Here is a 144,179-nt window from a genome sequence, read left to right on the forward strand (position 1 = left end):
TTACGAGTAATCTATCAGATTTTGTACAGGGATAGTTTACCTGTACAGAGTGATCTGATAAAAGATATTTTAGTTACTAGATAAAGATTGTCGCTGTCGTCGCTGTCCGGAACATCTTTTGCTGGCGAGGATAGGGGAGCTAAATGTCAAAGAAGAAAAATCCATACGATTTGACAGGTATGTACCACACATATTTCGGATAGCAGAACAAAGGGAACCGAAGCGACAATCTTTATCTAGTAACTAAAATATCTTTTGATCTGATAAATAATTTTAGATCAGTTCAGTATAATATATACAAAAGCAAATTAAAATTAATCAATTTTAATCAAACCTCCGGTTAATCACTCCGAAATGCTCTCCATATAAAGAAAAGCAACCCTAGTAGAATTCTCTTCAGATTTTATTAAGTCGGATCAAATTCGTAAATCTTTGTTAAAAAGTGGTTAAATTCAATGACAAAAACGGAACTGCTCATAGCATAGCATAGCATAGCATATGTGATTGTACAAATCGTGGGTGGCTATACAATGCTCAATTGAGCAATCTACTGTATATTGTCGCAAATTGGTACTTGGGATTAGTACCTTTTCCTATACAGTACATAGCAGTTGTATACCTGGCCACGTCCTTACAATCACGGAAGGAAGGGAAGGAATGTTAGTTCAATATCTACTAGTGAAGATGCAGGGAACCCATACTACCTTCATAGATGTCTCGGGAAGGAAAATTTGTGTTAGTGGGAAAGGTGAATAAAAGGGAGCTCTATTCGACAATATAGAGCGTTTGTCAATAACAGTATATGCTGTAAAAATAATAAAATATATTCATCAATTTACTTACGAACCGTCCTAAGGAAAAACAAAACAAAACACAAAATTTCGGCAAATCGCGCGATCGTTCTTCCGTCCGAAACAAGAGCCAACTCGCACTGAACTCGTGAATTGGAACATCTTTTCTGAAGACACAATATTGGACAAACGGTTTTGTAAGGAATTAGAGCACGTTTTGTATGAATGACCCCCAAAAATCATATTTTGAGCTTAACTTTTTTGGAAATGATTTTAGCACTATGGTTTATTCTAGAAAGTTGTGCATAATGACAAAAGTCATGTTTGTCTAGAAGACTACTTTGATCTATCTTGAAACCTGTCAAAGTTATTAAGGAATCATTAGAAAAAATAGTAAATTTTCACATCAACACACCATGAAAAGCGGCAAGAGGCGGCAAGCCAAACAGCCACCATCTGAAAGATTCGGTTCTAAGCTACCGAATGCACAATGTTTTGTTTTGTTCCGTCGTGTTCCACTATTGTTTTGAATCAACTTAAAATAGTCTTTAATGTACGGTTTTCAGTAAACAATTAAAAATTGGCTAACATGATCATGACAAAAACGGAACTGCTCATGAGCAAAAAAATGAATTCTTATCTATATGATGAAGAATCATACTATTCCAGAAGGTGCCAGAAGCCTAAGCTGGATTCTGACTTCAAAACAGGAAACACTCGAAAGTTTGTCAATTGAGCAAAATTATGGATCATACTACCGAAGTTATGGATCATAATCACGATAAAAATTTGCAAAATTGTATTTTCTATTAAATGTAGTTTTCTATGGACAATTTTCCAAACATTTATGGATCATTTGTCATACGTTCATGGGAAAATAGCAGGAATGATATTGTTTTTCTTGATCATGTTTGAAGGTACATACTTATTTTCCAATTATTATTTGATATATTTTTTAGCTTAGTTATGGATCTTAAAATTATTCTTTATGGATAAGCCTGAACTATTTTTTGGATTTAAGGTAGCGTTTTATTGAACATTCAGATGTTATTTATGGATCGTTTTTGTGCATTTAACGGTACAAAGTAAGGGCTGCCATAAACAAATGTGAAAAATAAGCCCTATTTAGTGTTAAATATATTAGACTTTTCTAATATGTTTGTCAACCCTTTTGAACAAGCGAGAAAGGCATCATCACCGCTAGGTGGATTAATCAGGGTTTTTTTCAATAACTTTGGAACGCAATAACCGATCTGGCCAATTTTCAATAGGAAACAACTAGACCGCAATCCGCGTCGACTCCAGCTTGTTGCGAACAAATCGAATAATGCTAAGTACCAAAAAGTGTGTCTCACATTTTTGTACACACACACATACAGAACAAGATGAAACCGAAGACGTCAAGGGCCGAAAAGAAGGCCCAGGCGAATGAGGGTAGCAAGAAGTCTAGGGTAGGCGCCAATCGCTCCAGGCGCGATGCCCCAGACATCACGGCGGACGAGGCTAAGTACTCGGACGTCTTGAAGGCGATGAGGAGTGACGTCAAGCTCGGTGAACTCGGCGCCGACGTACGTCGAATAAGACGTACACGGATGGGCGAGATGATCCTCGAGCTGAAGCGGGGCGTCTCGCAAAAGGGCGCCGCCTACAAGAAGTTGGCGGAGGAAGTTCTAGGCGAGACGGTCAAGGTGAGGGCACTCACTACGGGGGTGAATCTAACGGTTAAAGACCTGGACGAGATCACCGAATTCGAAGAGCTCGTCACGGCACTGCGGCGACAGTGTGAAGTGGAGACGCCCACCGCAGCCGTTCGGCTACGGAAAGGTCCGGCAGGGACGCAGGTAGCATTGGTTCGGCTATCTGCAGCGGACGCCTCCAAGGTAGTCAAGTTAGGGAGCGTCAAGGTGGGATGGTCGGTATGCCCTGTGGGCATATACGAGCAACCCGAAGTTTGCTTCTAGTGCCTGGAACGGGGGCACAAGCAATGGGACTGCAAAGGCCCTGACAGAAGCAATCTCTGCCGACGCTGCGGATTGGAGGGACATAAGGCACAATGCTGCACGAACCCTCCCAATTGTTTGATTTGTTCCAGCAAAGCTGTGAACAGCAAGCACCCCATAGGGGGTTCGATGTGCCCGGCGTTTAAGCGTGCTGCAAAATCACAGTGCAGGTAACGCAGATGGCTTGCTCGGCCTCGCCCGAGTGTTTGGTGTGCGCAGGTTTAGAGGAAACGGCGGAACACGTGTTGTTCGTGTGCTCACGTTTTCGCGCAATGCGTGACCACATGCTTGCAACATGTGGTTTGGACACTACCCCGGACAACATAGTTCGGAGGATGTGTAAAGATGAAGTTGGCTGGAGCGCCGTTTTATCGGCTATCGCCCAAATCGTCTCGGAGCTACACAGAAGGTGGCGCGTGGACTCAAGGATGGCTAGTTCAGGCGCAAATAAGAGGTGGTCCAAGGGATCGGAGTCGGCTTCATGGGTCATACCGGTGGTCATGCTCTGTGGTCGAACTCGAACCTTTTATCGAACAAGTGGCCGCGCGAAGAACAACATGGTATCGTCGCTTTCGCGGCGTTGGTCAACTGGGCGGGTTCCGAGCCCGAGGACGGAAAGGGGTCCTCGTCAAGGCTGGGGCAGGCGTAGGCACCGCGTCGGCAAGTCCCTCTGTGTGCTGGCGAATAGGCCCTATCGCAGAAAGGTCAATTTGGGGTGCACGCGGCATCATCATTCTTGATACCAGTCGTGCAGAGGGAAGCAGGCGCGAAGTCGACCCACCTTCCGAGGACATAGGGCGTGGTAAGGCCACCTGGAAAGCCTGGAAAGCAACGCGCTGGCACGATACCATGGTGTTCTTCTAAAAAAGTGAGTTACGATGTTCGGTGCTGCAAGGACACGCAGCTAACCTCGAGGATGCGCTGTGCACTGGCCCCCCTTTGAAGCATTACTTTCTGCTTGTACCGAAGGGACTATGGGCTTGGCGGCAATGGAAACGGTTTAGCGGGTCGGGGATGTAGTCCTGCCTCCCTCGGTGATCCCTAACCCCGCACTTCCTGGTCAACCCAGGATGTCTGTTGAGCAGATCCCCCCTCCATTACTTAGGAACAAAAAAAAACACATACAGACATCACCTCAATTCGTCGAGCTGAGTCGATTGGTATATAACACTATGGGTATCCGAGCCTTCTATCAAAAGTTCGGCTTTGGAGTGATCCTATAGCCTTTACGTATACTTTGTTTACGCGAAAGGCAAAAATAAAATGAAACAAAAAATCAAAAAACTACTCGGAAAAATGATTGTCTCGAAACCGTTTTGAAAATCCTCAAAATTACCCAAATGTTTTTTTGTTGTCCCCTCAAAATATTATATTTGAGCACAAAAATCCGAGGGGGGGAGGACATAATTGTTTATAAATATTTGTATCGGCCTTATTAACTTTTTATCTTGTTGTGTATCTCAGTCCTACATTTCTCGTTACAACCGATAACAATGTCCTTGATGATCGCGTTGTTCTTCTATGCTGCATCCGAAATATCCACAGCAAAGGTCTTCAGATTTTGGGCATAGAACATTTTCAGTCAGCGTGTGCTGATTTCGAAACTTTTGAGATGGAAGTGATATTTTGTGCGACTCATTACGAGAAATGTTTGATATTCATTTTTTATTCTTTTCGCATGCATCGATAGGATATTTCTAGTAATCATTTTTCAAATAGAGAGAATAGATAATACACTTGATGTTATTACTGTAAATTCTATATTCCTGTTCAGAGCACGTATGTATTGTTGTAACTGTTCAGCTATATTTGTAAAAATACAATTGTAAAGTAAAGCCAGCATACCGCAGTACACAAAATTCGAACACCTACGAAGTGTAAATTTTTACTCACTATGAATAAACGAGCTACAAATAAATAAGACGAATGTCTGTCAATAAATGTAAAATAGTTGAGATCTCACGCCATTTTGAAGACAAGCTAAGCTAAACAAACACTGGAATTCAATTTTCGAAATTATTTTACAATAACTAATTGTAATAAATAATCGTTTCCGATGAACACAACAATAACAAACCATTTAAAGCACACTCGCAAATGATGCCATACACATCAGATATCGCCTAAAAACCTGCTCAAAAATGTATAAAATACTATCTGCAGTCTGCAGCCTAAGTTGTGCCGATATCTAAGTTATCGATAAGAATGGTTCACAGATTCATTATAAATATCCGGTTATATTTTATGTTCTTCAGCAAGATCCAGCAACCTTTGAAAACCAGTGCTACTTCCGGATTGAAATCATAATTAAGCAAGTCTTATTCGATAAGGAATGTCGTCAAAATACGGTTAGTGCTATTAGATAGCGCTTTGATCGCTTCGGTATAGTTTATATGGTCATCAATTGCTTATGTTTAACGATAGAACTTAACCTCAGCCTCTACACAATCCTTCATTAGTTCATCAAGCTCTTGAATTGGTTCGCTAGAATGCTCACAAATGAAACGGTTGACTTCATCGACGCACGTACTTTCCAGTGAAGTTAACAAATCACCTACGTTTTCCCACTTTCGATTGTTATGCAATTTATGGAGCAATGTTTGACTATCTCCTGCAGGAACTCTAGTTAGAGGCGAAATTTTGGCTCCAGGAGTAAAAATAAATGGTTTGTATACCGATTCCACCGGATTGGGGGTCGCTGTAAACCAGTGACAAGATAGGCCGCTATTCGACAAAACTGACACATGGCTAGAGAGTGACTTTTGTTCGGTACCGGCAGCTCGGAGTGTTTCGAACATTTGAACCAAACCGTAAGAACCTTCTCCGGAAGGTTCAGGCCCTGACCAGGCACGAGCGCTATCGGAGCCGAACACTTTGGAGAAGTTTAGCTCACCAGCACCATCCCACACGCCGGCAGCTTGCAGTTTAGATGGCAAATCATCGCAGCTTCGATCGATTTGGGTACCTACGGACAAACCGGGATTGAGAGCTAAACTACCGGAGGCAAGTTTATGGGCCGCCCAGAAGCACCCCACAAGGTTTAGTAACCAGGCCTCGTTGGCATCACACACCACGAAGGCCGCTTTGGGTGCATCCTTGCTCTCTTCGACAGGACCGTATTGCTGGTTTAGTTTTGTTAGTAAATCAATAGCTTCAGTAGCACTGGTGGCTCTTTCTAACCCCAATCTACAATAAATAAGAGAATACAAATGTTATTTAATTTAGATTTATTTTAAATGATAGGCAAATTTCCTATGAAAACAATGTTTACCTAAAAATAAAAAAAAAACAAACACTTTATTTGAAATGGTTCGTACGAGTATATTTATCTTTACTTCGCATTAATCGTTGTCTCGTGAATGGTTATCAGAAAACTATACTCAATACTTTATCTTTGTTAGATAAATCAAAATGAATAAGAAATAATATATCTAATAGGTATGTGATTTAATTGACACCCAAAGAATAAACGTAGTAGAGTGTTGTATTCATGAGTGCGTATATGTTTTTGTAGACAAATATATTAAAAAAATGAATCTGATTATGTATCTGAGCTATTAAACAGAACAGTTTAAGATATTCTTGTAATTGACTTACCGCACCAAATCCGTCGCATTGAGTTTACCCTCGACCGGATGGCCTTCGCTAAAGGTTAGGCCTAGGCACAACCCCTTTTCGTTGGATCCACTCTCGGCTCCCCACACACCAGCCGGTTTGCTTAAAATCACAGAAAACGTTGCAGATCCATCAATTTCAGCCGAATCACACTGCAGTTTTGTATGTCGTAAGACGAAACAACAAAAGAGAAGCGAAAATCAATCAATCCGCAAGGCCGGAGAAAAAATCAAAATGACATTACTTTCACTGATCCGCTGTTTCCTTCGGATGCTGGGTAAAGATGCACTTCACTAACTGCGGAGTCATCCGCCGGCTGGCGGAGACCATTCCGCCCATAAATGATGGTTTTGCCGGATTCGACACACGGGGCAAGGACGACAAATACTTCTCCGCAGATTCCAGACATTTTTTCGGTACTTTGCACCTTATTCTCTCTCACTATCCAAATCGATAATGAAGTGAAAGTTCGTCTGTATGGGAGGCCCAGAAAGAGAATATCGCAAAATCATCACCATTTCTTACTCATTGATCAGTTCATTGTATAGCTAAATGAGGCATACTTGATTTAACTTACCTTTGTAGAAACTTAAGCAGAAATTATCAATTTTATCCAAATTTTCACTTATTTGAATTCGTCGGCTTAGGACGTGCTTTGTGATGTGTAAGGATTGTGAGAAAAGATTTGGAACTGTCATGAGCGATGACAGCAGTAATCGGCTGTTTGTTTTTGTCTCTCGCCAGGGGTTCCCAAGCCAGTGTATGGCTACTCACAGGAGAATTGTGAGTGACTCTACTCTGAGATACTCTACTGAGTGCAGAAGTAATGCACTGTGAAAAATTTGTATTTAATGAATCAATAGGGGATGAGAAGACCACCAGCTGTCATCGAGAGAAAAAGTAGAATCATTGAAATTTCACACGTTGTGGTATAGGAAATGAAGTATATTTTTCTTATAAAACGAAAATTAAGGACGTTTCTCAAAAAATCTTGGTTTACGGGGTTAGAATTTTAAAAGCACACAAAATAGACATAATATTGTATTTTTCACGAATGATTAGAATCGCTCGACGAAATTCAAGAGTTGCCAATTTTGTATTTCAAGACATTTTCGACAACCTTTTTATAGATTACCTTTATCGCCAAGCACGTGGTCGGTTGAGAACAATGGGACAGAATATAAACATCGAAGCACCAGCTGGTTTTGTTGTGTAAACATGATCAGCTGGAGAGCTGAGAACAATGAAAAAATATGTAAACATGAGGGGGCTTGCGGCAGCTGTCACGATCTTCAAGTGAAATGCGCACGGTAGCCAGCAGCGAAATCGAAAGCGAAATAGGAGTAAGACGAAATTTTTGACGTAGGACTTACGTCTCTCTTTACTATACCGGGTGTCATTCCAAAATATTCAAATCGACCGCGTTACGCTGTGTTGAAAGATTTTAAACGTTAATAGCGTTCGTCTCAATGGACAAATTTCTGCGGTAAGCCCCTCAATCGACAGATTTCAAGTATGCCTTTCATGTCCATGCTTGATAAGACCCGAAAAACTTGTTTCAATAGGCATGAAACTGTTTTCAATGAAAAACATTGAGATCAAGGGAACCTATAAATATGGGTACCGCATAATTCTTGCCTCATTCCATTACCACGTTCTCATTGGTGCAGACACCAGCGAATGAGCAGCCGCTGGGTCTGCCCAGAAGCCATAAAATAGCGCAACGCGATTTTTTCCTTTCATTCTGACCGGGACAAGCGAAGCAACCGCATCATTGATTGAACAGCACTCACACCTTTTAGCAGGGAATGAAGTCTGCACCGACCGTTTTTCGACTCGACACCATCGAAGCCACCATCATCAGCCGAAACCTAGCCAGTACAGCAGCAGTCCACCCTACAGACCCGACAAAGCAGCAATGCTGATCAGATACCGGCAGCAGCAGCAGAGTCGAGCCGAGACCGGCCGGCATCGGTGATGAGCCGAGACAGGCTGAAGAAAAGCCACATGATGCAGCATGTATGTCCAAAAAACAAAGGGTTCTTCAGATAGCCAATAATAGAGATCAATATCAATGCTTTCAATACCCTTCGGGATAGAAATTATACTTGGGTGCCAAATCCAATATTCTAGTGATAAAATTTTATGCGTGATTTTCATAAATAGCGTCAAAACTAACAGTGGATAATTTTTCTGATTTAATCGCGAAGTGGACGAAGGACTTTGCTTGACCATGCCTAAAAAAAACATAAGATGTCCAAATCTCTCACATAATATTTGGATATTTGGATTTAAAAAAACACCGATAACAGCTCAAACATTAATAAACTATCAATCGATTTTTCATCAAATGTTGAATTTTTTGGTGTCCCTACTTCTCACCAGAACTGCAATTCTAATGTCGAATTCGTTTTTAAACCTGGGTCAGTGCCAACCCGAACCCTGAATAAAAACCCAAATTTATCCACCGGTGGTGATGATGCCTTTCTCGATTCAATATGTTGAATTCGAATTAATGTTGTAAATGCAGTGCTTATTGCCTACATTTCGGCGGTAAAAAGATTTGGTGCAATTCTAGTACGTTGCTTAAAAATTACTTACCGTAGGTTACCGTGGGTTGCGCCACGGCTAAAATGATTAATGATTCAATGTGCATTTGTGTTTTTGTTGATTGAAAAATAAAACTATAACCCAAACTGCTTGAATTATTAAAAAACAAAAACAATAGTGTCCATCTAGGAAATTTGCTCCGTCGAATGAAACCAGTTGCACTCGAATCTGTTAAGGCCTTCTATATGAAACGCATTTAACAAAAAAAATATTTATGGCCCGGATAAAAATTTACAGTAACTTGTATGACATAACCCATTGAAATACAATAGATTGTGTGGCAAACAATACAAACTATTGTATGCTTATTGTAAAATGTTCACGGTTGCAAAAGATCTTTATTGTACGTACATTGAAATAACAATATATTTAAATGTTTCCGATATATTCTATTATATTTTTATTGTTCGCTTATGTTTAGTATTGCTCATCCAAAAACTAAACAAATTTTAAAAGTATTCGGTTTGAATGATCTGGAAATCCGTCTAATGTTATTGAATTAATATAATTTTGGAATATTTCATGGATTTATTATATTGATGAAATAACAATTGAAAACAATAAAATTACAATAGCTTTGTTTGTTAAATAAATAAAAATGTTATACCGATTCTCAAGTATATATTTTCATATTGCAGGTCTTGTTGCAGGTCTAGAAATGTTATGCAATACAAATTTGATTTAAAAAAAATGAAAGGGAACAAAAACTTTTGCTTATCATTTTACTCGGAGAATGGCTGGATTCATTTGAGCGTGTACAGTTTTGTTTATAATTAGTGAAGAGATGAAAATAATGAAACTGTATGGTGCAGAAAGTGTCTTTTTCATTACAGTTTCTGCTGCTGGGCAAGCGGTAGATCACTATGGCTTCTGTACCGTGGTAATTATCTGAAGTGTTGAAGCGCGTTAGAGCATTATTACTCGGCGCGAGTATTTTGATCACCCTCACTGTACTGTCATTTTAGATTAGAGCATCATTATCGGTCGCGAGCATTTTAATCACTCGCGCAGCGCTTTCATTTTAGTTTCGTCACTCGTTTCCGTATCGGTAACTATTTTCGGCTCTCAATTTGGCTGCTGTATTCCGTACCGGTGACGTTTGACAGTTGACAGTTCATCAAATAGCAGCGCTCTTATCGCGCTACCAAATTTGGTCACCTGTCAGTCGCGCTACTGTTATAGCAGCGCGTTTAGTAGCGACCGGTAAAGTGTCAAGTAATGATACTACGCTGCCAAACGGCTTAAACTCACCACCGGTAATCTTGCTCTTAGTCACTCTTTTTCGCATCGGTCACTATTTTCGGTTATCATTTTGGTGGCTGCATTCCGTATCGGTGACGTTCGACGTTTGATAGTTCATCAAATAGTAGCGCTGTTATTTGGTCAATTTGGACACCTGTCAGCTGCGCTACAGTTTTAGCAGCACGTTTAGTAGCGACCGATAAAGTGTCAAGTAATGATACTGCGCTGACAAACGGTTTATACTCACCACCGGTAATCGTAATCTTATATGTACTACAAAAGTTCAATGTAAATACATAATGAACGCAGTGGTTCATCCCGAAAAAATAAATGAAAATTTTATCATCATAATACCTGATGACATGCCTGGTAACATGTATCCTTGTTCCTTTACAGAAATGAAGCTTATGATAAATAAAATATTGCTGCCTGCTGGTCACTGATTCAAGATCGTCCAGTGGCTACCATTGGCCAATCTCATCAACGGGATATAATAAGAACTGATGCAGGTAATTTTTTCTTTTCTTCTCGACGTATTTTTTCTAATAAAACTGACATTCTTTTATAATTTACATTTTTCACAGGTTTATATCTATATGCGAGTCTATATGTATTGTCTATTCGGAACAAAGTTAGTACGCTTTTTTAACCGACGTTGGATTTTTCTCCAGATACAGGCTACCCACTTAACTTTGGAAGTATACTTATAATATAATAATTTGTAAAATATAAAATATATAAATATAATAATTTGTAAAACAATTAATTGTATTGTATTTTTATTGTAATATTGGAATATAATGTATTCTAAATCCTGTTGTATTTCTATTGTAAAACAATAGAAACAGTAATTGAAAACATTTAAAACACAATGTTTTCTATTGTTTTGTCGCTCGAAATCATCCCATTGAAGTACCGTAAAATCAATTGTTTTGCTCCGAATTTTGTATGGAAAATTTTCGATTTTTTTATTGTAAAGATACATAACAACCCCCCTTTTTAATTGTAAAAGTGCCATTTACCATTCATTTTATCGTGGAAAACCATTATTTCTCATGTGATTTTATTGTCAAAATTCCATTATATTCAATGGTAAAAATTATGTTTTAAATGGTGTTGTAACAATAAAATTTATGATATTTTAATGATATTTTTTATCCGGGGGGCTACACACATACACATTTTTGGAGTGAAATTATAGCCTTCTGGTACAACTTTGTTGTACGAGAAAGGCAAAAACATTTTCAGTTCCATCTGTCATTGGATATGTTGGTGTGCGTAGCATCGTGTTTGTTTTGATTCGAAACATATGATCCAGGTGATCGCGGACATCCACTGCACTGGCAGTGCGTTGGCCTTGACTAATCAGATCATGATAAATAAATAAATATGTTCAAGTGCGTGAAGTGATTTTTTCGGATAGTGGAATTTACTTTTGGGCGGATATAAATAGGGGAACTGCTCCTGGAATTCATCTCATGGCTCCGATATTCATCCCATTAAAAGCAAAGCAATGGAAAGGAATTTGGATTGTTTATTATTGTTGTGATTTTATTCAGCAGTGAGCACGCATGTTGGCAAAAAGAGGCGACGAAATTGGTGCTGTATTTCTTTGTTTCCCGATGAGATGAATATATTTATGTTCAGTGAGATGGAGATCGGAAAAGTTCCCCTATTTAATTATATTCAATAATCCCGTGCACATTTTTATACCTAGAATTCCGTATAAAATTCATGTAAAAGAGATTTTCTATTTTACAAAAATTCATCTATTTCTACAAATTTTTTTTGGAGAACTCTCAGAAGAATAAAATAAAAATTCTCCAGGATTCGCTAATTTTTTTCCTCGCTACCTCTCCTGATAAAGATACCCTCACACCTCGGGTAAATTTTCCGACAGATTCCGGGCCCCGTGCATTTTCAATTTTCAAGAATCTCCCGGAGGAATTGCTCAAGGTACTTCCGGGGAATTAATGTACGAAACTTGCGGAGCAATTCCTGAAGGAAACTTCGAGTAAGTTCCTGTATTCCAGAAGGATTCCCTGAAGGAATTATTGTAGGAATTTCCAAATTAATTCCTGAAGCAACTTCCAGAGAAAATCCTGGAACAGTATTCAAAGATATTCCTAGAAGAATTTCCAAAGGAATTCATCTCAAAGGATCCCTTGGAAAACATATGGAGGAATGCCTGAAAATTCAAGAAAGAATTACTGAAAGAATGTCTGAAGTAATTTCTGGCAGAATTCCCGAAGAAAATTCTGAAACGCACGAAAGAGTTTTTGGAAGAATTTCAAAAGAAATTCTGCATAAGAAATAATTCTATTCGGTATTCCTCAATTATATTTTTCTGACAATTCCTAGCGGATTTTGTGAACGGGTTTCAAGGGGAATTCCCAAACTACATAATTCCATCCACCGACCTAATTTAGGACCCAAAATGTGGCGAAAACCTGAAAGAACTTATGAATACATAACTTCCCTAACAATTATTTTTAAAACTGAATCTAGACAACAGTACTGGATTAATTTCATTTAAAACTACAATTACAAATATCACAAAATTCCCAAAAAAAAAAGATTTTCAATGCGCATTTTATTTTAATAAACAGACAGTTTTGTTTCTCCCTTCTGCTTGTTTATTCCGCCCAGTCCCATACTCACCCACGTGGTTTTGACAGTTGAAGTACAGTTGTATTGGTGAACCCGGTGCGAAACCGTGAAACAACACAGTGCGAACCCGACAGCTTTGGGGTTGGAACTAGTGCGAACCTAGTTCCAACCTGAGCGAATAAAAAAACACTTTGACAGCACTTAGGTTGGAACTGGTTCCAACCTAGGTTGGAACTTTTTAAAAACGAATTCGACATAAGCTCGCTTGCCCGGCTTATTGGCCTGTATCAAGCGAAAAGTCCCGTTAGGAAATAGACGCCAGCAGCGAGCAACAAGCGTAAAAAAGAAGAAGCCCTTCTCGAACGCGTTGATGATGATGACGCTTTGGCTGACAAAGAAGCGGGATACAAGACACTGGCTGATTGGCCAACTAATTGGGAAGCAGAGAAGATTCAAAATAAGGTATAAAAGAAAAGTGCATTCGCTCGCAGAGCATTCAGTCTTTTTTATACCACCACTAGAAATTCGCGGTTATTTGAAAAGATCGTTTTCTTACTTTTTGGACTTAGTCGAAGCAAACAGCCTTTTTCAATGCTCTAAGAGTTAAAAATAATGTTCTCCTTCAGTCGCTATCACACGGATTAGGAGTCCCTACATCCCCTGCTGGGCCAACTTGTGGCTTATTTCAGGCAGTCCTTCAGTGGGAAGGTCGCCGCTGTCGAGGCTAATATTCCGTGACCGGACAGATACTTCCTGCATTGTTTTTGATGATTCTTGTTCGAGGTAGATTTGATTTCTGTGTCGGTTTGATAAGAAGATTTTGCCAAGGAATGGTATGCAACGCCGATTATTTATCCAAAATAGTTGATGTGAGAAATTTGGACATATTATGTATCTTAAAGGCATGGTCAAGTCAAGTCCTACGTCCACTTAGCGGTTATGTCACAGACATTACCCACTGTTCGTTTCATCATAAGTGTCTAAATGGTGAAAAAAATCGTATTGCGATTTTTTTCACCATTTAGACTCTTATGATAAAAATTTCGTCTTACTCAGATTTCGCTTTCGATTTCGCTGCTGGCTACCGTGCGCATTTCACTTGAAGATTGTGACAGCTGCCGCAAGCCCCCTCATGTTTACATATTTTTTCATTGTTCTTAGCTCTCCAGCTGATCATGTTTACACAACAAAACCAGCTGGTGCTTCGATGTTTACATTCAGTCCCATTGTTCTCAACCGACCACGTGGTTGACAATCAAGGTAATCTATGAAAAGGTTGTCGAAAATGCCTTGAAATACAAAATTGACAACTCTTGAATTTCGTCGATCGAATCTAATCATTCGAGAAAAATACAATAATTTTATTAATAAATTTTCTTTCTGTGTATGGATTGTGAGAAAAATCCAATGTCGCTGGCGGCTGATTCGGTTTTCTACTGAATTGATAATATATTTCAGTTACAAGATAAAAATTGTCCCTTCGTTTGTTCAACTGTTCGAAACATGTTGGGTACCGAACTGTCAAATCGTATGTATTTTTTCTTCATTGATATTAGAGTAAGATTACCGGTGGTGAGTTTGAGCCGTTTGGCAGCGCAGTATCATTACTTGACACTTTACCGGTCGCTACTAAACGCGTTGCTATAACAGTAGCGCGACTGACAGGTGACCAAATTTGGTAGCGCGATAAGAGCGCTGCTATTTGATGAACTTTCAACTGTCAAACGTCACCGGTACGGAATACAGCAACCGAGGGGCAATCAACTCTACAAAACAGTTGAATTGTAAATACGTGCATCTAAAAATACATGTAAAAATACATGAAAAATACAAAAATTCTTTTTGGTACTTCAATTTGAAATAATTCATAAATACGCCGACAATCCGTCAATACAACATAAAATACAATTTTAATACCTGATTAATACGTCGATTCACCAAAAATACGTCAATACCTGCTAATACCAATCTGTTTATTTTGACAGATATGGAAATGGAATTATTGCTTTGGCAAAGAAAATCCGGAGCACAAATAACAAATAACGAAGGCGTATAATCTCTATTCCACTATCACCGACTTGATCATCGGTAGTTGCACCAAGGAGCATGGACACAGATGGAAAAATCACTTTGGAAAATTGTGGAGGAGGTCATTGGCCAACCAATCCCCAGCTGTGGGATTTGCTCGCATCATCGTATTCGAGACAATTTCGAATGTGTTCGAAGCGAGGTTCAAAGTAGGGCTGGCCTGCTTTGTTCGTGAATAGTTAACGGTATTTGAAAAATCATCCGAAAACGTACACAGATTGCATCGCAATCCACATGATTTCCGGATTGTCCCAGGAAATTGGAACCTCTACCTTGAATTTTATATATTGATTCACATGGTATAAAAATATTATGGTAAAACCAAAATGACTGTTTCGGCAAGAAATTGAATTTTGAACATTTTTCCTACCATTCATTGACTGTTTTTCTCGTGCATTGATTTCAATGGTAAAAGAAGCACTCGACTATGCTGTGAAATCACCAATAAATTTGATGTCGGGCTGTCTTGATTTCAAATCGAAATAATTTGCTATGAGTTGCCGAATGATACGAACGTGGGCCACAACATTTTTGATCCTTTCATTCGTTTTTACGAGCATTTCAAATAATAATCTCGATGTTAACGTAGCAAAAATAGTCCTCTGTAGAAATACAACATTGTCGTAAATGTTTCAATTTCATTCAAGATAAAAATATATAGAAATATGTAATATTTTCGTCTTTGTTATGAAAATAATTTGATGATTTTGGCAAATACGAGCACGTTAATAATGCAATTTTCCGAGGTGGAAACAAATTCTTCTCTTCCCTCCTCCCATTGCTCTCTGCTCTTCTTAAATTCCATTGCTATCTGACAGAATCTGAGTGAAACATAGCTGTCATTCCTTCATCTCTGTTCTACTGTAATAACTAATAAAGTGAGTGGAATCAAAAATACCGTCAATAAGACGCGAAAAATACAATTCAAGATGAAAAATACACGTAAAATACAAATAATGGTGAACTTAATACACTTCAATACAGAAATACACAACAATACTTCAATACGCAAAAAAATACATAAATTCAAAATAATTCCTCAATACGCCTTTTCAATTCAGGCAGATGAATCGTAAATACATGAGTTGACAGCCCCTCGACAGCAACCAAATTGAGAGCCGAAAATAGTGACCGATACGGAAACGAGTGACGAAACTAAAATGAAAGCACTGAGCGGGTGATTAAAATGCTCGCGACCGATAATGATGCTCTTAAGCCGAGCATTTAGCACCCTATCCTCGCTACACACAAAAATCGTTGGTAGAATTAAGTAAATCGTTGGTAAACTTAAGAAAATGCGTTAGTGATTTTCAGTAGAAAGTAAAACACTGTCAATTTAACAAACACAAAACTTTTGTTTCAGAAATGTCGACTTGCCAGTCTGAAATTAAAAACTATTTTTTCAAAATAAAAGTTGATTTTAAATATTTATTTATTTGATTATTTTTTTATGCCAATAGTCCTACGTCAATGTTCTGAATATTAACTTGGCCACTCACCTTTTGAGTGCATGCCATCGCTCAAACCGGTCTATTGTAGTATCGCATGTCTATCAAACAATCAAACGCCAAAACAAAAAAGTGATGCCAGACTTCATGTTTGTTTTTTATATGGATTAATGGGATAAATGCATTGTTTTCTTTTAAATTGTAAATCTTGTGAATAGGCCCTTATGTATGATGAAACTTAAGCCATTCATTTTTGAAGAACTTCATAGCTATTTGTGCATTCAACATAATCTAACTCTTGTTGTCATAAATTGAGCTAATCGCATGAAATTCTTTTTTCCGTCATAAATGCGGTGTACAGTCATCTGGCCCCACTGCGCTCGTGTCAATCAGTGAAATAAAATGGAGAATTTTGTGTGATTGTTGTTTTGCACAACATAAATCTCGCGTGCGGGTTGTCAAAAGTTTGTATATTTCGTTTGGTTAAAACCGGTGAAAAAATGCGCTAAAGTGACCCGGAATCCAGCCGGAAGGTGAGGGATTTAGTGTGGACATGAACGAATTTGTGATCCGCGGGTAATCGCCATATGAAAAAGTGCTTTTCTTTCTCAAGAAGGTGAATTTGGGCCGTCTTTCGATTTTTGCCTACCTACAAGAGGCTTGTGCTGGTCTGCTGCTGCTGCTGTCGCATTTGGTGCGGGAGTGGAACGCGACTCGAGGATAATCCGGAAATATTGTTCTACGTGCTGCGAGGAAAATATTTTATTGCAAAGCATTACATCATACTGGATGTGGCATTCTCGCGAATATTGTGTTTTCAAGGAAATATCGGAATCGGCGCAAAAGTTCATAATGCATCTGCTGTAGCAGACTCAATTAGCTTTTTGGCGGTGGAGTGAGAGTTCGAATCTAACTTGACGGCTCCGCGCAGTGGTGGGCAAGGGGGCTAGAGTGAGTGAGTAAGAAGGTAACGGGATTAGAAGAAAAAAAAAATAAAACTAGTGTTTAGTGAAAAGTAGAGTTTCGGCGTATGTCGTCTCCGCGGGGGACTCTAGCACAGGGCGTGTAGCAAGGGGCAATGACCAGGTGAAAGCGCGGATTCGCTGGGATTGAGAAAGTAAATATTTTGACCGGTTCATAGAACTGAAATCAATGCTTGATCGAATGAGAATAGTGCCCCGGTCACGTTACTCTAATCATATGAATGATAACATAATTAATAAATAATTATTCTGCGCCATAGTGTTGCGCGTTTAGAATAGTATCAGCAGGAATTTGAATTTATTTGATTATTACATGCCAGACTTCTCGTTTTCACGAAACAGATGTAAACAGATTCGGTTTAGATGCTACATTGGAAATGCTATTTGGAATATAATACCAATCGATTCATCATCGGGATTTTATTTTTTTATTATCCCTAAAATCAGTTCTTCAATTCTTCGAGACGAGCCAGCCTTGGGCTGAAAGTCTCGATAATAAAGACATAAAAGTTCTTCAATTTTTAAACACTGTCTCTAGATGTAAACATATTTAAAAAAAAATCGATAATATGAGTAAAAATAATTATGATCCACAAAAGATAGCCTGATGACCTTTGCGCTGGAATAAATAGCATGAAACAATTTTGTAAAAGAAAATTCCTCAAACAGAGCATGAATCTGAAAGTTAAAAAAATATTTGAAACCCATAATAATAATAATATTGGCTGGGCTAATTATGTGGAATATGTTAGAGGTAGATAAATTGATGTTTTCTAGAATGCGCCTTTACCTGTTCTCGCTCTCTGCTATTGGTAGTTCGTCGTGCGTTCAGTGGTAGTCAAAGTTATTTTTCTTGCAGAAGAATGCTTATTTCGGTTTAAAAATGTATGTAAAATGTATGGAAGACATAAACTGTTTATTTTGATTGAGTGATACGATATAACAATGATGAAGAAAAGTTTATTTCGTTAAAGTAAATTTACAAACTCCAAAGCCGTACTCTGAAGTGGGGGAAAATAAGTCAAAATCATAACAACGAATAGTCAGTGCTTCGTTTGGTGGATGGGCAGTGGATTTTGACAGACCGCGGACCAGAATGAAGGAGATGGTCGGTGGTTGCTGCGTATGCTCCGATGATCGGGGATGGTCGGAGAATCCTCTGGTCTATTGTGATGGTCAAAGTTGTGCGGTAGCTGTGCACCAGGCGTGCTACGGTATTGTGACAGTCCCGAGTGGACCGTGGTACTGTCGGAAGTGTGAAAGTCAAGAACGTTCGGCCCGGGTCCGGTGTGAGCTGTGTCCGTCCCGAGATGGGGCCCTCAAGCGAACGGATAATTTAGGTTGGGCCCATGTGGTCTGTGCATTGTACATTCCGGAGGTGCGCTTCGGAAACGTGACCACGATGGAGCCCATCATTCTGCAGTTGATTCCACAGGAACGGTATAACAAAAGTAAGTGACTCCCGATAGGTGGTTCAGACAGTATTTTAATAAATCGTCATTATTTTTAGCATGCTACATTTGTCAAGAAATGGGAAAAGGATCCCGATCGACGGCGGGTGCTTGTATGCAGTGCAACAAATCAGGATGCAAGCAACAGTTTCATGTAACGTGCGCCCAGCAGCTGGGACTACTTTGCGAAGAGGCAGGGAACTACTTAGATAACGTCAAATACTGCGGGTACTGTCAACATCATTACAGCAAATTGGTAGGTGCTCTTTCACTACTTTTAACAACAATGTCTGGAAGCCCATATCTCGCGAAAAGTGAGGCGAATTTTTTTTGACCATCTTGGCAGTAATACCATAACGCATCCATTTTGAGTGACTGTCGACTATAATAATGAATGTTTTGCCTTCAAAATGAAAAAATCTGCGTGTACAGGACTGAAAGGACGTTAATGCCTTGCCAAAACACAGTTCTCCTAGCCATTTTTTTTTTCATTTTCACCATGCCACTGTGATTGGCGTGTAGAAGTTTCAAAATATCTGCTTTCAAGGTTTCTGGGATAATCACATTATCTTCCAGTAGAAGAACACCGTCAATTACTTCCAATTTATCCTTGTTAGAGAAAAAGTTTTAAAATTGTTTAGGTACATTTTGAGGCCAACCAATCGTTATAAAATTCAACAGTTTTGCTAGAGTATTGTCATTTTTAATGTATCTCGAAATCATCGAAAAATCTAGAGGAAATTCTTTTGTAAAATTTAGGCTATTAATGGAATTATGATCTAAATAAGCTGGCACCTTTTAAATTTCTGCCCGAACAAAAATTTATGGAACTTTTTAATTACGCATACCAGGGCTAATGCTTCACGGTGAAGTATTGGATATCGTTTTTGTGCATCATTTAGGGAGAAAGATGTGAAGCATATTGGTTTTTCTACGTTATTTTCAATTTGAGCTAGAACTCCTCCTAAACCATAAGAGGATGCATCTGACACAACTACTAAAGGCCGTTTTGGATCGTAGAATGTTAATAAGTTAGCATTCATTAAATTAGATTTACTAATATTGAAAGCCTCGTCACAAGCATCTGTGCATTCAAATCGAGTATTTTACTTTAATAAGGTATATAAGCACCTGAGCATCGAACTCAAATTCGGTACGAATTTATTGTAATAATTTACTAACCCTAAATATGCCTTCAGTTCAGTGACATTTTGTGGTACTTTAGCTTCTTTAATAGTAGATAGCTTTTCAGGTGACGGAAGCAAACCCTCACTAGTAATGACGTGGCCTAAATACGGTAACCAACCTACGAAAAATTTGCATTTTTTGAAATTTACACTAATATTGGCAGACGCGAGTCTAGAAAGAACTTGATCCACCTTGTCTATACATTCTTGTAATGTTTCCGCTTTGAAAGTTTTAACTGGGTGTAGGCTCCAGTTAAATCTAGTGAACAAAAAACTTTGCTACCTGCTAAGGAAGCAAAAATATCCTGAGCAAGCGGGAGAGGATAAGTGTTGGGTATGAGGATGCCACCCATTCGCTTGCTTTAATGGGCGTAATGATGCCTTGCTTTTCTAGATTATCCAAATGTTGTATACATTTTTCTTTCATTTTGTATGGCACTTGGTATGGTTTGCGGAAAATTGGCTGTTCTGCTTTACATATTAAATCCGCTTCAAAACCTGAAATTGGTGTAGATAAATAATTCGTAAAAACTTCTGCAAACTTTTTTTTAGCATATCTATTGCTTGATCATGATCAATTTGTAAGTTTTTAATGCTTCCTAGCTCGGCAAACGCGTTTTTCCAATTTGGATAGATCATACCTATCAAATCTCTTCCCAAAAGAGGCCTGAAATCGCTGTCAGTTCTAAGCCCTGTCCATGGATAAGGGGCTTGACGTTGATATTTCAAGTGTCTTAAAAAGATTTTTATTTTATTTTTATTTTTGTTGTTTAATAGAGTGCTTTTTTCAAACAAAGGTTAAGTTCAACACTAAATTAAAAATTAAGATATTTTTCCATTTTTATATCTCCTTCACAAGAATATCGTTATTTTAATGGTAATGGTTTGAAAATAAGTTCCGTAGAGAAACTTTTATCACATCTTACTTAAATAAGGTCAACAGTTATACCAAACACTTGAGGTACCATGCCTCCAAGTTAACTAATGGTTAGTGTCGCACGATCTAACAACAACTGCCTATTGGTAAATTTGGAGGTGCCGGCAGGGCTCAGTAGGGGTCTAACTAACATAACTCTAATACTAACAAGACCCTGAAACAAACGCTTATCCAAATAGCATACATCTATTTATACTTGAAGTAGTAGCTAACAATAATTCATTTTGTACCCGTATAGCTGAAGTAGAATTTTAGTAGTGAAAAGTAGAATTTGTAGATTTACTAATTTGGCATTGGAGATAGTGAATGTATCTATTATATCTTCTCGATACTCTTTTTATTTTAGTCTCTCTAGCTGCATGGATCAACGCAAAAAACTGTTTCTCTCTTCCTTCTATTAGGTTAGTTAGAAAAATTAGCGGATATATAGGGGACATGACTTAGTGTTTCTCGTATTAAGACAAATTCGCTGACCTTTACCTTATAATAAAATTAATGACTGAAATTTAAAGATATCAAATAAATAATAAAAAACGAAAATAAATACATGACCATCGGTGGACAGAAAGACAAGAGACAGAGTTCTGTTTAGAATAGTTAATTGAGACCATTGCACTCACAAGATAGAGAATAACTAGTACCACTATTATTGCTACAAGACTAATAACTTGACCACTTACGGAAATGAGGATAGACCATATGATGCGTTCATCCACTATTATATTGAATATTGTATACCCTGAATCTGAATAACTGAATTTTAGACATCATTATTTTAATAAATAATAAAGGTTTGAATATTAGAAAAGGGAATAGAAAAAGGAATAGAAAAGCAATTACGGAACAACTGGACAGAAATTTTGTATAATGATCACTATTAGACTACTGAAACTTTAACATATGACATTACTGTGACTGATAGGATACAATTAACTCGACGACATATTGACAAACATCCGGTACTCAACCGTGTTAAAATAAGGGAAGCTCTTCAATGTGTCCATTTATTACAATAGTACTTAAATTAATCTATTTTGAAACTACCCTACCAGAATGATATCATTACATCTTTATTCGAAATTGTTACTTGGAAATGGCAACAGTACCACCCGTTGTCAACATAGACTACTATTATGTATTGAATGTCGGCTCCAAGTAACTAATAATTAAATTTACATGTTAACTACTTATTCAGAAAACATCTATGTACATGTTGAGCTTCCATTATTTGTTCGGTTTATAATTGACAGACTGTAGATAGAAAGAATAATGCATCGGTATGATCACAATACAAACCCAGGCCGCAGTGACCTAGTGAGCAACATAGCTTGAGTCGTCTGCTAGTATTGTGTATCACATGGAGAGCCCAGCCGAGATACCAGTCTATTAAGACTACAACTGGTCAACTCTCGAAAAAAAAAAAAAAAAAAAAGAAATCGCTGTCAGTTCTAAGCACTATCATTCGTCCGTCTACTTTACGTTCATTGAGCATGACTTGTGCTATTATCTGCCCAACAACGTTTAATTTTGCACCATTAACAACCACAAGCTTATTTTTGCAATTTGATAGAGGAAATGTGCTGAACTCTTTCATGTACAAAATTTCACTGATAACGGTAACCGCCGACCCCGTGTCAATTTCCATAATGATTTTCCTACTGTTTATTATTGCTTCTATTAGGCATGCATCGCTCTCCACGTTTGTTCCAGAAATATTCATGCAATTTATATCTGAATCTTCACCTGAATCATGCAATTTCATTCTGTTAAATTTGTCGAAAACAACTGGCTGAGCTACTGTTGTCTCCTGATCTACGAATTTGACTGTATTTTTCTTGTTTAAAAACCAGCAATCTTTTCTAATGTGTCCTCTACGTTTGCACAAATTGCACACTGCACTACTGTGGGATCCCCACTGTTTTCCATCGCGCCGCAACTTATAAGCTTGCCTATCCCAATTATTACCACGTTCACTGCTAAGCTAATGCTACGTGATCGAAATCTCATATTGTTTTCAAAACGTTGCCCCTGTAATTTTCTACCTAGCCTGTGCTTGATTGATAAAACATCCGAATCGTTTTGTTCTATTATATCTTTGGCTCTTTTCCCTGCTAATTCTGTGCTGATAATTGTCTTTTCAACTGCATCCAACGCTACGTCATCCTCCATTAGAAGCTTCTGCTGTAGAACCTTGTCACGGAAACCGAGAATCAGTTTATCCCTAACAGCCTCATCTTTGAACTCTTTAAAATAATTTTCAGCCACAAGCTTTACAGCTAGCACGAAGTTTTCTGAACTTTCAGAAACACCTTGCGAACGAATGTAAAATTTGTACCTATGCATCAAAGCTGGCTCTGTCCAATCGAAACGAGCCTTAAGTTTTTTTTAATAATATCGTCATAAGATAATTGATTAATGTCTTGCTTTGGAAAAAGGAGTTTGATCTCATCAAAAACTTCTTCACCACTTAAAGAAATAAACCACGATCTCTTCGTATCAACGTTACATTGTGTAAGGCACAAAGGATTTCAAATCGTTCAACCCAGTTACCAAATGATTTTCCTACATGATAAACATCAATGGAACCAATCATAGTCGGTGCCGCCGCTTGTAGTAGCGGCGCGGATGATGAAGATGCAGTCGCCATGATGCTGCTTTTGATTCTACGATATTGAAATAAAACAAATCTAGTTACGGTTATTTTCCCAGGTCCCGTAGGATAGACTGTTACCGACCGGTCTATTTTTTTGGGCAATAATCAGACGAGCTGTACAACTTCTAGTAAAGCTAAAATTACTAAATTACTGCACCATGAAGTTTGAATAATTTAACACTTTAATAATTTTGCATGCTAGAATCTTTATTTTACACACTTATATATTAATGTTTGTGCACACGCGTTGGTAGGGGCCACCTGCTACCACGACATGCTGCTTCCACTCTAACCAGCACCGAACCTGCCACTTTTAACATCTCCTAGAGTCCAGCCTTCTCCCTTTTTCCTTCGCTTGCCCTGCACTTTTATCACGTGATCGTTCTTGCATTGTCCCTCCAACCGGTACTGATTGGCTTTGCGACCCTCTCGGTCCCGGCTTATCGACACATTTGGGGCCCACTGTCTCTTAGCCTCACTTGTCGCCTCTTACATGCGGTTTAGGAATCGACGGTTACGGATCCCGCATCAATCATCGAGTTCACTCTGTACACTGGAGCTACTATCATCTAACACTCACTTGCCGCCTAGTACGGTACTGCTGGGATCGACGGTTTCGGATTCCGCCTCGAAAAGCGTTTTAACCATTCCACTAGAGCTGCTATTTTCTAGCACTCACTTGCCGCCTGGCGGCTTGGATCCCGGTTACGGATCCACTCTGGACAAATGTCTTCACTCAGACCTAAAAATAAGTACCTTTCCGATAACGTGGTCACGAATAATCAGAACTTTTAACGCGATCGCATTATGTCACTACTCTGTCCCGGTCTTCCACTATCGCCCTGACGCTCTTAGTAGTGTAGAGATTTGCCATCTATCACCGTGTTAAACAATTTGCACAAGCGAACCTGCTTTATTCTACGGTCGGATCTCGATAACCGTGGATCTTATTGCACCCGCTTTAGGAATTATAGCACTCCCGGGGAATGTTTCCCGTACACTTCCCGCTATTCAAAATCAATCGGGTAACGGGTAACCGCGTAGCGAAAAGAATCCTCGATCGTTTTCTTCAATCTCACGGGACTGACTGCTGTACAGTACATGCGACGGGTTCGCTCGCTCTCCAACGATGATCGCCGCAACCTTATAGCCTAGGGAGTGTGTGCGGTGGATTATAAGCTTTTGCAGCTACCACAAGCATGGCTATTTACAGGTGTATGTTCGAGAACCACATATTTTCCCGCATCAGGTTGGGCTTTTACCTCTTTCCGTTTTTTTCTGGTTTCGTTGTATTAAACTTATAATCCACCGTACACTCTCCCATAGTGTTAGTTCCTTGATCGCGTCAAACACATATATCGTGGACAAAACGACCTTACCCATCTGAGCTAAAAGTATCAAGACCTACTCCGCTATTCGTCTCGACTAATAATAAAACTCACTAGCTGTAGTGTAATTCAATTTCCACTGCTGGCTGCTTACTGAAAACGTGGCTCGTTGTCCAAAATCCAAGACGAACCGGACAAACACTCTCAGCCGGAGCTCGATGTATCTCCCACGGCAGACGTATGAAAATGAAATATTTCAGAAGATATGCGGTCCGCCGGATGATGGATGTTCTGTTTGTCCGTTATGCAACGTACACACCAGTCAAGCAGTTTGACGAACACTTTGACTCCGCCCCCAAGAAAACGCTTCGGTTGCTGCTTTGTTTGAGCGTGTGTGAAGTTGTTTGAACAACCATTTGACAGTTGGCGGCTCGGTTGGAAAAAATTAAAACGGTTTGATTTTGGTTTGAGTTGTCGGGGGTGGAGTCAAGGTTCGCCGAACATGTTTGAGCATTTGTAGTGAAGTTGCACAAACCCCCATATATTTTTTGATGGTTGGTGCTCGAGTTGGTGCTTCGGTCGTTCGTGTGTGATATTGTTGGTCGAATAAATTGATTGTTCGTGTCGCTGTTGGTAAAACTTTATGGATGTTTGAATAAACGAGAGGTGGAGTCAATGTTGGTCAAACGGCTTGACCGTGTGTACGTTCCATTAGCACTCACTTTGCAGTTTCTCTTATCCACCAAGTATTTCTCCCTACTGCGCTCTTATACCTGAAGAAGATGGAACTCGAAGTCTCGCACTTGCTCTCTGCACTTTTGCTCTCCACCGTCGAATGTCTCAGCCGAACTTGTAAAGCAATGCTCGCGTGATTTTTGAAAACGTCGTAAGTCCAAATGAGAGACTCTCTTTTATTACGCTCTCTTTTGTTAATATCTAGGCTAGTTTAAAATTTGTTGCAATATTTTCACCTCAGCACACTAGACAAAGCTATTTTCTTCAGATCGGTGCTGGAAAATCCAATGTATATGCTAGTTATTTATTATTATTATTAAATCAGACTACGGCCAAAGTGGCCTGTGCGGTATATAAGAGTCTTCTCCATTCGGCTCGGTCCATGGCTACACGTCGCCAACCACGCAGTCTACGGAGGGTCCGCAAGTCATCTTCCACCTGATCGATCCACCTTGCCCGCTGCGCACCTCGCCTTCTTGTGCCCGTCGGATCGTTGTCGAGAACCATTTTCACCGGGTTACTGTCCGACATTCTGGCTACGTGCCCGGCCCATCGCAGTCGTCCGATTTTCGCGGTGTGAACGATGGATGGTTCTCCCAACAGCTGATGCAATTCGTGGTTCATTCGCCTCCTCCACGTACCGTCCGCCATCTGCACCCCACCATAGATGGTACGCAGCACTTTCCTTTCGAAAACTCCAAGTGCGCGTTGGTCCTCCACGAGCATCGTCCAGGTCTCGTGTCCGTAGAGGACTACCGGTCTAATTAGCATTTTGTAGATTGTCAGTTTGGTACGGCGGCGAACTCTATTCGATCGGAGCGTCTTGCGGAGTCCAAAGTACGTACGATTTCCAGCCACTATGCGTCTCCGAATTTCTCTGCTGGTGTCATTTTCGGCAGTCACCAGTGAGCCCAAGTACACAAATTCTTCTACCACCTCGATTTCGTCACCACCGATGCAAACTCGCGGTGGGTGGCTCACATTGTCTTCTCTTGAACCTCTTCCTATCATGTACTTCGTCTTCGACGTGTTGATGACTAGTCCGATCCGCTTAGCTTCCCTCTTTAGTCTGATGTAGGCTTCCTCCATCTTCTCAAAGTTACGTGCCATAATATCTATGTCGTCGGCGAAACCAAATAGCTGGACGGACTTATTGAAAATTGTACCACTCGTGTTAATCCCTGCTCTTCGTATTACCCCTCCAAAGCGATGTTGAATAGCAAACACGAAAGACCATCACCTTGCCGTAACCCTCTGCGGGTTTCGAAGGGACTCGAGAATGCCCCTGAAACTCGAACTACGCACATCACCCGATCCATCGTCGCTTTGATCAACCGTGTCAGTTTATCCGGAAAACCATGTTCGTGCATTAGCTGCCATAGCTGGTCCCGATCGATTGTATCATATGCGGCTTTAAAGTCGATGAATAGATGATGTGTGGGCACGTTGTATTCGCGGCATTTCTGCAGTACTTGGCGAATGGCAAACACCTGGTCCGTGGTGGAGCGTTCGCCCATAAAACCCGCCTGGTACTGCCCCACGAACTCCCTTGCAGTTGGTGCTAGTCGACGGCATAAAATTTGGGAGAGTACCTTGTAGGCGGCGTTCAGCAATGTGATTGCGCGGTAGTTGCTACAATCCAGCTTATCGCCCTTTTTGTAGATGGGACACACGACACCTTCCATCCACTCCTGCGGCAAAACTTCCTCCTCCCAAATCTTGGTAATGACCCAGTGCAGCGCTCTAGCCAGTGCCTCACCACCGTGTTTAAATAGCTCTCCTGGTAGTTGGTCAACCCCAGGGGCTTTGTTGTTCTTCAGCCGGCCAATCTCCTCCTGGATTTCCTGGAGATCCGGAGCCGGTAGAATTATGTCCTGCGCGCGTTCTCCCAGGTCCATCACCATACCGCCATCTTCGTCTGCCACATCGCCATTCAGGTGCTCTTCGTAGTGCTGCCGCCACCTTTGGATCACCTCACGCTCGTTCGTAAGAAGGTTCCCGTTTATGTCCTTACACATATCAGGCTGTGGCACGTGGCCCTTACGTGAACGGTTTAACTTCTCATAAAACTTTCGCGTGTTATTAGCGCGGTACAGTTGCTCCGTTTCTTCACGGTCTCGATCTTCCTGCTGGCGCTTTTTCCTCCGGAAAATCGAGTTTTGTCTGTTCCGCGCCTGTTTATATCGTACCTCGTTCGCCCTCGTGCGGTGTTGCAGCAATCTCGCCCATGCTGCATTCTTCTCTTCCACTAACTGCTCACATTCGCCGTCATACCAGTCGTTTCTCTGATCCGGGGGCACCGTGCCAAGTGCAGCGGTTGCGGTGCTACCAATGGCGGATCGAATATCTCTCCAGCCATCTTCAAGAGACGCTGCGCCTAGCTGCTCTTCTGTTGGAAGTGCCACTTCCAGCTGCTGCGCGTATTCTTGGGCTAGTCTACCATCTTGTAGCCGCCCAATGTTGCTGCGGCGTCCGACTTCGACGCGTGTTGTACACCGTCGAGAGTTTTGAGCGCAGGCATACTGCAACGAGGTAGTGGTCGGATTCAATATTCGCACTGCGGTAAGTGCGGACGTTCGTGATGTCGGAGAAGAATTTACCGTCGATTAGAACGTGGTCGATTTGGTTTTCCGTTTCTTGGTTAGGTGATCTCCATGTGGCCTTGTGGATATTTTTTGCGGGGAAAGAAGGTGCTTCGGACTACCATTCCGCGGGAGGCTGCGAAGTTTATGCATCGTTGGCTGTTGTCATTCGATACGGTGTGCAGACTATCCGGTCCGATGACCGGTCTATACATTTCCTCCCTTCCTACCTGTGCGTTCATGTCACCGATGACGATTTTAACGTCCCGCAGTGGGCATCCATCGTATGTCTGCTCCAGCTGTGCGTAGAACGCTTCTTTCTCGTCGTCGGGTCTCCCTTCGTGTGGGCAGTGCACGTTGATGATGCTATAGTTGAAGAAACGGCCTTTAATCCTCAGCTTGCACATCCTTGCGTTGATTGGCTGCTACCCAATCACGCGTTGGCGCATCTTACCCAGCACTATGAAGCCGGTTCCCAGCTCGTTGGTGGTGCCACAGCTTTGGTAGAAGGTAGCCGCTCGATGCCCGCTTTTCCACACTTTCTGTCCTGTCCAGCAAATCTCCTGCAGCGCCACGACGTCGAAGTTGCGGGGATGTAATTCATCGTAGATCATCCTGTCGCAACCTGCGAAACCTAGCGACTTGCAATTCCATGTTCCAAGCTTCCAATCGTGATCCTGTATTCGTCGCCTAGGTCTTTGCCGATTATATCGAGTCGCATTATCTCTTATATTGTTCGTAATGATTGGTTTTCTAGGCGGCTTATTGGGCCAGCGCAAACCTCCTGTCTCGTCGGAGGGCCGTCGTGTCAGGGCTGTTTAGCGTCCCACCTAACACCAGGACTTGGGCTTGTGCGCTTTGAGCGGCACACGGTCGCTTTGGTGGGGCCTACTTGCGGATACATGCAGCTTTTTATAGAGGTTTAACAGGGCCCACTGTCAAACCCCACCACATCCTAGGCAAGCCCCACAACTCGCAGATGGCCTGGGGAGGGATCGTCAAGCCCTTGGACATAGTCCCTGCTGCCCTGAATGTGAATGTGAATGTATATGCTAGTATGGGTTTGTAATAATCGAAAGAGAAAGTAAACAAAGAGAGCCTCTCTTTTGGACTTACGACGTTTTCAAAAATCACGCGAGAATGGTATACTCATCCAGTGATGCCTTCTCTAACCGTCTCCGCGGTGCGAAGCTTTCTTGATTCAGAGTTGATAGTGTGAGAGAAGGTGTTCAAAGCTATCTCTCACGCTCCGACACAAAAGAACCCGTGTATAATGATATCCTAGATTAGAAAAAAAAGCAAATGGTGGTTTTGAATTAATTTTTACAATATTACAATGTTAAATTTCATTGATTCTAGTACACTGATAGAAATGGATTTGCTCAACAATCACCCTGGCCAGTAGCGAAAGTCTGCTGCTCAAGTATCTTTTTGAAGTCTTACCAAGCTTCAAATCAACTTTGCTTAATACTATCGACAGACATATGATTTCTGTAAAGTGATACACGTACCATGTTGTACGCGTACAGCTGCAAGATGACACACATATTTTTTACCATTCGCTGTGTTACTATTGTATTATCTCGTTACATACAGATTTTTCTTACAAAATAATAAAAATTTATTTTCCATGTTTACATGACCTGTAAATATATTAATAAATGTAAATATATACTTCGTTAAAATCCGGCCTTTTGCTGATTATTTCAAACATTTTTATTGTTGTTCAAAACACACTTGGTGAATTTTCGATTGATGTAAAGAAACACTACTATCTGTAAAATTGCTAAAAAGTTAATTTGTCGTTATCAAAATTATTTTACCAATATGTACAGTTTTTTTTAATGATTATTGGGATGGACAAAAATCGCAAAATCCCTATTTACGCCCAAAAAATCCCTATAAAAAACTGTTGCCGCTCCAATCGTGAAAATTCTTCGATATGCAAAAATTTCTTAACTAGTCTACCAGGCATTGTCCGTTGTCTTACAAAATATATGAGTACTAGTTTATTTGTGGACGCAGCTGCGCCCGTGGCATGCGTATTTTTAATATAAACGGTTAATTAATTCATGCATTCAAAAAATTCAACATTTTCAACGTCTGTTGTCTGTGATTTTTTTCATCAAATGCTGTGTCTGGTTGTCTAAGGTTGTCACTGGTTTTGTTTTCTGCATCTGATAGTAAAAAAGAATTGAAGTGTCAAATATTTTATTTCCTTGTGAGAATTTCCCCGCGTGCTGCTTCTGGTTGGCTAGTCACCGGACAGACAAACAGCCCAAGTAACCACCAAGTATTAATTATTACATGTAATCAATCACAGATCAACATATTTAATGCTTATTGCATTAGATTAGATTTAACGATGTAAAGATGCATTTATTGATCAACTGTCAAGCAACGATACAGTAGTTCAGCATTACGAATGCAGCGATGCATTACTTATGTTTTATTTCAACATGTCGAAGTAATGAAGCATTATTTTGGTCGTAAAGGGGCCTTTTTCCACTTTAAGGACATAGTTGGAAGAGTACCACGATGGCAGTCAATATGGCACCGGACCTTCCACGGGTCAACCCCACACCTCCCGCACTCCTCTCCCACCAACATTCGAATGCATCGAACAGCATCGAACAAAAGTATAATATTCAAATTACTAACCTGCTCACAGCATATTTATTCACTTCCCGTGATAATGAACATGTTTCTTCAATGAGTCCTATGAATTTCTGCTCGAATTTTATCGTAAATCAGCAGTTTCGTGCCAATTTAATAGCCGTTCGCGATTCGGTGGGCTTATCACTGCACTTCACTTCTTCTCAAAGGGCATAGAAAAATCAAGTTTTTACTCACTTCTCCGCACATGAGCAGCCCGAAATGTCAATAGAATGCAAATTGAACATCACTTTTTGAAATCAGTCACTCGTTTGAACAGAAAACTTAATATAAACTGCTATTTTTGCCCGAAAAAACGATTAAAAATTGACCGCGGAGCGAAAGTAAACACCGGCAGCGGCAGCAGCAAACTAATACATAGGGTGGTTCAAAAAATGATTTTGCTCCGCCGCGCTCAGTCGATTATGATTCATTAATTTGGGTGTCATCCGATGGTTTGGGTTGGTTTGAATAAAGGCTTACCGTGCACAGGTCGTTTCAGGTTTGTATGACAGTTGATATGGCGAGGTTGAATTTTACATTATTTTGATTGTGGCAATCCGTCATTGGGCGCTGGCGAGGGGGCAGACCATATGACTGGATGAAGTATTCAAGAGCTTTAATTCCATAGACAATGGACATTGAATGGTCGTTTCAATGGTTGGGAGTCGATTTCAATCGAGGTTGCGAATCTTTAGCATGATAATTAGGATTATTTTTTGCGTTACATAATCAATGGATCTTTCCTGCGGTGCGGTTTTCGTTCAGTGAAGTCTCCGGAATGTAGCTTTAAACTATGTGGGTTCTCTTTTCGCCAGCGTTTGGAGGGGAGGCGCTGTAGCCAGTGTAATGAAAGGTTCAGTTTCTCATACTAGTTTTCATACAAACTTGAGCCGGCTAGTGTTCAACCAGTTTTTGTTCAAATCGGTTTTTGGAGGACACTCGGAGCATGGGACGGAATCGAGTGAGCGTGGTAGGTTTTTGAACCACCCTACTAATATTCTTTGTTTTTTTTTATAAATACGACACCAATACTACTACAGTATATGACAGTTTTTATTGTACCAATACTTTCAAAGCTTTGTTTTGGTACTCAACCCACCTTCACCTTAAGTCAGCTTTAATGGCTATATTATTTGCATGCATATATAGCTCCATGGTTACTTGGGAGGGCTATTATATATAGTATTTATTATTATATTCTTTATTATCGTGACTTAAAACAAAAATTGTGTACAATCTGAACAATCTCTGTGAATTTTTCATTCTTCGGATTTTGAAGGCGTTTTCCTGACTTTGTAGATCTTTGCTGATTTAAGGACATAGTTGGAAGAGTACCACGATGGCAGTCAATATGGCACCGGACCTTCCACGGGTCAATCCCACTCCTCCCGCACTCCTCTCCCACCAACATTCGAATGCATCGAACAGCATCGAACAAAAATTTAATATTCAGATTACTAACCTGTTAACAGTATATTTATGTACTTCCCGTGATAATTACCATGTTTCTTCAAAGAGTCCTATGCATTTCGGCTCGAAATAAAGCATAAACCAGCAGTTTCGCGCCAATTTAACAGCCGTCCGCGGTTTGGTGGGTTTATCACTGCACTCCACTTTTTCTCAAAGGGCATTGAAAAAATCAATTTTTTACACACTTCTCCGCACATGAGCAGCCCGAAATGTTGATAGAATGCAAATTAAACTTCACTTTATGGATTAAGTCACTTGTTTAAAGCGAAAACTTAATATAAACTGCAATTTTTGCCCGGAGAAAACGATTAAAAACTGATCGCGGAACGGATGTAAACACCGGTACCGATAGCAGCAAACTAATAAACAGGGTGGCTCAAAACTGATTTTGCTCCGCCACGCTCAGTCGATAATGTTTCATATTTTTGGTGTCGTTCGCTGGTTTCGGTCGGTTTGAATAGGGGCTTACCGTGCACAGGTCGTTTCAGGTTTGTATGGCAGTTGATATGGCGAGGTTGAATTTTACATTATTTTGATTGTGGCACTCCGTGAATGAATGCTGGCGAGGGGAAGACCATATGACTGGATGAAATTCAAGAGCTTTAACTCCTTAGACAATGCATATTTAATGGACGTTCCAATAGTTGGGAGTCGATTTTAATCGAGGTTGCAAATCTTTAGCATAATAATAAAGCCCCAAATACAATGTCGGCGGAACGGAAACGGCAAATTTGACAGTTAGCCTATATATTTTCTGTCAAATTTGCCGTTTCCGTTCCGCTGACATTGTGTTTGTGTAATTGTGTATTCCAACAAAATAGCCAGATTTTTTCTGTGATATCTATCGCATTAGGAGCAGATACTTCATACAAAAAGTTTGACATGGGGGTAAGCGGAGTATAAAATGCTATTTCAACGGATCTTTCCTAAGGTGCGTTCAGTGAAGTCTCTGGAATGTTGCTTTCAGCTCTGTGGGTTCTCTTTTCGCCAGCGTTTGGAGGGGAGGCGCTGTAGCCAGTGTAATGAAAGGTTTAGTTTCCCATAATAGTTTTCATACAAACTTGAACCGGCTTGTTCTCAATCAGTTTTTGTTCAAATCGGCTTTTGGAGGACACTCGGAGCATGGGACGGAATCAAGTGAGCGTGGTGGAGCTGGGTCGTTTTTTGAACCACCCTACTAATATTCTTTGTTTTTTTCATAAATACGACACCAATACTACTACAGTATATGACACTTTGTATTGTACCAATTCTTTCAAAGCTTTGTTTTGGTACTCAATCCACCTTCACCTTAAGGATACTCCAAAAGGATTTTTCACATTTTCTGATATCCCATTTTCTTAGATTCTAGAGCTTCGATTAAATCATTGCCATGACCTTAACTTTACAGAATATCTTCAGACACGTTTTACTCCGTAAATCATACGAGTTCTTAATATTCCCACATTCTTTAAACCCTCCCGGGTAATCAAATACTTCAGGTTGCTTAGATTCCTGAGTTATTCAGAGTTTGACAAATTATTTCAATTTTCGTTAATTTTTCAGTAGGGGAGACTGGGTAGACTTGATCCTCTTTTCTGATTTCCAATGTATCACAGCCAAAAATAAATAAACATACGCGATTTCCACACAAACTCTCTAAGAAATATAGTATTTAACTTTACTGATGTATGACAGTCCTTAAATTATTGTTGTTATGGATACACAATCAATTTTTTAGAGTGTTGACAAAAAACTACTTTTAAAATATTTGGGGGAAATTGATCCCTCTCCAAAAACTTGCCTTGATAAAATTAGAAAGGTGCCCTCAGATTTTTTAAATATTTTTCCTTCAAAATACGCGCCATTTTCGAATTGCTGTGCGTATACATGAACGATTTTTGTTATTGAATTCGACAGCACATGCAATTTTAAAATTTGGGGAGACTTGATCCCCTTTCTATGATATCTACGCAATAAATAATTTTTCCTGCCAACACTTCATCAAATCTGTCAAATCTACAAAAAATTAGAAGCCTGAGAACAGATTTATATTTTTTTTGAATTTTTTCGCCAAATTTTTGTATGGGTGACTAATGGGGGATCAAATGTCCCCATATTGAGGCAATAACTTCAAATCCAAATATCCTAAAACTTTGATGGAATGTTGACATTTTCATCAGTACAAATCATGAGGCACATTTTTGGCTTTGTGCTTTGAAGAAACGAAAGCATCTGGTCATTGTTATGGAAAGCTATTCAAATTTTGCATGGACAATAAAAAAATCTTTAGGAAGGTCAAAACATACAAACCGCACTGCAGAATAAATAAGGTTTTCAATGCAAAAAATAACTCACCACATAAAGGTCTGACATTTTCCGGGACATTTTCCGGGAAATTCGGATCAAGCAGGCTGAATTCAGGACAGTTCTGCATAATCCGAGAAGTCTGGACACTTTATGTTAAAATTAGTAAAAGGATTGATGGAGATATCTGTGCTGTTAAGTATTACTTACACAAATAAATTTTCTAATTCTTTTTGATCGATAATCAAATATAAAACACTTAAGAAGTGTTCTTGTAGGCGATGAAATATTCATTTAATTGTTGAGAAATAATTAGTTCAAATATAAATAGAAAATATGTTGACGTTTCCTTTTTATAAGAAATATTTACAAGAAACTAAGAGAAAAGATCAGCGTTCCAGACTTGTCTGGAAATTAGATATTAAAAAGCTGATAATGGCAAAAGAAATTCATTTAAGGTCATCAATTGAACCGTTTGTTTGAGAAACTGCATATGTAACATATTTTTGGCCAAAATGAGATTTTTATATATTCTGAATCCTCGTCCAAAAATACGTATTCTGGCAAAAAACACGAAAAAAAAAATTTTCTTCAGGAATGTATGAGAAAATTTTCGTTTGTTTGAGAAACTACATATGTCCACGTACTTTGTGGAGTTATTGCTTGTGGAGTACTGCTTACATTTTTTGCACTGAAAGTGCCCCAGGGTGTTGAGTTTTGCCAAAAACTATTGATCTGTATCAAAGAAATCGAAAGATTCGGTGCAAATTTGTTCAAAAACAGTTTTTTTGTTGTTTTTTCGAAATAGTGTAAAATGGACTTATGCAGTTTCTCAAACAAATGATTCAATTATAACCAGAACAAACAGTTACAATATTTTTATAAATATATGCCTACTGAACGAATCATTTAGTGAAATGATGTGGCATATAAATTTCTAAAATAAGTAGTTTGAACACAGAGAACAGACATTGAGGCTCGAACAAAATTTCGAGCAAAACATGTGTAAAAAATCAAACCGAACCTCAACGCCATCGACGTCGACATTGCAACTCACAAACTCTGTTTCACATCACGATGGCGCTGGTGTACTCTTGTATGCAAAACGACACTAGCGCACAGCGGTATTTCTTGCTGATGCTAGCGCTGATTTTGCACGGGATAACGGCGACATTCCAAAGTTATTTCAAAATGAACAGTAAAAAATTATCACAACATAGCGAGTGCAGCTTCAACGTCTGTTCTCTGTGGTTTGAATTAAAATGGAATATAAAAATATATCGCCGACGAACACGTTAATAGGAGATCGTCAGTTGCGTTCTAGCAAAAATTCCGCTTGAGGCCCTTTCAAAACATTTCAACAACAGTCACTACACCTGATGGTATAATTGCAATATTTCCATTATCAGGCGACAGGTGGTGTTGCTGCGTGTTTGTATCAATGTAATATTGCATATACACTAGTGACATCTCCTGTTTGATATCGTAAGCTTTCAATGTTCCTTCCACACACACACGAGGTGGAGAACAGTCTTGAAGAAATTGAAAGTATACAGCTAGAATTTAGTATGGAGGTACAATGAAATCTCTTTTATTGTTTAGAGCTGTAAAACTAGTCGTGGGTACAAAAAATCTAAAAATTATTTGTTGCTTTTTAACCTAGCTTTCATATTAATGCGATGCGTAGTTGATGAGAACGGATGATTTGTCCATACAAGGAAATTAATTTTACTTTATATGTTGTGGCGCCATCTCGTTCAAACAGCACCTTTGTCTTTGCCTTATTGGTCGCTTTCTTATTCCAACAAGAAAAAAGACATTTTTCTTATTATGTTTTACCGTCAATGATGGGTAGTGACCGCAACCAGATGGCGCCATTGTTTGCGTTATTAGCATTGCTTGCATTCAAATTTGCTTTGCACTGTACCTGTAACGTTGTATACAACGGGCGCAGAGCAGGGTACATATCAGCGTAGAATCATCATTGCTTGGGTAATACCTGGTAATACCACCGTGATTCTGGGTGACAGATATATGATTTTATGTTGTACAGTGATTTTCGCATCATATATCTGTGACAAGTATAACACTCAGTCTACTCACGCTAGAAACAATGTCTCCGTTTGAGGCTCAACTGAATTTTCACCACGCTTCCATGCAATATCACTAAACTTCAGACACCCGTTTTTCCTCGTCGCCACTTAATATGTTGAGGACACTACCTTGGTAATTATAATGTTGACTTGTAATAAATAATAGTATAAGAATTTTCGGTTTATAAGATCTAAGGAATTATAACTGGTTTAGCTTAACGTTCGTTCTCACTTGGGGATCACGTTCGACTGATCATATATTTCTCCGATCATGGTTACGACTATAAGACATGTGTGTTGGTAACAAGTATATAATACACTCAGAAGAGGGTTTGATCTTTTTTTAGGTTTATAATTTTTAGTACCGTCAACTGGGGGGAAGATGATCATTTTTAAGACAAAACATGCAATAACAATGTGTGTTTACATTTTAAATCGAAACAAATATTTTCAAAACATGTACTGCTATACGTTGCAATAATCAACAACTTCAGTTTTCTGAAATGCGTTCGCATTTATTAAAATAAATTAAATTATCACACATTTTTTGAACAATCTGTTTTGGGGTGAAGTTGATCATGACAGCTCTACTAAAACCATTATGACCTAGTAGTCAAAATACACTAGGTTATTTGTATGAATGTTGAATTTACTACGTAAAGAAGTCTAAGAAGTCAATATTTGAAACGAAAATAGCGTCATTTATGACTATCTCTCTCTCTTTCTTCCACAAAACACATTTTCATGATTATAATCGAAAAACTCGGATTTCTACCTAGCGGTAACATTACTTAACGGAGAATATTGTTGATTACCGTTTCATAAAAAAATTTGGCACTTTTGACTGACACATCAAATGATCATCTTCACCTCAATGATCATCTTCCCCCCAGTTGACGGTACATTAATTAGAGTAATGTGAACTACAGGAAACAACAATTTGTATCCGTGAAAGGTTAGTTTCCCATACTAGTTTCCTTACAAACTTAAACCGGCTTGTGCTCAACCAGTTTTTGTTCAAATCGGTTTTTGGAGGACACTCGGAGCATGGGACGAAATCGAGTGAGCGTGGTGGAGCTGGGTCGTTTTTTGAACCACCCTACTAATATTCTTTGTTTTTTTTTTTATATACGACACCAATACTACTACAGTATATGACAGTTTTTATTGTCCCAATACTTTCAAAGCTTTGTTTTGGGACTCAAACCACCTTCATCTTAAAAAATATTTGGATCAGTTGTACAAGAAACGGTTGTAATATTAGATTAGGGCTAACGGTTCAAACCTTGGCCCTTTGTGCTACGGTTGAGCACATTTATCGTTATAAATCTTCATATATTGCATGTCCAACTAGAATTATTCCATCAGCCGACTTGCTTACATTTGGTTTTGACGTCAAACAGCAAAAACGGACGATTTATTTATTTATTATCCGACTAAGGCCGAAGTGACCTGTGCTGCACATAAAAGACTTCTCCATTCAGCTCGGTCCATGGCTGCACTTCGCCAACCACGCAGACTGCGGAGGATCCTCAAATCGTCCTCCACCTGATCGATCCCCCGTCCGCTGTGCACCTCGCCTTCTTGTGCCCGTCGGATCGTTGTCGAGAACCATTTTCACCGTATTAATGTCCGACATTCAGGCTACGTGCCCGGCCCACCGCAGTCTTCCGATTTTCGCGGTGTGAACGATGGATGGTTCTCCCAACAGCTGATGCAACTCGTGGTTCATTCGCCTCCTCCACGTACCGTCCGCCATCTGCACCCCACCATAGATGGTACGCAACATTTTCCTTTCAAAAACTCCCAGTGCGCGTTGGTCCTCCACGAGCATCGTCCAAGTCTCGTGGCCGTGGAGAAATATCGGTCTTATAAGCGATTTGTAGATAGTCAGTTTGGTACGGCGGCGAACTCTATTCGATCGGAGCGTCTTGCGGAGTCCAAAGTACGTACAATTTCCAGCCACTATGCGCTTCCGAATTTCTCTGCTGGTATCGTTATCGGCGGTCACCAGTGAGCCCAAGTACACGAATTCTTAAACCACCTCGATTTCGTCACCACCGATAGAAACTCGTGGTGGGTGGCTTACATTGACCTCTCTTGAGCCTCTTTCTATCATGTACTTCGTCTTCGACGTGTTGATGACTAGTCCTATCCGTTTAGCTTCGCTTTTCAGTCTGATGAAGGCTTCCTCCATCCTCTCAATGTTACGTGCCATGATATCAATGTCGTCGGCGAAACCAAATAACTGGACGGACTTCGTGACAATCGTACCACTCGTGTCAATCCCTGCCCTTCGTATTACTCCTTCCAAAGCGATGATGAAAAGCAGGCACGAGAGACTATCACCTTGGGAGAGTACCTTGTAGGCGGCGTTCAGCAATGTGATTGCGCGGTAGTTGCTACAATCCAGCTTATCGCCCTTTTTGTAGATGGGACACACGACAGCTTCCATCAACTCCTGCGGCAGAACCTCATCCTCCCAAACCTTGGTAATCACCCAGTGCAGCGCTCTAGCCAGTGCTTCACCACCGTGTTTAAACAGCTCTCCTGGTAACTCCAGGGGCTTTGTTGTTTTTCAGCCGGCCGATCTCCTCCTGGATTTCCTAGAGATTCGGAGAAGGAAGTCGCATGTCCTGCGCGCGTGCTCCTAGGTTCATTACCATACCGCCACCGTTGTCTGCCATATCGCAATTCAGGTGCTCTTCGTAGTGCTGCCGCCACCTTTGGATCACCTCACGCTCGTTTGTAAGAAGGTTCCCGTTTATGTCCTTACACATATCGGACTGTGGCACGTGGCACTTACGTGAACGGTTCAACTTCTCATAGAACTTTCGTGCGTTATTAGCGCGGTACAGTTCCTCCGTCTCTTCACGATCTCGATCTTCCTGCTGGCGCTTTTTCCTCCGGAAAATCGAGTTTTGTCAGTTCCGCGCCCGTTTGTATCGTGCCTCGTTCGCCCTCGTACGATGTTGCAGCAATCTCGCCCATGCTACATTCTTCTCCTCAACAAACTGCTCACATTCGTCGTCATACCAGTCGTTTCTCTGATCCGGAGCCACCGTGCCTAGTGCAGCGGTTGCGGTGCTTCCAATGGTGGATCGAATATCTCTCCAGCCATCTTCAAGAGATGCTGCGCCTAGCTGCTCTTCCGTTGGGAGTGCCACTTCCAGCTGCTGCGCGTAGTCTTGGGCTAGTCTACCGTCTTGTAGCCGCCCAATGTTTAGCCGCGGCGGACGACTCCGACGCGTGTTGATCACCGTCGAGAGTTTTGAGCGCAGACATATTGCAACGAGGTAGTGGTCGGATTCAATATTCGCACTGTGGTAAGTGCGTACGTTCGTGATGTCGGAGAAGAATTTATCGTCGATTAGAACGTGGTCGATTTGGTTTTCCGTTTCTTGGTTAGGTGATTTCCATGTGGCCTTGTGGATATTCTTGCGGGGGAAGAAAGTGCTTCGGACTACCATTCCGCGGGAGGCTGCAAAGTTTATGCATCGTTGGCCGTTGTCGTTCGATACGGTATGCAGACTATCCTGTCCGATGACCGGTCTATACATTTCCTCTCTTCCTACCTGAGCGTTCATGTCACCGATGACGATTTTGACGTCCCGCAGTGGTCATCCATCGTATGTCTGCTCCAGCTGCGCATAGAACGCTTCTTTCTTGTCGTCGGATCTCCCTTCGTGTGGGCAGTGCAGGTTGATGATGCTATAGTTGAAGAAACGGCCTTTTATCCTCAGCTTGCACATCCTTGCGTTGATTGGCTGCCACCCAATCACGCGTTGACGCATCTTTCCCAGCACTATGAAGCCGGTTCCCAGCTCGTTGGTGGTGCCACAGCTTTGGTAGAAGGTAGCCGCTCGATGCCCGCTTTTTCACACTTTCTGTCCTGTCCAGCAGATTTCCTGCAGCGCTACGACATCGAAGTTGCGGGGATGTAATTCATCGTAGATTATCCTGTCGCAACCTGCGAAGCCTAGCGACTTGCAGTTCCATGTTCCAAGCTTCCAATCGTGATCCTTTATTCGTCGCCTAGGTCGTTGCCGATTGTATCGAGTCGTATTATCTTCTATGTCGTTCGTAATTGTTGTTTTTGAAGGCGGCTTATTGGGCCTGCGCAAACCTCCTGTCTCGTCGGAGGGCCGTCGCACTAAGGAGTATCTCACCCCAAATCCTGGCCAAAAGTCAAAAACAATATTTTTAGATATCTCCATATTATTTTTCGTTTTTGTACTCTCAAATAGTAATACTAACTTGCCCTGGGATTTTTAAATCAATATTGATTACTTGTGAGCAATGCTGGCTGTCAAAACTTCACCATAATTTACATTCTTGTTTTATCGCAATTGTCAATGAAAAAATGTTCATGTTTTATCGTGTTTTTCTGGGTTTTTATTGATTTTTAAGATGAAAATCAATATAGGTATCAATAATGAGGGTATGTAAAATCGTTTCAAAGCATGATTCGATCTGGAATTGTTTTTAGGTGATCCATAATGATGATATTAATTGCTAGCTTTTTTTACCTTTTTTACAATAATATGTTTTACAAAATTAAACTTTTGATTAGGTTCCAAGCCCGATCAAGCAACAAAATTGTCAGCGTTGGAAAGATTGAAGTTTCCTCAATAAGCTCCACGAAAAACATTTCACGCATCCTCACGCAATCGTGAGTTGTTTTTAATTGAATATAGTGAAGTTTTCTAAGAGAAGCTAGGCGAAAAAAATAAATATTAATGATTTTAAGCGACAAAGCTCATAAAATGGTTTGATTTCAAAGAAGAGCTGGACTTTGATGAAAAGCATACGAATTTTTCGGATGTAAAAGGTTGTTAAGAAATAAAGCGGTTGAAATGCAACGAATTTATCTGATCTGCTCCATTGATTGTAATATCAATACATTATCCAGGGACTTTAACATTATCCTATGACAAATTGATATAGTTGAAGTGAACAAACGAAGCACATTTTCAGCAATCTTAGCAAGTAATAATTAAAGAATGAAAATTAACATAAAAACCATACTCATTGACAGAGTCAGAGGAGGACACCACTCGTCGCAAGCACGCTGTAGTTCCCAAAGGCAGCGTTCTTACGCCAAGTGGTGCTTTACCTAATAATAACAACTGACCCAACGCCGGTGGTCATACTTCACTACTAGTGTAATACAAAGAGCACAAAAGCAATAAAATACGCTTTACTGTTAATTTGATGCATTTACAGCCGACAAAATGATTGGCATAGTTTTGGCCACGCTTTTATACTGCGTACTCCTATGTGCGTCGTGTCAGGGCTGTTTAGCGTCCCACCTAACACCAAGACTTGGGCTTGTGCGCTTTGAGCGGCACACGGTCGCTTTGGCGGAGCCTACTTGCGGATTCATGCAGCTTTTTATAGAGGTTTAACAGGGCCCACTGTCAAACCCCACCACATCCTAGGCAGGCGCCACAACTCGCAGATGGCCTGGGGAGGGATCGTCAGCCCTTGGACATAGTCCCTGCTGCCCCCATTATTGTATTATTGCTGAAATATTGATTAATTTGCGCGATGAGCCAATATTACATCCAGGGCTAACATTACCGCCGGTTATCCTATTTTAGAACTAGAACAAATAAATATTTGAATCACAAATCTATACTTATTTGACTCTCATCGTTTTGTTCTCCTCAACAGAAAAAAGGCGGCAACGTCAAAACGATTCCACCATACAAACCAATCAGCCACGAAACCAACTCCAGCGATGGGCCATCATCTCCTGAAAAGGAGCTTGATCCTGCCCCCACACAGCCCCATCCGGGTGGTAGTAATATGAGTGTTAGTGGGAACAGCGGTATGAAGTCCAATAATCGCATACCGGAGCCCCCGGGAAGCACTTCTTCTGCTACATCCTCATCATCCAAGCAACGGAAGTCGTCCAGTGCTTCGAAGAGCTCCGGTAACGCAATCTCCACATCAGCATCCTCAACCTCCTCCATCGTTAGCAGTGTCAGTGGGAATATCAACATGGTCAGTCAATCAGGCAATCCTGTTGGGACCGCAGGAATCTCTAGTGTAACCTCTGGAACCCCAAGCAACAGTATCTTGGGAGGAGTACCCACCGGGAAAACAAGTTCGTCCTCCTCTAGCAGCAGCAGCAATAAGGATAAAGATAAATATAGCAAAAATGTAAATAAAGTATCCAGTACAAACAAAAGTCACGACAAAGAACCATCCTCATCCACGTCATCATCCTCTTCGTCGCAAAGGGACAAAAGCTCCAAGTCATCGAAATCCAGTGGCGTAATTGGGAGCACTGGAAGCAGCAGCAGTACACCTGGTCTCGTATCATCAGTTAGCAACACGACTGGCTCTAGCTCCATCCTTGCAGGATCTCTCCCAAAAGACCTCGACTTTGCAACACTAGCAGCGGCCAATGCATCAGCACCACCAATGCCATCTAGTTTAGTCAAGCAGCAAGACATCGCAACCAGTAGACCGGAGAAAACGTTAGCTCAAATTTCCTCAGCCGCCGCCACTACAGCTCGTACAGCATCCCTTTCGCCTGCTGACATTCCCACGACACTCATCATCAAACCCCCTCATGATCATACGGGTAACAACAAGGATCTTCTGTCGAAGGAAGCTATCGCCAAGTTTACGACGTCTAATTTCACCGAAACCATTGTCGTGAATTCAGACTCGGTGTTCGGAAATACCAATACCGCAAGCAACAATCCCGGCATCGGTGCTGCGACCGTTGGCGCTAGCGGTGCAGCTCCTGCCAACGTGCCGAGCAATACGGGATCAACCGTTGGACCGACGTCAGTGATCGAAACGGGAATGGGTAATCCTGTCAACAAACTCAACGCGGCCGGAGGAGTTAGCTCTTTTCCCAGTACCGGATCCAGCATCGCCAAGAAAAGAAAAGCCGATGCCAGATCTACGCCAACCTCGTTATCCAACCTTGATATCGACATTAACCGGTAAGATGGGAACTGTTTCTAAAGCAAATATAGATGTTCAAATGAAGATTTTTTATTACAGTGACTTGATCAAGGATGTTGCCGTTTCGCTTGTGCCATTACCACTGAACAAGAGCGATAACATAGATCCTGCCGCGCTGAGTGGCATCGAGAAAAATATCAAAAAGGTATGTCATTGCTTCTATGCATTTTTGGTAAAATTATTCACTAATAATACGGATCACAAGGGAAACAACTCTTCATTTTTGTAATTGCAGCTGTTCTAAGTATACACAGTTGCTTGCAAGATACAAAAGTAGATTGGTTTGATTGCAAGATTTTAATTTAATTTTAAAGAAAGAAGGAGATTCTGTAGAAGTTACATGTGAACAACATGTGAAAACATAAGGGAAAAGTGAGGCAAGATCGCACAAAACTTTGCCCCGTGGAAGACCAAAAACCATCCGCAGATGTGTCTCTTCGCCATCTATTTTGTGTCTTTCCTATAATATTGGCACGGAAAATATTGATTGTTTAAGTTTGAGCATCATATTAGGGCTGGGACAAATTTTATTTTCTTCTCCTGTCTCCATTTTTTGTGGCTTTATTTTACTAATTGATCCCTTCTGGAATATATGTACCTATAAAGCTTTTTAAATTAAAATTTTAGCAGAATTTCACAATATTTTGCTATTTTTTCAATGCTATTCTACAATTGCTGTTTCAAAAGTCGTCCTCAACTTGGGTGCAATTTGGCAGTGCACACATCATTGAAAAAGTTATACAAAAACTAATATACTATTAATCTACTTAGTGGTAATGCTGCCTTTCTTGTGCATCTCGCATTTAGCCAGGACACCAACCCCACTAATCATTATTTATAAAACTTTAATAATTATAACACCATCGCTAGTTTGTCATACAATATGGTCATGTCTCGATTTCTAGCGATTCGCTGAAAGGCATGTTTGAACTCCTAGCTTGAAATGATGTGAATTTTCAATTAATGATTGTTATTTGTATGGATGTTTACTGAAAAGGCACGTTTTAGCTGAAAATAATTATGAAGCCTCCACTTTTATATGGGGTACATACAAGTCGAAAGAAACTTGCAAGCATATCGGATAAGAGTGAGTGCCAAAAACTGAGTGTTTTTTTGCACACAAACATTAATACAAAGGCACCGACAAACATTACTTCAATTTGTCATGCTGAGTCTATTGGTATATAACACTTTGGGCCTCCTATATATAAAAATCGTTTTTGCCTTTCTCGTACAACTAAGTTGTACCGAAAGGCTATCATTTCACTCCAAATTCGAACTTTTGATAGAAGTCCCGGAGACCCATAGTGTTATATACCATTCGACTCAGCTCGATGAGCTGAAAAAATGTCTGTCTGTCCGTGTGTGCGTGTGTGTGTGTGTATGTGTGTGTGTATGTGTGTGTGTGCGCAAAATGCCATAAAAAACATTAGCCAAATTTTCACATAGAAACTCTTAACCGATTTTCTTGCAACAAGTTGCATCCGACAGAGACTAAAACGCTGTTGATCACTATTGAATTTCATAATAATTGCGAATTGCAAAAAATAGATAATATTAAAATAGTGATGAGACATAATCACATAGAACAATAATGTGTTATGAAAAATGCCTTGCATCTATGAATATTTTTAAAGTTTATCCGTGGCTTGCTTTCATTACGAGTTTCATCGTACTATAAAGATGCTCGTGTTGCGCGCATTTAGGCGTAAGTATGCTCTTCGTTCAGTTTCATAGTACTATGAAATTGTCCGAAAGTCAAAATTCGAACATAGGAAATTCGAGAAACTTTTGGCAGCGCCATCTGTCGTCTACTAGTGTAAATTTTCTATCATAACATTAGACGGTGTAACTGTTTTGCCTTTCTCGTACATCATCGAGGTGGCGTAAAGGCTACCTTTTTGCGCGAGAAAGGCACCATCACCGCTAGGTGGATTAATCTGGGTTTTTAAGTGATCGTATAGCATTTATGTACAGTTAGTGTACGATAAAGGCAATGGTTGAAACCATCGATGCCTGTTCTGCACTAATATCGTAGTTGTAATATCACGCAATACATGAGACATATTTCTTTTTTCATCACAGATAAAGTGCCCTGCAAGAGTGGTTAAACGGAAGGAAAAAAAACCTAGAAAGAAAGGGAGGAATAACTCCAAGGTATGTATAATAAAAAAAAGGCAATTTTGTAAAACATTTTAATGACCAATTCTTGTAGTATGACATTTGTTGACAATTAGCAACTAGTGCGGAATTTCGATATCTGTCGAAACCAGTCGTCTACTAGTTAAATCTCACTGAGGGACTGTAAGCAAAACTATGCACTATGGTCGTCCGAAAATTAAGAGGAAATGGTGGTCCAGAAATTCAGGGGGTTTGGTGTTAGCCAGCCTTTATAAAAAACTAAGCAACGAATAAAACTGGCGGAGACAGAGGTGGTGCACCCTCACGATGCAATCACACCATTCGCATTGTTATCAAACGAATGGGAGCTCGGTTTGTGGAACTGCAAATCTTTCATCTTTATTGGGGGCACACATATGCTCGCCGATGTGCAGAAGTACCGCGAATTCAGCATCGTAGTACTGCAGGATGTGTGTGGGTCCACCCACAAAGTACGTCACACTCCTAGGGGGGGGGGGGGGGTTTCGAGCAGCGTGATGACTCATACAAAAATTTAAGAAGTTTCCCTGTTGGAAGGGATCAATGATGCGAAAGTTTAGAGATATAATCATCTCCCAGAGCTACAGCATCTCACACGGGCTGGAATCGCTTCTCGGCCTAATGACTAAGATCAAAGTGTAGTATATGTTCTTATCAGCTTAACATCTGATAGCTCTCCCTTAGAGACAACAAATATTGAACTGCTTTTTGGAAAAGGGCTGGAAAAATAGCTTTCATAATAATGGAAAATATGCAGAGACGCATGACCGGGTGATGGCACATCAATGATAGATGGTGCAAGTTGTGGATCACAAGCCGATTATCCAATTTTAGCAATCCAATTAGGCCGGAACAAATATGAATTCCTTCTTTTGTCATGTTGGTCTTAGGATATTGAAGGGGGAGGTAAATAAATCAATGGATAAATTGATAAAATCGTAAAACTCATTAGTTTTCTTAAAGAATTTTCTGGGAAAGCTCAATATTTTGATAATTTTTCTAATCAAATTTTGAATTCTCCCCGCAAATAATAAAATAAAGCCACAAAAATCAAGGGGGTGCAAAGTTTTTCAATATTGTTTCGTTTCATACTAATTGTATGAAAGTTCAAAAAAATAATTATTTTCTGTGAATTTTCACATTTTTTATGAACAACGTACAAATTATATCATCAAAGCTCCACGTTCCACGCAGGTGCCGTTAAACTTATGGATAACTACAGTATCGCAACGTTATCTCAAGTCAATGGCGAGGTTAACGTGAATAATCGGTCTCTGGACCTCTGCTTCGTGAGTGGTCGTACCACGGCATCTCCCATCTGTTTGGCTCCTGCAACCTTAGTTAAGGATGTTACTCATCACCGCCCTCTAGTGATTGCCGTCGAAGATAATGTTATGCGTGATCCCCACCCGCGGTGTCATACGATTTTAATAAGCCAGATCATCGCGGTATTACTGAAGTGCTATCTATCGCTGACCATCTACATTTGATTGACGGCAGATAAATAAATAAATATGGATTGGGAACACATTCTCGATCCAGTGGACATTATTTATGCTGCAGAAATTTTTCTCACATCATGGTGTACATCATCGACAGGCATGTCCCAAAAAAGTCCGTTCGTTCTCGGATCCCGGGGATGACGAATGCTCTCCGGTCGCTGAAAAGGTGCAAGAAAGCGGCACTCAGAAGTTACATGAAACACCGTACGTTGCCACTCAAATTCCACTGTGTCGGACTCAATCATGAGTATAAGCGGATCAGATACTATAATTTCCTACGCTACCAAAGAGGGATACAGTGACAACAAAGATCTCACCCAAAGTTCTTTTGGAGCTACGTAAATGAACAGCGCAAAGAGACTGGATTTCCATTGTCCATGGTATTTAATAGTGAATCTGCAAGCACTCAACAAGGTATATGCAACCTGTTCTCAGCTAAATGCGCCAGTATGTTTGAAGACCTGTTGATGTCGTGACAACCGTTGTCAGCAACGTTCAATTAGCGAATCAATCGCTCGGTGATATCGAGGTGGATGTCTTAGCCATCTTAAGAGCGATGTCTAAGCTTAAGACATCATCAAAGCCTGGTCCTGACGGTGTTCCATCGATGATTCACAAAAATAATATTACCTGTCTGCTTGAACCCCTTCTCCTGTTATTCCAACTCTCTCTATCAACTTCCCTACACTCCCATCCTGCTGGAAGACTGCAGATATGTTTCCGGTCTACAAAAAGGGGAGCAAGCGTGATGTGAACAACTACCGGGGTATCACATTGCTTAGTGCAATAGCGAAGCTTTTTGAATTGATTGTCATGGACCCGCTGAGTGCCCACGGCAAACAATATATTTGCGCTGACCAACATGTTTTTTTCTTTCTAATTTCGTTTATTTTAGGCTCACTCGCCGTTACCAGCTTTGCGGAGCCGAAATCATGTATTATAACTTCTTATAATAACCCTTTCCACTTTTATTTTTCCCCGAATAAACTTTATTTTGAGAATTAACCTCGGAATTAACTATTACATCGTGGCCCGTGTTTGGAGAACACTGGTCACAGCACACTTTTTTAGCTGCAGCCTCCTCGTTGTTTTTCTTTGAACGTCGTCGTTTGTGTGTAGCTTCGTTGAATTCGGTTGATGAGTGTGATGCTTCATCGTCAATGTCGGTCCACTCGTTGTCGCTTTGTGTTTTTCTTTCTTCAGCACTAGATTCTATTGTTGCAGGATATGATTGCTTTCGCAGCACGCTATCAATAGGAGGAAAGTCTTGTGCGAATATTCCAACGGACGATGGTGTCGATGTCGGTAATTGTGGTTTATCATTGGATGACGATGTTGTTTCCAGACATTTCTTGCCACGATGAGCCGGCTGGCCGCAATGACGACAAGACTTATGGGCCAAACACAATGGATACGTTTACGTGCGTTTTGACAGTTTTCCCATGGGAAAACTGTCAAAACGCACGCAAACGTATCAATTGTGTTTGGCCCATTAGGCTGGTTTAAATAAGTTACCATCGACATCTCGTTGCCTATGGTTACGAATGATGGAATATGACGCAGTAAATTCATTCGCAGCACGCGCACCCCATTCGGTACCCCAGGAAAGTAGTGCTTCCAGTTTTCATTTCTGATAGAAATAACCTCGCCAAATTTTAGCATGAATTCGCTAATAGTGGCGTGACTCATTGTAGGTGGCAAGTCATGCACCCTAATAGTCACTGCATCGCAATCTGCATACACAGGAATCCGAAATTCTTTGTTTTCGCAAAGCATTGTACGCTTACAATTGTGCTCGGACTGGTAGTGCGAGACAATTTCATGCGACTGCATCTCAATTAGCACATAATTGCGCTAATTGCTCTCCAAAAAGTGTTGCACTTTTCCTGGCTCGGGGCGAACAGGAAGAACACTAAAATCGATCACCAGGGTGTTTTTCCGTACACCACACATTTTTCCTAGATTGCGCGAATGAAGCGAGAGCAGAAAAGAAAACACAACCGTCGCTGATGATGTGAGGCTGTCAACTGACCAACATGGTTTTACAGCTGGCCGTTCAACAACCACTAATTTGTTGTGCCTAACGTTGTGCTCGCACTCAAACGGACGTGATTTACACGAATCTTTCTGCAGCATTCGATAAGCTGAACCATGAAATTGCAATCGCCAAGCTTGACAGACTTGGAGTCGGTGGAAATCTCTTCGATTGATTTCGATCATATCTGACCGGACGCCAGCTGGTGGTTGCTTTAGGCGATTGTCGCTCAGATAGTTTTCGCGCTTCGTCTGGTATACTGCAGGGCAGCCACTTGGGGCCTTTAATTTTCCTGCTTTATTTCAACGATGTTTACCATGCAATTGATGGACCACGGCTATTCTTTGCGGACGATCTGAAGATATTTCTTCGCTCAATAGCCGATTGCCAATCCCTCCAAAACCAGATCACTGTGTTTGCCAACTGGTGTACTCTGAACCGACTTGTGGTCAACCCGGCGAAATGTTCGGTAATTACTTTTTCACGAAGGAGCCGATCCGGTTTAGTTACTCTCTTCGCGACACGACCATCAACCGAGTGTATTGCGTGAAAGATTTGGGAGTTCTTCTGGATTCGCAACTCACATTTACCCAGCACATATCCTTCGTCGTCGATGTAGCGGCCAGAACGCTTGGCTTTGTGTTCAGGGTGGCAAAAAATCTACTGCTCTCTCGTCTGATCGACGTTGGAATACTGCTCGGCGGTCTGGTGTCCTTACTACAACAAAGGATCGGAGCGCATCGAATCAATACAACGCCGCTTTGTTCATTTTGCATTGCGCAAACTACCATGGAGAGACCCATTTCGTCTCCCTACTGACCACTGTCAACTTATCGACCTTCTTCCGTTGCGTATCCGTAGGGACTTAAGCGTAGGGATCAGTGCTCTATCTTCGCTGATATTATACAAGCAAGGATCGATTGTCCAGACATTCTGCGACAAATTAACATTAACGTGCAACATCAGCCATTGCGGAATAGCATAATGCTGAGTCTTCCCCTTCGCCGCACCAACTATGGGATCGTACGCTAATTACGTAAGCACTTATGGGGGGAGCCCCCCTCCCCTTACCATTGTCTGCCATTTTCTTACGCTCCATATAAGTAAAAAATGATTTGTATGGGAAAAATCTTACATGGGGGAAGGGGGGTTGAAAAACCCAGAAAAATTGCTTACGTAATTAGTGTACGGCCCTTATGGTTTGAGCAACGCACTGAACGGGCCACAGAGAGTTTTCAGTAGGGTGGCATCAGTATTTGACTACCACTTGACATTAGATGCGCTTCGCCGTAGTTTTGTAAATGTTTTTCGTCGTAGTAGCTGACGCGCATATGCAAGATAAGTGTATTTTAGTCCCATGACAATTTGATTTTTCGTTGTGATTTTACTGTTTTGGTAATTAGTTATTATTGTAGTGACCATAAATCATCATTAGGGTTACGAACAATCTGTTGATGTACACCATAATTAAATAAAAATAAAAAAAAAACAGGTCCCAATGCACCATCTGTTTATCGATTCCAAGACGGTAGACGACAGTATTGACGAGTATATGGATGTATCGGGAAGCTTACAAGACTGATAAATAAGAGCAGCGATGGATAGTGTGCGAAATTGTGTGAAGATTCCCGCAACACTTTGTTCAATATTGTGCCAGAAGGGGTCATGCGAAGAGTCGGATGTGATAGCCGGTATACGATTTTCAACAGATCCAGTCAATTTATTTGTTTCCCATATGATATGGATATTGTCGACCGAAGCAGTGCTTCGATAGACGAAGACACCTTTGAGGTTGTCGATGAATTCGTCTACTTTGGATCTTTGCTGACGGCTGATAATAATGTTCGTCGGCAAATACGAAGACACATCATTTGAGGAAGTCGGACCTACAACGAGCTCCAGAAAAAAACTGTGGTACAAAAAGATTCAAATCCTACGGACATTACCCTTGGACCACACTCGAGGAGGACTTGTAAGGACAGAATTAAAAAAATCGAATGATGCACACTACCTACGACCTCTTCTCCAACATCATGAATGTCCGCACTTTTCGCACCGCGAATATAGCACTAATAGCACTAACTTGTTACAAGAAAAATAAAAAATAGGTTCCAAAGCCTTGAAAAATTCAATATTTCAACATTCAATGTAAATTGTTAAAAATTCTATTCCAATGGTTAAAAAAATAGAAAAACAATATTCTATAAATTTTAAATGTAAAATTGAATAAATCAATTGAAAATTTTAATTACAGATTTAATGCTTAGATCGATTTTAGAAAACAAAATAGTGATAGAAAGATAACTAATGCACTGAAGGTTCGAGGTCTCTTCAGAGCTATTGACAAGTTTTGGTTCCAGTGAAAATAAAGAAAAATGCTTTTTCGACCTACTGGAAACCCAACAAGAAAGCCCGAATTATTCTGGAGTTAAAAACAATTTCCATAGGACGGTATTTGATCAAATAACCTTTACGGCTATTCGACACTTTTGATCAGTTGTACTCGGAGGAGTAAACTTTAATTCATCTGCGTCGAAGAAAGAAATGTACGCAGCAAGATAATTAAAAAACAGTAAAAATGAGATTGATATGCGATCACGGGCAACGGCGTCGTGGCGTTGCAGGTAATTTAATGGACAGGCCAGATAGTGTGGAAAATTATGTATCGAGCAGTCATCTTCTACCCAAGCTCTGAGAAGACTTCAAACCCATAGTGCATTAGTTCTGACTCCATCACTATTTTGTTTTCTAAGATCGATCTAAGCACGTTTATTTTATAATTAAAACTACCGAGCTGGGAACCGGCTTCATAGTGCTAGGCAAGTATGCCAACGCGTGATTTGGTGACAGCCAGTTAGCGCAAGAAGTGATGCCACATGGAAATCGCCCAATCAAATCGACCTACGACCTACATACGACCTCTTCTCCAACCTCGCTGCACTATGCTTGCGCTCAAGAATGCAGCATGGGCAAGATTATCGCAAAATTGCATGAGGGCGAAGCACTATAGGATTTCAGGCGGTCATTAATCGAAAATGTCATGTCTCCCAAATCATTTTTAAATATTTTTTATAGATTACCAATATTCTGATTAGGAAAAATCCAAAATTTGAAGTCTCTACGTACTTTAGTTCCAGAGATACAAGGTGCCAAAGTCAAAAATTGGTGAAAAATTAGACAAATTTACTGAAAAAATGTTCGCTTTTCAACTATTTTTTTAAATTTTTATTTCATATTTTTTCCATGATGTTAATACATCGTTACAAAGGTTGTTGTCTAAGCTTTCAAATGGTGTGCAAAAGTAATGTATACACGCGAAATTTTTTTTAAAAATGCAGATACACAAAAATTTCTTTAAAAAACGCGAATTTCAACTTCGATAGTGAAGAACTTTTTTCCTCAATTTTCCCAGGTCTAATCATGATACACATAAAGAGTAAAGCTTCGACTGCAATATCCCGAAGAAATTTTTCACCAGTATTTGCAATTAGCAGAGATAATTCAATTTTATTTTATTTTTCAATTTGATTTTTTCACCGTGTCATATTGATTAAAAATTTACCCTTATTATTATCCCCATTTTTTTAAGGTGAATGAAAATGCAGTTTTAGGCATGATTAACAAGCAAAAAATAGTCTATTTTCAAGGTAAATCAATTTGAAAGGAATATCTAAGAAATCTTCAACCCTTTCACTATCGACACATTTGCGGGTACTCTCTTCAAGAAATATCAAAGGTAAGTGTCTTGAGCTGTAGTGAATACCTACCGCTAGTAATTAGGTACCCAAGTAGACTACATAAGCGGCAGTTGAGTGCAGAGTTATATTATTATTGAAATAGAAGTGAAAGACAAGTGCGCCTAATGGATAACAAATCGGTATTCTCAAATTTCGATCCAAAGCTGCAACGCAAGGATAATGTTAAAAATGCTTTTGAATATATTTGTACTAGTTTTCAAATAAAAGAAGAAATGAAGTGTCGTTTGCAAGAGAAACTATACAAATTGGAAAGCAGATTCATTTGTAAATGGAAGGAGGCATCTCGATGTACGCAAAGGTTTGAGTATGTCAACCGAGAATGGTTGCAAACCAAGTTTGATATTGACGAGTTCATCGAAGAAGAAAAAATGTGGCTACATGTTCTACAACGTATTTAAAACGCGGACGACCGGGTAAGCCTTTTATGGAGTTGAGTGATAGAAGTAAGCGTCGTACAATTGACAAGGAATGTTTAAATCCCGATGTAGATACCGTGGAAAAGGCATTATTGCTTACCAGGAGGACAGCGTACAAGAGACGTGATGTCAATATAGTCAAAGTTATCGGTCAACTTTTGAAAGACAAGCATCACTTTTCTAGAATACATTCAACAGATTCATATAAGCTTAAGACGCCAGAAGAAGCATTTGGGTTTTTAATCGAAACTGGTTTAAGTAAATATCAGTATGAATCGATTCATTATGACACTCCTTCGCGATATCCGCCTTACGATGTCATTAAAGATGCAAAGAAACTATGCGCTCCTCCTGAAGATTCAATAGAACAAACAGGATCAACAATTAAAGTAAAATTGCAGGATTCAAAAAGTTATTTATCCTCTGCTACTTTAGATGACGTCATGGATGTCGTTGATGAAATTGAAGAAAATTTTGTTGAAGACATAGACCTTGATAGAGAAGAAGAATGATGATGTTGAAAATAATGGAAATAAACCAAAAGTTTTGAGAAAAAATTATGTTGTTTTTTAAATTAGGAAATCTAATATTCGGAACAAATATAAGGAATATAAGCTTATATATTTTTCAAAACTATACACGTAAATGTCATAGAACATTGGCCTTTCGCAACCACGATATGGTTTATGTATGTTTTGTTGTTTTTCCCTTTATGAAGCGTTTTGTTACTTTTTTCCACAAAAGAAAGACAAAAATATGTATTTAGGAAATGAGCTTTGGCAGGTTTTGTTCTATTATTGTCAGGGGGGTTTCTATAACCAATTATGCTCAAATTTGGCCTAAACATTCTTTGCATATCAAAGAATATTGTGGCCGAATTTCATAAAATTTGGTCGACAAAAACCCCCCTGACAATAATAGAACAAAACCTGCCAAAGCCGTCATTTCCCCTATATATTTATTATACAAAAGTCTTCAAAAAGGATAGAGGGGAGGGGGCACGCTGGCCCCTTAGTTTGTGGACAACAACCTTTCTTCTCCTTAGAAAAAAAAAAAATAAAATAATTCTTCCTTATTTGGTTAATGTGACAATTAATCGAATTATCATTAAAAAAAATATAACGTATTTGATGGATGCTCCCTAAAAGAGAGGAAGGGGTACTAGAAATGATATTTTCTAGCTATTTTGATCAAATCCAGCTAAAACTATGTTAAAATTTGCTTTAAAAGCCACATTTTATTTTTGACCGCTCGCTTGTATGGGGATCCCCCATAGTGCGAAGGAGGAATGATACAGCCGGGCGCGGAACAGAAAAAAAAACTCAATTTTCTGCTGTCGCGTTAAAGATCGAGACCGGGGAGAGATGGAACATTAATTGTACCGCGCTAATAACACACAAAAGTTCTATGAGAAGCTAAGCCGTACATTTAAGGACCACATCCATAGCCTGACATTCGTAAGAACATAAACGAGACCGTTCTGACGAACGATTGTGAGGTGATTCAGAGATGGCGACAGCACTAAGAATAGCACCTGAATGGCGATGCGGCAGACAAAAATGGCGGTATGGTGCCGAACCTGAAAGCACAGCCTCAGGACATACGTTTTACAGATCCGGACATCCAAGAAATCCAAATGAAGATTGGCCGGCTGAAAAATAACAAAGCCCTGAGATGGACCAACTACCAGGAGAACTATTTAAACACGCTGGTGAGACACTGCCAAGAGCGCTTCACTGGGTAATTATCAAGATTGGGAGGAGGAGGTTCTGACGCAGGAGTGGTTGGCAGGTGTCGTATGTCCCATCTACAAGGAGAGTGACAAGCTGGATTTTAACAACTACCGTACTATCATATTGCTAAACGTTGCCTACAAGGTACTCTTCTGAATTTTATGTCGTCGACTAGCACCACTTGCAAGAGAGCAGTATCAGGCGAGTTTCATGGGTGAATGCTCTACCAAGGACCAGGTTTTCGCCGTACGCCAGGTATTGCAGAAATGCATCATATATTCATCGACTTCTGTATGTGATACAATCGATCAAGACCTGCTATGTCAGCTAAAGCACGAACACGGATTCCCGGGTAAACTGGTTGATCAAGGCCACGATGGAGATCGGGTGATGTTCCTTGTCAGAGTTTCAGGGACATTCTCCAGTCCCTTTGAAAAGCATAGAGAGTTACAGCAATACGAAGGGCAAGTATTGGTACGAGTGGTCGATTTTCACGTAGTCCATTCAGCTATTTGGTTTCGCCGATGACCTCGAAATTATGGCACGGAATTTTGAAAAATAGAGGAAGCCTACGTCAGACTGAAAAGGGAAGCTAAGCGGATCGGACTAGTCATCAAGTATACGATAGGAAGAATCTCAAGAGACAGCGATAACCACCAATTGTGAGTTTGTATCGGATGGTCTAAGAATAGGGCCCTCCTTAGCCGTGCGGTAAGATGCGCGGCTACAAAGCAAGACCATGCTGAGGGTGGCTGGGTTCGATTCCCGGTGCCGGTCTAGACAATTTTCGGATTGGAAATTGCCTCGACTTCCCTGGGCATAAAAGTATCATCGTGTTAGCCCCATGATATACGAATGCAGAAATGGTATCCTGGCTTAGAAACCTCGCAGTTAATAACTGTGGAAGTGCTTAATGAACACTAAGCTGCGAGGCGGCAATGTCCCAGTGTGGGGATGTAATGCCAATGAAGAAGAAGAAGAAGGTCTAAGAATTCCTGTACATGGACTCATTGGTGACCACCGAAAACGACACCAGTAGGGCAATTCGGAGACGGATCGTGACCAATGTTGGGAAAATCTCAAAATTTAAAAACGATTCAAATCAATCGTGAGTTGAAACGCACTCAACTCAGCACCTAAAAACCCATGGCTGAGTTGAATCATGCATTTGAATTATCGTAGGTTTTCTTTTGTTCCCCTTCGTTAAAAAACAGTGAATTGACGTTCGTCGCATAGAACAATGAATACTCTTGCGTGTGTAAACAATAAATTGTCCCCACATTAAACGCTTTTTGGAGCGAAATGACTGTTTGGCAAATTAGTAGAACCATGCGATTCAGCATGAAATATTCAGGCGTGATGAATTTCTTCATATTCGCAAACGAGTTCAATTTAGTTCTTAAAGGCTATTCAGATTACGCCAGACCCACTCTCAGCAATTCTCCGAGACCTATTACGTAAAAGTACCCACGTGCATACTAACTGAGTGATGTTGTTATTATTATTAGTGCTGTCCAATGAGAGCTTGAAGTAGCTTGAAGTTTCTCCCTGTCCTGCTCAAGCCCATTTGTTGACAAAAAAGAACGAGCAGGACGGGAACAACTTCGAGCTACTTCGAGCTGCTCATTGGACAGCACTATTATTATAGATTTTTGGCACTTCCTCAGTAAAAAGATTACCTACCCTGGGCAATCTAAATGCTAATTATTATTATTTTATTGATAAGTAACTTAAGACCACGTGTCTTTTTAAAATGTTACAATAATAAATTTACTGATGTGCCGCTTGAAAATAATTGAATACTGATATTTTGTTTCAGTTTCAAACGATTACCTAACTAACTAATTCACTAATAAAATTCTCTATTAATTTTATTTTAAAAAACTGCCCCTGATTTGATTAAAGATAAATCATTAGGTAGAGAATTCCAGCAAGAAACACCTCGAGCGAAAAATTGATTAATTTATGGTTAAAATAAATAGAAAACGGAAAATTGTGTATGTTTTTCTTTCTGTAACAGCCACTGTGCGACATGTGCCGTCCAACGAACCCATTTCATCGAATGCGCCTCCAAACGCTGTCCGTATAAAACGTAACGGCGCACCTAGCATAAGCTCTTCTTGCACCGATGCTAAAAAATATAAATACTTCTATGAAACAGAGTTGTTCACTTTTATGGCTTTCTCCCTTCAGTTACGCTTTTTACAGTCGCAACATCATCAATAAAGATGAAAGCTAGGGGAGCCGCAGTCGGTGGCGTGTGTGAGGGAAAGAACAGCGATTGGTACCCTTCGCTCCGTCAGGATTTCATGACTCTCACTTTCTTCACTATCGGGGCCGTTCACTGCATCGGAATATCCTTGTAGATGTGATAGGTAGGGGAGAACGGTCCAAAATGCACCACTGGGGCAAAATGGCCTCACTCATAAAATCACTCATATAATCTGTTGTAGTACATTTATGAACTAATATTACCATTACCATTCATAATTAGTTATCCATCATTGAGCTCCATTGGAAAAAACTCCCAAAATCCCTTCATATTCACTCAAATTTAACGATTTGCTATTCTTCCACCACATTTGTAAGATTGTAGTTCAATCCATTAAGAAAAAGCAAACAACCATGCGTTCACCATCATTTTACATGCAATTGAGTCATTTTAGACCACCATTCGAGCGTTTTGCCCCAGGCCTATTTTTGAAACATTTTTTAAATGCGTTAGAAAGTCATGAAAACCTTATTGCTTTGAATGAGAAATCATTGTGAAATGTAGCAGGGTTTGTAAATTTTGCACCTATACGTTGAAATGGTTGGGTATTTTTGTTTATATGGGCGAAAACATCGAAAAAGCTCAAGGGATGCATTTTGGACCGTTCTCCCCTACTGGCTATGAGTATGAATAGAATATCATAGACAAGCACACAGGATAACCAGAACCAGAGGCATCATCCAGTCGCGTCTCACAGACATGTGTTTTCGTCTGGGTGCGTATAGAGGGTTTGTTTTAGTTTACACTGAGAAGTTGATGAAGCCTTGGTATTTGATAGAAGCGGTTAACTAAACTGAATAAGATTTAGACATTACAATGTGCTACAGTGATTGGCGATTTTGTGTTCCGAAGTGCATCCGATGACCTTCACAAGGAAAGTTTTTGAAGTGTGACTGAACGCCGCCGCCACCGATGCAACATGAAACATAAAAGCCACAAAAAGGATAAACGTGAGAAAAAACACAAACGCGAGCGCACCGACGACGAGGTGTGTTTATATCTGCAGAGCATATGCGGGGTCAGTTTATCTTTCTAATACTATTTTTGAAGGGAGTGCAGGTTTTAGTTTCAACCTATTTGAGATTTAGAAATAATAAATCATCCTGCTGATATTTGACCAGCGATTTTAATAATCCTTATTTTATTGCAGGCTAAAACGGAACCAAGTTCTCCTCATAATCCAACCGGTGACCCGAACATCCAAAACGTGAGTCCGAACCTGATTCAGTCTCACACGTCGAACATAGTCTCGTCTGCTATCAAACACCAACAGCAGGTAAGCCCGCTTCACTCTATTTTTATATATTCTTTTGCACGGTAAAACGTATAACAAGTCGAAAATGTCCAAACAAAACTGCTCCAAGTTTTTGTAGTTCTCTTTGTCTGTCCTGACCACATTGCGGAGTAATATAATAGTAATAATTCATTATATTGGTAATGTAATTTGCTTGCATATTCATAACAATCCGATTTGACTGTGCTTTAGCTTCGTTGATCCATCTACAATTACTTGATGCACCACAAATTGATAACTTGACTCATTCTCATTGACATAAGTAACTAAGTACACCTTTGAATTTTTGTGGAAACGAAGTTGTGCTAGAGAAAAGGGATATATTATCTGAACTCACTGTGAGGAAGTGATGTGCTCACATTAAAAGCATTAGAATTGGATACACTAGAGTTGACAGCTATATGGATACATTGAGACTTCCTAGCTGTGCATAATTAATTGTTAAGGGATGCAATATACGATTAACGAAATTGTTGGGACACTTCGCGATGAGGCAAATAAAATGATTGGGAGAAGTTCGGAGGAACTATCACAGTCAGCCAGTCAATATTTTGGCAAAATTTGCTTCGTGAGTAAATTTCGAGTCATAGGTATAATATCGACTCATAGAGGGTCCGTTGTAATCGACAATTGCTACAAATGCACTACCGTAAATTATAAAATGGTAGTGAAAATGCGTGAATTTCTTATTGTCCAGAGAAGTTATTTTATCACATTAATACTGCCCATGATCGCATATTTGTAACACTTGCATTTTTGATCATTTTGTAAAAACCCTGTAAATCGTTCAGAAAGCGAAATTTACTGCATCTAATCCCACAACAGTAAAATAGGCTTTACTATCTTGCCTATCTGTGGTAAGCTGGAAAAGATTGAGTTTGTTGGGAGTTACAAATATGCGATCATGGGCAGAATAGAGCAATTTAAAAAAAAGAAGTTATTGCAAGAACGTGGCCTGATAAAAAATCAGGTTTGATTAATCGCAGATCTTGGAGAAAATGTTGATCTCTGCAATGCCACCTACGAATTGTGCAAGGATTTATTCTATGATATGCTGTGTGTGGCTGGAAGTGTAGCTTATCTAGATCTGGGACGGGACTTGCAAAGAGGAAAAAATGTAACTTCAGCTGCTGCCAGTCAACTGCTGTCACGAACTGTCAGGTGCAACCAGCAGCTTTTTGTGTGAAAGTATTGGTATCCCAAATAAAATATTCCGCATGAATTTTGTTTTACGAAGACTTTTTCACTTAAACGAGTATTCCAAATCATCCGTTTAGCTTATTAATAATCTGTTAGAAACTTGTGTTTTGTTCCCGGTATAAAAATGCTTATGAAAATGAATTTACTAATTCGTGAATTGTATACACTTTTATTGTGCTCAGAAGAGTCCACCCGGGGCTTAGGTGAAACAGTCAAGGAAACAGTTGAAACTCGATAATCAACTGTGATAAAAAGAAGAACAAGTGTCAAAACAAGGAAAAAGAAGCTGTCTTTGCCGGTCTCGTCTCAGATCTAGATGAGTCGAAAGAATTTTTAATTATTTGAATTATTTTAATTTTTGTTATCTAGACTTTGAAATATCTTCCCTTCTTTTTGGCATTGCATCCCCCTTGCAGCTTAGCGTTCATTCAATACTTCCACAGTTATTAATTGAAAGGTTTCTATGCCAAGTTACCATTTCTGCATTCGTACATCATGAGGCTAACACGATGATACTTTTATTCGCAAGGAAGTCGAGACAGTTTTCAATCCGAAAGCTTGCTAGATGTGAACCGGGAATCGAACCCAACCATTTTCAGCATGGTCTTCTTGCCACGCATCATACCGCACGGCTAAGGAAGGCCCCACTCCAAAGTATCACACATTCCAATCGGCACTACTTAATCGATAAGGTTTCTACTCTAACTAGCAGAAAAAAAACAAGCATTGGCGATGCCCGAAGTAAGCTAGCTGGCTTGGACTAGTTAGGGAGCGGGACCATTTGGGCAGCACCCCCTATTCCCGTCCGCAACGTTAATAACTTGACCGCGTTCCAACCAAATGGCTTGATTGTTTGTACATCACTAGATATCGACAGAAACTAACCATGTACTAAAAACCAATTCGGTTGTGATGCGCTCGAGTAATGAACGTTGCTGACGGGAATAGGGGGTACTGCCCAAATGGTTCTCTACCCTATATGAATTCCGAGCGCGTCATCCAGAACTATAGCAGCATTACGTTATTCAGAAGCAAGGTCTGCAGCGTGAGCACAAGCTTTCAATAAGTTAGTCGTGACCGATTACTTTGACAAGCTGGGAAAGTTTTGGCGTCCATGAACTTCAGTCTCAGTCAAATACAAAGTGGCCGAAACATCCGTTCTAACAGAGAGTCATAATAAACAGTGATTAAATTAAAAAAAATAACTATTTCGAGGTACAAACAAAACGTTCTAAGGTACGGGTATTGTGAGAACGCCGTCAAGTGGGGTGTATATCATCAGCAGAAAGAGGTCTATTGTCAACAGCTTGCCTGCGTATGTCTTCAGTTGCTATGCTTCCGGATGGATGACTATCGAGGATTCATATATGGTTTAACAATTTCTTAAAATTTGAAAGGTCCAGTTCGGATCATCCTCTGTTGTTGCTGCTCGACGGTCATGATTTACATTACTCAAAAAAAAAACTTTCATTGAGAAAACAAGAGCGAGTGATAATTATCCCTCCTCACTGCAGTCACAAATTACAGCTTCTCGATATAAGTTCCATGGGAGCTTTTAAACCTCATTTTTTCAAAGCCATTGAATCCTATTTAAAAGGAAAACGTGGTCATATCAATGAAATCGGCTGGTTGCTGGGAAACGGCGTTCATGCAAACAACATGGTTTCGCAAAGCTGGGATAGTTCAGCATAACAAATACATCTCTACCGACAATGACTTTGCTCCTGCAAACGTAACCGACGCCCCTATCGGTATTTTAGCTTGTGACGAAGACAGTATCGATAATGAAGTTTCTTTCCGCGGGTTTGAAGTGGTCGGTCTGGTACACCCCACGATCTGCCTAGGAGCATTTCAGAGCAATAATAATCACTGCGTATTAGGTATGGGAAAAACTTTTTTCAATTTTTTTGATGGGCCGCCTTCTTATTCGGTTCTATTTGATGCCCTGATGCTCTGGATAAAATTTCAACCAAATCGGTCAACGTTTGGGCGGTGCTAAACTCGTTGGATGTTTATATGCAAAAATGTATGCAGAAACAACCAAAAACAGTGAATTGCAGTTGGACGGCACAACTTACGAAGAACTATAATACTATTCATTCAGGCCTTGAGAAATTTAATACAGAACGTTATGCAGAAAACCGCGAAAAGATTAGAGTTTGCCCGGCTAAGTTATTAGCATTTCTCTGAAGTGGGGTTTGAGCAAATTTCGTTTCTTTTACCCTTGAAAAGAAATAAATTCACCCCTACAACACTCCAGTAAAATGCTAATATCTTTGCCTAAAAGACTGCAATCTTCTTGCGGTTTTCAGCATAACATTCTGTATTTAATTCTACAAAAACATGGTATCATAGTTCTTGATCGTAAATTGTGCCGTCCAACTGCAAATCACTGTTTTTGGATGTTTCTGCATACATTTTTCCATATAAACATCCAACCAGTTTAGCACCGCCCAAACGTTAACCGATTTGCCTGAAATTTTGTCTAGAGCATCAGGGCATCAAATAGAACCGAATAAGAGATAAGGCCCATCAAAAATTTGAAAAAGTGTTATTTGAGTCACCCTACTGCGCATCCCAAGTCGACAAGTCGATTCGAATAATGAGAAAATCTTGCAAATCGGTCAATCCGTTCGTAAGTTATGAGGCTTCAAATGAAATCTCAACTCATGTTTAATAATATAGATAGGAGAAGAAGAAGATTTCTTCATTCCACATATCTACATTCAACTCATCTACAATTATATTGTATATGAATGGACTTCTTTTGGGTTTACGAACGGAGATCTTTTGAAGATCGAAACGGAACTCTATTGGGCTTCTAAAAGAAAATATTTTGGGCTTCCATACCGAATATTTTTGCGCTTCCATACAAAATATTTTTTAAATTACGAACGGAATCTATTTTAGGCTTTCGAAAGAAATCGGTATTTCCTGTTCAGAATCTGAAAGAGATGCCATTCAGAAGCCCAGAAAGCTTCACTTTGACGTCCAAAGGTATTCTTTTCGAATGTACAAAAAGTGTTCCGTTCGAATGTGCAAAATAATTTTGTCCGGATGCCCAATAAGATTCCGTTAGGAGGTCCAAAAGAACTTTATCTGGAATCCCTAGATAATTCGGTTCGGAAGCCCGAAAGAATGCTGTTTTCGAAGCCCTAAAGTATCCCAGGTCCCTCCTTAGCCGTGCGGTAAAACGCGCGGCTACAAAGCAAGACCATGCTGAGGGGTTTCATTCCCGGTGCCGGTCTAGGCAATTTTTGGATTGGAAATTGTCTCGATTTCACTGGGCATAAAAGTATCATCGTGTTAGCCTCATGATATGCGAATGCAAAAATGGTAACCTGGCCAGAAAACCTCGCATTTAATAACTGTGGAAGTGCTTAATGAACACTAATCTGCGAGGGGGCTCTGTCCCAGTGTGGGGATGTAATTTCAATAAGAATAAGAAGAATGATGTATCCCGTTCAGAAGCATAAAAGAATTCCTTTCAAAAGTCCAAAAAATACGTTCGGAAACCCAAAGAAATGAACGGTTATTCTTCTGGGTTTACGAATGGAGTTCTTTTGGTCTTCCGAATGGAACACTTTTGGTCATTCGAACGGAACTCTTCTGAGTTTTCGAGCCGAATCCTCTTACGCTTCCGACCAAAATCCTTTCAGTGAAAATTATAAGGCTCTTCTAGTTTAATTAATTCCATTTAATTCCGCCACGTTGTAATCTTAACAGATGCGTATTTCGACCTAAACTGTAAGGCCGTCTTCAGTGTCTCGTACTTGACTCGACTTTTAGGGCTTTCGTAGGCCATCCCAGGAGTCAGTTCGGACTTCTGCTGGGAATTCTCTGTCCAGTAGGAAAAGATACCTTTCAAAGCGTAGAAGGCTCCATTTGGAAGTCCAAAAGTATTTCTTCCAAAACCCAAAAGGAATCCTTTCGGAATCCCAAAATGATTTTATTCGGAAGGCCAACAGGATTCCTTTCGGATATTCAAAAGGATTTCTTTCGAAAGTACAAAAGAATTTCGTTCTGAGGCTCGGAGAAATTTAGTTCGGAAGCCTCACAATTCCGTGCGAAAATCCAAAAGATCGTATGGACGTCTCTTACAAACTGAAGATGTCAGTCTTCAAAACAGACTTTTTTGGGCTTCCGAATGAAATCAAAAAAGGATTCTGTTCGGAACTCAAAAAGAATTCCGATAAGAAGCAGAATTCAGTTTAAAAACCCAATGTTTTTGAGAACAACAACAATCAAAAAATCTGAATAGCGTAACGGTACCAATAGTGGAGGTATTAGTAGATCCTCAAAAGTAGATATTTTTCAAAAATTGATAATTATGGGAAATTTACAGCTTTAACATCTTAGCTAATAGAAAAACTAATAAATTTGCTAACAAAAATGAGATTTATGTCATTTAACATCAACAACTACCAAATATAGCTTGCACCACCGTTCCTTTAGTGGCGTTAAAAATTAATTTTAATTCCCATTAATTTCTTGTGAGACTCGCCACTATTGGTACAGTTGCACCACTATACTGCCGTGAATCGCATATTTGTCCCATATGAATAGGAAACCCAGCAAAGATGGGACAGATATGCGATTCACAGCAGTATAGGTGCAAGGGAGTCAATTTTGTTAAGGAAAATCATTGTTTTCAATAGTTTCTCAAGTGAAATCTTAGGATATTTTTGCATTTAACAGGTTATTCAAAGTGTTTAATTGTGATAAATCTCATTAAAACCCCACTACCACCAATATTGATGCTACCTCTACATGTCTGTACGTCTGACATCCCTGCTTGGAGGCGACACATAACCCAATGGAAGACAGTAGCACAGATAACAGACATACATGCTAGAACAAATAGGGTCAGAGAGGTATTTTGGATCACCAGTTCGACGGCTCATATTTTGAACCACTGAGTGCAAATTCCTCTTGGTGGTCCAAAATAAGAGCCCTCGTAAGGATGGTCCAAAACATATCCTTTACCCTATGTCTGTCAAGAACTATGATACTCAGGATACTCATCAACTACTAAATGTCGGAAAAAATCCTTAGGTCCAAAGTACGACCGTTTTCATTCACAATGTTGTTAATTTAGCTAAATGTGGCAGTGCTGCAGCTATCCAAAGAGCTGACAGGACCAGCATGCAGGATCGAATGTTCTGGTGTCTACAAATACATTATGAAAACAAGCCATCCGTGTATTGCTTTCTTATAGACTAAAATTATACATTTTCAATAAACAAATTGACATTATTATTTCGAAGATAACCTCAAAATGATTAAATTAGCAATGAACATATATGTTTTGAATACAAACTATTCCGTTCAGTATGTGCTAACCCCTTTTTGTCCCATTTGCTACCTCATGTTAGAATGTCTAATTTTCGATCATATTTATTTATTTCGAAGCAGTCAGTACTACATCATCTACATTACATATACTGCCGTGAATCGCATATTTGTCCTATATGAATAGGAAACCCAGCAAAGATGGGACGGATATGCGATTCACGGCAGTATAATACTTTCACTAAATTAGGCCGGAACAAATATGAATTTCTTCTTTTGTCCAGTTAGTCTTTCGATAACGAAGGGGGTGGAAAATAATAAATTAAGGAATAGGTAAATTGATAAAATCGCAAAACTCATCAGTTTTCTTTACGTTGATAATAACAGAATAACAGAAAATCGCAAAACTCATCAGTTTTCTTAAATAATTCTGGGAAAGCTCAATATTTTATTATTTTTCTAATAAAATTCTTAATCCCCGCCTCAATTAATAAAATAAAGCCACAAAAAATCGAGGGGGTGGAGACAGAAGAAGAAAATAACATTTGTTTCGGCCTTACTAACAATGTTTAAATTTCACATCGTTCAACGAGATTACACGTTTTATGTTACGCATAAGAGTAACGTTGTACGCGAGAAGCGAATTTTATATACAGGGGTTAGAAAAAAAGGTTGAGATAGGTACAAAATTGTTGAAATTCCAATCAGCACAACTTTGCCATCTCCAATACCTGTCCCAGTTTTATCAAAATTGGATTATTCTACGCAAAGTTATGCTGATTTGAACTTCGACAAAATTTTGCCTATCTCAACCTTTTTGTCTAACCCCTGTACATTAGCAACTGCTGAATGGCTCCTGGAGCTCTTTGGTTCAATAATAACATTGAAGTGAAATAATAATATTGACAACATCCGTGAATATGCCCGATATGATCTTCTATCTTCTATCTATCTATATATATAAAAATCAATCTATGTATGTATGTTCGCTAACTACTTCTGAACCACTTGGCCGAATTCAACCAAATTTGGTACACACGTTCTCTATCCTCAGGGGAAGTTGACAAAGGGGTGGGAGGGTCATTTAGAAAAGGGGGAGGGGTTTTGTTTAGAAAACGAACAATTATGTGTAACTTGCATCTCCTAGAACCAATTTCAACCAAATTTTGTACACATATTCAATATAAGGAGACAATCTTATGAGAGTGTAATCTTCGAAAGGGGGGAGGGGTCTGGAGGGAGGGGTATTGTTCAGAAAACGGGTAATTCAGAGTAAATTCTGAACCCCTGCACCGATTTCAACCAAATTTGATACACACATTCTCTACCCTAAAGAAAAGATAACAAAGCGGGTGGGGCGGTCATTGTTAAAAAAGGGAGGGTATGGGGGAAGGGGTTGTCTTTATAAAACGAGCAATTCAGTGTAACTCCCAACCCCCAGTACCCATATCAACCAAATTTTGTACACATATTCACTAAGAGTAGTCGATCATATGGAAGTGTAATTTGGGAAAGAGGGGAGGGGTCTGGGGGGAGGGGTATTGTTCAGAAAACAAGCAATTCAGTGTATCGTTTGAACCCCTGGACCGATTTCATCCAAATTTGGTACACACATTCTCTATCCTAAGGAGAAAATAACAAAGGATGATCATTGGGAAAAAGGGAGGGTAAGGGGGAAGGGTTGTATTTAGAAAAGAGCAATTCAGTGTAACACCTAACTCCCAGGACCGATTTCAACCAAATTTGGTGTACACATTTTCTATCCCAAGGAGAAGATAACAAAGGAGGTGGGAGGGTCATTGGGGAAAAAGGAAGTTATGGGGAAGGGTTGTCTTTAAAAATGAGCAATTCAGTGTAACTACCAGGAAAAATTACAACCAGATTTGGTACACTTATTCTCTATTTTTGGAAGATGTTTATTGAAAAGGTAGAAGAGCCAAACAAATATATAAAAATAGATTGATACAAAGGAACAATTCTATGAGCGGTAGATCTACCTCTGTGGGTTTTGTGCTACAGCATTGGACATTTTAATTGAATAATTTACTTTTCAGTCCCTAGCAAAGCCGGATACATATAGCTATTAGCTATCTATATATCTCGGATACTTATTCAACGTATGTGACGTATGTGATTTTGTAAACAAAAATTTAAACGTTGATTTCTGCAATCTGATAGCACTCCCACGCAAACCATCGCCACATACAGGTAGGGGGTGGTTTCGGCTACATGTTCGTTGTGTTGGTTTGCGTAGGAGTGCCATCATATTTGACAAATCGACGTATGCATCTTTGTTTACAAAATCACATACGTCCTTTTAAATAACTACCCGAGATATAGAAAACTCAATGTTTGTATGTTTGTGTGTATGCTCCAGCCTAACTTCTGAACCCATTATTGTATTGTTTAGTTATCGATCAATTTAACCATTTATCGAAATTATGGTTTGCCCAGTGACAAGCAATGATTAATGTGTTTCCTTCTGGATGGTGAATGTGATCCCTTCTTTAAAAATAGACGTTTGCCCGGAATAAGGCATCGGTGGATGTTTTTCCTTCTTTAGAAATAAACGTTTGCCCGGAATATGGCGATTATGGGTTTGCTCCCTTCTTCAAAATCAGCCAATGTTTTCAAATGAAATCTGCCTTCTTCTGATCAAATGATGAAGTATCGATAAGAAAACGCAATTATCCTGTTGACCAATTGGTTTATTCATTTTCCGATTGTGAAAAAAAAAACTGCGAATCAAACTGGCAATTCCGAGCAAGGCCGGGTACATAAAGCTAGTCTTTTCATAAAATCACAATCGGTGACATTCAATATACGTTATTCTGATGTCGTATTTGTACCTAATCGGTTTGTACCAAAATATGTGGGTGGGTACTGTTCTATGATCAATAATTATTGTTGTTATTGTTGCATGGCGCTCATCCTTTTTCTCTCAACTCAATGTCATTCTCATTCTCATAAGAAAGACAGATTTCTAATGGTAGGTAACATTTCTTACATTTTCATCGAAGCCGAATTCACCACAGCTTCAACAGCATCAGCAATCCCCACAGCAGCAGCAACAACAGCAAGGCCAGCAACATACCCCTAGCCTTGTGGTGTCCGTTCCCTTATCGACAGCTACCGTACCTGGTGTAAATTTACCTGCCAATAATAGTGGTGGAGGTGGTGGTGGTAGTAGTAGCGCTAGCTCAACCAGTGCAAGTAATAATGCTCCCAACAGTAGTAGCGGTAACACATCGACCATCGTGTCGCCGGGTCAGATGCCGTCGGGATCTAGCCTGTACCAACAGCTAACACAGCGAACTAGCGATCAAATAATGGTTGGTATTGCGAATTGTTGCCATAATAGTGTTATCATCTTTTTCTCCTGAAAACTCCACAGAATGTAGCCGCAAATAGGGCGAGTCCAGTGATACAACAGCAGTCGTCCAGCGCGTCGTCAAGTCACGTCATACAGAACCCTGCCCATTCGATTTTGGAACGGCAGTCACCGTCGATGAGACTGTCACCTGCTATCATCTCCAGTGCTGGATCGCAGCACCTATTGGGGCCGCAGACGCAACATACCTTCTCGGGCGGTGGGCTCGAACTGATCGCCAGCAGTACCATCTCGTCCAATGTGTCCGTACTACAAAGTGTTTCACCCGTGCCGATGAGTGCCATACAGAGTACCTCGTCGTCGCCAATCATCCCGGGAGGTGGCGACGGTGGTCTGAAGATTTCCTTCGAAAAGCAAGTATCGGTGTCGCGGATAACGGCCCTCCAAGAGGAGGATCTTACCGGAAGGAGATCGAGGTATATTATTTTGGTTATTACATATTTAGTTATGCTTGTTTTGATTGATTTTAGTTTAGTTTTTGTATTTTACCGCTTGTATGTAAGCTTTTTGTTTGTATGGTACGTAAAAAGTAGCAAGCTAGAAATTAGTTATTTTGCAGTGGTACAGGCAATATGTTATTATTATATTCGGATCAATTTCTTTTCCTATAGTTAACCTTCGCGAAGTCTAATACACGAGTTCGTTTCGGTTATCTTGATTTGACTTTCCAAGACGACCTTGCAGTAGCTGTCTAAATATGCAGGGCATATGCAATAAATTGTTTTAAATTTTCACTTAACTTCTTTTGGTCCCGTTTGTGCCAGGTGACCTTAATGAATGGGGACGTGTAAAGTTTTCGAAATCGGTTGTTTTTCATTGTAATTGGTTTGACCTAAACTACGATAAAAAATGTACACTACAATAAAGCTGATTTTTGGCCTTTTATGTTCCATCAAAAATTTCTCTATAACGTTTAGTTCCTTTATTTAGTATGAACTTGAAGATAATTCGGTTGTAAGTCGTAAAACATTTTCCACCTATAATTTACCCACCCAATATTGTACACAGATCACAATCAAGAGATCGTGGTAGTGGTACCGGAAACGGAGGCAGCGCTGGTGGTGGTAAAACACGTACATCCAAGAAACGCTCCATGCAACAACAACAACAACGTTCTCCACCTTCGACCGCCACTGGCTCATCGACCAATTCCGCTTCCAACACCGCCAACAGTGCAAAATATGCCAATGAATCCGCCACCAACAGCACCACCAACCCTAGCTCGACGCCTAGCAATAGTTACAACAGTAGCCTCCCAAACGCTAATAACAATAACCAGCTTAATTTGACTTCTAACAGTAGTGCAAGTAATGCTAGTCATACTAACTCGGCCAATGGTATTAGTAGTAACAGTTTCCTGCCGACGTCGATCATCGGATCGGCAATCCAACCTCACGCGGAGAAGTTGTCACAAAACACCCTTTCTGCTTCATCCTCGAAAAGCACTGCTTCCAATTCTTCATCTATTACGACTCCCATTATCACTTCCGCTGTTTCCGGTACACATGTCATTGAAACGGTTGGCATGGTGTCTGCCTCTAATTTTCAAAGCAACCACCCTACTACCGGCGGTCAATCACTACCCCATTTGGCAACAGGTGGCGGCATCGGTACCGGTAATAGCAACCACCTCGGCAACAGCAATAGTAGTAGTATAACTGCCGGCACCAGCACCGACCACGGTCACGGCACTCCCAGTAGCAATAACACCAGTAGTAACAGTAACAGTAATAACGCTGTGGTGGTGACGCACGCCAGCAAAAAGCTAAGATCGTCGCAACCCTCGGCTGAAACACCCTCGCCATCTACTTCCAGAACGCCGGACAATAGTTTTGGTTCCAGCTCTTCGTTCAGTACCGGTGGGCTTAAGTTTTCCTATGAGGCACAGCCTGGAACCAATCCGACAACCATTGGCGCAACGTCGACCATTATCACCCCTCAGCCTATGGTAAAAGAATCTCCCCCTAGTTCTCCGGGCTCCGATTCGGGTATGGCACGAGGTAGTAAACGGAATAGAAAACTGTCCACCAACTCAAATGCAGCTCTTGGAGCTCCTGACGCCAAGGAAAGCAAACTATTTCAGAATGGTGTTGTTCACGCTACCCACATGTTGGGTAATCAACTGAATCCCAACAGCAGCGTGGCGCAGAAGATGTCCGATCAGTTGAGCATGGAGCTTGAAGCACATTCGTTCGTCGAAGCGGCTCCTCAAATCGTGGGCCCTCCATTCCCAGGAAAAAGTCAAGCGGTAAGAACTTCATCCGATAGCCATTAAACATGGTTCATTCATATATGGTTTTCTCTAATTTATTTTGTTAGGCGAGAAGTAATGCAAGCGCACCTGTCACCAGTGGACCTTCGTTAAGCTCGATGCTCGCTGGGGGAGGCACAGCTACTGCCAATGGCAACACCCCCCAGAGCCTGGAACAGCTGCTGGAACGGCAATGGGAGCAAGGATCTCAATTTCTAATGGAACAAGCTCAACATTTTGACAGTAAGTTATTTTTTTTATTATCTGACTTTGAAAGTGACAATTTCAATGATTTCTTTTAATACCTATTACCTATTCGTTAACTGGCATTAAATTCCTCTACTGGGATATATTCCTCTCACAACCTAATAAACATAAAGCTCTTTCACAATTGTTAACTGCGTGGTTGGTAAGACAAGCAACCTTTTGTACAATTTTTTTTCTCTGTATGTAACCTCGTCGCAAATATTTATGTGAAGTGAGCTGCGAGGAGACAAAGTTTCGGTTAAGAAATTCATTGATAGTATAGAAGAAAAAAAGGCTTTCTGTATGGTACCGCTTTTTTATTTTATTCGACTCTTTGTGATCAAGCTTTTTGAATTTGATGACAAGCTTTTTGGCAATTTGTCACTTTTTATTCTGTACCTTTGTGACTTTGTATTCCATATAGCTAACGAGTAGATTAACATTGCTCGATATAAAAATTTCCTATTCCAACTTTAATTTTAGTTGCGTCACTGTTATCCTGCTTACATCAGCTTCGAAGTGAAAACATCCGACTAGAGGAGCACGTTAACAATTTGGTAGCAAGACGGGACCACCTGCTGGCAGTGAATGCCCGTTTAGCTATCCCGTTGAATCCCACGGCCATGGGTGGAATCGGCATTGTCGGTGGTGGCGGAAGTGGCAGTAGTGGTGGTGGAGGAGCAGGCCCCGGTAGCGCAGGAGGACCCGGTTCTACGGGTGGAAGTGGACTTGGTGCGACTGGATCTCAAGGTTTTTATAGTGCTAATCTGAAGCAAATGAAAACAATTTAAATAGCAACCAAACTATGCCTAGGTCAATTCAATAACATGCACGGCAATGGACCCCATGATTCCGCTGGAAGCAACTTATCTAATCCCTCCGTTACGAGTAGGAGTAGTCGAATTCAGCAACATCAATCTCAACAGCAACAGTCACAATCCCTGTTTAGCAGTAACACAAGCAACCAAATACCGTTGGAAAATGGTATAGATTTTCGGCATTCAAATTCCTCCCACCAAAACACCTCAAGTTCTTCAATCAGGTAAGTGCCTCCAAAGCATTTTTTTCAAAACTATTTTGTTATTTATTCTATACAAATATTGTATATAGTACTTATATTTCTCGTAAAAAGTATCTGTTTTACAAACTGTATTGAAATTTATTTCGTTTACTATCTATTTTTCCTTTATTTTTTTATCACAACCTACAATCTTTAGTGATAAACCTAACACAATCTACGTGAACCTGTGAGGGTCGACGAGGCATCCATTATGTTCGAGTGCCGACATTTTTTCGGTTTTTCTCACTAGGCCAAGCCATATGCCACAACAATTCGTTCAGCGACGCTCGGGCGTTCAGTGGCGATGTCACAAACACCACGTACACTTAGTTCATTCGCGTTTGGATCAAAGCACGTTACGTGTAAAACTTGCGATAGTGAACAAACCCATTTTTTTTTTGAAAAACAGTTTTATAAAAGTTTTGGAACTGACAGCTGTAACAGGCGTTCGAACAATTTTTGTAGTTTGTAAATTTTAAAAAGTTGTCCTGCCTTTTAAGTTAAGATATTTTTTTCTTATATGAAATAATTTATATGCGATTTACAAGAAAGGATATCTGCCTGTTTGAAAGGTTGAACAATATATTTAATTTAATTATTTTAGTCAATAAAGTAATTGGATTCTATACATGTTTGTTTTTATTTCATTTCTAGCCGATTCCCCCAATTGTTAAGAAAATAAGGGTAACTTTTTGCAATTATTATTTTTATTTTTCCCACCGAAAACTTGTTGTATTTCATAGTACCTTAAATAACAAATGCGGCAACTTTACGCATCAATGTTAATTATATGTAGGAAATTTAGGACAATCATGCGTACAGACAGATTAATAATAATTTGAATAGTGAAATTCATTGTCATAGGTCAGTGTTAGAACTGTGTTATTGGTAATTGAATGCGAAATTTCTTTATGAACACTACGTTGCGGCCTGACAACGCCGTCTTAGCTGCAGAGTGCATTGACAATAATAAAACATTTTGAGGAGTACAATAGTTGCATTGCAAGCGGTTGTTTTCGGATATGTGAATTTAACTTGATAAAATTGTACATTGATTTATTCAACTTCTATTGTTGCCTTTTTTTCTTATTTAAAAACTTACTCTACTTTTGCGTTTTCTTTTGGATTTTGGTTCAGCTATTGCTTTGATTAAATAAGTAGTAAAATAGTCCACATGATAATACGATCGAGACATACTTTTAGACATCATTCTCCATCGAACCAATCTTGTCCACCACCTTCGAACTCATCAAGTCGTCAACCATCGTCATCATCCAGTAGTGCCATATCGTCGGAACAACCTGCCCAACATTCCCGTTCAAATCGAGGGGTTAATAGTAGCAGTGCCAATAACTCTCTGTCTGCGGCTGGCGCAAGCGGTGGTAACAATCCCCCATCGTCATCAGCTTATCAGGCGCAGCAACAAACAATTTACAACACCGCCCATCAGGTAGAGTAACTAGATATTGTCGGAAACCTAATTATTACTCCTAGAAACTAATCTCTATCCATGTAAAATCTACATCAGCTCAGCAAAATCATGCGGCCCTTCATTAGTAAAAAAATCATCAATCTTCACCATTTTCCTTAAATCGTAACGCAGACATCGTTACCCAATAACATTATATTAAATTTCAATTCCCGGTCGAACTAGATTCCACTTCTGTTGGAGCACCACCAACAGGAGCACCATTCCCAACAGCAGCTGCAGTCGCAAGCGCAGCCGCAACCAGCGCATCACCTACGGCAAACACCTCCAACCGTCTCGTCACGTTCTCACCAGTCCCACTCGGCACGTGCAGCAGGCGGCAATCCATCTTCCTCGTCACATTCCCACCATCCTGGTCCACTATCCCATCACCACCAAGCGTTGAGTTCCGCACCGTCGTCCCATGCACAGCCACCACCATCACAGCAGCAACCGCTTCCTCAACGGCAGCGGCATTAGGTCAGTTTTTAGTAAGCCTCGAGTAGGATCTCACGGTGAAGGACACAAAGCATTGCACCCTTATTTAAGTACAAATTCACCTAACGGCATCTGAAGGAACACTGCTAAGGACGCAAGATATTAGATTTATAGTACTTCTTGAAACAAAACAGAACAGACATAATACTGTTTCTCTGCACATCTGGCACCATCAATCGGGTGCATGCCAAAATTAAAGACTATTGCATTGCAACACGCACACGCAAAACCACAAGTTTGCCCTACATTTTTGGAAAGTACATAAATGTGTTTCACGTTTGAATTCTTGGAGGTTTGCGATAGATGGTTTTGCATTTCATTCTTTTTTTAGATGTATACTTCAAAGAACTTTTTTCCCATCGGTCTTGAACGACCCATGAGAAGATTAATGAAACACCTTGGAAGTGTCTAAGGTGGAAAATGGGCATCAAGCAAGACTGTTCAAAACTATTCTAATAACTGCAATGACGAAATTCATTCAGCACTTATTTTGATTGGATGGCATAAGTTATTTCAATATATTGTATATATTATCTGTCTCATCTGAGTTCAACATTTTAATGAATGGAAAAAAATATCACTTCTACAACAACTGCAGCATAGGGCAATGAAAAAATGTTTTACGTGAGCTTGTTTGTTAAAGCCAAAAACGTTTCCAACCACGCCCAGATGATGAAAGGTGGACTGCGTTAGTCTACACCATTTGAATCCTCGTGTTTTTAGTTTAGCTCGTCTCTAGCTACTCCTGGATTGACCAGAATCATTAAAATATCACAATGATTCAACTGAATGGTTGGCTTGGATTGGTCGTAGTGTACAAGTTACAGTGCTTCACGATATTGTTAATCAAATAGATATTTTTGTGAAATCCCAAAATACCCATATGTTTAGAGATATCAAGCATAATTTTTTAAAATGACTTGTCTAACAATTATCAAAATTCGAGAAATCCTTTGGAGAAAGTTGGCAAACGTTTGCCTTGAACGGTTTCAAACCAATTTAGGGGCAGTAGGGGCAATATGAACATACGGGGCAATATGAGCCACCCTCATTTTGAGCTTATTGACAAGGTTTAGCATGTAAAAGTTATATGATCTTTAAGAGGATGCTACACATATGCATCAACGTGAAAACCGCATTAAAATTCAATTCAAACATGAAAATACACTTGAAAATGTAAATTTTCGCTGCATAGGCAAAATTATTATAAGATTTAAAGTTTATAAATAAGGTTTTGACACAAAACTGATTAAAATACAGGTCAAAAATACACCACAATCAAAAGATATATTAAAATTGAATATTGTTCACACATGTTTGTATTGATACAAATCTGAATTTATCATAAAACTTTTTTTTTCCAAAACCAGTCTCTATGGGGCAATATGGGCATACCTGCACAGAGCAAGATATCAGGCCTTAAAATACGAACAAGTTCAAATTTCAGTAGTCAAATACAAGAATATTATCATATATGTAAGATTCATTACGGAAAAATTACAACAGCGCATTACTGCGATTGAAACAGAAAAAATGACCATTGGCCAATTGAAATGTGGCTGTTCAAACGGTGAAGAGTGGAAAATCGGTTCAGTCCGCTGTTGTGCGGTTTTTTAATTTTATTTGGTATGGAATACTCACAACTGTTGTAGGAATATCATATTCTTCCATATTGCGATACTTTTTTCGCCTAAATAAACGTTTTGGATGGGTGGCCCATACTGCCCCAAATGGTGGCTCATATTGCCCCGTATAGTCGGGAACACACATTGAAATCAATACATTTTCAAAAGTGCATTCCAAAAATTTCCAAACGCATTTTTCGTCATTCATCGACGTTATATGAAAGGGAACATTCTCTAGTATAAGTCAACTACATTTGAACGATGTTTTTTTGAGCTTTTCAGCGCTTTTCGGAACGATTTCCTTAGGTGGCCCATATTGCCCCGATCACCCCTAATAGTTTTTTTTCCACTGGCATGCATAAATGCATGACACGTAATTCACGTGTTTCACATCATAGCTCAATCCACTCAAATTTCCTGTGAAAAATGAATAAATTACACATTCGCCGCTATGCTGATCGGTATTTGTCAGTGCATGTTTGACGAAACTGCAGTTTTGTTTTGTTTTGAATTTGTGTTACAAAAGTCCTCAGCATAAGTCGCCCTAATTTCCAATATGTATAAGCGACGTATGTAAAAGTGAGGCTTCAAAAATTGAAATCTGAAATCAATAAAATTGAATGAGTATTATTATATAGAGTCGTGTAAAATTGTCATGTTATATTAAACACCTTGTTTTGTTTGCTTTTGTACATAGGTCAGAAAGAAAAGATGTGCTTGATATCTATATTTATTTTTACATACCGAAAGTCATTCATTTCTGAGTTTAAAAATGACATCAAACGTCGATTTGCGGTTTCTACGTCCAAAGCTTCATTATGTTTATAATAGGGAAGTATGCATATTTAATTACAAAACGAATAATTTCCAACATCTACTCGTCAAGCCAAAGGTAGGCACTTGTAATATCTAAAAAAAGATCAAACGCTGATTGAATAATTGGCACGTTTTAACCCAAGCAGAGAATAACGTGGAATAACTCTGTAATAAAACATGCGTGTAATGGTTGCATATGTACAATTGTACATACATAACATACATATAAATATTTTAGATTTAGAGTTGAGACATAAATTACGCATAATATAGATTGAAAAATGACAAAAAAATAACTTATTCTAATGTAATGCAAACAATTTTTAAAAGGCAACAGTAGTAGGAAAATTTGTAAGTTCCAACAGTAATTTACTAAGTTCACTTAGTTTTGTTATATTTTAAGCAGTTTTCTTATTTCTAAAACTTTTTGCATTTACAAAATAAATGTTATTTTTATGACAAATGTTCCATATAGTGCAATCCATCATTATTTTCGTTAAATCACGTTTGTACAAAATAAATACACAAAATAAACGTACAGCACTCAGGTGGAAGAAGAAGCATCGTTCACTGCAAGCATAACTCTCCCATATTGATGTGAAATCCATATCAATACGGAACAGTAATGCTTGTGGCGGCAGCCTAGTTGAAGATTGGAATTAAAGGCATTCGTAACAATCGATAGAAGTTTAAAATACTAATAGTGAGTTATTCTATCACATGAAACATAAAAATAATCAGTAGGGGAAAGTGAAAAATTGAAATGACTATTGGAGAATCAAGCACATGCAAGTATTGACAAGAAAGCACCGTATAATCCTTATCTAAAAAAGTGAAATAAAACTACTTCAAATAGCATTTGTGGTATTCATTTGTTTGATTTTGATATCACAGCATGTACTGATTTATTAGTTTAACTGATTTTCTTAAGGTCACTCCTGACGGAATCCAAGTTTCAAAGTGCTCGCGTTCTCGGGGGCACACCACTCGATACGGAAGCAACGCACAACTGTCATTTCTGTTGATTTAGTTTTGCAGCACGCAGCATGCGTGAAAAATGAAAATGACAGTTTTGCGTTTCTTCCGTATCGAGTGGTGTGCCCCCGAAAACGCGAGCACTTTGAAACTTGGATTCCGTCAGGAGTGACCTTAAAGGAACTTTCAAACACACGGTCATATTAAACGGTAGGTTTCTCAATCGTTGATTACCCGAGCAGTGAATGAAAATAAACTGAAAACCTATTTTGATATTTTGATACTTTCATTTGCAATATCAACATAAATAGCATTTGTGGTATTCATTTGTTTGATTTTGATATCACAGCATGTACTGATTTATTAGTTTAACTGATTTTCTTAAAGGAACTTTCAAACACACAGTCTTATTAAACGGTAGGTTTCTCAATCGTTGATTACCCGAGCAGAGAATGAAAACAAACTGATAACTTATTTTGATATTTTGATACTTTCATTTGCAATATCAAATTTTGGTGACCCTGTGGTCGAGTTAATAGTAGTCACATCAAAAGTTGAGAATTAAATGTTGTATCCAAATAAACAAAGTGATAACAATTTTTGATATCACGGAAAACAAAAAAAAACTTATTTTGATATTGGGCAGTTTTCTACGGTTTACATCAGGCTATTGACATCCTATTGTTTAGCCCATCGCCAGATCGTAGCCAGGATGTCCCGGGCTATAATTGTTTTTTTTTCATACTGCGTTTCAATGATGACAGCGGTCTATGTCTATTGATGATGATGACACCACGCTTGTCACCGGCTCGGTTTACATAATGAGTTTTCATTATGATAATGACTATATCGAGCAAAAACAAAAATAAATATCTCAATTTGATATTATTTTGATTCATGGATCATATAGTGATATCAAAATACTGATATCTTATTTAGTTACTCGTTTGATCAAACACATATTATGCGACATCAAGATTTACAAACTAGACTAGTTATCATTTACTTATTTTCTATAAATCTTGATATCAGAAAAATATCTGACACAGTTCCTATTTTGTTTTATTTATTTGAGATTATATCTAAATAAAAATATCAATATTAGTTTGACTTTGGATTTTGAATCATTTTATTTCATTATTATTCAGTCTTATTCGATAACTGATAATAGAAAAAAAAATATTTCGATTTATTGCTTATGAGGTAATGAATAAGCGATCTGTAAATCACAGACAAACAGACTTGAACATTTTTCTGAAAAATCCATCGCTTAACTCCTCTACCACCACCTTGCGAGCATGTTACACGAAACAATGTTTCGTATGACATCGTCACCAGAAGGCGCTGGAGTGAAATGTCACACTCGAAGGGTTACGACGCTAGTGCCTCTCTGGGTGGTGCGGATAGAATCGATTTGGTTGTCAAACTGAAGCCAAAATTTTCTATTGTGCCGGAGCCAAACATTGAAGATTGTGGTTGTGTTCGTTTCTGATCTAATATTGAGAAGTATTGTTATTATTTTGGGAAAACATAGAAATTAACTTTGTTTGAGTTTTGTATTCTTTGTAATAAATATTCTCACATTATATTTCGAGTGGAAAATTAGTGGGAATGCAACTAAAAAGCACTCGTTACGAAATTTCACGAGATTCAAAGGCTGATTGGAGCATGAATGTATGTAAACAATCGTAAAGTCATGTAGAGTCTAGCGCATTTGTGCGCCCTCATGCAGCGTGGAAAAAGAAATTCGAAGAGCGGGAAATGTTTGACAGCCAAGTAACTGCAAAATAATTTTGTTTATGGGAGTGATTTCAAAACATCCCTCTGCTCGCTTGAGCGCAGGAAAGCGGCTCTATCCGCAGCACTCAGGTGCCTCTAGTTGTGAAACGCGCAATCAATCAAATTCAAATTGATCGTTGAAGTCATGGTCGATAGTAATTTTTCTTGTGTTACGTCTGTTTGTCTGTGTGTAAATTATAAAAAAGTAACATGCGCACGAAACTTTGACGCATTTTGGAATTCTTCTTTATTTCCTTATGAAAGTGCAAATGGTATTTATAGTATGGTATGGTTTAAAAAAGATTGATAATAACATTCGACATTGCGTTAGTAATTCTATTGAATTAGAACACAAAGTGAGCAATTTGATATCAGTTTTTAAGTTCAACACTCAGATAGATTAAAATAAATAAATTTTAATAAACAAAAATTAAAAGACTTTAAATGCATTGACTTAGTAATTTATCTTTTCAAACCGTAGAAAAAATCTTCATATACCGTTGAACGGAAAATAATTTCTATTCATATAGAGGATAGGGATCGTATTTAATTATGTATAATATTTTTCTGTATTTTTCAACCGCCCATTCTCAATGTTAGATTTTCTCTAATAACTTTTTTGCAAATAACTTTTCATTCATAGGAACGTAAAAATGACAGACCCCTCCTCCCTCTTTAAGCTGTCACGTATTAAGTGTACGGCCTCAAATATGTGTCATGCGGGTTATAGATTACGGACTCTATTATTAATTTCAGTTATCAAAATAATATCAAAATTTGATATTTGCTAGAGTACTCTGCAATTCTATATCAAAATATGTTATAGTTATGATATCAAAAACTCAATTTGTTATCATTTTGATAATATTTTGATAGCGGACTCTGCTCGGGTAAGGATCTCCAAATGGCACCCTTCAGCAAACATTGAAGTTTCCCGTTAAATACACTTAGATACTGTCTCAACCGCTATAACATGTTTTGCCGGTGAACAGCGAAACTACTAGCACAATTGCTCAAATGTTTGACGCGATCTTTTCGTGTTGTCCAACGAAACGGCGATGGAAGCTCGTTGACCAACGACACTAACCGTACCACGAAAATCATCCGCAGAGCACTGTGCACTCGTTTCAATTGCAGCGATATTTCAGTTGTGGTTCTTCTCTTACCTAGCATGTTTAAGGATTCTTTGGAAGCAGTATACTATGATTTCAAAAATGGTGATTATAGATTATACTAGTATGAATACCTTCTTCTTGGACACATATTGGCGCACCATCATCGATCAGGATATTAATTCTTCAGTAATTGCATTTAAGAATGTTGTTTTGTATGCCATCGACCAATTCATTCCGAAGCGTTCCCGCAAGTCTCCGCCAAACCCACCTTGGAGTAATAAACGTCTTAATTGTTTTAAAAGATCAAAACGATCTGCTCTTCGAAATTACTCGAAGTTCAAATCTTGCCTTTATAAACAAATCTACCTCTTGGCAAACTCCTGTTACAAACGTTTGAACAAAAGGCTATTTTCCTTTTACCAAAGAAAAGTTCAACTTAAACTTCGACATAATCCTAAAGTATTCTGGAATTACGTCAATGATCTGCGAAAAGAATATGGCCTACCTACCGTCATGTCTATGGGTACCACTGAACGTTCATCTACCGAAAGAATCTGTGATCTTTTCAAAAGTCATTTAGCAAGCGTTTATACTCAAGAAGCTCTGGATGCGGATCAAATTCGTACAGCTGCTATCAACGTTCCTGTTCGTCCCCCTGTCAGTAATCATCCGTTCGTCAATGCTGAAATGGTTGAAAATATTTGTTGCTCAATCAAGGCCTCAACAAGCTCTGGACCCAATGGTATTCCTGCATTCGTTCTGAAGAAGTGCTCCGGAAGCTTATCAAAACCTTTTCAACACTGTTCAACATATCGCTTCAAAATGGGACATTCCCTGAACACTCCTACGTTTTTCCTGTTTTTAAAAAAAGGCAACAAACGTGCAATTTCAAAGCTATTTGAAAAACTTCATGTTTTATAACTGTCGCGATTACATCTCTGAACATCAACATGGATTCATCTTGAAGCGCTCAAAACAAGTACCAACTTGACCGTATATACAATATACATCGTTCATCGCTCGAGCTCTGCAGAAAAGACAACAAGTGGATTCAATTTGTACTAATTTCTCCGCAGCATTCGATAAAGTCAACCACAAGATAGCTATTGCTAAGTTCGGACGTCTTGGTTCCTCTGGATATCTATCCGGACGTGCAATGGCCATTAAGATTGGCGAGTCTATCTCATCATACTTTCCCGCTACTTCAGGTGTACCACAGGGTAGCCACCTAGGGCCGTTCACCAGCTTATAAGATCATTTAAGTTGTCCTTTGCCGACGATTTCAAACTTTACTGGATTGTTAATGACGATTCTGATGCCTATTTCTTGCAAACTCAGCTTGTCGTGTTCATCGATTGGTGTGAGACACCCCCATGAAACGGCTGTCATCCACGAACAACTCGCCTGAAGCCGAAAACATGGTGCTGGATGTAAACATTGCCGGTTAAGCAATAAACACACGAAGTCAGCATGTCGAAGTCGGATGCGTAAGCGGCATGTGTTGTATTGTTAAATTATATTCAACGAGATGTATTGCATTGTTGCGTGATTCTCGACGTGATTAATTGGCGCTTTGATGTTGCATGAAGAAGAAGAAGCAGAAAGATGATATTTAAAAATTTTCGCGCGGGAAAACATACGAAGATATCTCTGAAATTCTAGAGGCAATCTAATTAAAAACGGTAAACAGTACGGGGTTGGACTTTTCTTATACAGTGAACGTTCGCTAATTGGGTTTTTTCTAGTTGGGGCGCTTTTTAGTTGGGGGTTCACTAATTGGGGCGAAACCCAATTGAAAAGCAGCTAAACGTCAGAATGTGATGTCAAAAACGCGTTGACGTTTTGTTTCCGTGTTTGGCGGGATCGATATTTTATCATTGACGAATACATAGACCGAAATGTCCGGTACAAAGCCATCAGAAAATCAGGCACCATGTCTTCTTCTTCATTTTAAAGAAAATACCCCTCGTGGGTGACGGATTACATTATATAAATATTTTACGAGCGCTGACTTACCCCTCTCGACGTTTTGACAGTTTGTCTGTTTGTTTTTCTCCCTCGCCTTGCGTCGTCGTTTCGGTTTCGGTTCCGCCGCGAGTTCATCCCCTTTTTACTACCCGCATTAAGAAAGTTGCACCCGGTTTACGACCGTTCTTTGGGCCAATTTCTAAACAGAACTGCAACTTTTCCTCATTGATGATGACTGTGGAATTCTGGCCATGTTGTTCCCGTTTTGAATCTTTGCCACGCACACGAGTATCACGTTTGGAAACAATTGAATTTCCCTATCATTCCTGAGATGTTGCGACAACGCGAAATAATCACAATTAGTGATGTTTACCGCCGCGGATGATCCGATCGGAAGAATCTACCCACTTGTACACAGAGCCAAAAAAAGTTGGGATTCCAACATTTTCTTATTGTTGTTTCAATAATATGTTAAAATTGGTATTTTTAAGTGCTAAAACTTTTCAGTCGAATGCAAAATTGATTGACTTGAAAGTTTTTTTCCAGCTCAAAATTCTGATTTCCACAGTTGAAATTCTCAAAACAAAATTTGTAAAAATATCAAACTAACATCAATATTTCACCTGATTTGGCAACATTGGCAGATAGAAATAATGTAACTGGCAACCAACGGCTATCTGTCAGTTACATTTGCGGGAAGATAATGCAGGGACAAAATTCTTCCTTTGAACCGGTAAGAGATTTGATTTGTAGTCAAAGAACTTGAAATTTTATGATATAATTCCTATTTCCAGGAAACACCATTGAGGGGCCCAGCCAAGGGACCAGCCAGGGGACCAGCTTATATTCACAATGCCTACAATTATAATGCTGCGGAGTATACGGTGGCTGCATGAAACGGGCGATGGTAGCGGCGACCACTTTCGTAATGGTGATAAAGACGTGCAGTTTCGAGCGAAAAAACACCGGACGTGACATGACATAAGAGTGAGAACGATCGTACAAGATATGGACAATTTTTCAATCCGAATACGGAGGTCAAATGGGAGGCAATAAATTTGTGAAGGCCGTGCTACAATGAAAAGTACAGCGGCGAATTTCGACAATTAATACATTTATTTTCTAACGTACGAAAAGAACGGCGAAATGCTGAGCCTCGATCACGGTTGTCCAGTAACCTTGGGGATTTTTTTGAATTTTCAATAAATAAGTAAATAATTATTTTGGTGTTTGATTTATTCAAATTGAAAGCACACAAAACTTGTTGTTTTTAAAGTATCACAGTGAAATTGAAAACAAACTACACATTTTGTTTTAAGAGAAAAATGTTAGTATGAAAGTAAAATACACTTTTAGTTTTAAGAGGATAATGTTATTTTAAAAAGTAAGCTGTTGTCAAAGCTCTCACCGAAGTGACATTTCTGCAATTGTAGATTTAACAAGCTAATACTTTCTACTGAAAATCACTAACTATTTTTCTCAATTTTACCAACGTTTTCTCAATTTTACCAACGATTTTTTTTTGTGTGTATTGGCGTGCGAATGTTATTTTGGTAAGCCTGCATAATTTTTGGAGGATTTTTTATAATCAATAATTATTCATATTTTTTTCAGATCGAATAGCTCAAAGCAAAAAAGTCTCGCCCAAAAATGATCTACAACTCGTATTTATTTGGTACTAAATGAATAATTGTCGGTGAAAGCCAAAGGTCAAAACCAGCCAGTTGAAGATAGGGTCAAAACCAACCGCATGCATCTATTCTGTGTGTTCCAGCACGTCCAGCTCTACCGTCCTCTTTGGAAGACACTCAAGCACAGGATTACCACCAGCCGCACACTTCCAGCTCCGGTTCAGCGAGTACTAGGTCCCGATTCTGTACTTCCAGGGTGCTCCATGATCGATCGCACAACATTAGTATTTCTATCGCATGTTTTTTTTTAAATAAAGATTATAACAAAAACCGAAATTATACTATACCATAAATACTTTCATTCTGTTTTTTTAATTGTTATAAAAAATAAAAACAATCTAACATAACCTTGAAACCATCTTCAATTCCAAAGTACAGTGAACAGTCATAAAGCTTACTTATACTACAGAACGATTTTTTCAAAGTTATACTATCTCCGTATTGTTGGATTGAAAACGTGTTTGGGGTCAACCAGGCGAACAGCCATTTAGAATGACTTTTAAACTATTTAGTATAAATTTATTTCTGAGTGTACCAATGAACTAACCAATCAATTAATCAATCGAGCAACCAACCCACCAATCAAGCAACCAACCATTCAACCAACTAACAAATCAATCGAGCAACCAAATAACCATTCAAGCAATCAACAAAAAAACTAATTTAACTTACCAGCCGACCAACCAATCAAGCGACTAAATAACCAATCCAGCGTCCAACCATTCAAGCAAGCTACCAGTTAACCAACCAATCATTCATTCAAGCAACCAACAAAACTAATCAACTAACCGGCCGACCAACCAATCAAGCAACCAAATAATCAACCATTCAAGCAAGCTACCAATCAACCAAGCAACCAATCAACCAACCAATCAACCAAATAACCAATCAATTAAGCAACCAACTAACAATCAACAATAAAGCAACCATCAACCAACTAACCCAGCAATCAACCATTCAAGCAAGCTACCAATCAACCAACCAACTAATCAACCAAATACCCAACCAATTAAGCAACCAACCATTCTACAAACTAACAAATCAAGCAGCAACCCATCAACCAAATAACTAATCAATCAAACGACCGTCCATTCAAGCATGCTACCAATCAAGCAACCAACCAACTAATCAATCAATCAAGCAACCAGCCAATTAGCCATCCAAGCAACCAACAAAACAACTAATCAACTAACCAGCCGACCAACTAATCAAGTAACCAATCAATCAACCAGTCAAGCAACCTATCAATCAAATAACCAACCAATCAACCAAATAACCAACAATTCAAGCAAGCTACCAATCCTAGCAAGCAATCAAGCAACGAACCAACTAATCAACTCATCAAGCAACCAACCAACAATCAACCAACCAACTAATCAACCAACCAATCAACTAAATAACCAACTAATCGACCATTCCAGCAACCAACCAATCAAGCAAGCTACCGATCAACCAATCAAGCAACCAGCCAATAAACAAGTTGATTGATTGGTTAGTTATTTGGATGATGGGTTGGTTGGTTGCTGCTTGATTTACTTTTACAAGGAAAATATAATGGTAAATTTCACCCATATTTGGGTGATTTTTTACTAATTTTATCGGGAGAATCTTTACAATCCAAATTAAGATAATCTTACATTTATTTTGTTTTGAAAAAAGGGGCTTTAATTGGACATATTTTATTTGTTTTTATTACAACAATATAATAATTTATGATTTACATTTCAGTTATAGTTTAATGTCATTGGTTAGACTGGGATCATCATTAATTCGCCCACTGGCGCTATTCCATAACTATCTTATATGCCATATATGGTCATAAATACCAATTTATATTCTCACTACATTGCATAGAAAACATATTGAATCTACAATCGTTAACGTTAGATCTTAAAGATCTCAGACTTCTTAAGCACTAAAAAATCGACGGCCCGGTGGCACTCAACAATTAGTTCATATAGATGACAACAAGGCTACTGCTTTGCTTTCCAACGTCACTTTTTAGTTCCTGCTTCCGTCACACATGCGCCGCCAAGGCCATACGGCAAGAACAGCATTGGTCCATAGAAAAGATGTTGTGGTTACCTGAGAAAGATTGCCGCTTCGGTTCCCTTTATTCTGCTGTCCGGAGCTTGTTGGGTACCAAGCTATAAAACGTATGGATTTTTCTTCTTTGACATTGAGCCAGCAAAAGATGTTCCGGACAGCGACGACAGCGACAATCTTTATCTGGTAACTAAAGTATCTTTTGTCCATAGTGAATCGGCCCTGGAATCGGCTACACTCTTGAGGCCACGAATATCAACGAACCATCAATAGACGCCTTAACGATGGCAACTTTGACTTCGGTGCGGAATTTTATTCTTCAGGTAGCAACATCATCAAGCGATCCGTTTCCGCCCGGTGCCGTTGATCATTCAATCCAACGCAAATATAATTACGGCTCCATACCAGGATCTCTTCCGTTCACTTGATGACTCCGAAAGTAATTCGCATCGGATGGAGATTTGAACGGAAAATCCAACTGCAATACAAATAAAAAAATACAGCCATGCTTTAAAATAAATCCAGTCTTGCGCGTATTATTTCCGGAAAAAATACTCACCGATCAATCCGAATGAATCCCGGAGTTGAGTGAAATCCCGGAGCACTATATTTTTTTGGTTCTATAATCCTAGTTCTGAAATATTACGTCTCTGGACTCCTTGATGGAATTCTTGTTGATGATCATAGGAAGAATCAAACTATGTATAGGAAATCAAAGAAATATAAATTCGAGCGTAGGTAAATATATAATCTATTTTGAATAGCCCATTTATTTTCTTTAGAACTACTTACGTATCATAATGCACTTAATCGAAATATAGACAACAAATTATTAATAAATCTGTCTCTGGGCGTAAATAAAAATACTTGTTTTGATTATGCACTTAGGGTCTGTCTCATTTGGAGAATTAAACTTAAAAGTGACAGTTCGAAAATTAAAAAATCACCCCGTTATAAGAATGGCTGGTGCTACCCAGAAATTCCAATAGGACATCGATGGAAAATGATTCGATATCTGTCAAAAGTAATCTTGCTCTGCGAGCAGGGTTATTTGATAATTATTGAAATGTCACTTTTAAGTTTAATTTCAGTTTAATTCTCCAAATGAGACAGATCCTTAGATGCGATCTACACTGTACCACCAAAGTACTCTCTAATGGGTGAAAAAGTACCCATTATGAAGTTAAATACACTAATAAAAATCCACACATTTTTATTGGCAAAAATCTAAAGAAATTTACAAATAAATTTTATGTGTGCGTAAATTACCACCCACTATAGGAAAATCCACATAAAGGTTATTAGTTAATAAGGGTTATGTTTTTTTTTGTGTCTTTATTAAAGAGACTTTCAGCCCGAGGCTGGCTCGTCTCCGATAAGGGTTATGTGTGTTTCCACATATATGCTATGCGAATTCACATAGCCGTTATGTGGGAAATGCTAGTCAAAAACTAAGTGTGCCACACATAATGGATATGATTGGATTTTGTCAGTGTAGTTCAACTCATTAAAAGAGTAAACAGGTGCCAAATCTGGAGATCCTGTGCGGTGCTTATTTGTTTAGTCATCCGGCTTCCGGTGATTCAACATCAGGAGGATGAGGTAATTTTGATACTCTCAGGTAATGCTTTTCTAATCTAACTGGTTATTTTCCGTATACTATAGCAATCGAATGACGTCGGGAATAGCCTTCACACAGACCACAACTGTTTGGAATATCTATGGAATATTCTGGGATCTATATGCAATATGGTACGCGATCCGGCAAGGCAAGAAAATAAAAACTAAAAAGCTAGTATGGGACTCGGAGCTCGGTAACCATATTTTCACTAGTATTGAAATGTGATTAAATAGAGAATTATTCCATGCACCCTATGTAAATGAGTCGCTTGTTTTAATATTACATAATACTTAAGAGTAAAAAATACCCATTTTCGGCAGTCTGGCGTATTTAATAATGAGTAAAATTTACTCCTAGATTTGACGTATAGGTCTTGTACTCAATAATGAGTAAACGCTGTTCACTCTTTTAATGAGCTGAACTATTTAACTTCATAATGGGTATTTTTTTACCCATTAAAGAGTACTTTGGTGGCACAGTGTACACTGAACCAATACCTCCTCCTCATATCGACTGACAGTTGATTTGCTCCCGCCCCTTAACGAAAATAATTCGATTTCTGGATGATACTCATTCGATTTCCCCTCCTGCTGGCAAAGCACTGCGAATGACGGTCATCCCATTTCCATTACATATAGAGAATGGTTGCCAGATGATATGCAGATAAATGGTGACTGATGAATACATGATTTTCCGTTGATTTTAATTCAGGAACAGAATGATTTTTATTTGATGTTTGAATGTAATAGGCGAGGTAATGAATTCATTAGTTTCGATTATGTTTTCCAGAGAAATTATTAACATAAAGGGAAAAGAAATAATAATTATCAACAAGTTTTAAATCATTTTATTATTTTAGTGAATAAATCCAAATCTAACACACACACTGAGGCACGCAGAAACTTTGTGTCTAGCCACCAGCGAGGCCACCGTTTTTTAAGAGGGTTTGCGGCCATCATCCACTTGTTCGGTTCCGCAGCATCCTCGCACGGGCTCTGGAATCGGTAAATAAATAGTTTCACGGAATCTCGTAGCTCGTCAACATCGACAATGGGTAAATGCGGATAGCTGCGAATTCTGCGAAAATAATAAATTCATGAATAAACAGAAATGAATACGTTAATATATGTAACTTACCCTCTAAAAGTAACTGAGAAACTAGAAGCGCCAACCATTATTTAAATTCTTCGGTACAAACAGCTTGCTCGCGGACACGACATGGCCACTTCACAATCGAGTTCACAATAAACTGCGATCTCCTGAGACAAACTCATTTCTTCAAAAATGGCAACCATTTACCAAATCAGTCAGCAGCAATAAAAGAAAACATTCGAAAACCGTATGACCTTTGTTATAGGGCGAGACCAAAACAAATATCATTCGCTAATCGGGTGATGCTACAGTATCAGAGCGTTGACCAAAATATAACTGGTTGATCTTTCCATGTTTGACTGAAAATCAGCTTTCTTTCAGATGATTTTTATACGAATATTAATGCATGCGGCGGTCGCTCTGCTCTCTCATATGATAATGTGAGGAGATAGTTTATAGACAGCTGGAATTACAATTCAGTCAAAGTCAGGATGAACTTTGGGTTCAGTGTACACAAAAATGTAAATGACAACTGTTGTCAAACTGACGTGATTTGAATTGAGGGGCTTCTCAATGGTCGAGTGATTGTAATAATTGTAATCCGTCACTCCCCAGGGGTATATAGTGGTGCCCGAAAAAATGGCCACCACTCCGTCTATGTATTCGTCAATGATTTTATGGCGCGTTAAATTTTCCTTTGTTCAAGGCAAAAAGTAAACAACATTGACGCTTGTCAAAACGCCCCAATTAGCGAACGGCGTTCGCTAGTTGGGGTGAGGTCGTGCCCCAATTAGCGAACGATCACTGTACTGTGTATTAAGTATGATATCACAGAGTAAAAATTGAAATTGAAATATTGTATTTATTGTGCAGTAGAAAACAAGTCTAACCCCGTACTGCTTACCGTTTTTAATTAAATTGCTTCTAGAATTTTAAAGAAGAGTTTCAAAAATTTCTTCGTATGTTTTCCCGTGCGAATATTTTTGATTATCTTTCTGTTTCTTCTTCTTCATGCAACATTAAAGCGCCAATCGCCAATTCTCTCGCGGCAGTATGAACGGAGCTTAAAATAGGAAAGGCAACACTAGCGCCACCCAATCGGTAGACGGCTTCAAGAACTACATCTCATTTCAGGGGAGTGGTGTGAGATAAACTGTATGGTACTTAATGCTGACAAATGTTCAGTGATCTCATTTTCGCACAAACGCTCCTCGATTGACTACTGCTACAAAAGTGGAACAACGAATCTTAAAAAAGAATGTGTCGTTGGATCTAGGCGTACTTAGATTCAAAACTATCTTTCAACGATCATTTCGCTTTCGTGTCCTCCAAAGCTTCTAAGACGCTTGGTTTCATTTTCCGCATATCTAAAGACTTCAAGAATATCCATTGTTTGATATTCTTTGTTGACTTTGTTCCTTGGTAAGATCGATTCTAGAATTCTCTTCTGTAGTTTGGGCACCGTTTTACCATTGCGTATCGAGGCAATCCAACGCAAATGAGTTCATTTCGCGTTACGGCATCCCCTCTGGCATGAACCAAACAACCTACCGAGTTACTATGACCGCTACAAGCTCAGGGCTTTATTTAATTCCGACCTTCTACAATCAAGAATTGATTGCTCCAATTTGCTCTCTCTCTTTTGAACCAAAATGTGCCTGGTCGTAGCTTATAAATCGTTTAGCTTATAAATCGCTTCGGTTCAGTTCTTTTTGTTCCTTCAGGGTGCTCGCTGGGTGGTGCGGATAGAATCGATTTGGTTGTCAAACTGAAGCCAAAATTTTCTATTGTGCCGGAGCCAAACATTGAAGATTGTGGTTATGTTCGTTTCTGATCTAATATTGAGAAGTATTGTTATTATTTTGGGAAAACATAGAAATTAACTTTGTTTGAGTTTTGTATTATTTGTAATAAATATTCTCACATTATATTTCGAGTGGAAAATTAGTGGGAATGCAACTAAAAAGCACTCGTTACGAAATTTCACGAGATTCAAAGGCTGATTGGAGCATGAATGTATGTAAACAATCGTAAAGTCATGTAGAGTCTAGCGCATTTGTGCGCCCTCACGCAGCGTGGAAGAGAAATTCGAAGAGCGGGAACTGTTTGACAGCCAATTAACTGCAAAATAATTTTGTTTATGGGAGTGATTTCAAAATATCCCTCTGCTCGCTTGAGCGCAGGAAAGCGGCTCTATCCGCAGCACTCAGGGTGCTCGTACAAATTATGGACATAACGAGCCAATCACTAGTACACGTAAAAAAATTAATGTTATATATTATTAAGATTTCTAATACTTTTTTGCCGAAGCAGGCGCTTAATGATATGTATAAGAAAAAACTTATACATCGCATTAGTCACATACATTCCGAAACTTATACTTTTCATTAACTTATGAATGCTATTAGCTTTTTTATATGGGATCATTCATTAGGTGGCATAATGAAGAGTATAAGTATTTTCGAATGTTTTTTTGCCATAACATATAAGGTTATTTTTTTACGTGTATGAGCCGTATCTGCAATAGATGTGCTACTGAATTTGACTTTCACCTCTCTCGTACCAATCTTCGGAAAAAGTTTTGCCGAATACTTGCCGCACCCTTTGATAGATAGTCAGGATAGAAATTAAGTAATAAATTTTAATTGTAAAATTGTAATAGTCTTAAGAAATATTGTATCTGTTGGAAATTGGAATTTCTGTTGATACAAAAGAAGAAGAGGTTTTGCGCCCGCTAGAGGAAGGGATTTTGCTTTACTCAAGCGGGCTTTTCCCTGCTCCAAATAAGGAATAAAGAATAATCAACATCCATTCATAATCAACATTCACTTTGATCCAGCGGATAAGAAGCTATAAAGATCGACTATAAGATATAAAGGTCTGACTGCCCTTTCTGGGCACGGAAGAGCGAGATATGAAAAGGGTTTAAGGGCTATGATGTCTTTCTAGGCCGATGTCGCTTGATGGCGAGTGCCTACTGCTGTGCTTCACGGCGAGGATAAACCGATGACATTGTAGGCAGGTGCTTGAGAATGATGGTTACGTGGGCGTTGAAGGCGGGTAGTTGGCATTCAGTCACCGGCTCTAATCTGGTACAGGGGGCGTATCTGGCTAATGATCCAGACCCATCGGCTTGGCAGGTTCAAGAAACTGTGGGTGCAGAGAAGAAAATCTGCCGGGATTTCATACCGAAAAAAAAAACCTAAAGAAAATGCTCCGATATGGACCTATCCCAGAAATTAGTACACCTCTCTCTTTGCTCTACCAATAACGATTTATTTGATTTGAGCGTGCTTACAGCAGTAGGTACACTAGAAGTTAACTTTTTGAAATCAGTATGGCGAAATGCAAGGTTGAATTTCTGTAAGCGTAGTAGCGGACACTTGTGTATACACTTATAAGAAAACAAGCCATTTAGAAGTAATATTTCTGTTGACGGTTACTTTTAAACGATTTTTTTTGTTCCGGATGAACAACTGCGTCCATTTCATTGAACTTTTGTAGTATGTATTGTAGTATACCCGTGTCATTTGTTTAGTGCATGTCTTTCTGCTCCATTCTATTGGGAAGAAATGAAGTAGTCGTTTTTTATTCAGATATTTCTCAAACTTAATGTAAGGTCTCTTTAGATTAAGGTACCGCTATTTATACCCTTCGAGAAATGGCTTATACCAACCTTCAAAGGCGCGCCCCTCAATCAGTTTCGGCTCAACAATAAGTGAGATAATACTGATTCTGATCATGTATCGGTACTGGAGTTCAAACATATTCGTTCCATACTTTTCCGACCATCACTGATAAGTATTAACAAGAATAGTAAGAACTAGAGCACAGTGTGGTAGATCTTACTCCGTAATGCGTGGTGCATTACGTGGAAAAGATGTCTACCCAACCTTACAGGCTCCGTTAACTGCCTGGCTAATTGTTTCACCCCCAGGCCATTCATCCTCTCGGCATGGGTCGTCCGACACCTTGGGATTCAGGGTTTTAAACGATTAGCAGTGGATGCTTCTGTATGTAGGTCGAGAAAATGTAGCCTAAAAACAATTTCATTATCTTGTTAATTATCATTATCATTATCTTGTTAAAATCATATTGTTGTATATCAGTTTCTGAAAGAGTGAGATACTTGAATGTAGGAAGAACGTTTGAAAGCAAACCGCCAAATTGAATTATATAGACACAATCTACACGTACAACACAGGCCACTCTAAAAAAAAAGTGTCTGAAAGTAATGAGTGATATCTGAATCAGCTCAATTGACCTGCTGGGATATTTAGGGCTGCATGAATACATCGTTCAGGGCTTGGTTGAACGAGTAGATCGTATATTCTGAACTCCAGGTCGTTTTGGAAACCCTGAAATAGGTTACGGTAATTCAAAACTCGATAATTTCATGTCTTATGATCACGTACATATTTTTGGACATATTATGAGCTTTGGACATTCTGTTTCTAAAGATATTTTTTGATGTATTCGAGGATATGTACTTCAGAACAGTTTGGACGGCCTAGGACATCCGAAAAAAAAGTCAACGCCTTTTCAGCTCTTTATATAAGGTACACTGGGGGAAGTGGAAAAGGAAAAATCGATAGTGCATGTTTGAATTAGTGTAAAACTAGTTTAAATAATATAAATGCGTTCAATCAAAATGGACTATCAAAAACAGTCAATTTTGCACCAGCTGTGCGGTAATTCGTACCATTTTGGTCGCTTGAAATGTATGGAAATAGATTTTAAAATTAGGAGTTGTTTTTCCACTTACTCTAGTGGGATGGGGTAAGTGGAAAACCCATGTTACCTTGACCTTCAATAGTGATGAGTATTTACATATAACTAAAATCAATACCATAATTGCTCTTAGTATATTTTGTGGATTCATTTCATTAACTTAACGGAATAGATCCTCAAGGAATTCTCGTAATAGCTAGGGGAGCGCTGCTTTTGCCTTCTCGAACACTTAGTGTACGTAAAGTCTATATATTCGCCCCAAAGATGAACTTTTTAAAGGAAAAATGGGACTTACAGGGTTATAAACTAATCAACTTGGTTTAACGAATTGAGATGATGTCTGTATGTGCGTATTTGTATGTATGTGTGTGCGCAAAGCACGTACAAAATTATCAGCAATTCTTAAGCACTTGTCCTTAACCAATTTGTTCGTAAAAAAATTGCATTCAACGGCGAAACTTGTTATGTCTTGTCTTGTCTTGTCTTGTCTTAGCACATGCACAGCCAGTATTGAAAAGCATCCTGGAAATGTCGGTTGTATTCCCGAGCATTTTCTTGTCTGCATTAATATTTGCAGCATATCATAAATATGACACAAGTATTAAAACGGCCAGGCCCACCGTGCAGGCTTGAATTTGGGAGAAAATCCAAAACATCCCGGCAATCAGATTATTTAGTAATAAATAACATGATCAACGAAGAGTTTTGAATCTACGAAAGGAAGAAACGGGGACAGCCGTACCAACCGTTTCACATTCAGGGGGAAAGATGATTGACGAATCGTTGGGAGTGACTTTGCTAAGAAGGTTAATGTACACTCCTTGGGTCCTCGACGTCTTGGGATGGGACACAGTTTTTAGTCTAGTGCCCTGGCTTATACACTGATGGGCAAAAGTATTCGCATAAATTCAGATAGATGACTATGAAAACATGACAAATACTCATGTACATCAGTGTATATATAGGCCTAGGTTTAAGCGCCATTACTCGCTCTCTGGAACGAGAAAAAGAAAAAGAAATTAAAGCGATAAAAAACAAGCGTCAACTCATATGACGATAAAGTTGTATCATATTTTTACTTACAACATCTCCATATTTTACGTGCTTGGAACCTTTTTTTTTAATTACTCCTGGCAAAACACAATTTATTGAAACTGCTTAAAAAAAAATAGCGAGAAGTGAGTTAGGAGCAAAAATGAAAAAACGGAAAAAAAGTCATCAAAAAAGCCGATTTTTGTTTATCTCTCAGGTTCATTCTAGAGAGAATAGGAGAGAGAGAATACGAGACATACTCCATCGACCAGAAAATTTCATGATTTCGTCTCATCAAACGAAAAGTACGAGCCCTGCATTGAAATATATGTTTTGGGATATATCATTGTCCTCAAGACACCTTTACCATCTGAAGTGCCATCTTAATAAAAATGTATATAAAAGAACAAGCTTGGTCGCCGTTTAAAAACTTCTCGTAAATTGAAAAAAAAAAAACTGCAGGTGGATTTTAATAAGCCACACAACTCAATTACAAATAGGCTTCAACATCTTCCAGACCAAACGATTCGAATTGCGATTATACGTGGCGATGTTCCATGTATATTCTGACAAAGAATAAATAGTTGTGAAGTCACTTAAGACTTTCTTAGTATCCTTAATATACTAAAGACTTTCTTAATATCCTTGACAAAACCAACGAAATAGTACATGGTTGAATGCATGGGAATAGGGGTTTTGTCATTTATTTGTTAACACAGAGTAAAGGTTCAAGTTTAGCCAGTTCTCGAAACTTTTTTATGGCATAGTGGTATTTTCTTTGACGCTACAGATTTTAGCTTAGCTTAGCTTAGCTTAGACTGACTGTACATATCAATGGTTGCTACTCCGTGATTGATCAGAACTGGTGCAAATTGCACTACGATCCAAGTGAATAGTGGTTGAGATTTACCAACTATTCTCGAAGTGCACGTTTCAGCAGCTCGCAAATGTTGATCAATAACGGCGCCGGCCAAGTCCTTACAGTCAGTTGGGAAAGGGAGGGAATGTGAGTGTGTGGTAATTGTTGCTACTAGAGACCGAGAATACCTCTGCATCTCCACATTTACCACGGGAAGGAAGTAGTGTTAGTTGGGTGGGGTAATCAGTAACATAGATCGGGATTCACCATGGAAAGTGATGTGACCTATGAAACTTCTACACAGCATTATTAGCATTTCCTTAATTTGTTCAATTGTTCATTCTTCGCGAGAATAAACAATCAATCGCTCAAAGTGAGCGATTGTTCATTTGAATTTCGGATTAGGCGCCCGCGTTATCATTTCATTAACGTAAGAAAAGTAAAAAAGAAACGGGATTGAAAATAATTGATAGTAATCGAAAAGCTAATGTTATTCAGCAACCCTTATTTTATCTCTATTTGACGTTAAGTAAGAATGTAAATTTACGTTCATTTTACATGTCGTTTATTTTGCATTACTTTCGCGCGCGCGTGTGTGTCACTTGCCTTGACCAGTACACCGTAATCAGGATCTCACTGGTATTAATCCTGATGTGCCGGTTGGCACTCGTGTTGGGCTTGTGCGCTTTGAGCGGCACACGGTCGCTTCCCAGTCTACATAAAATCGCACATGGTGCAATACAAGATGCTAAATTGGAGACGATATACTTACATGTTGTGTGGAAAAGTACCTCTATCGCCTGCACTTCAGCATCCTACACGACACCATATACGTTCATGTGTTGACTGGGTTTGATAGGGCCTGCTTATGGACACATGCAGCTTTTTGTAGAGGTTTAACAGAGCCCACTGTCAAACCCCACCACATCCTAGGCAGGCCCCCTAACTCGCAGTGGCCATGGGGAGGGGTCGTCAAGCCCTTGGACATAGTCCCTGCTGCCCCTTTTCTTCGACTCTACAGATTTTATCACAAAATTTTATTGTGGAATTAATGAAATCTTCAACATCGGTACGACGGCATGGGATTCGATCAAAGCGATTCATTACAGTAAACATAATATTTGGAATGGTAATACAAACATTGAAATAATTACAAATAATTTTACAAATCAGCGTGGCATAATATTATACTATACAATTTTATATGTAATCGTAAAATTATTACATTACTTTCAACGTACTCGTGAAAGACTGCTCTTGATTTTATGTGAGATATTGGAATACATAACATCGCATAATCTCGTTTGTTTGTGGCAGTACATATGGTAAAATTGTTATAGGCAGATTGTACTAGGGGGAATGACGGCTTTGGCAGGTTTCGCTCTATTATTGTCAGTGGTCTTTTATGACTGATTATGCCCAAATTTGGCCTAAACATTCTTTGCATATCAAAGAATATTATGGCCAAATTTCACAAAATTCGATCGACAAAAAACCCACTGCCAACAATAGAGCAAAACCTGCCAAAGCCGTCTTTTCCCCTACCTATTATTGCATATTAATCCCATTATCGCTGGATTTCCATATGGGACAAATATGCTATTACATAGAGAACCAAAAAATCTAGAAATATAGGATAAATTGATCAGATCTCACCAAAACAGCCAAAAGGTGTGATGGAGTTTGGCTCCAACTCTACGTCACCCGATACGTAGATTCCAGGTTGATTGGTACCATTAGAACAAAGTCGTTCCTTCATTGAAGAGACATCAACTGCACAATAGGACATTGACGAGAAATGCTTCTGCTGCGTCGGCTCAACGACAACCACACTCTTGACTAAGACTTCTATTATAAAACGATTATTATTTTAAGTGGATCAATCAACTTCGAATATGACAAATATGGATATCACAAAACTTGCATCCTCTTCAAGTCACGACTTGCTTCAAAAATATGATCGAAAAAAATCATATAAAAACAGAATCCTGTGTAAATAATTCCCCTACGACCCATGAATAGTTCCTTAGTAGTCCATCAAGACAGGAAGTTCCTCTACGGAGGCAAACACGTGGTCATGAAGAAGCTTAGAAAATGACTTACCGTATATGTTAGAAGGACAATCAACATCAATATGTTAAACAAACCGTGTTCCTTTCCTAATTAATGGTACATCTTCGTCTGTCAAGGGCTTCCTTCATCTTACTCTGTCGTTCAGCTAGCAGGATTCGTACACGTGATACCAGCCGCCGGGTTGATATGCGCCCGAAGTTGCGATATGTTTCCAAACTTAAAAGTAATCCTGCTGTAGTACAGCTAGTCTTCTTCCTCCGTCCTGCGAAGTTCATTCAACGGCGAAACTTGTTATGAATAAAAATTAATGTGAATTATACAATATGTTTACCTATAAGTGCTATTTTCAACTTTCTTATACATTTTTTTCATATGTAAAACATGTGAAAGGCATCAATACCGATAGGTGGATTTATCAGGCATTTTCTCATTTATATGAGTCCAATCACCACTGGAATCATAATGATAACAAAGAAGGAACATATTAAGATGCACAGCTATCGAAATAAACCCTGGAGGGAAGAAAAAAATTGCGTAATTAGAACATTATCCACTTCCCCCGCAGTGTTTGATACCTGGGGTAAGTGTAAAATCTTTGAATTATTTGCTTTCTTGGTACAAACCACTACCAATTGAATGGGATTAGTTTAATTGTATTAGAATGGTCCCCTGTGATATAAATTCTCTTGAAAAAAGAACAATTGGTGCAAATAAGAATTGATTGTATGAATGCAAAAATCAACTTTTCGCGAAACCTTAAATTACAGTTCAAGCGTTAACCGTGTTAGTGTATGTATTATACAAATTTCAACATAGTATTAGTGTGAGCATCAAAGTATATTCTTGCATAATGTTATGATGTGGTAAAAACTGCAAAGTATGTACAATTTCAATTTTTCGAGTCGATTTTTACACTTACCCCCTTTTTCCACTTCCCCCAGTGTACCTTACTAGTTTTGGCAGGATCTAGCGAAAAAAATGAAATTTGTACGTTAACCTATCTCGATACCTGGTTGGCTACAGCGTCAATACACCTGTGCTTGGCGTATTGTAGAGCTCCGTAAGCGTGTTCGTGGCCTTCCACGAAGTGGCCGGCCCCTACCTGGTTCCCTGTTGAATATTGTTTTCGCTATTCTTACTTCGATCCTTCTTACAGGATCGAGTCCAGTGGAGAAGGATACTCCATTCGGCGTAGGTTCATCGAAGAGCTGTAGCCCATCAAGTATCAAGTAAGTATTCTTACTTCCGCCATTCGCACTAAGTGACCAGCCCACTGAAGTCTGCCGTATTTTATACGATTCACAATATTTTCTTCATTGTATACTTGATTCATGCGTCTGCCCCACACGCCATTTTCTAGTTCCCCTCCTAGTATTGTACGCAGCACTTTTCGCTCGAGAACCCCGAAAGCTCTCCGGTCCGCCTCTTTCAACGTACGTTAAATCAATGTAAAAAAGTAGTTATGAAAGTTAATCGAATTAAAACATGTGGCTTTATAGAACTTATTTAGCAGATTTCAAAAATATGAATAAACTTCATTGAAGCATTGCAGTATCCTTCTCCCTGACAATTGTTTCAATTAGCTAATTCGTTCCGTGCCGGTGTTCGGACTTGGTGAATGAGCTTTCCATCTGGCTTACGCAGGCATGTACAATGCATTGAGCAAATTTTCGAACCCTTAATCCCGCCTTTTTTGTAGAGGTAATTAATTCTGTAATGCAATACATACTAGGCCATTAACGAACTTTGTAGTTATTCCTAGCCTGCTCACAATAGCACTTCAATTCGAACCTCTGAACAATCCAGTTCGCGATAATGCAACAATTGCAGCAAATAATTTGAAGGTTATGTCTCGATCGTTTCAGCTTTAGTAGCCCGCATTGGAAATGCTAGCAGAACATATATGTTATAATTTGGCAGAACCTTGGCCATATATGGGTCTGAAACAAATACTTACAACTAAACGTAATGTCGTTTGTGCTACAACGTATTATTGGTGATACGAATTCGAAAAAACGAAAACCAAATAAAATGGGCGTGTTCAACTTTAGCGGAAATATCTCACCATAATCATGATTAGCTAAGCATAATGAAACGCAATCGGTTCCCCTCGGTTCCTAATCGTTATCGCGATACTATGGAAGACGCGATTGACCGTTTACAAAACCGTAGGCTATTTATATGATATGCAAGACTTCAATTTGGCTGATGGGGCTCTCATATGCAGAGTAGGCTCTATTACAAGTACTATAATAATAAATCGGTGAACAAGCCATCTTGTTGCCAATCGAACCGTAAAAAGCGGTTCCAATTCGAACTGTTCACAATTTTTACCCATAAGAAGCAAGCGAAAGGTTCAAGTGATAACAGTATTATTTTCGGAATTTAATACTTTTTCATACGGTGCCATTTCGATAGCTTTTTTGCTTCGCCGGTCTCTGGTTATAGGTTTGCTAGGCTCAATGACATGGTCGAACGCTGCGCATCTCGCATCTGTGGCGGGCCTCACCAACAACACAAAACCACCATTCCCATGTTACCTTTGATGAAAAATCTCAAACTCGAGTCAATTTGTCCCACTGAAAAAAATAAGTTGTTGTTTGATGATAATTGAGACTGAAAACCGTTTAAATAAGTAGCGATTCGTTTTATGTCCTGAAATAGTATTGCCTACGCTTATAACATCCCAAAAATACTCAAGGACTGTGTCCGAATACGTTTCGTTTTTGACTCATCAGTACAGAGCAGTGCAACATGCACCGGCTCGGTAGACGTAATGTCTAATGATAATACCAACTGTAGTATTATACCAAGTAAACGACTGCGTAGAAGAGTGTCGTATACAATTGATCCACCTTCTTGTCACACTAAACTGGTCTAGTGTGTCGACGCTGTGTCGTTCTGATGAGATCACAACAAGATCGAAACTTGAGGCGGCTTTCTGGCCTACCACAGATTGTGGAAAACAGGAAATGGTTGAAACCAAATGTGCTGGATGCACATAACCAATTTACTCAAGGACTGTGTCCGAATACGTTTCGTCTTTGACTCATCAGTACAGAGCAGTGCAACATGCACCGGCTCGGTAGACGTAATGTCTAATGATAATACCAACTGTAGTATTATACCAAGTAAACGACTGCGTAGAAGAGTGTCGTATACAATTGATCCACCTTCTTGTCACACTAAACAGGTCTAGTGTGTCGACGCTGTGTCGTTCTGATGAGATCACAACAAGATCGAAACGATTTTCGTATCCCAAAAATATTTTTTCAATTTCAAGATCCATTCGATTCTGAAATTAGTGGGACGAATTGAATCGAGTTTGGATTTTTTCAGCAAAGGTAACATGGGACAATTATGCGTAGAACGGCAGTAGAGTACGCAATTCGAAATTATCATAGTAGTCATTGTATAATTCTGTACCAGGTTTCCGTCATTTTAGAATAAAGTACCTACCTTTCGAACAAAATTACAATGCTACCTTGCCAAGAAAATCCAAACGCTGAGGTTGGTTATCTAACACGAAGATTTTTCTCTCCATTTGTAAAACAAGAATTAAAATTTGAATTCTTTGTCTTAGAATGACAGCACATTCATAGTGTGGAAATTATGCGATCGAATTCGTCAAGCTCTAGACTTGGATCAGGCATTCCAGCTGAGAAAGACATTTCAGGGCCAAGATGTCTGCAGCTCGGGTTACGTCTCGGGGTGCCAGTTTGCAAGCATTTTAAGTTGTGCCCTAGATGGATGCCTTAGTGATAACGAAGTCTGTCGTTTGACTGATTTTTTCAAAACCACCGAAGCCGCCGGTGTAGCTTATGAGCACTTTTTGAGCGTAGTTACGGGTGAGAAGGAAACGATCTCGCCGATAAAGTCCAACCAGAAGCTCTCAAGTTATGAACACCGCAGATTGTCACTTTTACTAATGCAAATTGCTCAAGCTTTACGATTTCGCGAACAAGTTTTAAAGCCATACTTTGAAGACTATGATTTGATTGCTCGCAACGAAGGTTCTGTGACAATCGGTTACCTCAAGCGTGTTTTGTACTTCTTGGGGATAACTTTGAAACGTGCGGAATGCGATCTTATTGTAAAACGTTTTATGGTCGATAGTTATAAGCTGAATTATGAAGCGTTTATTGACGAGGTTGACCAGCTGTTGCGATATTTGGATACCCTGGGGCCTGTCGATCGTAAGTGTGACGATGAGGTTCCACGAAAAACGATTGCCGTAGAACTCGCGAAGATAGACAGACCAGAAGTAGGTAAAGTAAGACTAGACGAAATGCTGCAGAAGAATACAGCTTATCATCCTTGCTTGAAACCTTCGCGACAAGAGAAAAATTATCGGGAATTGATGCTGCGAATCCAGCGTCATATTTGGGAGAACCGAATTCGGATTCGAGAGTTTTTTGAACAATATGATCTGCACTGTTGTGGACGTATAACTCGTAGTCAATTCATTCGATCGATGGATGCTATTGGGCTATCAGGGCTGTATAGACTTCCGCTGACCGACGGTGAAATTCGGATAATATGCGATCATTACCAAGATGTGAAGAATGACAATTGCATACGTTGGACGAATTTCACGGATGATGTCGACGAGGTATTCACTACAAAAAACTTGGACAAAGAAGTGTATCGGAAGATTGATTACCCTTCTGCAGACGTTGCAAATTTACAACCCGAAGGGATGAGAATCGTTACGCATCCAGAGTTGGTGGATGAGGTTGTAAAATGCATCCGGACTTTGGTTGAAGCTAGACGAGTACTTATAAGACCCGTGTTTAAAGACTTTGATCTTCATAGAAATGGCCACATTTCTTGTAGTCAAGTGGGCGAAGCATTGTCAATGGCAGGTGTGTTTATTACAGAAGAACAGCGATACGCTCTAGAACAACGTTATTCTGATGATTTGGGGTTCAACTACGCAAAATTCCTGCAAGATATTGATCCTATGCCCAAGATAAGTTCTGCAGTATGATACGCTTGTCAAATTATAATCAATGAGCATGTGCTATAATCTAACAATTTTAATTACAGTATGACGACATGCAAAATCGGGTGGCTGCTCTGAATGCGCCAAAATCTCCAATATCATGTGATTTTGAGAAAAACATCGTCCGAGTGATGGCCAAGGTAAAGGGACAAGTGGTTCGGCGAAAACTTCGCATCGTTGATTCGATGCGAGGTTTCGATCCACTGAATCATTTTCGAATTACAAAAGATCAGTTTGAGCGAGGACTTTCTACAGCAAGCATTGACTTGACGCCAACAGAAGTGTGTACCCTGATAAATATGTTCAAAACGCCTCTTCAAAATACGATCGACTATAGACGTTTCTGTGATACGATTGCCGAGGTTGATTATCAGTGCAATCTAGAGAAGGCGCCTTTGTTGGTCCCACTGCAACATTTCCCTTCGGAAGACGGTCCTCACAATTACTTGAACTTTGAAGAGCGCACGATAGTGTCTCGTGCACTTCAAAAGTTGGCTCGATATACTGACGCGGTTTCCAATTTGAGTGCGCTGTTCCAGGATTTTGACCGTAACCGGATAGGATTGGTTAATCGTAATCAGTTGATTCGAGCATTGGCCACACGTGACCTGCACACGGCTATTTCCAGTCGTGAGTTTGAAGTACTTTGCAAATGCTTTGGTGTCGAGATAGGTATGACTTAACTTTTGTTCATACTATGTATTCATGATTCATCTTCGTCACATTTTTATTGATTAATGTATTCACTTTATTTGTACTGCAGGTTACAGACAAGAAATCAATTATCGATCATTGCTTACGGCATTGGATTACCTTTACGCTAACAAAGAAAATCACCCGTTCTGAAGTGGCAATAATGGAAAGATAACTTGACTTCTGAACAACAAATTGTTCATATCTATAAATGATTTAAAATCAAATAAATTCTACTAGTATCAATTAACTTGCCGAGCATAACGTTTATTTTCTGCAAAAATGACGACTTGTTGTAAAATTCTCCTAATTGTCTTATTTTGTTTAGGCTTCGTAGTAGCTCTGCATGCCCAAAAAGAAAATTGTGAATTAGAGCAATGTCCCGTGTATGGTGAAACGGAATGGGAAAACGTTCTGACGCTACTTGCCGTGCCATGGAATTGTAGCGAATACGTCATGTGCGAAAGGGGAATTCAACATATCAGGTAAATGAAATACTTCTCATGCTGTATAATAATGAGTGCCTAATTGTTAACGTTTTAGACCATGTCCACCTGGATTACACTTCATTCCCAGCTTGCGCGTATGTGAATTCCCAGATCGGGCCACATGCATTGAATCATGCAATGTTACAAATTATATCCATGATTGAGTGTAATAAAGCAGAACATGTTTTTATTATTAAAATATCAAATTAGGAACTTTTTCTGTTTTAGTATGATGAACAGCCGTGTTTTGCCGTAAAATCTATATGCCGGATCATTGAACCATGATAATTGAGACGGAATTTTTCGTTGAATGCAATTTGTTGTGATTAAGTGGTAGATTATGTGTTGCATTTTACATGCCTTTAGCAAATAAGTTATTCACACATTAATCGATTGTAGTCCTCCATAATCGTCGGTCTTGCGTGATGTTACTCTAGTTTTCTCGAACGTTTACGGTCCCCAGTTAAGATTCTACCGCGTGCAATCAGCGTATTTATGGCGTGGTAAGAGGTCGTGAATATCATTCTCCCTATTTTTCCTTCCAACACTCGCACTAAGTGAACAGCTCACTGAAGTCTGCCGTATTTTATAAGATTCACAATATTTTCTTCTTTGTACATGTGATACAGCTCGCGATTCATGCCTCTGTAAAACACACTCTTTGCTGGTCATGCGTCGAGTATTATACGCCGCACATTTCGCTCGAAAACCCTGAAAGCTGTTCGGTCCGCTTCTTTCAAAGTCCACACTGCATGTCCGGAATCAGAATTTTATACAAATCAAATTTCGTTTCCATTTGCATGTTGCGGGACTCAAGCTGAGCTGATCACGTTGGCTAATGAAGTCTCTATTCGCAGCAGTAATACGTCGTATTTGCACTTCACGGGAAACGTTATTGTCACATTTCGTTCTAAGGAAAGCAAATGATTCACATCTTATTTGTTTTTGGTAGAATTAATGGTTCAGCCTAACGAGGTTGGATTAATAGTAAAGAGACGCACTGCCATAATTGGAACAACGCGTTTGCTGTCAATTCGGTTGTTCCAATCGAGCACTAAAAGATCATATAGCCTTTACGTATACTAAGTAGGGACACGGCAGGTATTTTCGTCTGTTCGTCATAGTCTCGAAAACCAATAAAAGAGACGCTTTTTTGTAAAACTCATACGTAGGGACACGGAAGATATTTCCGTCCATCGTCATAGGGGCTAAAACCATCGAAAGGAACGTCCTTTAGCTAGAACTCCACTATAGCAGAACGTATAACCTGAGCTTACGATTTGATACGGATTAGTTTGTCAAAAAAGTTTCTCTTTTATTGGTTCTCGAGACTATGACGAAAAGACGAAAATACCTGCCTGAACCCTATCAAATCGTAAGCTCAGGAGAAAAGTTCTGCTATAGTGTTCTAGCAAATGTACGTTGCTTTCGTTGGTTTTAGCCCCTACGATGATGGACGGAAATACCTGCCTGTCCCTATACGAGAAAGGCAAAAACTAATTAGCGAACGTTCACTGTTCTTGATTTCGAACCATTAGCGCTACACGTATCAGCCTTATCAGTTTTGTCGAGAAAACCATGTTCAGACATTATATTATAGGCCGGAACAAATATTAATCGCTTCTTCTGGCTCTACGCCCTTCAATTTTGGGCTCTATTTTATTATTTCAGAAGGGAAATACAAAATGGTATTGGAGAAATAAATGAAATATTGAACTGAGTCATCTCCACTAGACGTTGCGGAAGGTGCACAAGTACGTATGAGTACTACACTCGTGATTACCCCGGCACGAAGCCACTCAAGGCTTTGCTGCGAAGACTCCCTGATATAAACGAGGAGGATCTCAAAGATGAACTCGAAAGCCTGGCCCGTGCATAAAGAACGCTCGTCCCGACAAGATGAGGAGATATTGCGACATGTACAGCATCCGGAACTGTCGCATGAAGACGCGCTGCCACAAATTTGGCGACCCCCACACAACGGATTAGTGCGATAAGATGGAGGTGGCCGATCCTAAATGTGCCAACTGCGACGTCAAACGTCGGGCTATCACCTGGAAATCTGAAAGAGAGCTTCTACCAGCCATCCCGGCTCCCCGTTGAGCGATTCCAATCCTTACACAGATACAACCACACAAGCGACTGGCAGCAGTAGCTGCGTCAATTCGAGCAGGAAACAGACGTGGCGTTTATTACCGAAACGCACCAAAAACCGGAGGTGAGCGTCAAGACCGCCAAGTTTGTGGAAGAGAAGAAGGCGGGGTGAAAAATTCATTTTCAGTGCAAAACGAAATCAAACCGGCTGGCTCTCCTAAAATCCAAGATGACTGAATCGTGAATTTGGCATATTGGATCACCTAGTGGTGTATTCATCTTGGACCAGGAAAAGTTATGTGACCTTCGCTCTTCGCTACAACATCAACTGTCGCCTGCTGCCAAGCTTCCAGCTGACACCGAGGTCATCGGTGTCCAACCCAGGTAACCATTGTGGTGTTCAACCGCCTACTTTTAAAATGATATTAACGCTTTCTCAACCCTTCTATGACTACCATAGAGAGGAGAGTAGAGAAATACCGAATTGTATGACTAAGCATGAGACCAAAGATCGAATAAAGAATAAACAGTAGTCGACTAGCACTGAACTTGTGTTTTAGCTATGGGAAAGTCTTATCAGTCCATTTTGTGAGTTGTAACAGTGGCGACGAGGTGAAATCCATTGTGTGAGTTGTAACAACTATTAGCACAATATTTCGCCTTTTTGGCTATATAGGGCTGTACTGCCGTCCCAAGCATATCTGTCCCATGTCGATTTTTATCATTTTTGAGTTTTTTGCACCAAACGTTCTAAATTAATGTATATTTTATTGTGAGCAAATAAATACATATAGTTTGTTCGAAAACTTGGCGAAAAAATATTGGGTCATTTTGTCCCATTGTAGAATTTCCAAGCATAACTGTCCCATTGAAACAAATTTTATACAACATGTATTAAATTACTTCGAAGAGGTCAATTTTCATTATCAAATCATTCAGAGATAGAATATGGGTTGTGGTATAGTTTCAATGGGTAAAAAAGGTTAATCCACCTACCATCGTTGATGCCTTTCTTGTACATCATGAAAATTGAAAAGTAATAATTGAAGCATATTTATATTAAAACTTAAGTGAAAATAGTCTCTCATTTTTATTCGCATTCTATGTATTTAGTTACACTTTTCTTCTTTGGCTTCTTATTGGTATTCCCATTTTTACATTCGTATATGATGAGGCTAACACGATAATACTTTTATGCCTAATTGCACCCGAAAATTCCTTTGACCGTGAGTCCAACCAAGCCACCTAAGCATCATCGCTGTGTAGTCGTGCTTCTAAACGCATTGCTATAAGTTAGGCCCAATTCATTTACATATATACAAGATTTTTGCAATAGCTTCGGAACGAAGTGACTAATCGATTTTCAATAGCAAACAATGGGGCCGAATTTCCCGTCGAGTGCAACTTATTACGAAAAAATGGTCCTAAACATGTGTTTTCAAATGTTCATACACGCAGGTGGAATTTTCCACTCGACACATCAGATGCTAATCTGAAATAAATTTCATAGGAATCATCAAACACCTTCGCAGTATTGCGGTTTTGAGTTAGGTACCACGGAACCTGATTTTGATGCTTCTTCCAAAAATTAATCTGCGCTGAAACATAATTATCCTGAATTTATTCCATGATCAAATTATGTATAGGAACCAATTCTCACTGTCCTTACCCTTATGTAAGGTATAATATCAGACACACTCATCCCCATATGTCAGCTTTTTTATAAACATTTTTTTTCTATGGAGCGTTAGAGCCCCCTCCCCTAAAAGCTTACGTTATTAGTGTACGGCCCCTTACTACAATACGCTTTGAAAAGACCTAATGCATCTGATTTGAATCAGATTATTATCCAGACCCAACTGAACTTTTGCTAAGCGCAAAGTAATCTGATGATACTCTAGCACTGGGACAAATATGCTTGGAATTATCAATTTTGTCTTCAATTTCGCAGCATAAATGTCCCACTGAATAAATTTCACTAAAAACAGTGTTTATCCTTTGAAACATACTAAGCCATTAGAAATACACTATTTTCATCGATATACGTTTATTAATCAAAATTTCATGGGGCAATTTAGCTACAAACTGAAAAATATGTTTCCAACTTCAATCGCATTTTTCTCAGTTGCATATTTTTCGACATGGGACAGATATGCTTGACACGGCAGTGTAATAGAGCCAGGATAAAGTTTTTTTTTTGCTCTGTGATAGCGTTATAGTCGCACATACAGCTTATTTTATTGCTTACTTGGGATGTTACCATTTCTGTCGGCACAATCACGCTCATCGCGATGTACATGTACTGCCCAACTCAAGCCGGATGTTTTATCTGCTGCTCTTCGGAAGGACATCGTCAAGCGAACGCGGAGACAAGGTCAGCACTTAATGCCCGGCAACCTGAATGACAAACATCAAGTCACACCAACGACATGAAGGAAGGCCACTACACGATCTTGAGTTCCGATTTGCCCACTTGGCTGAGTCGGACCGGCGTCGATCAACAATCGATCTGTACACAACAAACTTGAATGATCACATCTTACAGTCGGTCGTCTACCAGGAGCTCAGCTCAGAGCACTACCTGGTGATGGCGGAAGTATGGTCCTCGGTTAATCGGCATTAGCTTAGCAGGCCGAAAGGCAGCGAAATTATCATCTAGTCGATTCCAAAGGTACGTGGACGACAATATGGACTACTAGCGACATTCGGCAAGCAGCGCGCAGCTTCACTCCATCTAAGAGGCGGTTTCCTAGGTCCATGAACAACAAGTGCCAGCAGTTTATCCTATACATTAAAAAAAAAAAATTATGTATGTTGTATGGATCGATCCCTCTCCAAGAACTTGCTTTGATAAAAGTAGAAAGGTGTTCTCTGATTTTGACGTAAACTACGTCTAAGGGGAAGACTCGGATACAGGGTGACAAATGAAAATTTCCAAATTCGAGACCGTCACGAAATCATGTAAGATTTTGAACTTTAATAGCGCCTTTATCTTCCGATGGATTTTTGAGATTTATATATCAATCGATTCGGAAATTCTCTACCAATTTGTCAATTATATTGAAACTTTGGGTTATGAATGTTAAAATAGGGTATCGGATCATTTTGGCAGCACCCTCTTTTCTTGTCCGCAAGAGTCTCGTTTCGGCCGTCGCCGTTCAGTGCGGTTGGCTTTTGGACTCTCCTTTTTGTGCGGTGTTTCGCACAAAAAGTAAAACAATGTAGCCGGACTAGTGACCGCGGTCAAACAAATGCAACAAAAATGCGTAATGTAGTGCATGGTGTATAAAAAGTGATCCAGATAGGGGCATCAGTGGCGTAGCCAGGGGGTGGTTTTGGGCATAAACACCCCCACCCAGCGACATCATTTTTAGAAGAAATTTTTTTTTTCGAAAAAATGTTCAGAAAACCCCAGACCAATTTTCGGGCTACGCCACTGAGGGGCATGTTTGTGCAGGCAGGAGACGATCAATAATTGTTATCAATGCCAATGCCTTTGCTAGTAATGCAATCAATTTATATTAAAAACGACTTTGGAAAATGCATTTTTTTTTGCAAATTGAAAACTAATAAGGCCGTTACACATATTTATTCAAAATTATGGTCTCCGCAAAGTCAAGGGGGAGGAGGTAATCTTATTCTTCTTCTACTGAATCAAGCGGCATGAAAATTTGAATGCAGAGGTTTTTGGGCCGTGGAAGGTTCTTAAGATGGTTAGAGACCCTCTCCTCTTTGAAACCTGGCTCATATACAAATGAAACACCAATTTCATCATAACTCGAGATCAAGCAAATGGAAACAAATCTGGCGTGTGGAGGTTTTGGAAGAGAAGACATGTTTCTGTGGTGGTTTGCAACGCCTCCCCCTTCTGGAAAGGGGGCTCCCATACAAATGAACCAAAAATTTCTGCATAACTCGAGAATTAATCAGAGAATAAATCAATTTTAGGCGAAGCAAAGTTCGACGGGTCTGCTAGTAAAAAATAAATATTAAAATGGAAAAAAAAAATAAAATAAAAAAAACTCCTCGGATTTTTTAAAGAATGTTTTGAAAGTTCTCAAAATTTACCGGATTTTTTTTTGTTGCCCCTCAAGTTGTTATTTTTGAGCAAAATAACAATGTGGGTGAGACATATTTAAAAAAAATATTTATATCGGCCTAATAATATTTTGTCCAATAAAATGCGCGCCTGAATCAGAAGGATTTAACTTTGATTCAGGAAGTGTGAATGCACTTAAGATATTTTTATAATACGTGGGTGCAATAATGCGGTACTTATTGTACACGACAAAAGCTTCGGAACGCATACGTTCTTGAAACAGGCTATATGAGATACAATAGAGCTATCACCTTCTTGCTCCCTGATTCAAAAGTCTTGCAATGATATTAATAAAATGTTTGCACGAATATTTTATCCATAATGACACTCAGTGTTGGTAGAATCATACTCAAATCTGAATCATCGAGGTTTCATGCACGAGCTAACTCGCCTGCGATTCTGTAGGGGAAGCATTGCGCTTGAGTTTCGGCCAGAATCGCATCGCTTCGCTCACTCACCGAAAAATGATTTCGTTCTAAAAAGCGTCGAAACGCAATCGAGACGTATGTTTTGTTTATATATAATTATTAGCCACTGTTTTAGACGAAAATAGACGTTTTAGACGAAAAATTCAATGCATTCAACAATGAAGAACACGTAAATATCATGCAATGATGCAAATTGCGATTCAAATCATGAGCAAATATCTCGGTCATAATTCTGATGGGATTTGACTCACGCATGGTTTGAATCGCCGATGAGATTTGAGATTTTGAGATTTTACCAACACTGCCAGACAGTAGGAGTGAGAATGTAATAACACACACACTATCTTTTCCCGTCCGCAACGTTTACTACTCGCACGCATCACAACCAAATTAATTGGGTTTTGGTACATGATTGACATTTTACGATTTCTAGTGATGCACGAAAAACAAGATATGCCTATGATTGGAATGTTTCTGAATAATAAATGTTGCAAACGGAAAAGAGAATGCTTCCCTAGGGATTCTTCTATTGACATATTTCATCAAATGCTTCAAAACCCAAATGTAGGCAATTCGGATCCAAGAAAGGCATCATTACCACTGAGGACTAAATTTGGGTTTTCATAGTAAATTTTTTAAACAATTGTCGTATCCAACAATCTTCATATCTTAAGATACGCTAGTTTTGTTCGAAACCAGTGACATAAGTAATCAAATGAATTTTCTTAAAATATTCATGCATGATGGCACTACAATCCTCAATGAACAAAACTGCCTTACGTAGTTTACGTTGGGCGGTTGTGTCTTGTACATAACACTTCTGATTTTTCAAATATTTTTGTATTCCTCCAAAACACGCAGATTTTCCGACTTGCTGAGTGTATTCATGAACGGTTCGATAGCGCATGCAGCTTAGAATTTGAGGAAACTCGATCCCCTCTCTATGACATCTACTCAATAAATATTTTTCCGAGGCAACTGTTAATTAAATTTACCAATTCTACACAAGAACAGACGCCTTAGAACAAATTTTATTTTTTTGAATTATTTCGCCAAATTTTTGTATGAGTACCAATCCAAAATATACTTACTTGATGGGCTACAGCTCTTCTATGAACCTACGCCAAATGGAGTATCCTTCTCCACTTGACTCGATCCTGGGCCAATCGCTTCCAGTCGCCCTGAACATTGAGTACCCTCAGGTCCTCTCCAACTGCAAAAAGCCATCGTGTACGCGGCCTTCCACGAAGCCTGCGGCCTCTTCCGGGTTCTCTACTAAATATTATCTTCGCTAAACGTTCTTCCGGCATACGAACAAGGTAACCAGCCCACCGTAGTCTGCCGTGTTGTATAAGCTTAATAATATCCAGCCCTTTATACACCTGGTACAGTTCGTGATTCATGCGACGCCGCCAGATACCGTTCTCCTGTTTACCGCCGAGTATTGTCCGCAGCACTGGTTACGAAGTCCGTAATAAGCCCTATTTGCAGCTGCAATACGCCTTTTCACCTCGCGGGTAACATCATTATCGCACGTCACTAATGTTCCAAGATACACAAATTCTTCTACCAATTCAAATTTTTCACCATCCAGCACCATTTCGCTACCACCACCACTAATGAACCCACGTTGATTGCCAGCGACCATGTACTTCGTTTTGCTGGTATTGATCGTGAATCCAATCCTCGCTGTCTCCCTCTTAAAAGGCACGGCGATCAATTCCGATAATATCGATATTGTCCGCAAATCCCAGGAGCATATGCGATTTTGTGATAATGGTACCGCTTCTTTGCACACCAGTTCTCCTAATCGCTCCCTAGAGCGCTCTATTGAACAGTAGATTCGAGAGTGCATCACCCTGCTTTAATCCATCTAAGGTAACAAATGACGTCGATATTTCATCCGCAACCCTTACACTTGATTTCGATCCGTCCAACGTTATACGAATCAGCCGGATCAGTTTCGCCGGAAAACCATGTTTAAGCACGAGACTTTGCCATAATTCATTCCGTTTCACTGAATCGTACACCGCCTTGAAATCAATAAACAGATGATGTGTCTGCAAGTTGTACTCCCGGAATTTATCAAGGATTTATATCAGGGTAAACATTTGATCCGTCGTTGATCGGCCCTCACGAAAACCTGCTTGGTATTCGCCGACGAAGGACTCTTCAAGCGGTCTCAATCTGTTGAACAAACTACGGAACATAATTTTGTACGCCGAATTAAGGAGGGTTATTCCTCGGTAATTGGCGCACTCCATTCTGTGTCCTTTCTTAAAGAGAGGTGCAGAACTTCATAAAGCTGCTCACTGCCATGTTTGAGAAGTTCAGCCGGGAGCTGGTCCCCGCAGCCTTATTGTTTTGACGTAAACTACGTCTAAGGGGAAGACTCGGATACAGGGTGACAAATGAAAATTTCCAAATTCGAGACCGTCACGAAATCATGTAAGATTTTGAACTTTAATAGCGCCTTTATCTTCCGATGGATTTTTGAGATTTATATATCAATCGATTCGGAAATTCTCTACCAATTTGTCAATTATATTGAAACTTTGGGTTATGAATGTTAAAATAGGGTATCGGATCATTTTGGCAGCACCCTCTTTTCTTGTCCGCAAGAGTCTCGTTTCGGCCGTCGCCGTTCAGTGCGGTTGGCTTTTGGACTCTCCTTTTTGTGCGGTGTTTCGCACAAAAAGTAAAACAATGTAGCCGGACTAGTGACCGCGGTCAAACAAATGCAACAAAAATGCGTAATGTAGTGCATGGTGTATAAAAAGTGATCCAGATAGGGGCATCAGTGGCGTAGCCAGGGGGTGGTTTTGGGCATAAACCCCCCCACCCAGAGACATCATTTTTAGAAGAAATTTTTTTTTTCGAAAAAAAAATGTTCAGAAAACCCCCCCCAGACCAATTTTCTGGCTACGCCACTGAGGGGCATGTTTGTGCAGGCATGAGACGATCAATAATTGTTATCAATGCCAATGCCTTTGCTAGTAATGCAATCAATTTATATTAAAAAACGACTTTGGAAAATGCATTTTTTTTTGCAAATTGAAAACTAATAAGGCCGTTACACATATTTATTCAAAATTATGGTCTCCGCAAAGTCAAGGGGGAGGAGGTAATCTTATTCTTCTTCTACTGAATCAAGCGGCATGAAAATTTGAATGCAGAGGTTTTTGGGCCGTGGAAGGTTCTTAAGATGGTTAGAGACCCTCTCCTCTTTGAAACCTGGCTCATATACAAATGAAACACCAATTTCATCATAACTCGAGATCAAGCAAATGGAAACAAATCTGGCGTGTGGAGGTTTTGGAAGAGAAGACATGTTTCTGTGGTGGTTTGCAACGCCTCCCCTTCTGGAAAGGGGGCTCCCATACAAATGAACCAAAAATTTCTGCATAACTCGAGAATTAATCAGAGAATAAATCAATTTTAGGCGAAGCAAAGTTCGACGGGTCTGCTAGTAAAAATAAATATTAAAATGGAAAAATAATAAAATAGAAAAAACTCCTCGGATTTGTTAAAGAATGTTTCGAAAGTTCTCAAAATTGTTCTCAAGTTGTTATTTTTGAGCAAAATAACAATGTGGGTGAGACATATTTAAAAAAAATATTTATATCGGCCTAATAATATTTTGTCCAATAAAATGCGCGCCTGAATCAGAAGGATTTAACTTTGATTCAGGAAGTGTGAATGCACTTAAGATATTTTTATAATACGTGGGTGCAATAATGCGGTACTTATTGTACACGACAAAAGCTTCGGAACGCATACGTTCTTGAAACAGGCTATATGAGATACAATAGAGCTATCACCTTCTTGCTCCCTGATTCAAAAGTCTTGCAATGATATTAATAAAATGTTTGCACGAATATTTTATCCATAATGACACTCAGTGTTGGTAGAATCATACTCAAATCTGAATCATCGAGGTTTCATGCATGAGCTAACTCGCCTGCGATTCTGTAGGGGAAGCATTGCGCTTGAGTTTCTCGGCCAGAATCGCATCGCTTCGCTCACTCACCGAAAAATGATTTCGTTCTAAAAAGCGTCGAAACGCAATCGAGACGTATGTTTTGTTTATATATAATTATTAGCCACTGTTTTAGACGAAAAATAGACGTTTTAGACGAAAAATTCAATGCATTCAACAATGAAGAACACGTAAATATCATGCAATGATGCAAATTGCGATTCAAATCATGAGCAAATCTCTCGGTCATGATTCTGATGGGATTTGACTCACGCATGGTTTGAATCGCCGATGAGATTTGAGATTTTGAGATTTTACCAACACTGCCAGACAGTAGGAGTTAGAATGTAATAACACACACTATCTTTTCCCGTCCGCAACGTTTACTACTCGCACGCATCACAACCAAATTAATTGGGTTTTGGTACATGATTGACATTTTACGATTTCTAGTGATGCACGAAAAACAAGATATGCCTATGATTGGAATGTTTCTGAATAATAAATGTTGCAAACGGAAAAGAGAATGCTTCCTAGGGATTCTTCTATTGACATATTTCATCAAATGCTTCAAAACCCAAATGTAGGCAATTCGGATCCAAGAAAGGCATCATTACCACTGAGGACTAAATTTGGGTTTTCATAGTAAATTTTTTAAACAATTGTCGTATCCAACAATCTTCATATCTTAAGATACGCTAGTTTTGTTCGAAACCAGTGACATAAGTAATCAAATGAATTTTCTTAAAATATTCATGCATGATGGCACTACAATCCTCAATGAACAAAACTGCCTTACGTAGTTTACGTTGGGCGGTTGTGTCTTGTACATAACACTTCTGATTTTTCAGCTCTTTAACAGCTTTTTTAACCTCATCTAGTGTAGGTGACTTCACAGCTTGTCCATCGTCGCTAATATTTATTCTGTTCACCGATGCACCGTCACTTCCTCTATTCAACAAAGTCTCGAAGTGTTGCTTCCACCTGGCAGCCACTTCAGTTTTATCTGTCAGCAAATTCCCTTGTTGGTCGTTGCACATGACGGGAGATGGTGCTGTCTTTCTCCGCACGCCATTGACAGACTCATAAAACCTCCGCATATCGTTCTGCTCCATTTTTTCCTGCGCCTCACTAATAACTTGTTCTTCGTACTCTTTTTTCTTCCTGCGGTGGGTTCGTTTTTCGGCTGCTCTTGCTTCCTTGTACCGATCTCTATTCGATCGGGTACCCGACACCAACATCCGGCTTCTGGCAACATTCTTCTCGTCTGTCACTCTCTGATACTCCACATCGAACCAACCCATCCCCATCGCCTCTGTGCAGTGCCTACCACTTCTCGTGCTGTTGTGCTCACCGCTCCATGGATCGACTCCCATAGATCGTTGATGTTGTCGCTAACGTTGATTGCACTTATCCGTTCATCGAGCTTCTGGCGGTACTCAGCCGATACTCATTCCGCCGACAATCGCTGGATATTGTAACGCATCGCTCGCTGTGATCTTTCGTTCGTTACAGTTGGCAATCGTGATCGAATTTTACTGACAACGAGGTAGTGATCAGAGTCAATGTTCGGACCTCTGAATGTTCGCACATCGATAACATCCGAGAAATGGCGCCCATCCACCAGAACATGGTCTATCTGGTTGCAAGTTTCACCATTTTGGTGTCTCCAGATGTGCTTTCGGATGTTCTTTCGTGCAAAGAAGGTGCTACTGATGGCCACCCCTCTGGCAGAAGCAAAATTTACTAGCCATAGGCCGTTGTCATTTGTAGCGGAGTGAAGACTTTCCCTACCGATTATGGGACGGAAAAAGTCCTCTCTACCAACCTGAGCGTTAGCGTTCCCGATAACAATTTTCACGTCATGCTTTGGGCACTCTCCATAGGCTTTATGAAGACATTCATAAAACGTGTCCTTCACGTTGTCGGATTTATCGTTTGTCGGTGGGTATACGTTGATTAGGCTGTAATTAAAGAATTTGCCCCGTATCCACACACAGAAACGTTCGCTAATGGGTTTCCACCGCATCACTCGCTTTATCTGCTTGCCCATCACTACGAAACCAACTCCATGCTCTGCTTTTGCACCGCCGCTGTGATAGATGTTATACTTGAATGTAGTGTTGGTCGTAGGGTCCACGGCTCGGAATTTACGTTCTCCGGATCTAGGCCATCGGACTTCTTGAATAGCAGCCACGTTCACTCCAACCTTTTGCAGTTCACGAGCCAGAAGGCTCACTCGTCCAGGTTAATTTAGGGCCCTGACATTTCAGGTACCGAGTTTCCAATCATAGTCCTTATTTCGTTGCCGGGGCGGTTGCCAAAAATAACGTTCTCTTTTTTTTCTATCTCCATTTTTCGTGGTATATGAGAGGCTTCAGTAAGCTACCTTACCGAGGTCGTGTTACCTACATCGCGATGATGGGGCTACCACCTTAGGTATAGCTGACGCGATACAGCATTTCATTAATCAGCCGCTGGGTACCAGGTAGACGCTGTTTGAGCCGCACTTCCTGTTGAACAGACGCTCGAGGCGTACCTTCTCACTCTAGCTGATGTCAGAAGGACAACAGTGCCCAGGCTGCACTACCAGCTAAGTACACAACCCTTAGCTGGCGGTCTTTTGTCATCGGACGACCCATGGAAGCGTGAGATAGGGACTTGTGGGGACCAGAGCTCTGTTGGGCGCTCCTTCCTTGATGTCAACCCACCATTTTGCAGCCCTAATCCAAAATATAACTCATAACATAACGATCATTTATTTAGAGTATCTATACTAAAAAAATATGCTAGAACAAAACTATTTTGGTTCGCGGTAAAACAGGGGGATCAAGTCTCCCAAGGGATGAAGTCTCCCCACCTTCCCCTATCAATATTTCACAAATCTCTTTGACTGAGGCTGAGAAACAGTACTGCAACAGAAGAAGACTGCGATGTAAACTAAGGATAAGGGTAAATTTCTTTCATGCCTATGAATGAAAGCAGTCACACAGAAAACGATTAATCACTCTATCATTTTAATACATATTTCCTGTGCAAACAAGCATCAACTAATTCAAGCTTCAAACCGTAAAACTCCATAAAACATTATTTAAGTGAGTTGGATCAGATGTTTTCAACTAGCAGATTCATTTTGAAACAGCAACTATTACTAGCTAACAATTTGCAGATGTTTTCCTCGAACTTTTTCTGTATCCAGCTGAAGTCCATTATGCTCTTTGGTTTACATTCCACCCAATAGCGATCGAACTCGAAAAACAAATAACAATAAAAGTGGTGAAACGATTCGATCGTTAGGCGAGGCTGATTGTAAAAATGCGTTCGCGCGACGCCAGATTTAAGTAGATGGTAAGCCATGGATGTGAGATTGATGCCAACGATGGCCAGGAAGTATCCATGCGTTGGATGGTGCGAGTGCGACAGTAGATGTCGCGCAGCGCCGTTGTATTCGCGTGCGAAAAAGACCAAATTGTCCAGCCCGAGGATCCCCATTCCACGGAAGTCAGTCTTTGGATCGTCTCCCTGGAAAGAAATTCACAGTTTTATATGGAAAAAATATGCTAAATGTAAAAAATCGGGGATGTTTTTATGCAACCTCCAATTGTTGCTAAAGGGTATTGGACAGCTTCTTATCATATTAATATTTATATTTACTAGTCTTCGATTTAAAAGTCGTACAAACAGATATCATCACTAACTAATCTTATTTCTAAACATACATTTGAACAAATTAGAATCGAAATTTAAAGAGACTTCATTGAAACGACGACAACAGACATCTAACGGATTATTCGAACCAAAGATGCATAGGCAAACAAAGAAAATCGGTTTGACGAGTTGTTCTGGCGGGGACGTTCAGATTAGTGCTGTTTAAAAGCATCGGACAATCTACGTTGTCACACAGTATGTCAAACCACTATCCTTGTTCTTCCTTATAGGGACAAACGATGGTTTTAAACGTATGCGATTCGTTCCAACCGTTCCTCCATTTGATTTTGCTAAAGTAATCCAGAATATGCATCAACTTTCGTTCCAAGAGCATTCGAACGTTAACAAGAATATGTGTGTATAATAAGAAAACTAAAAAATACATAGAATATTTTACCTGAAATCCAATATTTTGCCACTGATTTGAAATTCTATCATCCAACTTCTCTTCCCCGCTCATCAACAGGTCCCACAATGATAGAAGTTTATGCTCGTGTTCGGGATTTTCCGCATCATACTGGGTGCTTCTTAGCTGCTCCACCAAACAGAACAGCCTTTTGTAGCTCCAGATCTTCTCCGCACATACCCCAAAAGTCCTCGGAAAATCGATGTGCACTTTGGGATTTATCTTCTTGACTTGAAGAACGGTTCCGACTGCTCGGGTGTGGATTTCTTCCAACAGGAAGTATTCATCGACATCTCGATTGACTAGTTCGTTCAGAATCACAATCATCTGTTTGATTTTCGGTTTTCTGGATAATTCCAGCGAAGTTTGAACCTTTTTGGTTCGTAACGCGCCTGGGGAACAGCCATAGCAAATCCGTTGCAGCTCGCATAGGTTGGTGAAGCGGTGCAAGATCCACTTGAGGAAGGGTCTCGTAAGCAGGTAAAATAAGTTGAATAATCTGAATATCATACGTGGATCGGCTGAGAGCATGTTTGTAATCGATATTAAGATTTAACGAATTAAAAACAAATCCACGTACGCGACGAATCGTCTTTGTGTACAATCTATTGAACCAACTGTGTACGAAGTAACATCGTCATGACGATAGGCTGCGATAAAGCACTTGGTTGGCGTTGGACAGCACTGAACAGATGATATTATTCACTCATGCTGGTCTCATGAATACGCAATGCGCATGACGCGTAAACTGCCAAAATAACTTTTCGAATGTGCACTTCACGTATTTTACCACAAGAGTTCAAAAAAAATTCATTTGATATCCTTCTACGCATAAGCTATCTTGCAAATATTAGCGGACTTAATAACAGACGATTCGACGGTTGTTTAGAAAACGATGGTAGGGAAGGAGAAAAAATTGCAGTGCGGATGGGGTATATAGCACTAAACATGTGCTGTGGAACGACGACGGCTGAAACCGAATACAAAGACTTCGTGACTATTCATCAGATAGAATGGTGTACACTGTGCCACCAAAGTACTCTTTAATGGGTAAAAAAGTACCCATTATGAAGTTAAATAGTTCAACTCATTAAAAGAGTAAACAGCGTTTACTCATTAATGAGTAGTAGGCCTGTACGTCAGATTCAGGAGTAATTTTTACTCATTATGCAAAACATTAAATCCCCAGAAATGAGTATTTTTTACTCTTGATGGCAATACAAAAAAATATAATAATTAATTTACTAAAATATTAAAACAAGTAACGCATTTATATGAGGCTTATGGAATAGTTGTTCTTTATTTATAATTTATCAATAGTGAAAATACAGAGTCGACTGACTTTTTTGCTGCTTTGCCGAATCACGTACCAGATTGCATTTAGTTCTCGTCGTAGATAAATCCACCAAACTTACTATGCTGGATCTATCAGAATGGAAGTACTTCCAGCAGCAGCCTCAGAATTCAATCCTGCAATCGATGGCTTTTCCGACAATAGTGGTCAGCGCACAATCCGGCGTTATTTGAGAGCTACGGTAAAAAACAGTTAGACCAGAAAAGCCTTTATTTGAAAGTATTCAATTTACCTTTTACAATTCCTCCTCCTAAATTTGAATCACCGGAAGCTGCCGACGGAGGGAATCAGCACCGCGCAAGACCGCCTGATTCGATTCCATTTGGTGGACGACGGGCATGATCAATGCAGCATAATGTTGACCTGAGGATGGAGCATTTCAATAGCGCTATGTTGCGCAAGTTGGTTTTCCGCAACAATCGAACTTTTGTTTGTTTCCCTTGGGACATACTGGCTACGTAGTCCACCCCAATCCGTGACTTCTTCTGCGGTGAGTGTACATCAAAGGAAATCAGCATCTCCAGAATAATCCCGAGCCCGACGGCTGATACTTCGACTTTTCGTTTCGGGAACGTGACAAGGCGTTTGTGGACTAAAAAAGAATCAATTAATTGTTCGATCATTTTAAATATATTAATATATTAATAGTAAAAACAAAACTCTTACCATTCCTCCGCCAAGAGCTTCTAAATCGTTTGTTTATTTGTAATTTAACTTGTTTTTCACCCACTAATGGGTAAAAACAGGCAACATGAAAATGGGCACAAAATGCTCATTATTAGGAAAAATAAATTACCCATTATTTTGACAGCTCCCTATATCGGTAAAAAGTGTTCACTTTTTACTCTTTAAAGAGTATTGTAGGGTTTACAGTGTATGTGACGAGGAGCTCTCTATGTTGACTAACTTGACATTATTTTGTATCACCATCAGATCAATGTGTAGGATGGAGTATATTGCACAGTGAGCTTATATTTTGAAGCTAAATTGAAGAGCTAAATAAATATGAGTTTTAATTCCAGACACCAGATGGGTCTGTTGGTAGTTTGTCAAATAATAGGGTTACAAAAAATATAATAATATTTAAACATATTTTTATATTTTTGTAGATCTTTTCAAAGAATTCCTGGAAAAATTTCTGAAAGTATTCCTGAAGGAACTCTTGAAGGTATTTCCGCGAGAAATTTATAAATAAATACTTTTTTGGTAATTGATTTGCATTACAAACATATTGAAGTGGAATATCAATGAAATTAGTGATGATTTGCGATTTTGCTATTTTAATTATTTCAACTTCAAATGTGTCGCCCAGAACTACATTATTTTGAGGGCGAAGTGAAGAGATACCAGAAAAAATGTGACATCCAGGCATTTACACTTATATCAAACAACGAAACACTACCAAATGTTTGGGTCCGCCTCTCGTATTCACGCATATCTGACATCTCCGTGGACTTGTCTAGCTTAACATTCCAAACGCTCCTATTAGGATACCACATCCTCCCTTTACGGAAAATGTTGACATGCCTTTCTTACTATCATTTGCTAGTTTGTATCTTATCGATCTTTTGTCTAGTTTGTATCTTATCTGATCTCCCATCCTAGCTATCGGCATCTGAACATGCTTTCACAATATTCGTATCTTGATTTGCTTCAATTTGTGCAAATTGGAAACCACTTACCGGAGCCGCTTGTGGGTGACTACTCAAGGCTAAACCTTGTGGGGTTGATCCGTTCATCCGTCGACTGCTGCCCGCAGCTGCGCAGTCAGATTCCACTTCTTCGCCAAGAAACTTTGGCTCTCCTCGTCTCCCTTCACCTGCTCTTCGCCATACTTTCGTTCGAAAACCTTCAGTCGGTTGACCAGGTCGAGCTCGCGTTTCCTCCTTTCGTCGTTTTCCTTCTGAGAGTATTTCTCATTAGCTTGGGGAAGATCTTCAGGGTCGTGATTTCGCAGTCAGAGCGACCTCAGCATTTTTCGCATCAGCTTCGTCTACTTCGCCTACTCCAAGTACTACTTATCTCGCTGCAGCTTCTCGTTCATCATCTTCTCGACGAGCGATTTCTTTATTCGCAGCTTTTCTTCTTCAAGCTTTTGCCGTAAGCACCTTTCATCTTCCAGTTTTTGAAGTTCCCGGGAAATCTTGGCTCACGGAGCGCTTAAGGTACTGGAATCAACAGTCACATAGCTAAGGAGGCACCCTCGGACTGTAGTTTTGTCCACACACGCACACGATAAATGAAACCAATTCTTGCAGCTTCCGCATTGGGCCAAGTACAGTTCAAGACAAAATTTTCAAAACGACTTATCAGCTTTTGTAAACAAAGATTCAAACGACGATTTGACGAATCTGATAGCTCTCCCACGCAAACCAACACCACCAATAGGTAGGTGAAGATATGCGCTACCTGTTGATGGTGCTGGTTTGCGTGGGAGAGCTATCAGATTCGTCAAATCGTCGTTAGAATCTTTGTTTACAAAAGCAGATAAGTCGTTTTGAAAATTTTGTCTTGAGTTCAGCTTTGTTGGGACGCCTACACACCACACAATCGACATCATCTCCGTGCTCGAGATCAATATACGAAGGCTCAAAGTCACCCTACTCCTCTGACTCTGGTACAACAGTCTTCGCTTGAGTGGCACTACTAGGGCGGTAGCTGGATCCACCCGTATCCTGAGCTGCTCGGGTTTCGGACAGAGTCTGCCGAACGAAAGATCTTCGCATCATGGTAAGGGGTTGAACTTTTCGGAGCTCATTGAAGCAAATATACACCTTTATTCCCGATGTGATTAGCTCAAAGCAACGGTCTCGTTACTAAAGATTTACTTATTTTGCATTGGGATTAAACGTCTCAACTGAAATCAATGTTTCGCAATGAGGTTATTAAACTCTACGTAAGCTGCATATAAGTTTACAAAAAATATATTGGCTATGAGCTTTACTCAGTGCAATACATGGACTGGAATTGGAATTTTTCTGTCTCTCCCGCTTGGTAATGAGCTGAAACTCTACGCAAGCATTTTGTTTTTCTCGAAATTTTGCAGTGGCCATGAGCTTTACTCGGCGCAATGCTTCTACGTCTTCTTCTGCCCCTTCGATACAATGCTTATACCGATTTGTTCCGATTTACTGCTTGGCAATGAGCTGGAACTCTACGCAAGCATTTATTTTTCCAAAATTTTGCTTTGGCCATGAGGTTCACTCGACGCAATGCATATATTGGCTTGACCCGTTATACTGCTTGGCAATGGGCTAAAACCCTACGCAAGCTAGATTTCTGTCTACATCGTATTGGCCATAAGCTTTACTCGACGCAATACGGTTCCTATTTTCTCCAACAGTAACCATGGACTTCGTCAGGTGCAATGTGCAATTTTGCACGCAACTAATTTTTATTTACATTTTGGCTATTCACACATGCTCGCGTATTATTTCCACTTTCTTACCTTTATATTCATGTACATTGCTTACGACTTTCATCGCGTTATTTTTCCGTGTCACACGTTTTGTGAAAACCTGATACTTTTGTCAACTCTCGAATCCAACCTGCATTCTTTCTTAAAATATTGATACTTACAAGACATTCATCTTCATCTTCACAATTACACAATGAACATCATCATGGCAGGATCGCCAGGCATTTACACTTATATCAAACAACGAAACACTACCGAATGTTTTGGGTTCGTCTCTCGTATTCACGCATATCTGACATCTCCGTCAGGGATGCCAGGGGATATTTTCAAATGTCTTCGCAGTTGAGTAAAAATGTCTTCAATATCAAAATTATGATATCAGTGAAAAAAATTCAAAATCTAATATACTTGTAATTTCAATCATCTCCTTGTTTTATGTATCGTTTATTTTTACACATTCAAATTGTTAGAATTCAAGAGAATATTCGTTTAAATCTTCATGAGTAAGGGAAATGACTTTCCCTTGAATTTTCTAATGAGTCTTTAAATATAATTCCAACGGTTTTTTCTAACTGAAATTCCTTGTGGAATTCTTCTGAATTTATTTTTGGAGAATTGCCTGTAGGGATTCGGAAATATTCACCGTGAAATACCTGAAGAAACTTCCATAGGATTGGAATATCCAAAGCATTTTCAGAAGGAACTTTCAAATAAATTTCTGAAAGAACTTCCGGATGCTGAAATGCTAATGGAACTTCCGGAGGAATTACAGGATAAATTCCGGAGGGATTTTCTGGAAGAATTAATGAAGGATTTTCCTGAAGAATTCCTGGAGGATTTTCCTGAGGACTTCCTGAAGGATTTTCCTGAGCAATTACTGAAAGTGTTTCTGAAGAAATGTCTGAAGAAACTTCCGGAAGAACTTCTGGATAACTTTCTGGAGGAACTTCCTGTGGTATTGCTCAGGAATATTGCACAGGAATTTCCGAAAGAATTACTGAAGGACATATCAGAGAAACTCCAGAGTATAGTTCAAGAGGTATTATTGGATAATCTTTCGGCAACATTCTCGGAGCATCATCAAGAGGAATTCCTGGAGAAACTTCCGAAAGGATTCTTAGAGGAATTTTCGAACGAATGCCTGCAGGAGCTTCGTGAGCAATTCCTGGAAGATCTGCTGGAGGAAGTCGTGAAAGAAACAAACTGAGGAATTTCTGAGGGAGCGACTGGAGGAATTTCCGACGGAATTCTTGAAGGATCTAACGGAGAAATTTCTGGTCGAACTTATGGAGAAGCTGCTAGAGGTACTTCCAAAGGAAACTGGAGAAAATTTCTGAAAAATCTCCAAAGAAATTGCTGCACGAATTCCTGGAAAATTTCAGAAAGAATACTAGAGATGTATTTACTGGCGAAATTCTTAGAGGGATTCCCAGTTAAAATACTGGAAGAGTGCCCAAAAATATTTCTTGGAAAAACATCAAAGGAATTCAAGGAAGAATTCAACGAGGGACTGTAACGAGTTTACCCTGAACTTTCTACTGAGTCTTTAATAAAAATTCTGGCGTTTTTTTTTAGGAAATTCCTCTGATTTTTTTTTAGAATGTTCTCCTGAACAAATAAAAATAATTTATGGCTATTCTGAGAAACATCCATTTAACTCCAGAACAATTTCAATTTCTTGTCGACATTCGTAAGAATTCTTTGCAGGGTTGCTGTCCGGCATTCTTGCAACATGTCCTGCCCATCGTACCCTTCCGGCTTTAGCTACCTTCTGGATACTGGGTTCGCCGTAGAGTTGGGCGAGCTCATGGTTCATTCTTCGCCGCCACACACCGTCTTCTTGCACGCCGCCAAAGATGGTCCTAAGCACCCGTCTCTCGAATACTCCGAGTGCTTGCAAGTCCTCCTCGAGCATTGTCCATGTTTCATGTCCGTAGAGGACAACCGGTCTTATAAGCGTCTTGTACATGACACATTTGGTGCGGTGGCGAATCTTTTTCGACCGCAGTTTCTTCTGGAGCCCGTAGTAGGTCCGACTTCCACAGATGATGCGCCTTCGTATTTCACGACTAACGTTGTTGTCAGCCGTTAGCAAGGATCCGAGGTAGACGAATTCCTCGACCACCTCGAAGGTATCCTCGTCTATCGTAACACTGCTTCCCAGGCGGGCCCTGCCGCGCTCGGTTCCGCCCACAAGCATGTACTTTGTCTTTGACGCATTCACCACTAGTCCAACTTTTGTTGCTTCACGTTTCAGGCGGGTGTACAGTTCTGCCACCTTTGCAAATGTTCGGCCGACAATGTCCATGTCATCCGCGAAGCAAATAAATTGACTGGATCTGTTGAAAATTGTACCCCGGCTGTTACACCCGGCTCTCCGCATGACACCTTCTAGCACAATGTTGAACAACAGGCACGAAAGTCCATCACCTTGTCTTAGTCCCTGGCGCGATTCGAACGAACTGGAGTGTTCGCCCGAAATCTTCACACAGTTTTGCACACCATCCACCGTTGCTTTGATCAGTCTGGTAAGCTTCCCAGGGAAGCTGTTCTCGTCCATAACTTTCCATAGCTCTACGCGGTCTATACTGTCGTATGCCGCCTTGAAATCAACGAACAGATGGTGCGTTGGGACGTGGTATGCACGGCATTTTTGAAGGATTTGCCGTACAGTAAAGATCTGGTCCGTTCTCGAGCGGCCGTCAACGAAGCCGGCTTGATAACTTCCCACGAACTCGTTCACTAATGATGACAGACGACGGAAGATGATCTGGGATATCACTTTGTAGGCGGCATTAAGGATGGTGATCGCTCGAAAGTTCTCACACTCCAGTTTGTCGCCTTTCTTGTAGATGGGGCATATAACCCCTTCCTTCCACTCCTCCGGTAGCTGTTCGGTTTCCCAGATTCTGACTATCAGTTTGTGCAGGCAAGTGGCCAGCTTTTCCGGGGCCATCTTGATGAGCTCAGCTCCGATACCATCCTTACCAGCTGCTTTATTGGTCTTTAGCTGTTGAATGGCATCCTTAACCGGCAATGGCATCCGCTGAACTGACGTAGTCATCTCCTCCGCTGCCTTGACTTTCACTGCCTGTACTCTCAGCGTCATTCAGATGTTCCTCGTAGTGCTGCTTCCACCTTTCGATCACCACACGTTCGTCCGTCAAGATGCTCCCATCCTTATCCCGGCACATTTCGGCTCGCGGCACGAAGCCTTTGCGGGATGCGTTGAGCTTCTAATAGAACTTGCGTGTATCTTGAGAACGGCACAGCTGTTCCATCTCCTCGCACTCCGCTACTCCAGGCGGCGTTTCTTCTCCTGAAAAAGGCGGGTCTGCTGTCTCCGCTTCCGTCTAAAACGTTCCACGTTCTGCCGGGTACCTTGCTGCAGCGCGACCGCCCGCGCTGCGTCCTTCTCCTCCAGAATCTGTCTGCACTCTTCGTCGAACCAATCGTTCCGTCGACTTCGACCCATATACCCGACGTTGTTCTCCACTGCGTCGTTAATGGCTGCTTTAACTGTACTCCAGCAGTCCTCAAGAGGGGCCCCATCGAGCTCACCCTCTTCCGGCAACGCTGCCTCGAGATGCTGCGCGTATGCAGTGGCGACATCAGGTTGCTTCAGTCGCTCAAGGTCGTACCGCGGCGGTCGTCGGTACCGAACATTGTTGATGACGGATAGTTTTGGGCGCAGTTTAACCATCATCAGATAGTGGTCAGAGTCGATGTTAGCGCCACGATATGTCCTGACGTCGATAATGTCGGAGAAGTGCCGTCCATCAATCAGAACGTGGTCGATTTGTGATTCTGTCTGCAGTGGTGATCTCCAGGTGTACCGATACGGGAGGCTGAGTTGGAAGTAGGTGCTACAAATGGCTATATTCTTGGAGGCGGCGAAATCAATTAGTCGTAGGCCGTTTTCGTTCGTCAGCCGGTGAGCGCTGAACTTTCCAATAGTCGGTCTAAACTCCTCCTCTTGGCCAACCTGAGCGTTCAAATCTCCTATGATGATTTTGACGTCGTGGCTTGGGCCGCTGTCGTACTCACGTTCCAGCTGCGCGTAGAATGCGTCCTTATCATCATCAGTGCTTCCGGAGTATGGGCTATGGACGTTGATTATGCTGAAGTTGAAGAACCGGCCTTTGATCCTCAACCGATCCTCAACCCTTTCATTGATCGGCCACCACCCGATCACGCGCCTTTGCATATCGCCCATCATTATGAAAGCTGTTCCCAGCTCGTGTGTGTTGCCGCAGCTCTGGTAGATGGTATGATTACCTCTAAACGTTCGCACCATTGATCCCTTCCAACAAACCTCCTGCAGCGCTACGATGCCGAATCCACGGTCCTTGAGCACATCGGCGAGTATGCGTGTGCTCCCGATGAAGTTGAGAGATTTGCAGTTCCACGAACCGAGTTTCCAATCGCTAGTCCCTTTTCGTCGCAGTGGTCTTCGCCGATGATTCCGGTCCGTACTCTCTTGTTGATTGTTCGTTGCTTATGATTTTTTTAAAGACTGGCTTGCAGGGCCTGACACCAAACCCCCTAAATTTCCGGAGGACCATTCCTCCTTATTTCCGGTGGACCATGATGCACAGTTTCACTTAGAGTCCCACGCTGGCACTCGGACGATGATCAGCCGCCCCTAACATGGAGAACAGACGCTGTTGTGAGCCGATCCTGACATGGAGAACAGACGCTCAATAAGATTTGCACCTCCGGATAGGAGCAAACCCCCCCTTCCCTGTTAGCATACGACCATAGTTCCCACCGGGGTTGGTTACCCGATCTTCCCTAAGGTTGCTCGTATCCCGGCCAGCACCGCGGGGAGGTAGGGATAGGAATTGCCAAGTAATTTGGTCCAGTAGCCAAGAAATTTGTAAATATCAACAAATAGAGAGTGAATCTAGATGTAGAAAGTGGACTGCGTCGTTTCAGCATCGACGCCATCCTTAATGAAGTGCAATTGCAACATTTTACCTTGTATTATTAGCATATACAGCTATTAGCCTTTGCATGTACGTAAATCTTTTCAGACAGTGCAGAACATTCGATCTACCCGAATGATATATTTCTATACCGATAGATATCTCAGCCCATGCAACGTTAGGCCGTCGAGGTTCTCCAAAACTAAAGTTCCTAAAGCTCAGAACATTCGGTATATGAGATTCACAAAGTCTTGAAAGCTATATTCTTGGACCGATGGATATCCCAGTAGATCCCTTGAGTCGATATAATTTCTTTCAATATTTTAATTGGCTCGTTCATGCTTTTGATTATTTTTTTTATAAGAATGAATCAGTAATTCTTTAGAACATTCTCGTGCTCAGATCATTAGATCTAATGAGACCCCGACCAGTAGATGGTAACAGATTTATATCAGAACTTGTTATTCTGTTACAGCAATTTTCATTACAGTGGTTGTTATAAATCTTGTACCATTAGCAGTTAAAATAACTAAAGTTGTAACAAATTTTCTTCTAGTCTTAACAAAAACATTACTAAATATATTGTCAATTGAATAAAAATATAACTCGAAAAGTGATGAGAATTAAAAAATTATTACAAATCATGTTATTGAAAAGAACAAAACTACCACTGCACTGGTTGTGTTACAAGCAGGGAATCAATTTTTCTTGGATACACATGCGAAACAAGCGACAAAAGAGAACCAACGAATATTATTGGTTACAAGTATCACTATTTATAATTATTATATCACATTCTGTTGTAATCATGTTATAACGATCATGGACTATTCTTTGCTTCATCCAGGACAGATAATTTATAAGAAAATTATTGCAAATATTGTAATTTTTAACATATTGATATAATTGTGATATAATTTTGTTATGATCAACTGGTCGGGACGTAACATCCTACTTGCTGTTTTCTTGTGGTTTCTTATGTTGATGGTTATTATGGGTCGTAGCGAGTTATGGTCTGTTGTGCTCGATGATGGACCAAATGCTCCAGCGTGCATCAGTCGACGATGCTCAATAGGCTGGGTTCTTGATAACGGAGGCGGCAGTAGGGCAGCCTAGGGCTAAAAGTCTCAATGATAAAGAAAAAAACATATTAATCCCCCTAGCGGCGATGGTGCCTTTCTCGTTCTTCCTATGCTGTGCTGTAGGTTCTGTCAAAGCTAACACCGCCGTATGGCTTCTTCTTATTTTTACTTGAATTCGTCTATATTCATGGTTGTTTTTACTTTCGATAATGCTGCAAAACTATTTTATCGCCAACTTGTTGACCCAACAGACGTTGTCCTGAATAGTAGGCGAGAATGTGCATTGTAAACTGCCCATTCAAAATTCCCATACGAACCCAAAAATTAGTTATTCACGATTATTTCAATTTTAGCCGTGAATTTTACAGGAGGAAATGGCTTTTGTTTAGCTTAGCTTAGCTTAGACTAACTGTACACATCAATTGTTGGTACACTGAGCAAACTTTCTCGGTCGATGTTATATGCCAGACATATAATTCTGCACTATTAGAATGGCATATGAATGTTAACCCTAAGCAGAAATGGTCAGTACGGGTTATATGCATCTCACATGATTTGGCTTTCGAGCTAGCATTTCATTGTTATGTGCAATAAATTTCACTCGTACATGCAAACATGAACCAATGGACCGTATATATATCATATGCTTATTATATGCTTGCTATCACACCTTGTAATATAAATGATATGGCAAGTTGATTCGTTTTAAATGCAGTGCATTTAGCTTCAATTTGCAAAATATGTAAATAATAAGAGAATCGCATCCTCGAACGTAATGAAATTACATAAAGCAGTATTTAGAAAATCATATTCTTTTATTTAAATAGTCCATAATAATAAAATAATTGTGAATAAGCTTAGTTAATAACATTATTTCATAAATGCTTATACTCGCATTCCGCTGAGCTGATGGAAGACATGTTGTGCTCTGGTTGCTTCCTTCGGTAAACGAAATTGCTGGAATAAAGTTTTTATTTTAGCTAGTGGTCCAAGGTTATAGGTTATTATCATTTTTCAACGAAAATATTCAAAACTTACGATTTTCGCCGATTTATTACCTTACGATTTATCTGATAGAATATCCTCTTTGATTTATTTCAGTGTACTCCGTGATTCTAGACCAACATTTGAAAAGGGCGTAACAGCCAAAATGTATTCCTTCTGATTCTTCATCCACATATATAGCTGTAGACGAAAAATCAGAAGGAATATATTTTGGCTGTTACGCCCGTTTCAAATGTTGGTCTAGGATTGATCAGAACTGGTGCAAATTGCACTGAGATCCAAGTGAATAGTAGTTGGGATTTACCATCTATTCTCGAAGTACACGTTTCAGCATCTCGAAAATGTTGACGCCGGTCAAGTCCTTACAGTCAGTTTTGAAAGGGAGGGATTGTTAGTGTGTGTGGTTATTGTTGTTACTAGAGACCGAGAATACCTCTGCATCTGCACAATTACTACGGAAAGGAAGTTGTGTTAGTTGGGTAGGGCAGGTTGAAATCGCTGTTATTTTGCCTGTCTTGGTACAGTGATCTCCACGTCACTATCCAAGCCGTTCCTACACGGATAAAAATAAAAAAGCAAAAAAGATTAAAATCTAATCTAAAACTATATTTGATCTATCCACTCATTGCAATGTTTAGTTTTACAATAATCTATGAATGATTAAAATGAGTTTAATCATTTGAAATGCATATTCCATGTATATCTACTTTAGATTATTGTCAATTTATTCATTGGTTTATTGGTTTTACGAAACGACAAATGTTTTACGCTTTGAAAAAACAACAACATATTTTAGAAATCAAACTAGAAATTTATTTCTTAAATTACATTGTGCGGACTATATTTCATTGGAACAAGCGTCATTGCCTGCCGGGTGAGCACTTATCGATCGATCATACGGAAGGCACACTATTCCTCGGTCATCTAGGATAATTTGATGGGGATGAAGTACCAAACGTTAACTTTGGTTGCTCTTCGGCAGCGTCTTCCAAAACAAAATCTTTCCGATGAAATTGGCCACGGATTCGATTTTCCTGTTGGGAACAAAATTTAGTTAAGTTAGAACATTCAATAAGCTTAGCATGTTTTTACCTGCTGCTGCACCATGATGTCTGAGAAACCGCTGAGCGCTGAGTGCATGGATCAATGCAATCGATTGATCCGTAATTCAGATTATTTCCTCGAATCATGAGGGGTAAAGATATGAAGTATTCCACGATTTCTCCGAATATTGAAGCAGATTCCGTCGGTAAATTCAATCATGGAATCACTTGAGCTTTGGACGATAGATCCGCTGAATGCAGCCGCCACAATATTCCAATTTCGACATCCTTTTTCAAAACTGCCGTGATCCATTCCGTGGGCCACTATAGAAAAACCTGCGATAAGCAAAAATTGGGAGAATTTGTGTTTATTTTCAAAAGTTCTGCTGAATAAAAAATACGATATGTTTTTAGTTACCTGAGATAATTCGTAGAACTCAGCAAATCGTTAGCTTTGGATTTAATGATAGACACAAATTATTTTTCACGCAATGAAACAGTACGGCTGTTCTCTTCAAATTGAAGCGTCATCTGGAAAGTCCCCAGATTAATAATGAGGAGTAGAAAATCAATTTAATGATTATATTTCGGAAAAGCAATTTAATGCTTAAAAATGGGTTTAATTTTAATCTTTGGCAAGAATAAAATTTGAAAAATATTGGTAATGGATAAATAATAAGCTAACTAGCTTATTCATTTTTGTCCGTGTAGTTGGACGTTAGGCAGAATAACAGCGATTTCAACAATGCTTGTTCTCTAATATGGCCCTCTGCTAATCTTCAGTTTCTAGTTTCATTTCACACTTGCCGCTCGCTTGCGGTGTCAATCGAATCTGTATCTTCATTACTTTCATCTACTCTCTTTCGCGTTGAGTAGTATAATTATCACCGAAAAAAGCCAATAAATTAATTTCGATAAAGTCGCGCGGTGATCAAAGCTTTCCTAATTATTCAATTGGTTGAAGTTTAGGTGGGTTTCAAATCAGTTTTGTGTTTTCGGCATGATTTTGCCCCTAAAAAAATCGTAACTCTGGGTGGGATGAACGAAATTCATTGCAACAACAACTAAATGAAAGCCATAACTATCCTCGAAAACATTGTAGAACATTGTTTTGTAATCGGGACAGATCTTTTATGTGTTTCAACAGATTTTGTCCTTCGAGATCTAAAAATCCAAAAATCTACATTTTTCGTTGATACAAGGCCTATGAAAACTACATACAGCTATTTTTTGGATTGAATTTGTCGGGAAGTTGCAGCTACACATTCATTTTTAAGTATAGCCCGATATTAAATCTTGAGCGAATATCAAATAAAAATGGTTGAAAATTTAGAAGTGGATTCACATTTTAATTTGCTTAATTGATTGCCTTATTACAAAGACTTGCACGCTGGCAAGCATTTTCATCGAACAAGTTACCATTGCTTTCCAATGATCGTCATCAAATATTTTTGGTTGGGACTCGGGATCCTATATACAGAGATAGGCGAATCTTTCCCAGACGATTTACCAACGCTGTTACTTTCGTAAACAAACGCTGCCAGCACTTGCAGCTGTGAAATTTTTTTAACCTTGACTTTACATTTGAAAACACATTTTGATTATTTTGTCTATCCTCTAGCAGTGCATTTTCGCTAAAATTAAATAGCAATACGAATGAACATGATATAAGGCGTCAACTAGAAAACAAATTGTTTTATTTGATAAAACTTTTCATAAAATCTGTTTCACCAAAATCGCAATACCTTTCGATCTGCAACAATAACGATGTTCATTTGGCTCAGATTTTGACAGTTCTCAATGCTCGATTGGCTCAAAATGGCAGCTTTCGCACACGGTTAGAAAAAGTACCTAATTTTAGGTACTTTTTTTCTCTTGCATCTCCCTCCCTCTTCCCTTTGTTGTCATAAAATGAAGAGCAAAACCACTCAACAAGGGCAGTAAAGTGTGGGAACCCAACGTTGAGTAATCTCATGTTTACAAAAGTTGAGTAGAATTTACCATACTTTTGGTTAGTTTCTATTTAAAATTAATTATATTTTACTTAATATTAAGTGAATTTTACTTAATTTCAAGAAAAAATAACTTAATTTTGGGTTCCCACACTGAACTCCCGATTTAAGTTAAAAGTACCTAATATTAGGTACTTTTTTCTAACCGTGCATATCTCTGAATGTAGGATCCCTAGTTAGAGTAAAATCAGCAGTGATTCAAATCGTTCGGGGCTGTCAGTTTGAATATGAATCTGAAACATTGAATTTCCCAGCAGCTGTTCTAGATTCAGTTTTATACCAGTCAACTGTCAAAAAATAAAACTGGTATAACGCTCCGTTCTATTTTCTGCAGATTTGAACCACGATTGAATCACGAGATTCAAATATTTTTCAATTGTTTTGGTGTATGGATGCGTCATTTTATCTACGGATCAATCCACTTTGCAATTCCGGCGCCTTTCTTGGCAGTAACATGATGATTTCAATTAATTGAAAATTTGAAAAACGTGAATAGAACACTGCTGGGGAAACCAGCGAGTTTGTTCTATTTTGCTCCAGATGCAAACTAGAATAGTGGTCGAAAATTTAGAATCAAACTGAATCACTCCTGATTTCACCCTTAGGACCTGAGATGTTGAGACAAAGCAATCAATATTGACTTGGTAGAATGTCATTCAACCGTAACATCATGCTGCAACGGCAAGCGTATCTGGTGCAGTTGGTAGGGCGTTCGGCTGATAATCATAGTGTCATGAATCGAATCGCAAAAAAATTGAACAACAATTTTGTTTGCCAATTTTTTAAAAGTCTTCTTGATATGGAAATGCTGCTAATATCATCTTTCAAACATACATTCATTTTGTATGGAGAAGTACCTCTATCGTCTTCACTTCAGCATCCTGCACGACACCATATACGTTCATGTGTTGACTGGGTTTGATAGGGCCTGATTTTTGTAGAAGTTTAACAGAGCCCACTGTCAAACCCCACCACATCCTAGGCAGGCCCGCTGACTCGCAGTGGCCATGGGGAGGGGTCGTCAAGCCCTTGGACATAGTCCCTGCTGCACCTTTTGAATTTTGCATGAGAAAATAACATTTAAACCCGTCGGAAACTATAGCGAACATATTTGCTGAAGAAATAAAGAAAATCCATCCAGCCGTTTACGAGTAAAGCTATCAGTACACTGTTTGTCATAATGACAAATATTTGTCAAGTCAGCCTGATATCCATGTCGATTTCTGGTCAGTCTGATAGATATCCGGATAAACTTGACAAATATTTGTCATCATGACAAACAGTGTACTGAGGGCTTAATGCGAATACGAACACAGACCATTTCATTTTTATTTATACAGAAGACATGACGAGATCAACAAAAGAGGATGAAGTGATAGAAACAGAATCGAGCTAGTTACATGGGGAGCGAGAGTCATCCACATAACCTCTGCTTCATGTCCAAAGCGAATTTACTTGCAAGACCAGTGTCCAGTTTATAGAAAGACAAGCTCGGTGGTGTAGTGGCTACAGCTTCTGCCTTATAAGCAGGAGGCCGTGGGTTATATTCCAGGCTCTTCCCTTTCCTACTTTGTATTTCTATCTTAGTTCTTTCTGTGTTTCACGTTCTACCAAAACGAGTCCTATAGTTATAACCTCCCACATAATCCCAAAACCTCCCGTGGCACCTATGAGAGGTCCTAGAGTTCTCTGCATCTTTTTTAAGTAGGTGTCCAACTAACCATCCTTCCCCTTCCTCAGCATTCACAAGGACGTGGTCAGGACAAATCTAGACTATCGGAGTGCATTGCTTCCACAAAAATCATGTTCGATTGAATAAAAAGCAGTGAATCAGTGTTGAATCAACTACTTTTAAGATTGAAAAACCAATGTCTATGTTGTTTGATGCAACAATCGTACAAGATTCTTCTGCGTGCGAAGAAAAACCTGGTAACTTTCTTTTAGAAATTCCAGAAATAATTGCCGTAGGAAGTCATGAAAGAATTTCCAAAGGAATTTCCTGTGGAATTCCTCATGTAAATTACGATAGAATTTCTGAAAAAAAAAATTGAATTTGATTTCCGATGAAATTCTCAAATATTTCCAGAAGCATTGCTTGATGATTTTTCTATGGTTAATGTTAATAAATTGCCTAGACAGGCACCGGGAATCGAACCCAGCCACCCTCAGCATGGTCTTGCGTCTTACCTCACGGCTAAGAAGGGCCCCCTAGTTCTCCTAGATAGCGATCATAATAATAAACCCGAACAAAACCAATTCGCGCAACACGTGTGGCGAACTAATGACTGTTCAAATTGAAACTAGTGTACGATTAAAAACTCTCTGTTTGTATATGATGGTACAGTCATACCTCGATATAACGTAACTCAATTTTTATTTTCGTTACGTTATATCGAGGTTACGTTATATCGAAGCAAATTTTTTTACCCAAAATTTTTAAAAAAATCTTTTTTGTCAAAAATTTTTTTAACCTAAAATCAATGTTATTCATCCACCAGGGTGTTCCAACCTTTCTTACTTAACTTTTTTTTTTCAAATTTTTTGATTTTTTTTTTGCTTATCTATTTTTCTCATTTTTTCATGTCCTTTTTTTCATTTCTGTTTTCATATTTACTTTTTATGTTAGAATATTACTTTAATCAGTATTCGTTTAATTATAAATAAGAATAAACCTCAATTTAATATTATTCTAGATTACCATTCTTCATTCATGAAAGTAGAACTCAAGTCCATAACAATTCACAAACCAGTTCGAAATAGCAAAACAAATTTCTACACTGAAGCCTTTTTAGTGCTGTTATATAATTACGATGTCTATGATATTAGTACGCATCTGACATAGCAAGAAATGAACTGAAAACTCGCAGATTGTGATCCCAGTCAACATAAAATCGTTTGTGCTGCAATATACGATGCTAAAGTGGAGGCGATATAAGTACATATTGTATGGGGAAGTACCTGGACTCAAGCAATTGCGAACCTGCGCCGCGCCTGCCTACGGGCAAGGAGGCGGATACAGCGTGCACGCACAGAAGAGGAACGTGTTGAACGACGGGTGGCGTTCGTGTCTGCTAGAGCCGCTCTGAAGACTGAGATTAGATCAAGCAAAAAAGCCTGCTTCGAAGGCCTGTGTCAAAGCGCCAACGAGAATCCATGGGGTGTCGCCTATAGGGTCGTAATGACCAAGACACGAGGGGCGATGGCCCCTACAGAGCGGTCTCCAGAGATGCTGGAGAGGATCATCGGGGCTCTTCCCACGTCACGACCCAAGCCCCTGGCCTCCCTTCGTGGAGCTGCCAGGAGCCAGGGTGGCCGACGAGGGAAGAGTAACTGTGGCGGAACTTGCGGGGATTGCACAGTCCCTTAGTGTAGGTAAGGCGCCAGGACCGGATGGTATTCCGAACCTGGCCATTAAAGCGGCCATTGCTGAGGCTCCCGAGATGTTCAGATCTATCACGCAGAGATGCATGTACGAGGGTGTCTTCCCTGAAGCATGGAAAAGGCAGAGCTTAGGCCGGGAAGGTGCTCGAGAAGATCATCCTCAACAGGTTGTTGATACGCACGGAGGGTGCGGATGGTCTATCGAGTAACCAGTTTGGCTTCCGAAAGGGTAAGTCGACCGTAGACGCTATCTTGTCGGTTACCAAATCCGCGGAGATAGCTATCCAGCGTAAGAGGAGGGGAGTTCGCTATTGTGCAGTAGTGACTCTCGACGTGAGGAATGCTTTCAATAGTGCAAGTTGGGCAGCTATTGCAGATGCGCTCCTGCGTCTTGGAATTCCCGAGTACCTGTACAAGATTCTCGGAAGCTACTTCCAGAATCGAGTACTGGTATACGACACGGAGGCGGGTCGGAAGTGCGTTGACATAACCTCAGGGGTTCCGCAAGGTTCCATACTGGGTCCGGTGTTATGGAACGTCATGTACGACGGTGTCTTGAGGTTGAAGTTCCCGGTGGGCGTGGTAATCGTCGGCTTCGCTGACGATATTATGCTGGAGGTCTACGGCGAATCGATCGAAGAGGTGGAGTTGACTGCAGCCCACTCGATCGCAATTGTGGAGGAGTGGATGAGTTCCAGGAAGTTAGAACTGGCTCACCACAAGACTGAGGTGGTTGTTGTTAACAACCGAAAGTCGGAGCAGCAAGCGGTGATAAGGGCAGGCAACTGCGCGATCACCTCTGAACGCTCAATCAAACTCTTGGGGGTAATAATCGACGATAAGCTCACCTTTGGTAGCCACGTCAATTACGCCTGCAAGCGTGACTCCACAGCTATAGTGGCATTGTCCCGGATGATGTCCAATAGCTCTGCGGTTTATGCCAGCAAGCGCAAGCTTCTGGCTAGCGTTGCTCTGTCCATACTGAGGTATGGGGGCCAGCTTGGGGCACGGCCCTGCGTATTAACTGCTACAGAACGAAGTTAGAAAGTACGTATAGGCTCATGTGCCTAAGAGTTGCGAGCGCGTACCGTACCGTGTCGCACGATGCACTCTGCGTCATCACCGGTATGATGCCTATTGACATCGTTATCGGTGAAGACATAGAGTGCTTTGAAATGCGCGGCACGAGAGGCATCCGCAGGACTGTCAGGTTGGCCTCAATGGTCAAATGGCAGCGTGCGTGGGACAGTTCCACTAAGGGTAGATGGACACATAGGTTGATACCGGAGATAGGTACGTGGGTCAAGAGGCGCCATGGGGAAATCACTTTCCACCTGACCCAGGTCCTTACAGGCCATGGTTGCTTCAGACAGTACCTACACCGGTTCGGACACTCGGCCTCGCCCGAGTGTCCGGTGTGCGTTGGTTTAGAGGAAACGGCGGAACACGTGTTGTTCGTGTGCCCGCGTTTTCGCACAATGCGTGACCACATGCTTGCCACATGTGGTCTGGACACTACCCCGGACAACCTAGTTCGGAGGATGTGTAAAGATGAAGTTGGTTGGAACGCCGTTTTATCGGCTATCGTCCAAATCGTCTCGGAGCTACACAGAAGGTGGCGCGTGGACTCGAGGGATGGCTAGTTCAGGCGCAAATAAGAGGTGGTCCAAGGGTTCGGAGTCAGCTTCATAGGTCATACCGGTGCCCTGTGTTCGAACTAGATCCTTCATCGAACAAGTGGCCGCGCGAAGAACAACATGGCATCGTCGATTTCGCGGCGTCGGTCAACCGGGCGAGCTCCGAACCCGAGGATGGAAAGGGGTCCTCGTCAAGACTGGGGCAGGCGTGGGCACCGCGCCGGCAAGTCCCTCTCTGCCCTTCTACGCATAGTTGTCCCATGTTAGTTTTTATGGATTTGGACTTTTCACCATAGAGCAGTCTATTTTGATGTATACATTTAGAAAACTCTAACAGATTTCGAACTTTGTTCTGAAAATCATTGAAAACAACATCAAGTCTATTTGTCCCATTGCTTAATTTCTACGCATAATTGTCTCGCGGTGATTAAATTCATCATTATGGTGCATTCTGTTATTTTATGGAGCAACACACATTGAAATCGCATTTCCTGTTTAGATCTTGCAATCTTAGCCTGTTGCACTGGTTTAATGGGGCAATTTGTACAATACTCATTCTAAGCGACATAATCACTTAAACCACGTGGCAGGTTCACTTTCAAAGATAAACCATGTGGAGACATATGCCAATCGAAGTAGTCATTCACGAAATCATGCATTGAACGGGGCTGATATGCGTAGAAACCATAAAACAAGTGCTCTATTTCTCGGCATAACTGTCCCGCCAAACTATTTTCATGATCGTTGTCGCAAATTCTATTTGTGAGTGAAAAATAAGGATAATTTCAATTAAATTAAGTCTTCTGAATGGTTCTGTGATATAATAATCTTATATTGCATTATGGTTATACGCCAGCAATGAAAATTAGTGTTCAATTTGAAATGCCATTTTCTCATTTGTCGTTTTTTGAATTTGGTACAAGCATGCGTAGAACGGCAGCTCTGTGTGCTGGCAAATAGGCCCTATCACAGAGAGGTCAATTTGGGGTACACGCGGCATCATCATTCTTGATACCAGTCGTGCGGAGAAAAGCAGGCGCGAAGTCGACCCTTCCAACCTTCCGAGGACATAGGGCGTGGTAAGGCCACCTGGAAAACGGCAATGCGCTGGCACGATACCATGGTGTTCTTCTTAAAAAGCGAGTCACGATGTTCGATGCTGCAAGGACACGCAGCTAACCTCGAGGGTGCGTTATGCACTGGCCCCCCTTTGAAGCATTACTTTCTGGTTGTACCGAAGGGACGATGGGCTTGGCGGCAATGGAAACGGTTTAGCTGGTCGGGGATGCAGTCCTGCCTCCCTCATTGGAGGTGGCCCCTAACCCAGCACTTCCTGGTCAACCCAGGATGTCTGTTGAGCAGATTCCCCCTCCATTGTTTAGGAAGAAAAAAAAAAGTACCTATATGGCCTCCACTTTAGCATCTTATGTGACATTATATAAGATGTTGTGTTGGCTGGAATGCTTCTTCTTGCGTTGACATTGACATTGTGTTGTCACCGGCATAGTGTCGGTATGCTACCTTCTCATCAATGCTTCTTAGTGTGCCTCTTAAGACTTCATGGAGCGTTGCAAAGAATATTGTAAGATTTGCGAATCGAGTCAGCTGGAACTGCCTCCCTCGCTTTGGCGACCAAAAGATCTTCTATATTGGTTGACTATGGCCGGTTGGTCAGAGGACTCGGACTTGCGGACTCGAAAATAGACGAAGCCACTCTGATTAATCTCTAAAAACGTGCTGACCAACCATGTAGAGAGGGGGAGCACCCAAAAGTTGACGTGGCTACGGATATTACAGACATAATCATGTCGTTTATGGGAGGCCTCCAGACCTTCAGCAAGAATTTCAAACTAGTCGTGCTGATTCTCTGCGACCAAGTTACAATGGCTAGACAGCAGTGGAAGTCTCTACTAATGTCTAGTAAGGAGGTGGAACGTGAGATACGCTTCCTTATCGGTTAGAAGGAGTTGGTGGTGCGACTCTGTAGTAGTCCCACTGACTGAATTTCATCGGTAGGACAATCAGGGACTGGTGGGATGGGAAATTGCCATCACTAAAAAGCCGAAAATAAAAAGGAAGCGAGCCGTAAAACAGGCAGCAGAGCGGGTAGCTGCGACAACGAAAGAGTTGCTTGTAGAAGTAGGCTATTATGACGAAGCTACGCGGATGTCCCAAAGGCCGTGAGAGGAGAGAAAATACTCTCTGGTCAAGTAGAAGATGTCAACTGTATCTATAGGATGCAGAAGGGTGCGATTATTTTCGGGATCCTGCTCAGAAGAGTTCGGCGTACAAATCCTTGACTGTTGAGGGGCTGGTTGATAGGATTCATGTCGTAGCCCTATGCCCAATTGAAGTTATCCAATGTAAGGGTTTGGATCAAATGACTGAAGCCAATAAGCGGGTGAAAAATCCGTGTAGAGTTGAGATCCATTAGTTTACCAAAGAGCTATGTGGGCACGCAGGTGATGAGCCTATATGTGTGCCCACCAGGTAAGTCTGGCGGTAGCCAAGAAGTTGCTCGATAAGACTAAGTTGAAGGTAGGATTGCTGGTATGTTACGTACACAGGATTACGTAGTTGAACACAGGATTGATGGTATGTATACACCAACCACTTGTGGTCTGCTACAAGTGCTTCGGCTACGCTCATATCTCATTTCAGAACTGAACTTCGGCAGGAAATTTCGTTTAGTACTGATTCTCAACAAAATATTTTCGGTATCTCGGCAACCGAAACGTCACTTTTACTGATATCTCGGCAAGAATCATGTTTACTGAAACTCGGTGGTGCCCAGCCAGGGAAAATTCGTGGAACTGAAAATATCTCAACTTCATCGGAAGCACACGCATACTCGGCGATGTACTGAAGGATCGTGGATTCGACATCGTAGCGCTCTAGGAGGTTTGTTAGAAAAGATCAATGGTGCGAAAGTTTAGAGGTAATCATACCATCTATCAGAGCAGCGGCAATACACACGAGCTGGGAACAGCTTGCATAGTGATGGCCGATATGCAAAGGCGCGTGATCGGATGGTGGCCGATTTATGAGAGAATGCGCAGGTTGAGGTTCAAAGGCCGGTTCTACAACTTTAGCATAATCAACATCCATAGCCCATACTCCGGAAGCACTGATGATGATAAGGACGCATTATACGCCAGCTGGAACGTGAGTACGACATCTACCCAAGCCACGACTTCAAAATCATTTTAGGAGATTTGAACGCTCAGGCTGACCTAGAGGATAAGTTCAGTGCCCACCGGCTGACGAACACAAACGGCCAACACAGCCTTCCATATCGGTACACCTGGAGATCACCACTGCAGACAGAATCACAAATCGATCATTCTGATTGATGGATGCCACTTTTCCGACATTATCGACGTCATGACATATCGTGGCGCTAACATCGACTCTGATCACTATATGGTGTGTGTTAAACTGCGCCCAAACTTATCCGTCATCAACAATGTTTAGTACCGACGACCACCGGTGAAGGGTAACTTGTGAGGGTGAGCGGAAGAGGGTGAGCTCGATGGGGTTCCTCTTGAAGACTGCTGGAATACAGTTAAAGCAGCCATTAACGACGCAGCGGAGAACAACGTCGGGTATGTGAAACGAAGTCGCAGAAGATGCAGACAGATTCTGGAGGAGAAGGACGCAGCTCGGGCATTCGCGCTGTAGCAAGGTACCCGGCAGAACGTGGGACGCTGTAGACGGAAGCGGAGACAGCAGACCCGCCTTTTTCCGGAGAAGAAACGCCGCCTGGAAGAAGCGGAGTGCGAGGATATGAAACAGCTGTTCCGTTCTCAAGAAACACGCAAGTTCTATCGGAAGCTCAACGGTTTATCAGTTATCAAGCCAGGGTACGATTTTCAACAGTTCCTGTCAATTTATTTGTTTCGCGGATGACATGGACACTATCGCCCGATAAATTGCAGAGGTGGCAAAACTGTACACTCGACTGAAATGTGAAGTAATAAAAGTTGGTTTGGTGGTGAATGGGCGAAATCGAGCGCGACAGGGTCCGCCTGGGAAGCAATGCTACGATAGACGGGGATGCTTTCTAGGTGATTGTTGAATTCGTCTACCTTGGATCCTTGCTAACGGATGAAAATAATGTTGGTAGTGAAATACAAAGGCGCATCATCTGTGGTAGTCGGGCCTACTACGAACTCCAGAAGAAACTGCGGTCAAAAAAGATTCACACCCGCACCAAATGTACCATGTACAAAACGCTCATAAGACCGGTTGTCCTCTACGGACATAAAACTTGGACCATGCTCGAGGAGGACTTGCAAGCACTCGGAGTATTCTAGAGACGGCTGCTTAGAACCATCTTTGGCGGTGTGCAAAAAGGCGGCGAAGCATGAACCACGAGCATGCCCAGCTCTACGGCGAACCCAGTATTCAGAAGGTAGCTAAAGCCGGAAGGGTACGATGGGCAGGACATGTTGCAAGAATGCCGGATAGCAATCCTGCAAAGATGGTGTTCGCTCCAGATCCGGCAAGTACAAGAAGTCGTGGAGCGCAGCAAGCGAGGTGAGCTGACCAGGTACAGAACTACTTGGCGAGCATGGGGTGCATTCGAGGTTGGGAAGATGCGGCCTCGAACCGTGTATTGAAGGGTCAAATTGCTGATTCAGTATTTGCTATTGTAAGCTAAATGTAAGCTAAATAAACGAAAATGAATGAACCCCAACAACCTCATTGAGAGGTTATGCCGGAGCGTGAACATTTGGAATGTGACGTCTCAAAATCTTAGATTCTTCCCTCCACCCTATGTCTGTTGAGGATGGTCCTAAAGTGGCCTAGAATTGAAAAAATATTTTTATACTCAATGAATCACGTTTATAATGAAATCTGTTAAAAATGGGAGCAAAAAAAAAGTTACGTTATATCGAGGTAAAAATTACGTTATATCGAGTTACGTTATATCGAGGTTACGTTATATCGAGGTTACGTTATATCGAGGTATTACTGTATATTCAAATTATAATGACAATCGACCCATGGAGTTAATACTTATATGAAAGTTCAACCCAATTTAACAAGAAATACATTAAAAATCATGTGAACTATTAAACATTTATTGCAAATGAGTATATTGTTTAAAAAAACCTGCATGATTTAGTCGAACTCAATTATTGGCTTTTACATAATATTTTCGAATATCTGGAGCACAACTATATTAATCGTTGCTGTATCAGTCGGCGTACAGATAACGTGCGTCAGTTTATTTCGGTGAGATAAGCATTATTTGCGTCGACAACACAATAAACCCCCCTTAACATAAAAATAAATGTTCACAAAAAGCTTTAAAATTAGCAATAATGCAGGGATAATTGGAATATTCATATCATTCCATTTAACTACACTACACTACACTACAGATACATATTTCGATTTCAAGAGTAAGAAGGCGATTTCCGGTGTCTCATATTTGACTCCACAAAATAGTGAAATTAGATGGAACAAAATATCAATTCGATATAAAACGGGTGAAAATATTCCATCATACAAATTGTGATGAACTTTATTTAGTTTAGAAATCACGATAATAAAGATTTAATAAAAAAAATCCATCATACAAACCACACATATTTTCTAATTAAATATTAAAGGACGAACAATCGTGAGTCGATGAACACAAAACACAACTGATAATC

General features: G+C 40.0%; 5 protein-coding genes, 2 long non-coding RNA genes and 1 pseudogene across 19 annotated transcripts in view; 3 read left to right on the forward strand and 5 right to left on the reverse strand.

The window, feature by feature from the left end:
* Nucleotides 1–4,441: 4,441 nt before the first annotated feature.
* Nucleotides 4,442–7,133, reverse strand: LOC134225460 (secernin-1). Its single transcript, XM_062705548.1, has 4 exons — nucleotides 6,984–7,133; nucleotides 6,651–6,879; nucleotides 6,389–6,558; nucleotides 4,442–5,977 (listed from the first exon to the last, which is right to left on the reverse strand). Exons 2-4 carry the CDS (start codon nucleotides 6,813–6,815, stop codon nucleotides 5,206–5,208), a joined length of 1,107 nt encoding a protein of 368 aa, XP_062561532.1. The 5' UTR covers nucleotides 6,816–6,879; nucleotides 6,984–7,133; the 3' UTR covers nucleotides 4,442–5,205.
* Nucleotides 7,134–16,792: 9,659 nt separating this feature from the next.
* Nucleotides 16,793–77,629, forward strand: LOC134220354 (protein AF-10). 12 transcript variants are annotated; one of them, XM_062699393.1, is made up of 15 exons: nucleotides 16,793–16,937; nucleotides 18,247–18,838; nucleotides 18,898–19,094; nucleotides 42,444–43,732; nucleotides 43,794–43,899; nucleotides 45,840–45,911; nucleotides 58,781–58,906; nucleotides 68,437–68,748; nucleotides 68,811–69,223; nucleotides 69,816–71,055; nucleotides 71,127–71,301; nucleotides 71,788–72,054; nucleotides 72,118–72,346; nucleotides 73,568–73,814; nucleotides 74,019–77,629. In XM_062699393.1, the coding sequence occupies exons 2-15, from the start codon at nucleotides 18,484–18,486 to the stop codon at nucleotides 74,310–74,312; spliced, it is 5,322 nt and encodes a 1,773-aa protein (XP_062555377.1). In that variant the 5' UTR covers nucleotides 16,793–16,937; nucleotides 18,247–18,483; the 3' UTR covers nucleotides 74,313–77,629. The 12 variants fall into 12 exon arrangements, with proteins under 12 accessions (XP_062555377.1, XP_062555371.1, XP_062555373.1 ...); XM_062699387.1 differs by having other exon boundaries at nucleotides 16,799–17,371; XM_062699389.1 differs by having other exon boundaries at nucleotides 16,799–17,371; nucleotides 18,250–18,838.
* LOC134228201 (U2 spliceosomal RNA) lies at nucleotides 46,520–46,650 on the forward strand (annotated as a pseudogene).
* Nucleotides 77,630–86,456: 8,827 nt separating the features above from the next.
* Nucleotides 86,457–87,421, reverse strand: LOC134220461 (uncharacterized). The gene is made up of 3 exons (XR_009981912.1): nucleotides 87,138–87,421; nucleotides 86,905–87,043; nucleotides 86,457–86,823 (listed from the first exon to the last, which is right to left on the reverse strand). It is a non-coding gene; the product is annotated as an uncharacterized LOC134220461 (long non-coding RNA).
* Nucleotides 87,422–101,136: 13,715 nt separating this feature from the next.
* On the forward strand, nucleotides 101,137–104,580 carry LOC134227841 (uncharacterized). 2 transcript variants are annotated; one of them, XM_062709525.1, is made up of 7 exons: nucleotides 101,137–101,263; nucleotides 101,337–102,737; nucleotides 102,803–103,430; nucleotides 103,522–103,936; nucleotides 103,995–104,105; nucleotides 104,168–104,269; nucleotides 104,339–104,580. In XM_062709525.1, the coding sequence occupies exons 1-4, from the start codon at nucleotides 101,231–101,233 to the stop codon at nucleotides 103,602–103,604; spliced, it is 2,145 nt and encodes a 714-aa protein (XP_062565509.1). In that variant the 5' UTR covers nucleotides 101,137–101,230; the 3' UTR covers nucleotides 103,605–103,936; nucleotides 103,995–104,105; nucleotides 104,168–104,269; nucleotides 104,339–104,580. The 2 variants fall into 2 exon arrangements, with proteins under 2 accessions (XP_062565509.1, XP_062565508.1); XM_062709524.1 differs by lacking the exons at nucleotides 104,168–104,269; nucleotides 104,339–104,580 and having other exon boundaries at nucleotides 103,995–104,150.
* Nucleotides 104,581–117,534: 12,954 nt separating this feature from the next.
* Nucleotides 117,535–119,640, reverse strand: LOC134226692 (ELMO domain-containing protein 2). Its single transcript, XM_062707634.1, has 2 exons — nucleotides 118,645–119,640; nucleotides 117,535–118,061 (listed from the first exon to the last, which is right to left on the reverse strand). The coding sequence occupies exons 1-2, from the start codon at nucleotides 119,182–119,184 to the stop codon at nucleotides 117,645–117,647; spliced, it is 957 nt and encodes a 318-aa protein (XP_062563618.1). The 5' UTR covers nucleotides 119,185–119,640; the 3' UTR covers nucleotides 117,535–117,644.
* Nucleotides 119,641–119,934: 294 nt separating this feature from the next.
* LOC134222549 (uncharacterized) lies at nucleotides 119,935–120,843 on the reverse strand. Its single transcript, XR_009982432.1, has 3 exons — nucleotides 120,674–120,843; nucleotides 120,240–120,599; nucleotides 119,935–120,183 (listed from the first exon to the last, which is right to left on the reverse strand). It is a non-coding gene; the product is annotated as an uncharacterized LOC134222549 (long non-coding RNA).
* A 22,741-nt stretch (nucleotides 120,844–143,584) lies between these two features.
* Nucleotides 143,585–144,179, reverse strand: part of LOC134228101 (uncharacterized) — a 2,082-nt gene continuing 1,487 nt past the window's right edge. Inside the window, exon 2 of the mRNA XM_062709884.1 lies at nucleotides 143,585–144,179. This exon is cut by the window's right edge and continues 899 nt beyond it. The gene's annotated coding sequence lies outside the window, so the exon portion shown is untranslated.

The sequence above is a fragment of the Armigeres subalbatus genome, chromosome 3 (genome assembly GCF_024139115.2).
Source record: "Armigeres subalbatus isolate Guangzhou_Male chromosome 3, GZ_Asu_2, whole genome shotgun sequence".
Taxonomy (NCBI): domain Eukaryota; kingdom Metazoa; phylum Arthropoda; class Insecta; order Diptera; family Culicidae; genus Armigeres; species Armigeres subalbatus.

Excerpts from the sequence above, each read along its gene's own strand:
- LOC134225460 (XM_062705548.1), bottom strand. The coding sequence starts at position 6,815 with ATGTCTGGAATCTGCGGAGAAGTATTTGTCGTCCTTGCCCCGTGTGTC. Across the intron at positions 6,559-6,650 it reads GAAACAGCGGATCAGTGAAA|TGTGATTCGGCTGAAATTGA; the intron begins GTAATGTCATTT and ends ACAAAACTGCAG. Across the intron at positions 5,978-6,388 it reads AATGCGACGGATTTGGTGCG|ATTGGGGTTAGAAAGAGCCA; the intron begins GTAAGTCAATTA and ends TATTTATTGTAG.
- LOC134220354 (XM_062699393.1), top strand. The coding sequence starts at position 18,484 with ATGAAGGAGATGGTCGGTGGTTGCTGCGTATGCTCCGATGATCGGGGA. Across the intron at positions 71,056-71,126 it reads TCCCAGGAAAAAGTCAAGCG|GCGAGAAGTAATGCAAGCGC; the intron begins GTAAGAACTTCA and ends TTATTTTGTTAG. Across the intron at positions 72,055-72,117 it reads TGGTGCGACTGGATCTCAAG|GTCAATTCAATAACATGCAC; the intron begins GTTTTTATAGTG and ends AACTATGCCTAG.
- LOC134227841 (XM_062709525.1), top strand. The coding sequence starts at position 101,231 with ATGCTACCTTGCCAAGAAAATCCAAACGCTGAG. Across the intron at positions 102,738-102,802 it reads TGCCCAAGATAAGTTCTGCA|TATGACGACATGCAAAATCG; the intron begins GTATGATACGCT and ends TTTTAATTACAG. Across the intron at positions 103,431-103,521 it reads ATGCTTTGGTGTCGAGATAG|GTTACAGACAAGAAATCAAT; the intron begins GTATGACTTAAC and ends TTTGTACTGCAG.
- LOC134226692 (XM_062707634.1), bottom strand. The coding sequence starts at position 119,184 with ATGCTCTCAGCCGATCCACGTATGATATTCAGATTATTCAACTTATTT. Across the intron at positions 118,062-118,644 it reads GGCAAAATATTGGATTTCAG|GGAGACGATCCAAAGACTGA; the intron begins GTAAAATATTCT and ends ATTTCTTTCCAG.